At 46.7% G+C, this 142187-nt stretch overlaps 6 protein-coding genes across 20 annotated transcripts in view; 5 read left to right on the forward strand and 1 right to left on the reverse strand.

Annotated features, from left to right (window-relative positions):
- The first annotated feature begins 661 nt into the window (after nt 1–661).
- Nucleotides 662–76646, forward strand: LOC120904801 (transient receptor potential-gamma protein). 9 transcript variants are annotated; one of them, XM_040315157.1, is made up of 22 exons: nt 662–862; nt 35758–36071; nt 55838–55883; nt 59938–60203; nt 63146–63198; nt 63761–64152; nt 66256–66386; nt 66510–66747; nt 66840–66982; nt 67066–67255; nt 67342–67524; nt 69370–69481; nt 69964–70086; nt 70177–70326; nt 70535–70674; nt 71303–71571; nt 71649–71759; nt 71834–72029; nt 72095–72289; nt 72773–73334; nt 73400–73911; nt 74210–76646. In XM_040315157.1, exons 6-22 carry the CDS (start codon nt 63796–63798, stop codon nt 74675–74677), a joined length of 4080 nt encoding a protein of 1359 aa, XP_040171091.1. In that variant the 5' UTR covers nt 662–862; nt 35758–36071; nt 55838–55883; nt 59938–60203; nt 63146–63198; nt 63761–63795; the 3' UTR covers nt 74678–76646. The 9 variants fall into 9 exon arrangements, with proteins under 9 accessions (XP_040171091.1, XP_040171089.1, XP_040171098.1 ...); XM_040315160.1 differs by lacking the exons at nt 662–862; nt 63146–63198 and adding exons at nt 2469–3355; nt 34092–34318; XM_040315155.1 differs by lacking the exon at nt 63146–63198.
- On the reverse strand, nt 38483–45509 carry LOC120904802 (myoglobin-like). Of its 3 annotated transcripts, none has more exons than XM_040315166.1 (3): nt 45301–45509; nt 44760–45213; nt 38483–38773 (listed from the first exon to the last, which is right to left on the reverse strand). In XM_040315166.1, exons 1-2 carry the CDS (start codon nt 45402–45404, stop codon nt 44769–44771), a joined length of 549 nt encoding a protein of 182 aa, XP_040171100.1. In that variant the 5' UTR covers nt 45405–45509; the 3' UTR covers nt 38483–38773; nt 44760–44768. The 3 variants fall into 3 exon arrangements, with proteins under 3 accessions (XP_040171100.1, XP_040171101.1, XP_040171099.1); XM_040315167.1 differs by lacking the exon at nt 38483–38773 and adding an exon at nt 43949–44005; XM_040315165.1 differs by lacking the exon at nt 38483–38773 and adding an exon at nt 44126–44663.
- A 373-nt stretch (nt 76647–77019) lies between the features above and the next one.
- On the forward strand, nt 77020–82142 carry LOC120904800 (multidrug resistance-associated protein 1-like). 2 transcript variants are annotated; one of them, XM_040315153.1, is made up of 4 exons: nt 77020–77192; nt 77276–77509; nt 77712–78277; nt 78502–82142. In XM_040315153.1, the coding sequence occupies exons 1-4, from the start codon at nt 77166–77168 to the stop codon at nt 81917–81919; spliced, it is 4245 nt and encodes a 1414-aa protein (XP_040171087.1). In that variant the 5' UTR covers nt 77020–77165; the 3' UTR covers nt 81920–82142. The 2 variants fall into 2 exon arrangements, with proteins under 2 accessions (XP_040171087.1, XP_040171088.1); XM_040315154.1 differs by having other exon boundaries at nt 77733–78277.
- Nucleotides 82143–84141: 1999 nt separating this feature from the next.
- Nucleotides 84142–95985, forward strand: LOC120904798 (multidrug resistance-associated protein 1-like). 3 transcript variants are annotated; one of them, XM_040315149.1, is made up of 7 exons: nt 90949–91284; nt 91354–92015; nt 92112–93608; nt 93670–93746; nt 93807–95175; nt 95239–95620; nt 95692–95886. In XM_040315149.1, exons 1-7 carry the CDS (start codon nt 90949–90951, stop codon nt 95884–95886), a joined length of 4518 nt encoding a protein of 1505 aa, XP_040171083.1. The 3 variants fall into 3 exon arrangements, with proteins under 3 accessions (XP_040171084.1, XP_040171086.1, XP_040171083.1); XM_040315150.1 differs by lacking the exons at nt 90949–91284; nt 91354–92015; nt 92112–93608; ... (2 more) ...; nt 95239–95620; nt 95692–95886 and adding exons at nt 84142–84480; nt 85083–85382; nt 85459–87602; ... (1 more) ...; nt 89197–89578; nt 89644–89838; XM_040315152.1 differs by lacking the exons at nt 90949–91284; nt 91354–92015; nt 92112–93608; nt 93670–93746; nt 93807–95175 and adding exons at nt 84145–84480; nt 85083–85382; nt 85459–87602; nt 87666–89123 and having other exon boundaries at nt 95692–95985.
- A 1443-nt stretch (nt 95986–97428) lies between these two features.
- On the forward strand, nt 97429–102601 carry LOC120904797 (multidrug resistance-associated protein 1-like). 2 transcript variants are annotated; one of them, XM_040315147.1, is made up of 7 exons: nt 97429–97764; nt 97834–98495; nt 98606–100102; nt 100168–100247; nt 100307–101717; nt 101791–102172; nt 102238–102601. In XM_040315147.1, exons 1-7 carry the CDS (start codon nt 97429–97431, stop codon nt 102430–102432), a joined length of 4563 nt encoding a protein of 1520 aa, XP_040171081.1. In that variant the 3' UTR covers nt 102433–102601. The 2 variants fall into 2 exon arrangements, with proteins under 2 accessions (XP_040171081.1, XP_040171082.1); XM_040315148.1 differs by having other exon boundaries at nt 100346–101717; nt 102238–102432.
- Nucleotides 102602–107080: 4479 nt separating this feature from the next.
- LOC120904796 overlaps nt 107081–142187 on the forward strand; it is a 38099-nt gene continuing 2992 nt past the window's right edge. Inside the window, exons 1-3 of the mRNA XM_040315146.1 lie at nt 107081–108478; nt 109936–110109; nt 135740–142187. The exon at nt 135740–142187 is cut by the window's right edge and continues 2992 nt beyond it. Coding sequence (XP_040171080.1) covers nt 135808–142187 — 6380 coding nt within the window. The 5' untranslated portion in view covers nt 107081–108478; nt 109936–110109; nt 135740–135807. The remainder of the gene's footprint in view (nt 108479–109935; nt 110110–135739) is intronic.

The following is a 142187-nucleotide window of genomic DNA, read 5'->3' on the forward strand; positions in this document are numbered from 1 at the left end:
TAACTGATTTGTTTTCCCATACCCTGCACACTGTCCTCTTGCTGGGGCTTGTTGTTCCCTTTTTTTCGCCATGCGCCACGAAGACTGCACGACCAGGCGTCTCCATCGAGCGTTTTGGTACGTTGGGTACGGTACGGTTGGTAGTCAATGGTGTCTGTTGGTGTGATAAGCGACGGCTTGTACGATTCGTGGTGAATATGGTTCGGGCCGTGTTCGGATCGGATAGGTTCGGCTCGGTTGCTTCGGCTCTGGACCACGTGCACTGGCTGGTGAACGAGTTTTCCCGCCGGTTTTGACGTTGACTGTGGACGTGATGGTGTTGGTGCTGTGCCCGATGGTTTGATGGTGTGTGTGTGCGTGTTTGGTAGCGTTGAATTCCAAACGATTGGTGCTGAAGAGATTTAATTCAAAAAATAATATATTTTGGATATGATTTTTATATTCATTATCACCGTTTTTGTGTGTTTGGTATATTATTGTGAATAATTTGACCCCCATACCCACACCTTCTAGAGCTGTTACAGTGCCGTGTATCGATTCCATCACACACTACCACTGCTTACAGGCCACCACTACAACAACACGCCTGCTACGATCGGCTGTTCCCTTACAAAGCTAAACCGAGCCGGACCGCCCAGTCGGCTGTACGCCGCTCGGGAAAACTTCAGTCTCGGAGCAATCGCGTACGAAGCTGGACGTGAAAAACGTGCTGGGCGCTAGTACACCCCGCCTTGGCGTGTGTGTGTGTAGACCCACATTTGGACGTGTGGGGAGCAGGGGTTTAAAGCAGGTGCCCGTTTGAACCATACCCGTGTGAACTGGGAGCTGTGCGTGTGCATGTGTATTTGGAGAAGCAATCGAGGTAAAAGGAGTGCAATAATTGTTCATTTTTATTTACAAAAATGAAGCAAAAGTGACAAAGAAAAAAATAAGGTGAAGTAAGTGCGGGAGAAGTGTATTTGTCCAGGAACAGCCAAAGTGCAGCTTTTTTCAAAAATGATGTGATGTGAAGGGGAGTTCCTCTCATTCTCATTCCGTTTCGTTACATCTAAAACCCCGTTCGTCAATCTGGGTGGTACAGTGAATAATCAATTCCAACGGTGAGGTTGTGTTGTAAGAAAAAAAAAGTTAAGAAGCTTATCTATTGTATCGCAACCGACCCGTGTTTGACTTGTGGTTCGTAAGATGTCGACGTAAATTAAGAGATGTTTTTCCAGCGTAGCGTATTTCCCTTCTGCACACATTATGACCTGTTTGTCCGTGTACCATTGGGGCGGTGGCAGTAGGGTTGGCAGTAAGCGAACGTACATGTGCTTGTTGTGTGTTGATTAGTTTTTACAACGGTTTGTTTGTGTTACTCGTTGTGTCGTTTCGGTGCGTTAAAACAGTTTGAGAATGGTTCTTAAAAAGTCGAAATTGACGCAAACTTCAACCAAACATTGACCAAAACATTGACAACGAACGTAAGAAGATAGAGAAATGTGGCCAGCAATAAATGAGGTTAGGTGAGTGCAGAATGTTGGGCCATTTAGTTTGCTGGATTGTTTCACAAGAATCAAGTAGAATAAAAGCAAAAAAAGAGGTAAAGAAAATGGTTCAAGTTCGTAGCGAGTAAAGAATGATAGCTATCGGTGACAACAGCAGCGAACAGGAAGACCAACCTTCTCAAAACCGTTCACAGTGGGTGTTTCCAGGAATGAAGTGTGTTGATCTTCTATTCCCCGTACTCCCCCAAAACCAGCGTAATTGTGCCAAGGTGTACCACTTCACAACTGGGCGTGTACGTGCGTGCAGCTGTGTGTGGGATGCGATATTCATTCCGGAATCAATTCGCCAACGGGCCAATATATTCCGTGACATTTGATTGAGGTCTAAGGGTAAACATCTTCGGGGTCGACAAGAGGTTGATTGAGCTATTTCGATTGGATGGGTAAAGGTGGAAAGTCAGCCTTCCGTCAAGCAGCATGAAGGCATCGTTCGTATGTGTGCGTGTGTGTGCGTGTGTTGGATCTTCTTCATCTTTTAATAGCACATGCGAGACCGTTTTCTGCGTACTTACTATAAGCGTAATGATGGATTACGTATTCTAGCAGAGCAAAGGCTGCGAAGGATTGCGTATAGCGTGTATGTAAAAAAGAGGAAAATAATCACTCAAAACAGATTACTCAGCTATGTGAAAGAAACTGTTCGTGGAATTAGGGGCATTGATAAATCTTGCAAATATTGTACATATACGATGCATTTAACTACGTTCATCGTGAAAAAAGGTTCAACGTGATATTAGAAAATAATTTGGAAGAAAAGTGAGGGACTAAAAAAGAAATTTAATATTAAAAAAAAAAATTCGGAAATGATTACTAAACAATCGAAATAATAACTTCTGTTGTATCATCTAAATTGAGTATATTTTCTCAAAGCATTAAAAATAATCTAAAAAAGAACATGTTGCTCTGGATTTTGAATAATCGAATTGGAATAGTCGAAAAAACTGGATTTCAACTAGAAAAACTTCCACGAGAATCGCATCCAACGCTAATCGCAACTCATTTTCTCACCTCACTAAATTGTTTCGGCCCTTTGGAGAGGCAATTTCGGAGTAACAACAAAGTAGAAAGTAATGAATAAATAAGCAAATATGATGCTTATCGCATTAAGCAGGTGTGAAACAAGTGGTTGGCATTAATTGTCACGAGGATAAATGGGAGCAAAACACAACCAGAGAAGAAGGAAAACAAACACGCTAAAAAGAAGAAAAAAAAACAACCAAAACATAAACACGCACACATACACACGCAACCCCAGCCCGAGTACTGTTCGGTAGGGCAAACAAACTGTAACAGAGTAGGCCGATTGAAAGATTTTCCGCGCGACAATTGAACCTCACGCGCGAGCGAGATTCGAACAACGCAACGTACCCCAAAGCCTATAGTGTGAATGGTATCTGTGTGCTTCGGTCTTGTTTGGTACGTTCCGTAGTGCGTGTTGTGTGTTCGTGCGGCGGAAACGTTTTCCCTCCGAACCGGAAGCGGATACCACCATCACCTGGTAGCCCGTTGTGTGGTGCGTGTCGAAAGGTCGAAAGAAATGCGTCTGAAGCGCGAGGAAGAGAAAATAAACGGAGATCAAAACCGAGGACACGTGGTCGCAAGATTTGCAGCAGGCCAAGGGGCACCGTTTGCCCCGAAGGTCAACAGCGGTTCGCGTCAAACTGGGACGCACGACGCACGGTACCGCCAACCAATTAACAGCATCTCTCTCTCACCCGACCCCGATGGTGGTGCTGCTTTTCCCTTTCCGATACGGAGCCGATAATGGGCGTCAATAAGGAAAGCGAAGACACACAGGAAAAAAGAAGGTATTTATGCGTGTGTGTGTGTGTAGTGTGTTGCACAGTGGGTGGGTCGTTGTTTTATTTTTCCCTGTTCGCTTCATGTTTCTTTCCGCCTTCCTGTTATTGTCCATACGCGCGCTCTGGGAGGAACTCGCGTGATTAATATCTCTCCACACACGGGGGGACTGTTCTGCTTTCCACCCTTCCCTTTTTTCCCTTCTCGTTCCCGGCACAACTGGGATTTGCTTCGCTGCTATAATCTAGCGCGATAATAAACGCACCAGTTCGTCGATACGTCGACTGATAGGGAGGTCTGACCCCCAACAAATTGCAACTGCTGGTGGTGGGATGGATCGTGCTGGTGCCCGTTTATTGCCAGAGCTCTCTGCTCGGCCGCTCGACGTATTTTATGAGCACATCTGCCGCTCTCGGCGTGTGTGTGTGTGGTGCTGGTGTGAGCAATTGGTGGCGGATGTACCGGCTGCCGAGCCGAGAAAAACGGTCCCATCCCGCACGGTGCTTCCCGTCGCTGTTTGCGCGCCTGTTTCGATGATAATTACTGATAAAATATTAGCTTCCTCGTAATGGTGGTTTACCTTTCCCCTTTCGGAAGGGGTGTGCACATTCCTGCGCACCGACCAGCAGCCATTTGTTGGCCGTGTTGCCCTGTTTGTACAGACGGATTAGTGAGACAGAAGGTGGCACGAATAATCTCCGTTCACCTTCGGCCCTCGGGACGAAAGGAAGGGGAACGGAAGAATGCGGTTCATGGGAGTGAGGTTCCATTCCTATCTTACTCCCACACACATCCACCCTTTCTCTCTCTCTCTCTTTCGTACTCTCCACATCATTCTAACGCATATTTCCACGCTCAGCAACCGCCGGCGCACACAAACAACTGGAGCGTACCGAGCGTTTTGTTTGCACAAATGCGCGACGGCATCCATCCGTGGCCCGCGCCACTCTGCGCCGATCCCACTGCTGCGGGAATGGATTTGTTTCAAGTGTTTTGCCATTTCGCGGCAAGTGAAATTGTGTCTACCCTTTGCTGCCCACTTCCTACCCCAAACATTCCCCCGTTTTTAAACTCAAGCACAACGCAGTTCGGAAAAGTGGCATACCTTGGTCCACTTTAAAATTGAGCGATCTTGCTGTGTGTGTGTGTGTGTGTGTGTGTGCTACTACCGTTCTACGTTGTGATGGATTTTTAGTAGCAGAAAGAAAAGTTTGTACAGTGAGTCAAAATGGCACTTCCCGCTAGTGAAGCAACAGGATCAAACGGATGTGTGTGAGAGTGGCCGTTTTCCCCACCCTTGGTGTGTTTTTTTCCACTTCATTGCCCATTATATTCCATTTGCAGAAACGCGGAAGGTCAGCGGCATACGATCGAGAACGTGAAATAAATCATTCGCTTAATTAATTGACGATAAATTGGCTCGATGTGGGTTTTTTCCAGAGAGTGCGTTTGGCGTTCGTTTGAAAGGGGGGATGTAATTAATTTTCTACCAAGAGTCACACTGCCCAAAAGCACCAAAACACTCCTTGAATTTGGGTGTGGCTGCTTAAAGCACTGCCCAGGGGGGTTTCATGGTTTCATTAGAAAGTATGAAAATAATAAACTTTCCCTTAGCATCCGGTGTGGCCTCGACGTTGTGGATCATTTTCTGCTCCTGCTGTAGCTGCTGCTGCTGCTGCTGCTACATCTGTTACTACGAAAATGAATTCCTTCTCAAAAGGGGAAGTAGATTAATAAAACGCCACCAAATTTGACGTACACCGTCCGAGGCAGACTGTTGTCCACCAGTGAACGGTGACGGTCGTGGGAAAGCCTTGCGAGCGTAAGATTAAGTTATGATTTGAATCTGTGACTCTGGATGCAGTGGTGTTCAAGTAGATTGTAGATTTTTAAAATGAAATTAATTAAAAATGGAAAGTAGCCTTAAAATCAAATAGATTTGATAGATGAAAGGAATTATTTTAGCAACGTTGTAATTGTAATAAAATAATAAACCAAATTTGTTATCATTAAGCCTTTTTAGTATTTTTTAGAATCAATAATCAAATGTTCATCAGAACTCATTGAAAAGAGTGTCTGTATTAGTTAAAGTCGCCTGAGGTCACCATTGGTCGGTGGAACTACCCAATTGACATTTTCGAGTTCTAAAATCGGGCTTTCGAGCTATTTCCCTTAAACTAGCACCTTAAACTTCCCTTAAACTGCACCAGTTTAAGAGACTTTTAGAACAAGCCCTTTAAAATCGACTGTATATTTGTGTATTTTTCGATGCTTTCTTCTCTATCCTTTGGGAAATAACGTTTCCAATTCTTAACACTGGTCGTATAGTCATTTTATACAAAAAACAGAATTTTCGGTTTTTGAATTTTCACCAAATAACGCCGTACAAAAAGTACATTTTTCCTCAGATATTAATTCAAATTAATCTAAAACGAATTGGACACCATCTTCATCCAATAGAAGAAGGTCATTCGCACGCACAAACAAATTTTTGACACTTTCTACACGTGATAAAACACACAAATCCACATATTTTGGTATCTCGAGCAACATTCGAGCAGATCATGCTTAAAAATTTAGAACAAATGTCACTTGGGAACTACAATTGTAGTTAACTGACATTCTTTCTAAATTTTAAACCATATTCTGCTCGAATGGTTCTTGAAATATAAAAAATTGTAGATTTGTGCTTGATAAATCATGATAAACGCGTAAAATTTTCATTTTTCTGCGTGTGTATGACCTTCTTCTATTGGATGATGATGGCGTCTAATTCGTTTTAGCTAATTATACGTCTAATTATACCTCCGGTGATAAGGATTGGAAACGTTATTTCCTAAAGTAGAAAGAAGAAAGCAACGAAAAAGCCACATCACAGTCGACTTTAAACGGCTTGTTCTAAAAGTCCTTTAATTTGGTGTAGTCTAAGGGAAGTTTAAGGTGCCAGTTTAAGGAAAACAGCTCGAAAATTTCGAACTCGAAAATGTCAATTGGGTATTCATGTATCAGTTTTATACTGCCAATTGTTAGTTTTCTGTTAGTTTTCTTGTTTTTAGTTAAATATTATTCGTTTCTGAAATTCTTAAGTTGTATTTACTTATCTTATTAGTATTTATTGATTATTGCATTGTCTTCCTCTTTTCTTAATAATTAATTATATTGAATTGTACCATTATTGTTTCATTATTTCAATTGACATCCCCTGCCCGAGAGTCCTACATTCAAGTGGGCAGCTTCTTCCAGCCTGTCCCGTGAAATGAAGAAAAGGCGAAGAAAAACACACAAGTGAATCACACGAATAGACCGCGGGACAAGATAAATCATTTCGCCCCCACCCAGGCAGGAGGGCACGTGGGTTTATCAGAACGCGCGAAATTAAAACATCACAGCCTGGACCTGCCGGTGCGAGAGCATCTGGTTTTCTGGTGCACATTCATTAACAAGGCCACACGGGCTTGTCAAGCGGGAAGCGAGTGGGTGGCACTGGGATATGATATGATGGGTTTGCTAATTAATGGGCGATTTCACTTAACCATTTCGCGTCTTTCACGAAAATGTTTGAACGCTCTTGGTGTCTTCGGGAGCCGCACGTGGTTCCGGTGGCAAAATTGGTGGTGATTTAGTGAGCCGTTTTGTGAGAAGACGCTATTAAAGCGTCCCTTTCCCTTTTTCGTTAATCCAGCAGCACCTTTCCTTTTGATGTAAATTTGTAAGTGGGGAAAACATATTTATACTGCTCGATCCACCGGTACCACCCGGGGTCCGGCCCATTAGCAGGGTGATTAACTCACCCCATGTCCCTTTTGGGTGCCACATTTTGCAATTTGTTCAAATTACTTTATCCGATTCGAATCAACTGAACCGGCAAGTGATAATCTCATTTTATTAAAATCACTTCCACTACTAAAATTGGGATGAAGGAGTGAGCTCTGAAGATAGAGAAGAAAAGGGCAGCAACAGGAGGAGCATTTTAATTTATGTTACAACAGGTAACGGAGAAGGCAGAGCGAGAGAGGTAGAGTGGAAGATTTGCAGGAAAATTGGAAACCACGAGACCTTTACTAAACGGACATGCGTTAACACGCACCAAACCGTCCGCTTTTGTTGCGCAAGTTTGCACCCCCCCCCCCGAAATCGAAAATCCGTAGATAATGCTATCAGAAAGCATGAGCCATCCCTTTTTTTGTGTATTCCCATTGTAACGCTACTACCGTATGCTTTTTTCCGGACCGAGAGATTATGAAAGCTTTCCCAGCTTAGGGTAGGATACGTGCATGTGTGTGGTTGTGTTCCCTTAACCCTTCCTGAAAGAGGGGGTTGATAGCGAAAAAGGGGGAACTTGGCAGGTTATTTCGTTACTCTCTCCGCTGGTTCGTTCCAATGTTACACCAGGAAAGCAGGTCAATCGTAGTTGATTGCTGTTTACTCCGGCTCGCTAATGACACAAGTTCGGGTAATGGTAATCATAACAACGTGCCGCACCGTACGAGCGTGCTATAACGCCGTGCGAATTGGTATGTGTTGGTTTCGTTCCCCTGTTCCCCCTCCCACTACTCATAAGTTTGCCATTATTTTGCCACATTGTAAAAGCGGGTAATTGGTGGTGGTGCGCTAACGGGCTGTGCACAGGGAGGGTGGAAATAGATTACGGCGCGAGAGTTCATTTTTAACATAAAATATCATGACTGCGAGCAGTAGTAGCGGTGCAGCAGCCGACTGTTGACCGTTGGCGTTCGATCGGTATCGGGAAAGTGGGTCATTTTAATACGATCGTAAAGATGATATCGAGCTCTGCCAGTGATGGAGGATGCACAAAACAGGCATGAGAGTGTTAAGTGAGAGGAAAGGGCACACCCAGAATGGGAAAAAAAGGAATACAGCGCTATTTTAGTGTATCATAAATAAATCATTAAAAAAAGAGTGTACCATTTTGAACAATTTAATTTCTACATTAAGCAAACACAATTTATCTTTATCAGTGTGTGAAGTGGTTTTTGAAACCCCCGGTATTTTTTTATGACAATTACAAACTGCTTTACTGGGTCGTAAAACTACGGAAAATGGCTCGCTTGCGCTCACATAACGAAAAAGGGTCGTCCTATTTACACGCGGCAACCCTTACTTTCGGGGAAAAAGGGGATTTTTTTTGTTTCTGCTGTTGCTCCAGTTAGAATTGTTTGCGAAAATTAATGTTCACTGGAAAGTGTCAACATGCCCCGGGGTCTGCCTTCCCCGAGGGACATTGCTGCTGCTGTTGCATTGAGAATGAAGGGTGGGGGGGGGGGTTCGAAACGGGCTGAGCAGTATAGGATCGAAGATGAAAAATGTTTGTGACAACAATTTTATTGATCGTTTGTTTGTGCTGTTCGCGCGAAGTTTATTTGCTCCACAAACCACCCTCGAATGGAAATGGTCGGCGGAGAGGGGGAGAGAGGTAGGGGGGATACAATATTCCTCAAGAGAGTGGAGAGTGGAAGGATGATAAATTTAGCAAACAGGCATACAGATACTATCACGTAAAAGGTATAAAGCAAGCTCGCTGGTTGGGTAGGGCAGGATTGTAGTTTTTCCTGTTTTTTTTCCACAGATTTTTTTGGGAAGAAAACAGGCTATAAAATTGTTAAGGAAGGACGAGGAGGAGACGCTAAACGATTCAGTTCGGCTTTTATGATGGCACGTAAAACAGATCAAACAAAATTCGGGGGCTTTTGATTTCCGGGGAAGAAAAACGACATTGGCAAATGTAAGGATTTAATTGTGGCAAAGTGTTTCGACTGAATGTGAGGTTTAACGGTTTGCTGAACAACATTTCTGGGAAGGCAAAAGTAGAGGAACTTTTCGTAGAAGAATGTCTGCTGATGAACAAATGAATATGGTTTCTAAGTTTTGTTTCTAGGAACGTGTTTTTTTAAATCATAAATTAGATGAAGTCCATTCCGCTCGAATTATTGTTTTTTGTTCAAGCACTTCAATAATTAAGTTTTTTTTATCTAAAACAATGCAAATCATGCAATCAATTTACAGTAAATTAAATAAAATAGTATTTAAATGCACTCCCACACCCACCCACTGAACGAACGCGCGAACGGCTGTCGCGTCCATTTAGATGTAAATTAATTTAAATTCATACCATGGTTGCGCATTACAAACGTCCCGCGTTAGTCCAAAATGGCTAGCCGGGGGTTACGTGGAATGTGCGGCACGTGGCGTGTATTTAATAAAACGTGTAATGAATGTGCTGTGGTATTGTGCGAGGGCTACCACACACACATAAAAACCATGCTGAAGAAGAAGAAAAAAAGTCCCATCACCCTATCGCCATCTCTCCAGCCCAGTGGAATGGAATGGAAAAGTGAAAGATACAGAGACAAAGAAGATATCGATTTCTAACCCAATCTAGTGGGGCTCCATCCACTTCATGAACACACACACAGACTGACACACACACACCATGGCTTATACTGCGCGTCGCATGCTGAGATGAGTGCACTTGAACTTTCATTTCCAACCTCTTCCATCCGCATGTGTCCCTGGTCTGGTCCACCCGATGCGGAGCGAGTAGAGTACACACACACACACACTCCCTGACGTCAGCAACGATGACGACAGCAATAGGCAGCAGTATGGGGCGCGCACACGGGCCCTGCTGCTAGGCAGGGCACACGGCCCATCACTCTGCACGCTGCAGCAAAACTGGAGCCAAGTTCAGCGCGAAAGGTCGGGCGCACCGAACCGTGGACCCGAAAGTAGGCCTCCGCCGTGTAACGGGGCATGCTTTGGCCGGCAGCCAAGGTACGGTGGGCCGGCTGCAAGGGAAACAAAACTTTAAAACTGCTGACTTGCAAGCACATATGGGGATGTATACATGTGTGCTTCTATATGTGTTTGATACGATCGCTCGAAGTTAAACTGTCACGGTTGAGGATCTCTTTCAAATAAAAATTCGAAGTAAAAACACAACAGTGTTGGCAGTGTTGTTGAATTCCAGCAATGTTTTTGCCCGTTTTTCGGGTGTTACACATACATACACGCACTGCTAAAGGATAGGAAGAGGCTTCTGCCAACCGGACAGCAGAAGTTTGCAGCCTCTTGCCTGGTGAAATTAGGTCCGAAAGTGCTTCACGTGCTCGGCCATTCACAGCACCATCACCACTGATGGTGGCTATTTGCGATGGTCATGCAAAATTTATGGCAAAAATTTGTAATCTAGTTCTCTTTTTTTCGTGTAACCCCGTACAGTGTGTGCTCTCTTTCTCTCTCTCTCTTCCCTGCATTGTGGCAATTTTTCTTTAGAAACAGGATTAAAAAGTGTGCCAGCGCACGGATGAGCACTTCAACTGAGTGCAGTAAGTTGAGTTAAGATGTTTTAAAGTACGAAGGGAGTCGAGGGTTTTTTTTTTGTTCTATGTCAAGCCCCGTTTTTTGTGTGTGCCCATTCTCATACCCATGCAGCAAACGGGGCAGGAGAATGTGTAGGTCCGTTACGCTGCAGTTAATCTTTGCACTGTTGGGGGCACTGGGAACAGAACAAAAAAAAAAAACCCGGCGTGAGAAAAAAAAGATTGCTTTTAGCCAAAAGCGTGTTTGCAAATGGGAGCTTGTTTTTTTGGTGAAATGTAAAGTAGTGGAGATGGGGTTGCTTGGTTTAAATGGTGCCCTTTTTTGTGGTGTTGGTGTGATTTTTTTGGTGTTAGTTTTGTAACACAAAAAGAGAGCAAAGCACGTCGGATGCATGGTTTTGGAGCATATTTTCTTTTAAATTATGATTCACTTTGCGATTACTTTTGTGATTTGTGTGTTGGTTTTGTGGTTACGTTTTTGTGTGTTTGAGGAAAGCTTTTAAAAAAGTAACCACACCAACCACACAGAGGGGAATAATTAATTTTGCACTTGCAATCAAACAAAGTGTTTTTCATTTAGTAAGAATAGTGAATGAAACTGGGTCAAATGTTTGGTCAAAAATCAATATTAAAAAAATATATATATGTTTACAAATTTTAAAATAACTTAACTAAAATGGAGTATGATCCTTCGATTACTTTTTTTTAAATATCCAACTTATTCCATGATCATTATTTTAGATATGTTACGTAGCGCCTGCCTCACGTGTACTCACGTTACGTAAATTGGTTTTCGCACGAAACACTGGAGCACCGGACAATTTTTTAAATGAAAAAAGTTTGTCAAACACAGAACCCTACTCCGAGATATGGAGTGTTCTTTGCACAGGTGCATTACATAAACCGGTTCTGCATACACATTACGCTTTTCCGTTCCGTTCCATCCCCCGGAGCGGAGACGACGAACAGTTCCACTGTTCACCTTCCCGAAGGTCGTGGGATGAAAGAATGCCGGAAAGTCAGAAAATGACACAAAAGAAGTGTGTCTGAAAGGTAAAGGTGTGCTTTCGGCGGTAGATTGTTTTCGGGGGTCCCGGATTTCATTTGATTACGACTACCCTTTTCCTGTTTTATTTGCCACTACCCTGTGTGCCGGCAGCTGTGTGCTGTACGTTGAGCGGCACTTTTTCAATATGCTCAACGGCTGCAGACGGTTCGTAGTTTTTTTTTGAAATTAGAAAACAATTCATTTTAAGGAGGTTTGTTGGTTTTTCTGTTTCCAAAAACAAAAAAAAAAACATGATTACTGTGGAAAATTGAACACATTCGGCCTCAGCACCATTTTTCGATCGAAAAAATTCGATAGGCGCTCACGTAAAACTGACAGTATAACTATTTCTTTCATACTCCTACATGAAGTCGATTCCCATCGAGTTCAGTATTTAGTGTAGGCTAACCATTTTTTTAAATATTTAACAAATAATTTTTATCACCCAAAATATTGAAAAAGAACCAAAACAATTACCAACTTGCTTTTACATAACGTTTTTCAAAACCATTAACCTTGATTTATGGCATTTTTCTGATATTCGAAAATTTCCGCAGCTCAATGAGTTGCGGATTTTTTGCCATACAAAGCAGAACGATCGAATTTTTGTAGCATAGTTCATTTTGCTCGTGAGTGTCATGGTATACCAGTTTTCAAAAAGACCAGTAAAATGAACACCTTGGCGGCGAAATGAGTGTCAAATGACACCAAAATGACAGCCGGATCGATCGAATTTTTTCGATCGAAAAATTGTGCTGAGGCCGATTGTGTTGAGTTGATGCACCGAAAATGGCTTTTCACTTTTGTTTCTTCTCCTTTTTTTGGGTTGCGGAGCAGAAACCCTGCCTTCGAGATGGTTTCCCTAGCAATGGGACGACTCCTTCAAGGGGCGGAGAACGTTTGCTTGCTTTATTTGCGATTGATACATTTTCCCCTTTACCCTTCTTTTTCACCGTCTCATAATGCTCTTCCACAAGGCTCCTTTTCCCCCGCCCAGAACGCGATCGTTTCAATCGCGGCTCGTTTGAGCTGTCGTTACAGGGCCTCGTCGCTGCGCAGCAGTCGCTCTACACACGTTCGCGTTACGCGACAGTGAATTTTATTTTAACCGATTTCCATTGAGCCGGAAAACGGAATGAATCAAGGGAAGGGTAAAGCACACACACACATTTGTACACGGTATGCAACCAACCGGATACATGCTTTTCTTTTGTGGATTTTGTGTTCGTATTTCTTTGCTTTCGCGCTGCCGGGAAAAAATGGGGAGCGAATTTCGATGACAATTGACTGTGTGATGGAACGTGTGTGTGTGTGTGTGTGTGTGTGGATGTGTATTTGAAGCATGAAGGTGGGTTTGAATGGAAACATTCCCATAACTCGGGCTCGCTTTTGAATCAACATGCTTATGGTTCGGGACACAAGTTTTCTGCCTCTGTGCTCGGGTCACCTTTTGTGTGCCTTTCGTTCCCAAGAACCGGGCGGCGCCGTAACTCAATTCGTATTAATATTTATTTTACATACGCGCATGGGTACGCTACGCCGAGTTCGCTGCGAGAGGCGAGGTTCTGCGTACCTATTCCCATGGCTGCAAACGAAGACAAGCGGAAAGCGTATGGGGACAGCAACCTTACCGGGGGGGCTGTAATCCAACCATTCCACCCGGAAGCTGTCATGTGAGATGGACGTTTGCCTCGCGCTTCCTTTGAAGGACATTTCGAGTTTATTCAGCTCCCCCCAAGGCAGAAGAGGGGCGAAAGGGTGGGTGTGGTATGCAAATGTTATTAGAATGGAAACTCCTTGCCTTCTCGCTTTCGCTTCGCCGTTGACGTCATTTTTCGTTGGCTAATTTTTACATGACGCTACAGCAAAAGGTCCTGCTGTAGGTTAAAACAAACGCCATCAAACGGGACGCTGTCTTTTGCGCTTCTTCCCAGGGCTCTTCGCTTAATGAATATTTACTCCCCGTGCGAATGCAACCGCAGGTGTGACGATGATGGAAGTTGGTCTTGTGTTGGTGAACGTTAAAAAAAATACCTTCATCGAAGCAAAAATCTCCTTCATTTGACTTTAATGATGCAAATAATGAAGTGAGCTGAGGGAGGTTATAAACCACAAAAAAGGGACCACAGTGAACGATGGAGTGCAGCAGGCAGGTAGGGCAAATTTAATGGGCAAGCTTGGCAGCCAGAAAGCTGCCAATAATTGGCAATTGACGTTTGAGTTGCTGGCGTTGTGCAGCAGAACAATTTTGATTTGACCGCAGAAAAAGGTTTCCCACTTTTTGTGTGGTGCTTCTTTTGATGCGCTGAATGAGCAAGTAAATTAAACAGAATTGAAGTTTTTTTTTTAAATCGTTTGATGTATACTTGAGAAGTGAGCTTTTGTGTCGTGAGATGTATTAACATGGACAAATCAATCAAAAGCGGACTAATGAATGGTTTTTATTAAAATATTACATTTCAGCTTTACTGTTTATTGCTTCGCTTTAAGAGAAGTTGTCCAAAATATTCGTGCGGAAGCTATTCAATTCGACTTTTTCACATTTAGCCTTGTCAGTATTGTGCAGAAGCTTGTCTTGTTTCGCCAAAATCCCTCCGGGGATATGAGCGAAGCAGACGAAATGATTCCTTCGCTTCCTTCTGATTATCTCAACACCGTTGCGCCCCATCCCTCGTCTACTGCCGCTTCAGCATCTCTTGAGACGTACGAATAAACATGCCGAACCTAAACCTCTTACCCTCGAGACAGAGGACCTTCTTTAAGCTCGGTCACAAACCTTACGCTTTCGCAATATTGGATTCAGTAGAATTGCAAAACAGAAGCGCGTCGATCTCTTGCCTATGACATCATCCTAGCATCGTTTATGTATGTATGTTTGTGTGTGTGTGTGTTATTTCGGGTGAAAATATTCTTCATTTCCGCTTCCGGTGGACTTAGCAAGGCCTCGGGTTCAACCGAAATTTCAAGGTCGGGTGAGCCTTAACTAAAGCTCATCGCTGAAGCTTACAAGCTGCTTGAATCGAACCCAACCAAAAAAAGAAAGAAACGGATACGCAACGGTCCTCTTTAACCGTGCTGAGCGTGAGTTTCCGGTTCATCGTGCTTCAACCCGAGCTGGGAGCGCTCTCGCTGCGTAATGTTCCCGCACGAAATAGGAAAATGTGATTGATATATCATTTTGGCAGGTAGCAGGTAGGAGTAAACAACTCTTGAAGAACGCGACCGAGGTGGTATTTACACAAACCTCTCCAGCCCAAGATTGGTGTTTTGGAATGGAATTGAACATTGTGGGAATGCTGGCAGCAGCTTGTATGCCGCCCGTGCAGCACTGTTTGATCACGTGTTTCTGTCAAGCTGAGAAGATGATCGGAACGCTTCACCTGTCTCATTAGCATGTGCGAAGCTCATTAGAGCGGTAAATTACAGAATTAATTAAAACAAAGTGTGTGTGTGTGTGTGTGTGTGTGTGTGTGTGTGTGTGTGTGTGTGTGTGTGTGTGTGTGTGTTTGTGGTCGTAGCGATTGGAATCGGTTCTGGGGGAGCGGGTTCGTTTTTTCGATCGTGATGTATATTTGCCCACTGAAAACAAATCAGTGCTCGAGGGGAGGGGAGAGGGGTGTATGGGAATTTGTGTGTGTTATGTATTTGGTGTCTGTTTCGTGACGAGCAAATGTCAATTTAATTGGGAAAATATCATTAAGGTACAAGGGTTCATGTTGAAATAGGTTGTGCAAATTGCAGCAATTTAGGCGTTATGAGCATATGGGATTTAATGACTCGTTATAAAGAATGGTGAAACGATAGTTAGACTATCATTTACTCAACCTTCTTGTAATTTTCTCTAAAAATGGTGCAAATTACTTAGAAAATTGGTTTCACAAAAACTGTGCAAAATTTGAAGCATTCTATGATGACGTAGTACGCGAAAGGTATGCAATCCACACAACAAAATGATATGTTTCTAATTATCGTGGGATAACCCAAACTTGCGCCACAGCCAAAACTTTTGAGCTATGTATCCTTCCAACCATACTTCATAGTTGTAGTTCAGCTATTAGCCCTAAACAGCATGGGTTTATGCCTGGTAGGTCTACTTCAACTAATCTCATGTCTTTTATTTCCAATATTTTTAGATCTTTTGAGGCCGGTACCCAACTTGATGCAATATACACCGACTTTCATGCTGCTTTTGATAGTTTGCCTCACTCTTTATTATTAGCTAAATTGTCTAAACTTGGTTTTGGTGATGGCATTATTAGCTGGCTGTCCTCATATTTAAGTAATCGATCATGCAGGGTTAAAACCGGGTCGTACTTATCTGAGGAGTTTTTTTGTACGTCAGGTGTCCCTCAGGGTTGTGTGCTAAGTCCACTTCTGTTTTCTTTGTTCATCAATGATGTTTGTAATGTTTTACCTCCTGATGGTCATCTCCTTTATGCGGATGATATCAAAATCTTTTTACCTGTGTCTTCTTCTTCTGATTGTCTGAGACTTCAGCATTACCTCAATGCATTTGCTCATTGGTGTTCATCCAATTTACTTCGCCTGTGTCCCGAAAAATGTTCTGTTATTTCTTTCTCTCACTCTCTTTCTCCTATTTTATTTAACTATACTCTCTCTAGCGCTTCCCTCTCTCGTGTTATGTCCATCCGTGACCTTGGTATTATACTTGACTGTCGTCTTAACTTTAAACTGCAGCTTGATGAGGTGCTACTAAAAGCAAATCGAACCCTTGGGTTTATCTTACGTTTTACCTCTATTTTTAGAGATCAAAGCATCCTAAGAATCCTTTATTGTGCTTTGGTAAGGCCTATTCTTGAATATGCAAGTATCATCTGGAATCCTCCCACTATTGATGGCTGTTCGAGAATTGAAAGCATTCAGCGCCTCTTTACCAGGATTGCCTTTCGTCGTTTGTTCGGTGCTGCCTCACTACCTCCCTATGAAACGCGATTGCAGTTATTCAATCTTCACTCCTTAAGCTTCCGCCGCCAAGTGTTCCAGGCTTGTTTTATTGGTGGCTTATTACTTTCTGCTACTGATGCTCCTGATTTACTCTCGTCCATCTCGCTGTATGTTCCCTCTCGTTCTCTTCGTCCACGTGATCCTCTGTCAATTGAAACACGTCATACTCTTTATACTTTCAATGACCCTCTTCTGTCCTGTTTCAGGTTGTTTAACCACTTTTACTATCTCTTTGATTTCGACTCCTCTCTTAACTCTTTCCGTAACCGTATTTTTTCTTCTAATTCCCTTTAATTATTCTCCTTAGTTTTCTATTACTCTCTTTTTTTTGTTTTTGTTAAGTTTATGATAGTCTCTACGCTCTACTCTTGTTTTTTTTCTTTCTTTTTTGCTAGGTCAAGACTAGGTTTAGTTAGGCTTAGTTTTTCATGAATTATTTTGTTTATTTGTTAGTATTAAATTAGTTTTAAGTCTATTATATTTAGCCTTGATGGCGGATATTGTATGAAATAAATGAAATGAAATGAAATGAAATAAGACATTTAGCTATCAAAATTGAGAGATTTTTTAGAATTCTACTCTAACCACATTGCAAAAGTAGCTAAGCCTCCAACTTGAAGTATTTAATCTTGTTACGAAAAAAATCTAATTTCGCAACGTTTGCATGTAATGACTGCATCTTGCCATTCACTCTCAGCACTGCAGGCCATCCGCTCTAGGCAATCATTCCACCGTCTACGTGGGACGGTAAATTTCATTCGATTTCGATCGTGTTTTCATCAATCTCGGCCCAACCACCAATTCCAGGCACGTGTGTGTTCGGCACCGGCTCGTTGCTTCAACCGAACCGTACAGTCCTGTGGACGGCGTTTGCTTCCTCTTGCCCGACCAATGGCCAAACCAAACTCCTAATGGAACAGGGTAATCTAGTTTTGCTGAGCTCGTCGACAGAAGCGGCCCAGCCACCGGCAGCCACCGTCTGTTTGTGATGGGATCGATTTAGGTTTCGAGCTGCCAGGGAGGGGTTTCGAACCCCCTTGCACTGGAAGCTGTCTTCGCCCTATTCAGCTCGTCTGCCCCAAGCAGAGCAAATAACTCTTGTGCCTTGTGCGAAATCGTTGGCATTAGCCGGGCCTGTGGCTTCATTTTTCCTTCGCTCTGTGGATGGGATTTATTTCCTCACTCTTCGTTACCGTGCACTTTCACTTTCACGCAAATCAAACCCAACGGCGCGGGAAAGGAGCTGGTGCTGGAGGGAAGATAAATGATCACTCATCTCAATAATCGTCAATAATATGTTTCTTTGCTTCTTCTTCTTCTTCTTCTTTGCATTTGTCACCGTTTCCCATCTGGTGGCGTTTGTAGGCCGTACTGGATAGAAGCCCGGACGAGAGGTTCTATCTTGGCGCACGTGGCGTTGGCGTGTAAGTGCGCCAAATTCGAAATCCGTTCAAGTACATCTTCCTCTCCCTCTTCGAGGCAAATTGTGAAGGCAGGGGGAAGGATGAATGTTATTTTATCCCTGGTTACGATAGAAAAGAGTTTCGCCTGAACCGTTTCATTCGCAAAACGGTTTCCAGCGTACGGCTGGGGCAAATGGTCTTCATCGCTTCGCTTATTACGCGAAGCCCCGGGTGTTTGCGCGAGTCCGGGAAGCGTAGATTCCGCTCGAAGAAAAATTACTATTTATATCGCGCAGTTGGTAGATGTGAGGTTTAAGACATGCTCATAAATTGTACGTTGCTTGCGGAAAACATCCGAAACCGGAAAAAAAGGAGTGGAAAAATCAAATACCTCTGTTTGTGCCTGGCCTTCTTGTTCGAACTTTAAGTATCCGTACGAGGCCTGGTACATCATTAATGTCAAGTAGGCAGACACGCACACACACACACACACACACAAAAACACGGATTCTCACTCGAGCCAACAGGATTTGCTCCATCACTGTCAGCCAACGTGGCGACCCGAGTACCCGACGAGTGTGTCGATAGAAGTTGATCCCTTTCCGATGAAGCGAAAGTGATCGAATTTAAACGAGCAAACACTTATCTTGCGCCGAGATGTCGTGCCAGCAAGCAGTGGATCAGGGAGGGATTGAGAAGTGGGAGAAATATTCGTTCGGTGCCCCGAACAGCTGGGCCCGAAGCATTGAAGAGCGCTGGCGCTAATGATGGTTCATATTTTGCAGCATCTGATGCAAATTTCTGGACGCAAACAACTCTTCGCAGTAAAAACGTCCAAAATGAGAAGAAGCAAAAAACATTCCACACACACACACACACACACACACACACAAACACACACACACACACACACACACAGACAGAATAACAGATGTCACGTAGTTTGTGTATGATAAGCTTTTCGTTGCGGTTGTTTTTTCTTCTCCTCGGTGGGAGTGAGGATCGCTGGGAGTGGTTGATTGCATAAGTGTGCCGGCTCGTTCCTTCAGCCTTCCAGGGCAGGCGTTTCTGCACAAACGCTCACGTTGGTTGGTGTGTTTTTTTTTCAGTGACCATGGCTTGATTGCCATTCTCACGATTCTTTTTGGGGGGTTTTTTGTCTCCCCCACTTGGCAACTGTCGTCATCAACACTACTGTAGCAGTAGCAGCAGCAGCAGCAGCTGAGAGTGACAATGATGAGGGTTATGTTCTATCCTCGGGCATGTCGGGGTGAGCCCCGGGAGACTAAATTGTTTGCTCAGTTTGTTAGTGTTGTCGGCGCTCGGCACTCATCATCCCGGGGATGGCTTACGGGCCGGGATGATGCGGCTGTCAGTAGCAGGATCATTCAGGTCAAGGGAGCCTGGACGGATTACATCGGCTGCTGACATGATCGGGACGAGGATTGATAGTGTAGGTGAAAAGAGTGGAATGGGACGTATTGACGTACTGCGGATGAACATTGTGCTGATTTTAGTTTCAATATCGTAACGAGCCTATTGAAGGCGATTTTATGAAGTGGATCATGGGAAAGTAGCCGTTTCAGTGCTGTCATGTAACGGACGTTGAGCTTAAATGAAATGGATACAAAGAAAGGAGCCCGCAAAAGGTTCAGTCTTTGTATTGATTAAAATTAAAACGTTGATGTGTTTGTAATTAATAAATATTTAATAGTAGTTTTAGAACACTTTTATTAGAACAATAGTATAAACCCATATCTATAAAAGTGTTATAAAACTCAGTCGATAAATTTCGCTTAAGTTGGGTATTCCACCAGCACACGAAAACAGTAAATTGCACTCATCATGAATGTGCACTTAATTAGACCAATCTAGCGAACCGAGCTGACGGATTGGCAGTCATCAACTCCTCTAAATCTCGCCAATGTGTTTAGCCTTTCTCCCGCACCTACATGTGAGGTGAGAAATCGATTCGCAAACTTTAATTACATGCAATCATGGCGACCCACTCACTCACTCACTCACTCACTGCTTCTCCTTGTGCGAGGAGCGTTTTTGTCCCGGCGCCCGAGCTCAAGGTTGAAAAGGTGTTCGTACCGCGTTACTTCAAATTAATTACCGCACCGCATGGAAGCACCGACATGGATGCAGGAAAAGCCGAAAAGTGAGCAACCCACTAAGCAGGATAAAGTTTTACCCCTTTTATGTACATACAGCATCCGGGACCGCATGGGCCGGGTTGGTGGGTGAAGCTGTGCTAAGCCCGACACTTTCACGCTGGATGATGAGAATTTACATCGATACGGTTTTCCGGCTACAGCGCTACTCTCACTCTCTCTTTCTCTCTGTCACACACACATACATACGTATTTAGGATAACGTGTCTTGCTATCTCGGGCATCTTCTCGGTAGCGACAGGCTGGCAGACAGGCACTGGCAGGCAAGCATTGCGAGCTTACAAACGACGTTTCAATGAAGGCTCGTGCTTGTTCATCTACATTATCGGCTTCTTTCCCGTTGGCCCTTTTGCTTAGCGGGAAGATGCTGGCTGTTGTAAAGTTTTCCATCGATCGAGACAAGCGCGTGTAATTTCCCAACCATCATTACACTGAAATGTCTTTCAACAGAACAGTTACCGAGATTGAAATTCCTGCACGAAAGTTTGTGCAAAGTGCAAAGGGGAATGTAATTCTTCCCACTGGGCACGTGTACTCCTCGTTCGAGACTGTTCATTTCACAAGTACATACGGCAAACACATTACAAACCCCATTGCACGATCGACGGCAAACAGCAAATAGCGCTTGCTTCAATGCATTCCACCGCGGAGGATGGTTCCGCGCGGGTGCGTTTTTCCGTGCGCGTTGCCAATGCGGGTTGCGATGTGATTGTGTATGTGCGTGTGTGTGTGTGTGTTGTTTCTTCTTCCAATTTCGCAATGCAAAGTTTTCCAATTTGCCTGCACCACTGTTTGTCTTCGAGGTGAGATGGCGTGGCGTGTGTTCAGAGGCGTGATTTTGTATGAAAACGTCCTTTTTGCGCTTGTGTTTTCTCCCCAACAGTTGTTATTGTTGAATAATGTTATTGAGTACGACACTCAAACAATGCAAAAGTATAACACACACACATAGTCACGTACAAATTAGAATAAGTTTGTGATGGAAGTTTGATTTGGGCAAGTACGTACGTATTGCGACAGTCTTGCATGCGTGCAGACACACGACCGAGCGACTGATGGAGACGCCTGGTAGCTTTGGGCTTGGTGGAATCGAAAGAATTTATCATCGTGCTGTGGAGAAGCCATGGACCATGGAGAATGAAAGAGAGATAAAGAGCGAGAGCGTAGCATGAAAGAAATAGCTCATACGAAGAAGAAAAATAGCCTTTGCTGGAGGTGGTAAAACGATTCACATAGAAAAGCTAATAAAACGGTTCGACGCGCACATGTTATTCCTCGTTCATGCTTTCTTATTTCTCCTTCCTACGAGTCTCTTATCCTCGAGCTTAAATAAACTGAAACGAACCATGAAAGTATGGTAAAAACAAAAATACGTACAATACAAACTTGTCACGCTGGTGTTTACCCATGGTGAGGCAGAATTGTCTCCTTTAAGGCCCATTATTGCCCAAATTCTTAAAAGCTTTCATCCAGAGAAGTTTGGACATCTATGGAATGATGCTTGCTAAAATTGTTTATTCACTTATCCTTTCTTTTGTTCTTGTTTTTGGGGTCAGTTGACAAAAAGTGGAAAAACAATCGCTTCATATTGTATTTCCTTATTTCACGCCTCGGCCTTTCGGTGCCCTTCTCTAATGCTTGTTTGCTTTTGCTTTGTGTTTGCTAACCGTTGGCTAATATTTAATTTCTCACTCCCCTTCTCACAACCACTCGAACGGTGTGGGCCTACTGTGGTTTGTTTAGTGTCAAACAATTGAAAAGCAGTCGAAAGTATTGTGTTACGCAAAGAAGAAGGAATAAACTGCCATTACTGCCGAAAGGGGTTGAGTTGAGAGAGGGAAATAAAAGCCTACACCAAGCCAATGAGACCAATAAAAACGATCATTGTTGTAAAAGTATCTAGAAGCCAAGGAACTTTTCTCGGGGCAAGATACGAGGGCACAACTTTGGCATAAAACGGTTCATGGCGCGGTGAAATCGTTGTTGAAATGATTGCTTTTAACAGGTTTTGGGCTGTGGAAAGATATTGTCGAATGTCACCGGGAAACTTGAAATTGACCTTAATGGTACGGAGCAATCATGTTCGAATGGGTACTGTTGGTGAGCAGAAGCGTTAAATAAATATGTACACAGCTTACAAGCGTGAACGTGGTTTAATAAAAATATGCCGAACGTGTACAGAACCGTTAAATGGAAGAATAATAAAGGGTGGAAAGGCAGTGGTGTCAAACTGATGGGTTTAGTTGAGAGAATGTTGTATAAAAAATCGCATATCAATCTTCTTATTTACTTCAAAACTATATAACATCATATTCCACGATGTATATCGAGTCTCTGTGTATTATTCTCCAAATATTATCACCCTGTGTTTGACACTTCTGCCGCAAACCAAAAGTGCTCACAAAATGTTTGCTAGACACGTGTCCCCTACTATTCGACCAAATTTGGACGTTCGCTGACAGAAGAGACGCTGAAAACAAGCATAAACAACTTATCCACGCGTCGGACATCAAATAATCGAGACGACGAGCACGGGCGAGACTGAACCAATGGAAATGCATAAAGCTTGTGTGCGAAACGTTTGGCCAGCAACATCTAAATGGGAACGTTAAAAGGGCGCACGCACACAGAGACGATGGTACACAAGACGTAAGTGTTAGAAGGGAGAGAGCGCAATACGCAACGTGCACGGGGCATGCTGTAAAGGGTGAGAGGCAATTTGTTTACTTTCATCATGGTTATTGTTATTTTTACGGCTATGTTGCGCACGTACGAAGCGGGATGAGGTCTCGTGTGTGATGTGGCGTGTACGTTGAAGCACAAGCGGTGTAACGTAAACATTATCGATGAGCAAAGGAACCGATTGGCAAAGGGTGCGCAATGCTCGGGGTTGAAGCAATGACCTCCAAAAAAAAACCGGTTCAAGGTGGATGGAGCAGCAAAAGAAAATAACGTAAAAATTGCAATCATCTACACGGACGCGTGATGCTGCTGCTGCTGTCGGTGCGTAAGATGAAAGTGAAGCGTGGTGAAGGGTGTGTGTGTGTGTGTGTGTTGTAAAGCGGTGGTTCAGCAACGGGAAAATTGAAGCTCGTCTACGTGATCGTTGGTAGTGTATGAATTTTTCACCACACATGAGCACGATCAATCGTAGCGTTTGTGTAGAGATTATGGGTGTGCATGTGTGTACCCGTGGGAGTATATGTCTTCATCATTGGCACGATTTTCCACAAGATTTCTCTTTCCACCCCCCTCCTAGCAATCTCGCTTCCTGAATCACTGTGAGCTGTTTTGGCAGACGATCGACGACCGGTGATGATGGAAATCGATTACGTTCGATCAATCAGCGACGATGCAGGGGGGATGAAGTTGTGGGTTGCAGGGCAGGGGGGGGGGAGAGGAAGAAAGAGGCAAATTAAAATAAACAGTTAAACCACCAACTCAACCACGAAAACAGCGATCTGTCAGGGTGGAAGCTGTTTTATGCTGCGGGAAGTTTTAACACGCCGCAGCGGAGGGAAGTTGTGAAGATGATGGATCTCGTAAGGTGCAAAAGGTGGAAGTGAAAATAAACTGACTGTTTACTTGCCCAGCGGATGGTTGCGGTGGTGATGAAACGTTGATTGGAATATGAAGAAGGTTGTTAACATATTATTACTATTTGAGTGTTATTGTAGGTCAAGTTGTTACATCCACATAAAAACAGGGCAGTGTTTGATGTAAGAAACGCTCGAAAGATAAGACGTTGAGCTCAATTACAAATATTTTGATTACATCTAATCAAACCTGTCTGAGGTCAGGCGTTTTCCAGCATGTTTTGTAACATTTGAAGCATACTTTTAGGCGTAACTCTTTTAAAACTCTTTATACGTTTAAAAAATGTCACGACTAATTACGGCAATGATTAATAAAAGCTTGAATATTGGTAAAGAAGCACATAAATTTTTCTTTTATCAACTCAAATAATTTAAAAAATGTTAATTTTAGTGAAAAGCTAACCATCAACATCATTGATAACTCACATAAAATGAACTGTTTTCTATTCTGACCCGTTCAGTTGATATTATTGATTAATGACCCAATATCCTATAAATAACCCAAAGGCAATCTTTACATCCCTTTGAGCCTGTCAACAAAGCATACGGATACGAGCCAACCGACTATTCACATGCAATCTCATCCCCTTTAACCCAAATGGGAACAATGGTACATCGTATGCTTTCGCCCCTCGCTATCAAAAGCCACACACACACACAGCGAGCATGCAACGAAATCGATCGACACTTTCATTAGCAGCTCATTGTTTCGACCTGGCGGCTTCTTCCCCAAAACCATACCCTATTAGACACAATTAAAGTCAACTGTCATCTATGGGGACCGGTACCAAGAAAGCTTCTCATACATACACGCTCTCTCGCCCAGGCGGTTCGCTAGCCTAGTTGACTTCCCGTTCGGCTGGTGTAATTGAACCGTTCGATCCGTCTGGATCGTTTCATTCAGCGCGGGTGTACGATAGGAACACTTTCTACACATACTGTACATACTTCCCGTGCTCTCGTAAGATAGCACTCCATTGATGAAGGCCCTAGGTCCCTTTTCGCTCCCTACAATGGGAGCTGTGTTTCCTCCATTGACGTAGCGGGAACGACGTACGATCGCCGACTGACAGTAAAACCGCAACAGTCAAAACTCTCATGCATGCATTCATTTCGCCCTACGGGCAATGGGGAAAGCAAACCGAGTGTAAGGAAGGGATTAGAACACACACACACACTCGCACGCTCCTCGGTGGCATTGTCAGGAGATGGCGCTATTGTGGCGTACTCTCGCTTTCAAGGGTTCACTGTCGCTTCGATTGGCCGTAGGCTGTGTGGTATGCTGTTTGGCTGCGTTCGCTTCTGGTTCGAGTTCCCAGGAAAGCTGAGAAGCGCAATTGGCTGGTAAAGAAGGTAAGAAGCTGAAGAGGGGAGCACTGGAAACGAACACACATTCTTCCATCCAGCTCTCATTCGTAGCCGTTGGGGGCTTTTAAAAGGAAAAGGCTCTTGCGTCTTTCTGTCGCAGTCGCAGGCGTGCTTTCTTCCGTTCCATTCGCAGTCTCACCATGATGATGACAGCTTCCGCTCGACCGCACGTAATAAACGCCACACATAATTGATTCTTTCCATGCCTGAATGTGGGTGTGTGGTGAGATCTGTCAACTGTCGCTTGCTTTGCAAGTGGCACACACACTTAAACGCTTGTAAAACGTTCGAAAAACGATGGCATAATGTTAGTGGAACAGCGTATGATAGAGTGTTGTTTCCCTTGGGGCAGTAAAAGCATTCCAGCTACGGTTAAATGCGTATTTCACCCAACGCCTCACCACGGGAAAAGGTGATTCAGGCCGTTCAGGCCGTTCATTCGGTTTCGGCTAACTTTTCCAATTTAAAACTCTGCCGTACTCTGGTTGCTGGTGTTGTTTGCCGGAATGCTTTATCCGCCCGTGGCCACTGTTGGACCGGTTGGTGTGTGTGTGGGAACCGGCCGCTTACCACACAATCCGCACACAACCACACCCACCACAGGGAACAGTCACTTGGGGTCGGTGAAGTGAAGCGGAAGTGGCTGCTCTTAGTTTGTTTGGTGGAATATGGTCGTTTTACGTTGGCCGTTCTACCATGGTGGCTTTCTCTTGCGTTACCTGCGTTCGTCGACGCAGACAGCTGGCAAGGGTTCCCAGGTGCTGCTGCTGGGGGGTGGAATGGCCATTTCCTGCCCCGCGTCACAGTCACGCGTTGAGAGCGGACATTAAAGAAGCTTTTGTCCTAATGTCCCTTCGCCCGTGCTTTAAAATAACGATACGCCATCGGCTGCTCACATTATTTACAGCCCGCTGATGGCTTTGTCATTTTGAAAGATCTGCCTGAAAGACGCTAGACGTTGTCACTCATCGTTCCTTTCACGTCTCCACGTCAATGGGCTTTAAAAGCTACAATAAGGATGGATACAATTTTGCCCTAAAAACGGGACGATCTCGCTACAAAATAAGGCCGGATAAGCGACGCGTTAATGGGCAGCGTCCAGCGACTTAAACCGACCGAAAAAAAGAATAGAAAAATTGGAGAGAAAAAACATAAAGATGGACGATAGAAAATCGGAGGGATAAAAATTTCATTTCTCTCTTGGTCCACACCAAACACACACACACACACACACACACACACACACACACACAATTGGTCCCTTGGGGGGAGATTTTTTCTCCATTCGCTTCCTCCCGGTTTGTTGCCGAGTGCCTTTACGGTGCCGTTTGCGTGAGCTTTATTGTGGTCAGTGTGAGGGCGAAGGATGAGGGATTTTTTTTTGCCCATCCTCTCAAGTGGTTTGAGGTGAAAAAGTTTACAGCATAACAACAAACAGGCTTAGATGTATCAGCGCAAAAAAAAGAAAAGAAGAAACCTTGCCATCGGTCGGATTTTGTGCCCGTGTTTGCCTCCCATCCCTTCCGTGTTCGATGAGATATTTCGAGCCACCGACCGCGAGGGCTTTTTTCGAAGAATGATAAAGGTGGATGTAAAGCATCACAAAAAAATGAGAGGAAAAAACGAAGAGCTTTCACCGAAAGTACAGAAATCATTCTCGTCCATTGCCCCTACGGGATAGCGAGGATGAGAGCTGGATGGTAATGGATGGAAAGGAAACAATCTCGCTGTGTTGTTGCCTTTTTCCTCGTTTTTTTCTCGTTCAGCCAGGGGCCAGGCGTTCGGTGTGTGTGTATGTGTGTGTATAATTGGGAGCTACTTTACCACGGGCCTTGACCACTCATTCATCTTTTGTGGGGTCGTTCGGGAGTGGTGAAATGGATTATTGGCCATTTCCTAGCGTGAGCAACGGCCGTGTTAAAGCACCGGCAACACGCAAACTAGCTGGGCAGGAGGGAAGCTTTTGCCAATTTAATGTTTTTTGAGGTACGGAGAGAGGTTTTGGGAAGTGAGGATCATTACTCTACAGACAGCGAACGCCCTCCTTTGTACACACATTAATCACATTGCGGGATGTGATTGTCACGATGAAACTATTCACAAACAGACTCTGAAGTGTCCCATAAAAACAGGCGATCGTTTTGTACGCTTTGGAAGTGTTGAAACAATAATTCGCTTTGCAGAACACTACAAACGCAACTTTTACAACCCAAAAAAGCTCCCCTTTAGTGGGAAACGGGCAATTTGAGCAAAAGTTTTTCGTGAACTTGAAGCATCCACAGCACAACCAGCAGCAGTTCAAAACCATTTTGTCCCAATTTGATGGGTCAGTGGAGCGTAAAATAAATTTTTCATACAGTCCACACAGTCCACCGAGTCGATGGGTAAAGGACGGAATAGCTTCCTGGTTCATCTTGGAGCGTATAAATCCAGTCCAATAAAGAATACCACAATCAGTCTTGTTTGTCGTAATGGAAACCTACGGGTAAGGAAAAGTAATATTGGACAGAACTTCCCCATTCCCGCCCAAGAATGGCCACAGGTTGGGTCGTGATGGGCTATGTAAAAGATACTCGTAACATTCCGAACTTTTACCACGGTGCACTGGTGCTCTGTCCCGGTGTTGGAGCAGGTTGAGGTGTGGCTATCGGGGCTATTTATTTGTCTATAAATTAAGCCGAGTAGGTATTTTCCTCGGTTCGGAGTGAGGTTTGAGGTTGGACGGTGGGGCAAGACTCACAGTTTTGTACGCCTCCGGCCGCAAGGATATACGATACCGGGTCCGTCATGATCATCTGCTCGTTAGAATTGAAGTGATGCTGGACACTGCGGTCGACCATGACGGAACCATGCTGGTGGGGCTTGTTGGAATATGTATAAATAGAATAATGTAACAATTTTTCAACCACCTCTACTACTCAGCCCGGACGCTCCTTCAAGCTCCAACTTCAATCTGACCCAACTGTTCAACGCTGGAGGATAGTGTGTTACCTTCACTGATACCGTGCGATTGTGTGATCAGAAGCCTACAGATGGACTCGGCAAAAGCTCTTCGCAGAGGACAGGATCTTGTTTTTTCGCACTTACTTCCTCCAGCTGATCCACTGGTGGTGTCCGGGGCTCATAAATTCATGTGCCGAGGGCAAGGTTTGCCCGTAGCAGGAAGCATTTACGAGGCAATAAATGTTTGTATCTTGGCATCGGTACGTGAAGCTTAATATATTATCAACGGATCCTGGTGTTGAAGTAGGACTGCAGGCCTGTAACAAAACCACGTACCGGTAGCACCGTGGAAGGTGGAAATTTTTATACTGATTGAGAGAGCTTTTGGGCGAAAATTCCCTCAATAAATGCGGCTCCACATGGTCACGGAGCGTGCACACTTCCTGCCAGGTTGACACATTGCAGTGCTTTGTGTGGGGGACTTGAGACAAGTGTTGCTTGTCAGGAGGCTTTGCTTGGGCTCAATGTCATTAGGTTTAGTGATGAGATGCAATAAAAAAAAAACGAAACCAACCTTGCAGGGAAAGGAAGATACCGAAGGGGGAAAAAAGCCACACGGACACCGTAAAACATCCGGCCAACAATATCCATTCAATTTGCCATTCATTTTCCCACAAGTTGCTCAAGATGAGGAGCTTTCTGTTTGAGGCCAAAAACCACACCGAGTATGATAGCATTTTAATGGGATACGAAACCTCAGGAGGAAACCTGCTTGCCGAGCATCCTTTCCCGATTGGATTGGAGCACACCGAAACCGCATGTTTCTGAGACCATTCTTCGCACTAAACGAGGAGGTTCGAACTGCTGGAAGGAATCTTCTTCGCTTGGCTTTGAAGGTATAAAAGCACAATAAAGAGAGGGTGAGTGAAGGCAAAGGTTACAGAATCGGTTCATAAATTTAATTTTGATTACAATATTAATTAACACATTCCAGCGTGGCTCGGGTAGATTGTAGCCCCGTTGTACGTCACCAAGTCGTTGCCATTGGTTACCGTGTTTCGATAGCGTACCTTCATTTCGTACCCATTAATGGGCACACAAGGCACAAGGCGGCATTCCTATCAAAGCACGACGGGTGGATGATGCTGAGTGGTTCGCTGCACAGCCATAGCGCTGCACACAGCGGGCGTAAGGCGATGAGGGTGTTAATGATAATTTTCAATTTTCCACCCGAGGGAAGCTTAACTAAGACGAGCCTCTATCCCAACCGTCCGTCCGTTCGTCGGTCCGTCCGTTTGCCACTCGGTGCTTTCCACTCGAACGATGATGTTAACATTTCGGGAAAGGAAAAACTTTAATGAGATCTACGCTGTGCGGCGAAAGTTTCTTGTCCGTGAGTGGTGCTTTTGGTAGAGGGAGGGAGAATTGAAGGACTTTTCTTTCCACTGCTGTAAAATTCTTTCATTGAAACAAAATTCCATCACCGTTGTGTGTGTGTGGATGTTTGTTGAGGGGGAGGGTAGAAGTTTGGAACGGACTCGATCGATTACCTTCGCAATGGTTAAAGTTCGCATCGAACTGAATCCCGATAAGTGGATAAGAAGTAATGCGCTGCGCTGAATGGCGGTTGCGCTTGGCAGGGCTCCTGGCGTTACGGGCAGGGGTGTACAACCATCGTTCTATTTTGGGATATTTTTGTGTTTTCGGATTAAAGAAGATAAATCGACTGATGTACTTTTTATGAAAATTGAATTCGAATTGAATTTTGAGTTTTTATTCCGTTCCTATTGATTATGATAGATTTTTAAATTTTCAAAAGTATTATTTTACTTAAGAAACCCATTAAATCACTATCACTTAATACTATAGTTTATTAGAAGATTAAAGATCTTAAATTTTGGAGAGTGATGTCCCCAAAAAGCTTATATATTTAAAAAAAATCCTTCATGATCTTTACAAAACACCGAGTTGTTCACCCCTGATTCAGTTGATTATATTTTACAGCATTTTATTGCCACAACTCCACCAACTTGTGCGTTGTAAATTGTCTGTGATTATAGAAATGGCAAACTGAAATACGGGAGAAAAATAAAAATCAGCACGAACGAACCCCGGTACCGGTAAGGTGACAGAAAGTTGGGCACGTTCTGTCGTGGGCAGAGTTTGGCCGTGGAAGAAATATTGCAAAGTTGTCATAACTTTCCGCGACGAGTTACTCCACGGGACTAAGCTAAATCGGAGGACAAATTGAGAAATCGACTCGTTTGGGGTTGTAAAAATGAGTACGGCAATGGGGAAGAGCACGACCCCACCCCCCGATTGAAGACGCCGTAAACATACATAATTTAAACCCATGTCCATTATGAGCTCGGCATCGCTGGAATATACCACAAGGGTAGAAGACACGGAGGGGAACCATTGACGCTCATTTCCCGGTGGCATAATTTTAGTCTTCCGTTGGCGCTGCACGTCCCGGCTTCCGGTCTTATGGGATATGGGCTACCTTACAAGACCGGCGGTTCGAACCTTATGCAAGGAAATGCCTTCTACGCCCTTAAAGTTTGTAGTCTCTCCGGAGAGTTTGTCGGACCACCACATCCACACCCGGAACTGGCTAACCTGGTGTAGCGAGTGCCGTACCGTATGCTTTACAGTCGGGATTGCTTTTACCTGTCCCGAGTGGTGGCAGTAGTGATGGTGGTTGGTGGTGAAAGCACACTACCGACCGTGCTGAATAACAAATTATTTGGATGCTTTGCCGTGCAGGGTTGGAATTTTGGTTTCGCAACTCCCCAGACGATAGACGATCCCACGGTGGAATTATGCATGGCCATTGGGGCGGTTTCGGGAGCTTTTACAGGATTAGTCGTGTAATTAGAAGTAGCAAAGCATCCTTACTGAACGAGGGGACGGAAGGAGGATTGCCGATGGTCAATGGGTCGGAAGTCAGGAAGACGCCGGTGTGTCCTGCCCAACTAAAAGAAGGCAGGAAACACTGGATAGTAGACGTGCAGGTAGAAAGTTTGCTCCTCCGGGAGCGAAAAAGAGAGAGAGCGAGCGAAAGAATGTTTGAAAGGAAATAGTTTGCTTACGGAATCGAAAGCCAGCAAAGTAGGCGACGATGTGCTGCAGGGGAAAAGGGAAGGACTTTTTATTTGAGTGCCAAGTAGACTAGGGAGTTCGTGCTTTGCCCTTGATATGGGTAAGCTTACTTTGTTTTAGTGTTTTAGTGCTTTTTATCCCTTTTGGCTTCCGCGTACAATGCCAATGAGGATGTTAAAGTTGTGCTTTTAAAAAGGGTCTAACCTACCCGATAAAGATTATGTCGTTTTCTAAACCCATGTAAACATTAAATTCGTTTGTACGCTGTTGTGCAATTGCTTTGTAAATGTCGGCAAAGGGCAAAGAAACAGTTGCACCATCGTCGTTTTCAATGCAACCGACAAATCAATGCCTACTTCAATCGTTTCCACATTGACACAGATCGGCACAGATCTCTTGCAAGCTGAATGCATCGGTGGAGGTATTGCATCACACAGCTGAAGCCCCTTTGCCCGGAACCACCAATCTTCCGCGTTTACATTTACATTCACTGGCGGGAATAATTAACCGGATCGGCACACGAACGACGCTGGGGTGCGGCTCACTTTTATCTCCCATAATGCACCACTGCACGATGATTAATTTATCATCCGTTTTTCCGCTCACTGTCGGGCGGGTTCGCTTTGATGGCAATGTGGTGTGCATGGGGCACGTGTTATGGCCGCCGTGTGTAAGCCGTCGGTTACGGATGTAGTATTTTTAGAAGGTGCCTCCAGTGTTACACAGGTTTGCAATCCGGTTGGGGCGTTATTGAATCGGTTGTTGTTTTTATACGACCCGGCACACAAACTCTCCTCCCCTCCTCCCCTCCCTATCCGAATAGTTACATCCGTGTGTTCAAAGTGAAATTATTACAACGGGGCCCGTGTGTTATGCCCGTGTGATGTGTTGTGTGTTTTTTGAAGATGGAATAATTTAGTATGGGTTTTGTTTTTATTTTTAAATCTTTTATGAGCTCGTGGTTAAGATGCAGGCGTGTGTATTTTGAGGAAGAAAAACATTTTCGGATATTAAAAATGATGTGATGAAACATAAACACGAAATGGAGGGTGAAACATCAACCAACCAGCTACCAGTTGGTCGATTGTCGAGCAAAAGTGTCAAAAGTCAGCTTGAATTATGACAGCTCGTGTTTCCGGCAGTGTAAACTGTCAAGATACAATTCAACCCGGAAGCGGTGGGCCGTGTCAGTGACCCTTGGTGGTGTTGGGCTGGCAGGGTTATCTTGCTTTTTGCAACTTTCTGGAAACACTTTTCGGTAAGTAGTACTGCCCGTGAATGACCCAACCCGAACCGGGCAAAAAAGAAAAGGGAGACCACAATTCTCGAGCCATTTTTTGTGAGCCCCCCCACCGCTTTACAAAGCAACCGCGCGATAAGTCGGTTGCTGTGGATTCGGAAGAATTGCGGCAGCAGCTTGTGCAAGTGGCCCCAGCCGGGACCGGGCTAATGATGAAGGTGGCGGCAGTGGAGCGTTGTTTTAGCTAACGTCACTCACCGGAGCAATTTGTGGCTTTCGCAGATAAACGGCCGCAAGTTGGGTGTCGTCTTGGAAAAATGATTCGTTTGCTCTTGCGGTACTTGCGGATGCGGAAGGAAGGGATGGGATGGGTGTGAGTGGGTGGGGGGCCCCATAGCCATAGGAACAAGATAATCTGGTTGTTTTCCAACACGGCGTTAAAGCGCCATCATCATCATCATCATCCTATTTCCCATGGTCGTGCGCTGATTGGCCATTAAACTTGGCCCACCCGAAAACTCTCGGAAACCACAAGCGGCTGACGAGTCCTCTGTGTGTGTGTGTGCTCCAAGTTTGATAAAATTGTTGGCAGGCATCCCTGGGAAGAGCAGAGGCCATACGAAAGCGCTTTAAAGTTTCTGTTAATTATATCGTCGTGCAAAGGCGTGATAAAACTTTGCCGCAAACGTGTACAGTAAGTCATTAAACTTTTGCTACATTTTTGTGGTGGAGGTGTTTGGAGGTGCAATTTTAATAATTTTAATAACATTTGCCCTTCGGGGAGGAGCTTCTAACTAGAATAAACAGCGCAAAATTTGGTTTGTTTTCCAATTGGTTTATGAGGAGTAAAGCAGTGCGTCGTTTTGATCTGTTAATTTGACTGACAAATTGATCCAAATTAAAGCTGTTTTTAGTGAGGTATCCGCTGCACGTAGCTGCTGAAATGTGTGCTGTAAAAAGCGCATGAAACAATCATAATAACCGAATCACACACATTGTGAGCTTTTTCCTAAGCTTCCTAAGCCCCACAAAAAAAGTCAATGCCCGCAGCTACAGCCTTAAAGTAATCGCGAGACTGTACTTTTTGTTTCTGGGGAGCGCATTTGTATCAGCTGGCGCTTGCAAACAATATATCAAACAAATGTTGCACTCTCCAGCAAGAAGCCAGCTGACAAAACGGCCGGGAAATGACGTCGGGAATGATGGGTTGTGGGAATGGGCAGCCGTAAGACAAAAAAACAGTTAGCAAAACAAAAGCGAGCGCAGAAATGTAGGAAAAACACATTCACTCGCAACAAAAGCATCGCTAACGAGTGGCAAAACGGCAGAAAAGTGTTGCCGCTCGATCCTCGTCCCCGGCCCTTTTTGCACATTATTTAGCCATTGTTGTTTAGGTAGGAGGGCCTGTACGTTTACTGGGGAGAACGGGTAAAGCGGGAATGAGGGAACGTAGTGCGTACCCCAGGTCCCTATTGTTCTAATTGTTGTTTGTTGTTTACGCTTAGTTTTTTCGCCTCTTTCTCGCTCATAATGTGTTTCACTTTTTCTTTCTTCCATTTCAGCTCATCTTAACACACACTCTGGCGGTCCGGCGGGAATGCTGTTGGTTGGGATTTGGATGGATGCGATGTGCTGGACATTTTAGTGGCATTTCAAACACACACACACGCAATCAAACATTCGTTTAGAGGGAAAAGAAGTTGTGATGTGATTCGTATCAAAATTGTAGCAAAAGCGGGAAATTCGTCAACGCTGCTCTTGACGCTGTGACGAGAAATTCATTATCACGGTGAGGAAAAATGAATATCCAACGAACGAGTGTGTGTGTGCGTGTGTCTATCCTTTACTTCTACAAGACGATAACGAAAAGGTGTAGCAAAGAAAGGGACATAAGCAAGTATTCCACAGAAAAAGCAGCAAGAAAGAGAAGGCAACGTTGAAAATGAGTTTATGATTGAATAATGGGCCAACCAACCGGGGCCGAGGCCAGCGTCTCGGACAGCGTGTGCGGGCTGTTGAAAGTTGAAAGGAATGTTTCTAAATTTTTGACCAAATTGGATTTCCTCGGGCAGCAAACCAGGCGGCAAAGAAACATTTTTTGGAGTGTTTTTTTAAACCAACCAATGGGCAAATGGGACGAGAGAGAGAGAAAAAAGGATGATCTTTCTGGTTGGATGTAAGGAATGGTAGCACAAACACAAACCTCTCCCCCGACAACTGCAACTGACCGTTGCGCGTCGTCTACATCAAAGAAGAAGTAACGAATTTAAGAGAGCTTTGGGCAATTTCATTGCTTGCGTTGATTAATTTAAGCAAGCGCTTTTTGTGTAGCTAAGAATTGGGCGAGGTTGGAAGGAAGAAAAAAGCTCGCCATAATAAGGTTTATCAACATCGTTACGGAAATCGTAAAGGAATCAAAAGAATAGTTGACGTTTTGTAGCTGTTTCCTTTCACCTTTCTAATCAATTGATATGAGACATTGAAGAATTATAGACGATTTTGTGTTCTAAAGTGTTTTACTTAGAATAACATTTTTACCACCCCAAATGTTATTCTAAGTAGAACACTTTAGAACAAATAAGAAAAAAAAACTTTAAATAATTGGCTGTGATAAAGCGCCTTAATTTGCAACATTTTGTGACAAGCCCCATATTTCCTTTGAAGCTTGTTATTTCAATAATGCCTTTAGATTGCAAGCTGTCATACCAATATTTGTATTCTTTTTTGTCACTGATAACAGTTGCCCTACGACCCTTAGAAAATCCTTAGAAAAATGAAAAAGCCTAAACATCAAGGCCTCAGGGAATAAAAAAGCTTCCACATTCAGCCACAGACATGTAGCCCTTAAAACCGGTTTTTTAATCTCCCGTGGGGGTGAGAAGATTACCCCAATCAGCTTACGATCACTTGCCGCGGTTTGTGCCCAGCCCAGTCAGTAAGCCGTTGCTCAAGGTTAAGGTTCGTGTTGGTGAAATAAATTTCACATTGAGCTTCGCTGATGTTGAGCTGACTTGGGTTGCTGATACTTCTTTCCCGCGAATCTGCATATTATCCCCTGTTCAAATCGTGTGTTCTGTGTCTTGTAAGCAGCAATGAAAGCATATTTGGTTTGGGTCTACCTTTCTAATCCACACGTGCACTGCACGCTCCGGTGACAGAAGGTTACGCAAAGAACGTCGCCGGGTGAAGCGCAAAAGTCGTCACGCCGTCGCTCGCATATCGTTACAGGTAGACAGACACCGGCCGCACTCGTAGAAAGTGAGATCCGTTTGGACACGTACCAAAAAGTGTGTAGTGTATGTGTGTTTGTGGAGTGTTTTGTACATGTGTTTGTGTGTGTGTGTAAGTACGTGAGGGTTGCAGCTTAAATCCGAACCGTGTGAGGAAGGAAAAAGGAGGGCGAATAACGGCGCGCTGTCAGCCACTGGACGAGTGGATGCTGTTTTTCGTGTGCTGAAAGCGTTTCACAGCAGGCGGCACTACTGGAGGCGATACGGCGCCAGTCACGGTCCATAGCGGCACGCCGTGGACGTAAGGTTAAGGTAAGTGGCGACGATACTACGGGCGCAAAGCTCCCGTTTGACACCTTTGCCGGGGAAGCGGGGAGTGCGATATGAGTGCTGTTGAGCTGGCGAGAAGAAGCGAAACCACCAACCGACACGGAGTGGGTGGATTTCCAAGCAGTAATTCAATTGTTAACAGACGCTCGAGGGATGTCCATCGTGCTTGTCGGAGCACCTGTCGGAGTACCCACACAACACACGGAGCACAGGAACACACCGAATGAGCTGAACACATTATTGCAGCTAAGCAGGCTGTGCACACTCCTGTATACGGGAGCCCATGGTAGCTATGGTTGTGGTGTTTTGTCCCGCAGGACACCCGTTGTTGCCCGGTGGGGCATTTCACAGCTTGCCGGGTTGTTGCAGCACTGTTTGTAGTCGAATAATGGGCCACACCGTTCTGCACAAATGGACGATACAGAAACAGTCCCTCTTCAGGGATGGCACAGGGACCACTACAGAGGCTGCTTCCTTTCCTAGTGATTGAAATTGTACTGCGAGCTGTGTTGGGTACATGGGTAAGCGCACACAAAAGCTGCATCGGAACACACAGGAAGGGATCAATTTTGACAGGTTGAGAACGCTCCAAGGGAAATGTCAATCCACTTCCATGCGAAGAATAAGCTAGCGGTGGACTCGTTCACACCTGCAATGTATCTTCTTTCTCTCGCCTCCGGGCAGTGTGTGTTTGTGGGCTGCTGTGTAGCCCTACCATATTCTCACCTTCCAGTGTGAGCCCTGTGGCAATGTTTAAGTGTTTAAACTCGAATAATACCTGCCAGCTTTGGGCATTGTCCGCACACTCACATCTGGGGATGCACACACCGTGCAATATATTCGGTAACAACACGTACTAAACAACCTGAAGCACAGCCCGTACGGTGGAGCTGGAAGCAGCATTGCGTTGCAACATACTGGGCAACTTGAACCTTGCGAATACGGTGCCTGGCTTGAGACGGATGAGAGTTTACGTAATGAATTGCATTTCGAGCAGCGTAGTACCACTTGCAATGGGGGGAGTGAGTGCACAGTTTCTCGAAAAGATGCTGCTGATGGGGTTGATAATATGAAGCAGCAGCGTATCCTTTTGGTGGTAGCGCTTTTGGAGCTTTTTCGCTCGCTTTCAGCGAAGTGTGCTCGAGTTACGAAGTTCGTTTAGAAAGGGGTCTGTGTGTGTGTGAGTGTGTGTTTTTGTAGGAGATGGTGTTTGGGGGAAGCTTTATGCTCGACCAACTTCTTCGCTGTGGCCGGTGCTGCAGGTTACGATGGCGGTTATGTGAGCACAATGTGATGAGTATTAGAGCGAGTCAAAAGGGGCTCAAGTGGCTGGTGCGTTTACAGCAGACTGATACACATACTCACTCACACACACACACACACAGGCGGCACTGTCTCGGGTGCTCTTGATCATGATGGATGAGATGGATTATAATTGAAAATTTGCGCTCGTGTAGTACGAACAGGAAACAGCTTGTACGTGGCTTACTGTTTGGCAATGAAGGCACCAGACCCGAATGCCATTTTGGAATGGCAAGTGAATGTGTAATTAGTGTTTGGGTTTTGAGCAGGTTAATTTTGCGTGTGTGTGATTCTACGAAAAGGCACATGGGGGAGAAGTTAAGCTTTCGGGTGTTTGCTAAGCATTAACATTTAATTGTTCAGTTCTGCATAAATCGATCGGGTGTGTTAGAGAAAACCACTTAATCGTTAATTAATTGAAAACAAAACTAGAATTGCTTTGTCGTGATTTGGCATGCTTAGAAACGATTCTCCTATTACTATCTCTATAGCTTCAAGTGAAAGTTTGCGCCTAAAGTTATGCAATCAGTTAAACAAATGCTGCTTAAGTACTAAATGGGACAGTCTTAAGAGCAATTTCATCGAATCCTTCTTATCAAAATGCTTTCGTACTTAAACAAAATTATTAAAGGGGTTTACGAACTAAAGATAAAATAAGTGTTGACTTTACAACCTAAATGTTGCATACATTTAGGCGTAAACATTAAAAAACCGGTAAGGAAAAATAGCTACACAATTTTCTCTTATTTAAACTGATATAAATCATACCAATTTCCCCGTAAATTGAGTTTCATAATTTTCCCATCATAAACATAAATCATTACCAATGAACCAACAAAAAAGTGCGATGTAAACGAGCACAACGAAATGATCCCTCCAGCTGGCAGCACCCATTAGCAAGATGAAGCTTTGGAAAGAGTAAGCAAAAAAAAAAGAAGAGAAGAAACAAAATCGCCGTAGCTTTTATGCGCATTACTCGCGTACGCTTTGCTCGCACCAACCGTCTCTGTACGCGACCCAAAACACAATGGATTGAAACGTGATTTGCGCTGCAATGACAAACAAGAAGTTGCGCCCGAATGAAGTCATCTTGTGTGTTGTGGGGCACAGCTTGCGATTTTGATACGATTTGGGCGAAAGAGAAAAACAAGGCAAAACCTCATAAACAGCATTCCGCCGGGGGGAGGGAAGGTCTACGTTTGCGACAGTCTGTGACGGCTCTATTTCACATACCGGGCAGCGCATCGCCAAACTTGTCAGGAATGCTGGTAGAACGTTTCTTGTTTCTCTCTCTCTTCGTAGATTCGTACATTCGTTTGATGAAGTGCATGCCCACAATTGTCCGCCTGGTGTCACGCGAGTATGCTGGATGCAGTTTCATCCTACCGAAAACAAAAAAAAAAAGCAATGCAAGTTAGCAAGTGGCACATCGTGCAGACGTTTCAGTTTCTTTTCGCGTCGCCTCGTGGAACAATTTCATTCACGTTTTTCATCTCGCTGGGGGCAAATGGCACAAAATCGAAGACGTGTGTAGACGGGACGCATAAAACATAGCGCGCAGGTTCATGCCGACGGCTGCGATCGACTGGACGGACCTGACCTATCTCGGTGTCGGTGGCAGGCAGTCATCGAAGCGGTCGAGTGACAGCTGCACAGTTTGAGACAACAAAGAACCGTTGCATTTCCATTCGATGGCTGTGTAATGTATCTCGCCCAAGGGGTGTACTGTCAGCCGTTCCCCGTGAAGCGAGCAAAACGATCTAGGGCGAGTTATCATTGTCTCGTGTAATCGTGCCTTTTTTTTTACTCAACTCACACATATTATCGTTTGTTATAGAAGGAAAAAAGTAAAAGTCCGTGAATGGAGGAAAGCTGCAAAATTCAATTAATATTAGCGTCTGGCTCCGAAGATTATCCCACCAGTTTTGGCACCTTCAAATCTATTCGTGTGCGCTGAAGATTACTACCGAGAAGGCGAAAGAGAGAGAGAGACAGAAATAGAGAGATAGAGAGAGAGAGATGAAGAGAGAGAGAGAGCTTATCGTGTACGGTTGGATGGTTGGCAGCCGAACAGGAACTTTCGCCTTCTCATGCTAAATCGTGTGCTGCGGATTGAGTCGAGATTCGGCAAGAAAATGAAGCGATAAAACATTATGAGAATGGAATTAGATTTTTCCTCCTCCACTGCGGAGTAGGAAGATTGGGTACGGGAATGAGATTTGATTTTGGGTGCCACGTTTACTGTGTGGTTTGTTACTTTGTGAATGGTGCAAGACGCAGTAATGATTTGGTGAACAAGAATTAACTAGCCAACTACTAGCGTCGAGCTCCGAAAGTCCGAAAGCTGCTGGCTCATCGTCCGCTTATCAAGATGTGGAAAGACCAGGGAAAGACCAGCAGCTTAAGGTGCAGGCGCCAGCGAAGTCATCTTCCGTGCCGAACTGGCAAGAACTGGCGCTTCACATGAATGACTCTCATTATGTGGCAATGAATGGACTGCAAACGGGGATGAATTAAATCCATCGCAGAAGTAGAGCACAATTACCATACCAATGGTTCCCTTTCGTGCCGCTGTCATTACGACAATTAAGATTTACGACGTTAAATACACGCACATGCTTCGGACACATTCCTTTCCCCATGCAAATGCTAACAACCACATTTTTGCCTAATGCTTGAGTGCAAACATGGGAATTGTGTGTGCTTGTGTGTGTTTGTGTGTGCGAGCGCTATTTTTAACATCTCCGTCGAAATTATTCTACATTTTCAGGCTTTTGTTTTTTTGGGGTCCTCTCAAATCCTCTCCCCATGCATGCAATCCCAGGGCCATGATGGGACGCGCGGGCATGAAAATTGGAAATAAGATTAATTATCTTGTTTGCGCACTTTTCCGGATTGGCGTTTTGGGACTGACTGCTTATTTTTTGCCTTTTGTTTTAACCTAAACGAAGCGTCGGCTCGTTGCGAGGGTGTTATTGCACTTTGAGTCGATGGCCGCGTGTGTGTGTGTGTTTGGGCGATGGAAAATGATCGTCACGTGTACGCATTGCGTTACAGCGTACACCGAGGTTGATTATCAATTCCGGGCCTGATTACACGCCAACGGTGCTGCGTACGATGTCTCGAGGGTATGTTTGGAAGGGGCGATGGGCCCTTTTTTGCTCCATTTTTCTGGAAGCGATGGAAGTAAGGTAATAAATTAAAGCGACCCTTAGGCAAGGCTTACTTTCGGACGGCTGATTGATGTGTGAGATCGAACCGGAAAATTTGTTGGATTTTTTGTATGTAATTTGGAAAATTGTGTTTGGAAAAGCAATTTAATTGGAATTGCTTAAATCGAATTGTTTTAAGATACAATAATCTGAAGAGTAAACACTTCAGTGTTGATGCGAAAGAAGCTACTGGGAAAGTGATTGATTTTTATAGTAATTGGATTGACGAGGAGTTTGGGGATTGCATAAACTAAGGCGCTTTGAAGGGTGGATTGCATACATTTAGGAAATTTTCAATTAGTTGAGAGATTCATTGGAAAAATGTGTTTTTGTCCTATAAACGGTTTTAATATATTTGTAAGTTATTTCACATTCTAAGTAACAACGAAATCACAGTGATGAGGACTGTTAAAAAATAATGAAGATCAAACACAAAACGCAGTTGTAATTAAATGATTGCTATAGAGACTTTAAGCCTTTCCGATACAATTAGCTTTTCACTGGCTGAGGTATATTTAAGGAGAATTCCGTGACAAACTTAACAATAAGAATAACCACCCAAACAAGACCCCAAAAACCCATTCCACAAAGCCTCTAGACAAATTTATAGCGCACTGAAGTTTCGGCCAGAAGCACAAAGCCACTGCCGTAACCATAACAACCATTCCGAGGGCTTTTGGTACCGACGTTCAAGAGCTTACCGCTCCCCGTTCCCGAAGAGGATGTAATTTTGAGGAGGGGGAAATTATTCAAGCACCCTTCGCTTGTCTTCCCGGGCACACACACACACACACACACACACACACACACACATACAAAACCATACACCGAATGGGATAGACAAAGGAAGGAATTTTAAAGCTTTGGTAGCACATTTTCGGCAAACGCGTTCGAGCGTAAGCGAACGTTTCCTTCCGCTCCGTACCCTCCGGTCTCGGCCAGCTATATAGATGAGTAAAGACATCTCGCGTGAACTCGCCTGCCCGACTGGCAGTGTCCTCTTCGCGCGTACTGGCAAAGTTTACGGTAACGGTCGGTAGATCTTCTGCTCCGTGCGATCTGGCTGGCTGGGAAGGATTTTGTTTGCATAAGTAATTAAGCGTCATTGAAAGTGACAGAAAATGAAGGCACTGGAAGCAGAGCTTCAAAGAAGCTTCCGATTCCTCAGAGAGCTCAGCGGTCTGTTTTTTTTTGTTGGGTGTGTGCGAGTGTGTCTAAAACACTTTCCAACAGGATGCAAGAAAAAAACACCACAAAACGATGCGTTTTTGCGCTGGTTTGCAGAATCTCTGGGCCGGGCCAAAGGAACGCCGGATGTGTCGTGCAGAAAATTATGTAAAATTTTATCTCCCTTTTTTGTCTGTGACGTGGGAAAAAAGAAGGAAAATATGGGTGCCAATGGTTGGTGTAATGTTTTTTTTGGTGATAAATGCAAAAAAAAACACAAACTTTTGCGCTTCAAACATTTCTAGAGGATGGTCGCTTGCGAGTGACCATCTAGTGCTAACCAAACCCGTCACGATTGCCTGGCGTTCGGGGATAGTTTCGTGTCTGGGTGTGTGTCACCCATTCAACCATATCCTCTTGATGAGTGTGGTCGTGAAGAACGTTTAGTTTCAGCGGGAAACGGAACCGAAAAAACAACTTTCGGGAAGAAACTCACCATTTAAGCTCACTTGAAGGGGGCGCAAAAGGGTGTGTGTGTGTGTGTGTGTATGTGTGTGGAAGGCTTGCCTGGATGAAGTTTTCCACACCTTACTCGGAAGCGAAGTTTTGATGTGCCTCCCGGGTGTCCTTTTCACACAACCCTTCCGTTCACTCTCCTCCCCCCTCTGGAGGGTTGGCATGGTTGCCGACGAGTGGTTTAACAGTGTGGTGAGATGGCCGCTGCCCAAGACAAATGGCGGTGACAAGTGGTTTGAGGAAGTTTTATCGGCCGTGGCTCGGGCGTGGTGAAAATTGTTGACGTAACAGATTCAAATATTCTACGAACAATTTCCATTTCGCGTTTGATGAGGTTTGCTGCAACAAGGGGGATGATGGTGGTTGTGGTTGAATTTTGCCTGTTTGTTTATCTTATCTTTGCGGAGTAAGTTTATAGCTTGCTTGTGATTTATTCGACGATTTCTTTTAACAAGATCAAGATTATTTAACTCCAAAATTCATTTTGAAGAATCTGCTCAATTCTGTTATCAAAATATCAAACCACTATCATACAATTATTACAAAATAATGCTACCGCCCTCTTCCCAGCACTGTAATTATTCACGAACACGAACGCTACAACCACTTAACTGTCAGACCGCAATTAATTTATTGATCGCGTTTGATTGCTCCAGCCCAACAGCGCTTAAGTATGTCGAAGCCACAATCTCATTCCGCAAATGGAAATTCACCACCAAGAGTGTGGGGGGAAATCACCCCGTTACCGTCCCATTTACAAGCGCGACAAACGTTACTCTAATTGAAATTCCAATCACTTCCGAATTTGCTGCCAGTGTGGAGCGAACCGCAGAATTGTGCGAGCGTGAAAAACTGGTGTTGGGTAAAGTTCATTAGCCCCACGTTTCGTGTCGTCTTTGCGATAGCATACACACACGCACATACACACACACACGCGTGGAAAAACGTACCCCAAATAGACAGTTCGTTCACTGACACAAGTCACATACGGGGGAAAAAGGTTCCATCCAGCATCCAGTGACTAAAGCCCAGCGGGCAAATGGTTTCAGTTACTCTGGAGGAGAGGGGAGTGAAGGCAGAATGGGTAAGCTTTGATAAATTGCTTTTCCGACCACGCAAAGCACCCCAATTAAGGTATAAATCATCGTTCAGCGCATCAAATATCATCGAGAAATGGTCGAACAGCAAAAGAAAAGAAAAAAAAAAAGGGACGGCAAACTCCCAAGAACATTGAAAGAGAGAAAACAGTAAATCCTTCTCGGGCAGGGAGTGAACCGCCGAAGTCAGGCATTTTTCTTACACGAAACTTTTTCCAACAGGAATTCCCTTTTCCTCTGTGAGTGTGTTTTTGTGTCTTTTTTTTTGATTCTCTTTCTTCTCGCACGACAAGTTGTTTTCCTTCTCATTATTAGTTTGTTTCTTTGCCGTGTCCCTTCCGGCGATGTGCTGCTTGGTGCAGTGGTCAGCTCAGTGGGGAAGAGTTTAAGCGCAGGCAGCTCCTGTTACCAACTTTAATTGGGTCTGTGAAGTAGTTCATCTGGATGCGCTGCATTTTTTTTTGCAGCGTTTGGTTTGGAATTATGAGACGCTGCAATCTTTCACATTGTTCTGTGCTAATGCTCCACCGGGAGTCTGGTCGGTGTGTGTTAGTTGGTTGGTAACTTTTTTTTTGCATAGCCCCCACTTGGAGTTGGAGCTACATTGTAATTCAATTCTGTGCTGTTGATTGAGTAATGAAAGCAAGAAATTTAAGATACCAGAAGTTTTAATAGTTTTTCGCCAGACCTTGAATTTGATATCCGTTATAACAAAAATGGAAGAGAAAATGGACAGTAAAGCTATTTTTGCTACGCGGTTTGCATAACTGTAGGGGAAATTTAAGCTATTCTGTTCAACAGAAAACGCCCGAAAGTATGCAAACCGGTTAGTAAAGCACCAGTTCAATCTCACCGAAACTCGAATTTGAAACGACCCCAGCCCACAACGCATTGTTTTCACACCTTTGCAAACAATCAATCGAAGTAGCCTGGGAGGTATTTTCTCACTGGTCCGTCCGACTGGCGTCAGATTCGAGTTCATTTTCCACGAAACAATTGATTCGGCTACGGCCGGACATATTTTAATTTGCATGAAGCACAAGCTCCATTCCAGCGTCCGCCCCCGCCCGGCCAGTTAATTGGCTCGTTAGCATATTGAAGCGGATTCGACGAAATCGGCTTTCCTGGAATCTCGCTCTCCACCTGCCATGCTTGAGGATGCTTTTAATGAATTCTCGTCATTTCTTGTGGCACGCGAAAGTAACTTCCACTCAGCGGTATCTTCCTGAAGGTACTTACGGGGGAAACAAAAATCTAAAATACCTTCGAATCTGACTTGCCTAACCCGCGTGGGGAGAATGGGAGAAAGCGCGTCGGCGTCAAATCCGCGGAACCAAACCTTTTTCCAAGAACGTTGACTTTATTATAAAACTTACCAGTCAGTTTCAAGGTGCGTCCGATGCCCTATCTTGCCGTTGGCTCGTTGTTGGTTGTGGATCGTTTGCATCATCGCCGCCCTCGTCCGCAATGGGAGTCTTAGGGGTGGCCGGAAACCTTCCGGCGATCGTTTGGAAAAGCTTCCAGAACGCATCGGGCAGCGAGTCGGACATTTGGCGCCCCAGCGCCTGCTCCAGATAGTTCAGCAATACCTCACCAATCGTGAGAATGTCCTCGGTATAGACGGGACGATCCTTGTGCCGGCGGGTGATCTTTCTCAGCGTCGCATCGAACAGCACCGGATCCTTGAAACCGTACTCGATGAGCGCACCGACCGCCTTGAACACGTGTATCGCCTGATCGTAGAGCGATTTGTTGTCCACCAGCGATTGGGCGTTGGGATCGTCCGTGAAATCGAAGTACGCAATGTAGCGCGGATGTTTGTGGAACAGCCTGTGGGGTTTGGGGGGTGCAATGTTAGGCGGCGTATTAACGCGATGGGAAACTATCAATCAAAAAAGAACAGCGGCATTTACTTACAGCAACAGCACATTTCGCCCGTGTACGTCCAAATCCTTGCGAATTAAGCCCCACGCACTGAACAGGGTAATTTTCTCCGAAGCCGTCAGTCCAGTTTGATCCATGTTTGTTCCCACTGGTGCTCCCCTGGTGGCAAGTCATCGTCTGCTACAATAATTAGTTGTTTTCTTTGGGCGCGTATTTTGACAGCACGAGATGGGAAATTACCGCCTACTGGGATGAGCATTGCAAAACGTTCGTTGCGAATTCCATCAGCACACACCTTGCCCGTTGATGTGACGGCTCCATTTGTTAGCATTTAATAAGCGGGCACGAGAGTGTCTGTGTGTGTGTGTGGGCTTACAGTGTGGATTACGGAAAGCTCGAAGCTGTTTTCGGTAGGCTGGTCACGATCGATTGTATCGATAGATGCTTTCGCGAGATAACCAATCGATTTGAATTCGAAAGCCTGTGTAAATGTTTCCACGAACCGCGAAAGAGAAAGCAACATTTTATTACATTTTATGGATACAGTGAGAGAGAGAGAGAGAGAGAGAGAGAGAGAGAGAGAGAGAGAGAGAGCAACATGAAAAGATGGCCATTTAGTGGACGTGTGTGGATGAGTTTTTGGGGTAAAATATGTTACCAAAATGCGTGTAGGCACACCCGGTTGTTAATCAATTTCCGATCGAAAAACGACACACACACACACTCGCGCGGTTGCGATATTATCTTATGGCGGGTAAAAGGTATTCCCTTCGAATCTGGTGATGCGTGGGGTCTTCGGGTGCATTACGTGGCATTGCCACACGTGAAAGAATGTGCCCCAACTGGGCTGGGGAACATACCTTAGGTTGCGTGTTGCTTATCGACAAGTGTGCAAGAACCGACTGGCTTGGAAGATCAGAAAATCAACATTACGGTCACGTAAGCGCTCAAAGTGATATTTAGCGTACTTACGTGATCGGACGGGAAGATGGTAGCGAATCCTTCCAGCACAGGTCCGCTTGTAAGGTAAGGTTTGCCTTTTTTCCTTCTTCACGCCAGCGGCGGCGAGCCCTGACCATTAGCAAACCAAATTCGCTTAGTGCATTCCACCACTGGGAAGCCCCAGCACAGCACTGTGTAGCAATAAAAGTAAGTTTGCCCAAGTAAACCCCTCCGTTTCGGTGAGCAGACACACACATTAAGCATCGATTTTCGCCATAATGAAGTAATGAAATTTTGTTTGCGTAGCGCAAAGCGGCGCATCGTTTCGCTTTGGCGTACGTCGTTAAGCGGGCAACGTTCTTTTCTCGTGCTGCGAAACGGAAGAGTTGTAAATAGGAGGGTCAGAGAGAGAGAGAGAGAGAGAGAGAGAGAGAGAGAGAGAGAGAGAGAGAGGGAAAAAAAGAAGTAAAAATGCACAACGCAAGATGAAAAATGTGGCAAAGAATGAATGTAATTTGTATTGTGATATGAAATGATTTCTAGCGTAAGTTTACATCTGGAGCTTGTGAGAGCGTCGATCGGTGTAGAATGAGAAGAAGCAACAAAAAAAAAAACACTCCCAGCGTGAAAGTGGTTGCGTTCTCTATTACACATTCTAACGACCAGCGTGGAAGCGGAAAGAAGCGAGGAGTGCACTGCCGTTGTTGTTGGGCTGTAATGGTAGATCATTTATTACGACCCTCCGCGTCCGTGTGTGTGTGTACTCGCAGTCCTTCTCACTAAAATAAATAAGCCCAAAGTCCCGAGCCATCTCAGCGGCTTTCCGGCGTTGACGCAATTGCTCTTCCCAGCAGCAGGATACGAGTACGCAAAGGGGTAGGTCGACGGGCGACTACAATCGACTCCTTTGCGCCTTGAAGCTTGAGTTGAGTGTGCGTACGCGTACGAGTTCCTTTTCTTTCCCAGTGCGTAAAACTTCAAGAAGCCGGCACCTAATCGTAAGGAGAAAGTATGTCACAGTCTAATAAGTTTTCCCATTTACGGCCCTTCCTAGCCAGCCAACGTTATTGCATGGGACTGTGTCGGAGCAGCTCAATTCGCATGTTTGAAGTAGTCGCATAGAAGAGCCACAACCAACGATGAAGTTACTCTTGTGCGTGTATTATACAGCGTTGTAGATTACGGCGAGCGTGCATTTGGTTTGCGGATTTACTGCGCCGACAGTTTTCCGTTTTTTCTGCTAAGAGCTGTGCTCGTGCTGTGGTCGTGAGTGTCTTGAGAGTGGAGATTAGAAGAGGGAGGGGCTTTTGGACAGCGGTGTCCGCAGGCATATCTTGAGCGCAGACTTCCGGATACTGCGAAAGCCTGCGGGATGAAGATAATCATCAAAACAATGTTTCCCTTTTTTTTACTACCGGTAAAGCCAGTGAAGTCAAACACATGTTGTACGAGATTCTTATTGGCTTTTTTAGGGGTTTTTTTTGCTGTAATATTCTTTAGGGACTACATTATGGACATTATGGTTTTGGGATAGCGCTGCGTACACGGACATCTGGCAGGCGAGAAAAATAGAAACGCTCTTTTGGTCGGTTTTTTATCGGTCTCATTTCGGCAGCTTTTCCACCGCCATTTGCGGCTAGATAAAGCGATGGTAACTATGGACGCATCAAGCATCCATTGCAACCGCCTGCTGATCACACCTTCGAGACCCATTGGGAAGATATACGGAGCGCATTCTTTTCTCAACCAAGACAGTTCAATGACCTTTCAACGGAATCTGTGTGACTGTAGCAAATTGATACTCTATCGCTAGCCACTAACCTGCAGCTCTGGCAGTACCGCTGTTTGCCAGCAGGTGCTAACTTGTAATTTGCTAGATGGTATGTAAACTCCCTAATCGACCATCTGCGACCATCGTCGTCCTCCTGCTGTGTTGGGGTGGAGGGAGCGTCGAAAACAATACGAGCAAATAATATTCGATCCCTGGGAACCCTGGGTTTGTCCATTTGTCCTAATTGCGAAAAACGATCCTCGAACCAGTTTGTTCAGCGAGAGAGGTGCTTCGGGCTTGGTACTGGAGCATGCTTGCTAAACGCCTGCAGTACTGTTGACACTCACAGCAGGCCATTCCTCGGTACGTGCCGGGGCGACAGCACAGCAGGCCGGAACGATAATTGATGGCTGGCTCAATCGAAATGAAACCAAGGGAATTGGAAGCTAATTCCCGGGATGAAATGTCATCACCCGGTGACAGTGACATGTTCATCAGCGTGATGGAGCTGGAACACGATACACGGTTGAGCACGGGAGGAAACGGGAAATGCGTCCGGTCGTCGGGCTAATCAGTGAGAATTGAGGCCCGTGAGGTTTGCCACGGTAGGGGTGGTGCTGGGGTGCTGTTGATTGTGTCCCGCCGCGCTAAAAGTGTTGATGATTTAATCCACTGCCGTGAACGATTGGCTTGAATGGTGCTTTGGGGCTTTGCGAGAGACGATCGCCGTTCATTGTTGCTGTTATGTGAAACAAGTGGCCAATAATGTTAAATAAAGTAACATTTTCTCTTTAGGTCATGTCAGGTTGAGTGAGCTGACTAAAATGTATTAAAATTGCTTCAATCGAGTTCACTGATTTGCAATAATGTGCTGTAATATGCCTCGATAATCTTGAAATACTTTAGCAATTTAGAAACTTCTTACAATAGCGAAAGTTTTCACAAAGTCCAAATTGCGCATTACTTCGATCATTAGCTGATCAAATCATTTTCTAAAAGATACGATACAAAAAATTACCTAATTCATAGCTTTCTTGCCTTTGACAGTGCAATGGATCGAACTAAACCTTCCTTTCCCGTGAAGGTTAATATCAAATAGCCCGGCAAAAAAGTTAATAAACTTCCAATTTTCTATTTATCTTTGGCCGTGTTTCTAAGACAAGCCTCCGCCCCACAACTCCGCTTCTGTGTGAAAAAAATCGACCTTCCGTAGTGTGGAAAACTTTGACAAAAAAAACTCACCATTCTACCCCAACCCTTGGGGATTGACATTGAAAAGGCTCGCGCAAAACGGATAAGCTATTTAGGTAATTATTTCCCGCCAGTGAAAAGCGACGATGAAGGTCAACAAAAAAAGAAAAATCTATCCAGCATCCCTAAAGGGTACGGCACGGTTCCTTTTTTTTTCTTTCTTTGCGAAAGGTCACCATCGCGATAATGGACGGTATGAGAGTCCTGCGAAAACCTGCCGTTCAGCACTTACTCCGCTAAATTCGGCAGCATGGATGATGGAAAACAATCAACGCCAAGCCTTTGCCACTGGGCCAGGTAGCTGATCTGTGCGATAGGAAAAAGGTTCACTGGCACGGTGCAAAAGGTCGCGCACAGGTACAGGCTGGCCGTTTTGTGGAGTTGGGTAATGTCCAGCGAAAATTAGGTACTTTCGGTTTAATTACTTTCATTCTGTCTTCCGGTGAATGGCCCATAAGGTAGTGCAAATTTGGGTGCCGTTTTTTTGTAATTTTAATTTAAGTAAGCTCGTTTAAAAGCACGACCCCCCCCCCCTTCGCTTGGTGATGCAGCTGGTGATGAAGAGGCAGGCAGGTTGGAATGGGTTTTATGAGTGCAATTTTTATTCCGGATGGCCTTTGCGCGGGCAGCTTGAGTACCGTTTCGATGATGATTTTTTAATTGGAGTGCTTTATTTTGACATTTCGCTGAAGGTTGTTTTTGTAAATATTTGTATGCCGTAGCTCTGGACCAGCTTTTTGACAGTCGTATTATGTCATGCGGATTGCATAACTCACAAATGAACGAACGAAAATCTCACGATGGAGGCGCCTAGCTTCTGTTAAACCGATTCAAATTCACACTTAAAAAATAAAGCAAAAAAAAGAAACTGCACGTACCATCATTGTCTAGCACACATCAGTGATGGCAAGTGAATGAAAAGTAAACTCTACCGCCGTACAGTGTGTTTATCTTACCATGGGAAGCAAATCGTTATCCATCCACCAGGCGCTACCTAACGTACGAGAGACTGAACGTTTTTGCTTCACCTACAGCATTTCGCGCGTTCCGATTTGCTCGCAAGGACAAAGTTAAGTACATACCATTCGTTTGGATGTCGCTACGGTAATTACCGGTACCGGTTAGGTAGCCTCTAAATTGCCCCGTAAAAAGGTTGCAAGGGGTTGGGAAACAGGGAGAGGATGCGGACAGCGGACAACTGCAGACGCCATCATCATACCACTGACAGACGATTACCGCCTTCATGACAGCCATCGGTGTTACCAATTTCAAACACCCTCTACCCTGCAATGACAGCAGCGTTCCTGGCCCTGAAGACTGGCCAAACTTTAGTTGATCTTGTACGGTACGGCATACAAAAAAAGGTACAAAGCCATTAAACTGTGAAACTCTGCTAAGGTGAGAGGAGGAAGAAACGCTTCAGATGATGTAGGTGACGCTCTTGATGTAATAAAAAGGAAAAAATCGCGATCGTTTCACTGAACAAAGAGTGCTTAAATTGGCATTGGGGAGGGGGGGGTGACATCGCTGGTTCGAATTTGTCACAGCCGAGTATGTATGGCAGAAGTTTGCTTATTCGCTTGTCGTGCTTTCGAAAGCTTGAAAGCAGAGTGGGAAGATTGGGGAGAAGAAGCTGTGTGAGAGAGAGCATGCGAGCATTTCATTTCATTTTCACCATTTATCGTTGTCGTTTAATCTGTCACATGGTAAGCGAACATGGTTAGCTGTGTATGTGTTTGAGTAAGTCTGATTTTTTCGCCTGAAAATGATTGTTTGTGTGCTCGTGTTGGAGATAGGCGAATAGGACAAATTGAGCTTCCCTATTAGGTGCGTCTGGTGGATCGTTTGAATGTAGCTGTGTGTTTTTATTCAACTAAACCGTGCAAATTCATTCTGTGATGGTATTAGTTACATTTCCGCTTTGGTTGATGGACGGCAAAAAGCTCCGTAAAGTGATTGTCACTGGAAATAGGTCATGAAAACGATCATTAAAAGGAGAGACCTCTTATATAACTTCTTATTTATTAACAAAAGAACAAAAAAAACAATAACGCCCCAATAGTTGAATGCCTAACACTAAAGAAGAGATGTTTAATAGGTACTTTATGAAGTCATTGATATAATACGGTCGTTTGTTTGTATAAAAGCCCAGCGAAACCGATGCTGTGATACATTTGTTTTGAACCCCGTGCCCATCCAATCATCTATATTCAAATCGTCCTTCCGCCCATCATCAGTCAAAAGTGACAAGTCATTTTTTGAAAGGCTTCATAAAAAATGAATCGCACATATATTTTAATCATTATGACATGACATGCACCACCCGCAGTTCCCCCCAAAGGACCAAACGAGATCGATACTCGATACCGGTACAAATCAGTCGTCTGCCTTTACCACGATTGACACTACATACCCCACTCGAGTGCGGGGCTGAGAGAGCTGTGACATCGAGATGAAAATGAAACTCCATTTACATATCGTAACGATGGTACGATTCTGTTCCGTACAACGGTACGATCATCAGCATTGCCAGTTGAGCCTTCGCAGAGCGTATCCTCTTGAATTGGAATTGGAAAAGTGGACGTCAACCAAACAAAAAAAAGCGGTGCGCTCGCAGAGGAACAGCTCCATGAAGTTAAATTTGCTTTTGATCGAGAAAGCTCACATGTTTCCCAAAAGTGTTTCGGTGGCGGTAGGGGCAGCAAGCATCCACTCGAAATGGAAAGAGATAAAGTGAGAAAAACAAACACTCGAAAAAAGCCGAATCGATCGGTGGCATTGCTACTGGTTGCTGGTTGGAAAGATTTTAACGCTTATTGACACACCCAACGGTGCGTGGGAATGGTGGTTTCGATGTTTTTCGCGCTCTTTACGGTGGTTGTTATTGTCGCGTGATGCTGCTGTTTTTTTTCTACTCTCTACAACTCGGGGTGTGCCTCGACCCTTGGCTGTAGTACATACAGCTGTTGCCGTTGACATATGACGAACTATTTGTTATCGGGTGGTACATTAGCATGTCAGGGCCAAGAGGGCTGTGCTTGATTTTGCCAACAACTATTGAAGGAATTGACGTTTATGTGTTCATATGTCATGGGAAAAATGACTTTTGGTTTGGCGGGAGAGCATTACTGGGAGTTGTTGTTGTGATGTGATTTGTAAGTTACAACTGAGGTTAAAAATAAGGAATGGATGAACGTTTTCTACTTGGTTTTTCCGTATTAAACTGTTTTTTTTATGTTAGAAAATTGATCTATCCTATAAAGTATTCTTATGGGAATATCAAAATCAGAATTTTAGGTAAGCACATAAAATCCAAAAATTCCAGTGCTGGTTGTCCACGTTGTAGTTTTCCTTCAGAAAAAGTTTAAGCTAAACAATCTCATTTTTCTCATGCATGTTTGGACTTGTTTCAAAATTTCGCACACATACTCACAGTATCGGAAGAACTTTTTGGGCAACGTAGCCAGCAAAAGATAACATGCCGCCTGAAGGCACTCACCACGAGACGTGATGAGGTCATGAGTTTTATGAGTTCCTTTGACTACGTTTTTTTGGCAACGTTTTACCATCATACGGTGGTAAATATTTTATATCTTATCTCTCTCCCCCGTTAAAAAGGAATGTTTTGATGAGACATAAAAGTGTTATAAAGCACTATAACTGGAAGAAAATTGCACACAATTGCTCGGCGACAAAGGTGACAATTTTAATGATCTATTTTCCTCTCCTCGAAGAAGACGCTCGAAGAGATTGTGCGTTCAATAAAATAGCGTTTGAAGGGCCGCCTTTTCCAAGAAGATCCACTACACTAGTAGCTACAGTAGCCACTATCGTTATATCGGTGCAAAGGAGCACTTCAGCAAGCTGCACCTGCCACCAGGAACGGGTAACGAGGAACAACAAGCTACGAGCTGCCAGTGTTCGACCTAATGGACACCGGATTTCGGACAACTAATGGTCAATATTTCGTACCCGAACCATTTCCCAAGAGTGCTCCAGTGACGCTTTGGGGTTTTGGTGGGCCGAAGAGCTGTGTAAATAAGCAACTCGAATCTCGACCTACTTTCCGGGTCCGGGCGAAGCTTTCCACACGCGGCGCATAAATTCATTCACGTCTACTCCTTGTGGGGTAGACCCAACCACTTCCTCCAGTATTAATAGCAAGGTGATAATGATGGTGGTTACGATTATGGAACTCCAAACGTGTGTGTGTGTTGGGTGGGTGGAGAAAACGAGGGAGAAGCGGAAAAAAATCAGAACCATTGAAAATGGGAATTCAGAATCGTACATCGGTCGGTGGTAACATACAAAAGCGAACAGGAAGTCACAATCGCTTTTCCGGGCGGTTCACTCATTTGGAAGAAAGCATTCTCCCCGCCCAAAAACTCGGTGTGTATGCGTTTTCTAACGGTTCTGGGTGGTGTGTGTGTGTGTGGAATTCCATTCCTGGTTTCTTTTTTTTCACCTTTTTGGGGACCTTTTTGGAATAATATGATGATGATGATGGGTTTTTGGTGTGACCCATTTGCTTCCCGTATTCGATTGCATTGTCGTTGGCGGACGTCAGGGCGGGTAGTGAGCAAGGTGAAGGTGTGTGTTACGAATTTTTCATCACATCCAGCCACAACAGCTCGCGACCGTGGGGACGCTAGGTGCTACACAACGGCGACAGTTGGACGTGCAACTGGAGTTGTGCAGTGTTCCAGTTTTGTGTTGAAAGGAGCAAAACGGGATTGCCGTACGCATAATGATGGCGAGTCATAAAGCCAGCAGCAAACGGTTTGATTGTGTGAAGGTGGTATTAATGCATTCAGTGTGAGAGTGTCGAAGCATTTCAAGAGGGGAGTAAATTGGGAAGGTGCAATTATTGCCCATTTGGGGTAGGCTTTTATGAGCGAGTGGTTGAAAAGGTTAGGTGTATTTGAACCGATTTGAAGAGGAAATGTAATTGTGAACAATAAAGTTCGCGTAACAGCTTTGAAAAGGATTTTTGTACGTTGTAAGGGTAAGTTTGTTTGGATTTTTGTGAACTTAGAGGTGAAAAAGACGCTCCAAATTGCTAAAAATGAAGACAAATATCACCCAGTTTGGTTACTGTACTAGTTCTTATTAAACTTAGGCATGTTTAATGGTTTGAAAGGCCCCTCATTTGTAAGAAACAGCGCCTCTTTTGACGAAAATACATAATTTTGTAAAGCTTATCTCAACGCAAGAACAGCTTGAAGCTAACGCCGTGTTCAAAGCGAAATCAACTGTCGGCTTTTATCGTGCTTTATCTACACACCAACACGGAGAGACAGCTCCATCTAACAGGAAGCATGCCCACAAACGCTATCAAGAGTAGAAAATTAATGGAAAGCAGTAGAAGCATTAAAAAATACAGTTCAACCCACTGTCGGTGATGAGCTGAGTTTGCATTTGCCACACGCGGACTTTAAATTGTTGCGTGCCAAAGCTCTATTTCCCGTGCGGAGGGTGTTCCAATACCAACAAGCGAAGCGGATGGTGGCGGAGAAGGCACACAGTGCAAGCACTTGCAAGCACTTACAATCGATGACGAAGAGTAAGCACTTTATTTGGGTCCCGGAACATGCAACGCGGTAATATTGGAGCGGAAATTTTTGCACAGGATGAGCCACGACCGGCACAACGGATTGTGGAGTTTCGTTTTGTTGGTGGCATGCAATCGTGCTCCCCACAGCAGTAAGGAACCGCTCCAGCAGCAGCGACAGGATGGGGCAGGCTTATGGCGTGTGGTCGTGCTGTTGCATGTGCGGTCGCTTGGCCCCGGGGCAATTGATGCACCGGAACTGGTGCGGTATTTTCGCACACACGGCATCCATGGAGGCACGGGTTGGGTGGTCGTTATTTAAATGCGGCCGTTATTTTCATTGTGAAGGCATTTTGCGGCGCAAAGTCTATGACGCTTTGCGGAGGGTTTCGCTGTTTACCATGCAAATGCAAACGGCGTTGCATGATGGGCCTGTTCCCCTGAAAGTGTGCCAAAAAGTCAACGAACTCTTACCGTTTGCGGGCATTGATTTGTGCTGTTCAGAGGGTGTGTGTGTGAGGATTAGATAGGAAGTCATTGTACCGTTGGTTGCGAGTTGGTTGACGCCTAGGCTGCGGGGAAAAGGGAGTTTGTTTTGGGATCGGTGTTTCATTGCATTACGATCAGAAAAGGCCCGGATTGTTCATAACAAAACCGTTGGATCGTTGGCAAAAGATTTGAAGGGCGGGGAAAAAAAATGATTCCAAACTCTATTCAGTCCTTCAGACGTTCGAGACGAGTGGTGCGCTGAGTTGGGAAGCAAGCCGAACAAAAGGGGTCCAAAATCCCCGTTTTCAATTATGTAGCCAATAATCAATTCGCTGTCGACTCCGCTGATGGTCCTTTTCTGAAGGGCTGGCAGTAAGAATAAAGGGAACGGAAAGCTCTCTCGCTGTCACTGATTTGATTGCGATGTTTATTCGCTCCAAGATTCTAAGATTTTTGGGGATTGATCGTTGGTTCTTTTAATAAGAAATTCAAGAAAAGGAATCCTTCTGCTGGTGGCCTTAGTTCTGATGGTCTTTTTTCTCTCTTATTTCTTCTTCTGATTACAGTTCTCTGAATGGATAGATCATCATGATAATGATGCACCGGATGAAGGTAAGAGATGTTTTGATTTTGTTCCGTTGCTTTATTAATGGTGGTTTTGGGCCAAGAGAAGAGTAGTGCGATAAAATGAAACATTCCATGCTCTCGAACACGTTCACGAGTGAAGAATTGCAGTTCATTACTGGAAATCAAATTCTGTTAATGAATCAATCTCGACATCTTAATCCAGCTCCATCTTGACACTCACTTGTTTCGTGTTTCATTTACGTTTATTCTTTCAACACATTCTATTAAGAACAGAGTTTCAAATCGCTTGAAGTATAAAATTAAAAGCTCGTTTTATATAAATAGAGTTTTGGAGTATTGTTACAAATTAATTTCTATAAACCTGTTTTTAATCATTAAATCTAGCAATTTGAAAAGGAAAAAGAGAGCTTCCTTCCAGTAAATAGCGGGAGCTATCCAATCTTGTTTGTTAACTCTTAAATCGTCCAATTTAATGTCCAGCTGTGGTTCCCGCTCCAAGTGTAACGATGGCTACCAGTTTTAACAAGAAACTGGACAAACGATTCAATAAAAGCATCTTCTTTATTATACTTCCTTCAAACACTTTACCCACCCCACCACGATCGATGGTCCGGGCAAATGCTGGCGTGTTATAAAATACGGGTCATTGCATCCATAACAGATTGCTACCGTGCTCCGTGCGGCAGGCTGGCAGCCGCTCTCGTCCGACCGTCCACCGTGAGTGTGCTCCGCCTGTACTCTATAATTAAATAATAAACAGACGATTAGCGGTGCGATATTGAACCGGTTGCAGCCGTGAAATAAATCATGCTGCACATTGAACACTGGATGCGAGATAGTGTGGGCACGATCGTGCTGCGTCCGTTTTCCACCGTGAGCGCTTCTGGCGAAAGCGGGTGCAATAAACAGGCAATAAAAATAGTGAATAGCACTGGCCGACAGTAGCCCGCGGGATGAATCTTTGTCCGGAGCGTCTCAAACACGCACCGGCAGAGACGCTGAATCAAGGAACGTGTTGGTGTTGGGGAAAGGCAAGAAATATCCTTAACACACATTTTTAGCCCCGAACGTGAACGCAACGCAGCGAATGACGCTGATTATTTATTTTCCATTATCGTTTCCGTTTCGATTGACTTGAAATTGAGCGGCAAAAGGGGAGAAAAAAAGGAAAGAAATGATTGCGTGCGAGGTCGCCCGAGGAGCCCGGGCAAGTCAACGCGCGAACGCACGCAACTCGGTGTGAGTGTTTGTTTCTCGTTGGAAAGGAATGAAATGGAGAAGAAAAAAAATTAAAAAAAAGAAAAAACACCCGTTGCAGGAGCCGGAGTCGCCTGGGAAACTGTTCCGAAAGCAATCCAAAAAGCCTGAACCTGCGATGAAAGCGCCCGAAATGTTTGCTGCTGTGGCGCCCGCTGTCTTCGAGATGACAATGGAAAGAAGTTATCTGTTCGCCTGCCACACTGAAGCTGCCCAGTGGACAAAAAAGCTTGTTAAAAGAGTGCTCTCACACAGCAAAGCCACATGATACGAAAAGTTTTTAAGTTCATGGTCATCAAAATGCATACCTTTCACGGGGCGTAGCATTACAAAGCGCCTCAAAGTATGCAACTTGCATTACAATTGTACTTAATGAATTCAATTATCTTGCTTCTCACATTTCCGCCAAAACAAATTTTGTCCACTGGGAACTGTCCGCGCCCTTTGGTGCGAGGCAATTTAGCACAAATGAAAGCGAACGCAGCATCCTGTGGAGACAAAGAAGCGAAGCATCAAATTGGAATTTGATATCCCAGGTCCGAGGACGAATTTATCGTGGCTGAGACAGACAGAACCACAGCTTGCGGAAGGAACGACGCTCCGACGTCTTTACCTTCTACTTTGTGTTGGCTTAACCTTCTTTCAGTACGGCCGCGGCGACGAAGTAGCGTAATCGAATCACGAGAGGATGTTTGTAGTGTCCGGAGCGGCTTCCAATGCTCGGCAAACATGGTGCATGTTCTGTTTGACGGGTCCAGCCCAGTGAAGACAGTGAAGAAGGCACAGGCAATATATCCGTTCGGCAAACGGAGCGTACTTGTATGTACACTTTTACTTTCAAGTGTGTTGTTATTTGCAGTACTCGTCGTAGAGCTTTCGCAATAAGCAGTTACTGCAGAGCATGGGGCTGAGCAGGGTGACTTTGAGGAGCTCGTCCGTACCGGCCGTAAAATGGTTTGACACAGAGATAGCTCGGTGGAGTTGGGATTGATTGAAAATGGTGTTTATTGCAAATGTTGCGCTGGCGCTACGCCTCGTAAGAGCGAGACACCGAGAGATACTGCATGCGTGTTTTCCGTCTCTCGGAAGTGGTTTTGATGGTGGCGCTCATGCTGAGTGAATCAACGGGACGATTGTAAATGTTTGATTGGCTGTAGCTGACAGCTGAGAAATTGATTTACTACTGATGTGCTAGAGGCGGCATTCAGGAGGCTGAAAAATTGGATTTATGATGCGTGTGTGAGAGATGTTTTACTCGTTTGTAGCCTGTCTTGGCAGGAGAGCATGTAGATCGGGACGGAGTGAATGAAGTTATCCTTGTTGGGCTGCAAACCCCTATGTCAAATAGGGAGCTTGATTGTAGACGAACTGTAATGGTTCCGATGATTAATACGGAATGATATTAAAACGATCGTTTTGTGATTTAATCGCTTTAGTTGTTATTCAGCATGAACAGCTATTAAGTGCAGAAGTATGTTCCACAGTGTTGGAGTAATCCATCTCCATTTACCGTGCAGCAGATGCGAAAAATTACTTCTGAATGGGAGTTTCACACCATCACAAAAACCATCCAATAAGAAAGCAAGCAGAGCAATATTGTACTCGGATCCCACCACTTGCGGGTGCCACCGTGTCGTCCAAACAGCTCAAAAGTTGCTGTCAAACCCGATCGTCAGCAGAAATGCCCTACATCCTCTGTTCACTGTTCACGTCACTGGTGCTGGAAAGTTGCAGCACCACAGAAACTTGAACACGCTGTCAATCATGTCGAGCACGCTTATCGGACGAATGTGTTTTTTTTTGCTCCTTCTTCGTCTTGCGCACCATTCTTGTGGTTTAGCGAGTATGGCAAACGCTCTAACGAAGTGTGCACGTGATTCGCACCCCCATCGATAAGGGTCATAAATTTGAAATCTATTCGTCCACGCTCTTGTGCCCGCTGCCCGCTGTGCCTTCGGTTTCGGTTACAGCAGCCGCTGGATCGATTTCTCTCCCCCGCTCTTTGGTCAATAATTTTGCTTAACACCTATTTGTACGTGCTTTGTTTTCGCTTCCCGGGGCGGGGGTTACGGTCCATTCGTCATTCTTTTTTACCGTTTTTAAGTATGATTTGTTGGCTTTTGGGATGAAGTTGATGTTTTTGGATGGAGAAGCCTGGTGGCTTGTAAAAATGTGTTACTGCCAAAGGGCTTGAAGTCTTGAAGGTTTGAGCTTTTGGTTTGGGAAATAATTTCTAAATTTGTCCACTCAAAATAGGCAAGAATTATATGAATTGGAATTCGAAGAGTTCATTTTGAAGCAAACGGAGCATTAGTTCCTTGCTTGTTTTTCATTATGTTGTAAAAGCTTTCAAAAGCTTATTTCTAATTTGACCTGTTTATAAACCAGTTCTTCTCTATGTATAAATTCTATAAGATCAAAAACACTACAAAAAACAGGATTTCAAATGACTGATAGCATGAAATGAAAAGGGAATTAAAATGAAGAATCAACCAGTATCACCACTCAACATCTTCCCTAGTTCGAAACGATACGGAACAATACACGTCTGCCTCATACACATCAAAAAAGACACAAAAGTGCTCCCATCACTCATCGTCAACGGAGCAACCGTGCCAGCGATCTACTTTGACGTGCGGAATATCATTCCATCATCCTTAATTCACCAACCGCCGTGCCCATCATTTGGTTGTTGAAGCTGCGCTTAACTTTAACTTCAAGATGACCTCTCACCATTCCTTTTTGCCACCGCCATCCATCATTACATCTCATCCACACTCTCTTTCTCTCTCTTTCTCTCTCTCCGATTCTTCCAAACCAGCTCAAAGAGACGAGCCAGTAAGCGACGGGAGTGGAGCGACGGAGGAGTGATCATACCGTGACCGTGTCGCCCATCTCATTCATCCCTTCTTCGTTCGCCTGCCCTTCTGTACCGTGTGCGTGTGCGTGTGTGTGTTGTTTTGAGGATGCAATTGCAGTAAAGGATTTGCTCGAGCTCGAGCTTGATTGCACGTTTGGCGTGCGCGTCTCGTGTGTGTATGCGTTTGTCGAAAGATGCGGAAATGATGTTGGATTAAATTATAAATGGTACTTGAAGGTGTTTTTGTTGTTGTTGTTGTTGTCGTTGCTACTTTCCGCTATAAATCTTCCCTCTAGTGTTTGCATTCGTTCTCTTCTTGGTGTTATGACGTTCACTGGTACTGTTTGTTGGATGATTGTGGTTTGCATTTAACTTCCTTGCATGCAAATGTGTTCGTAAATATTATATTTAGAATTGAATAGTCATGCGAATGTGATACGGTTTCCATTTTGTACTCGTATTTGTTGGCCTGAATGGAATATAATTTATATTCTCTAGATTATCTCTCTATTATTATCTTTTTTGTATTAAAATTTAGAAAATATGAATATAACATTGTATTAGCATTACTTAGTCGTAAGAATTCCTTATTAAATCATCAATTGAAGAATATTCAATAGAATTGTAATCAATATAACGCTACAAATCCTCATAGATTCTCATCGTCTGTTCCACACTAGAAAAATCATTCAAAAGCTCAAAATAGATGCCTTATCTATCATGCAACGATTATCACGCCCGTAACAACACGTGTTTAGACTGCGACATCGACTTGTTGCTCGCCCCCATTTAGCATCTCCGTTATTATTTCTAATCCCAATGGCGCCCTATTCCTGTCCCCTAACACGATCGTTGCATGCAGTTGAAAGTGTTGCGAACGAGTCAATTGAATTGTTGAATTGTGTTTCGTGCAACGTAGATCCTTGTAGATACAGATTTGTCACGTACCGGAGAGGGCACCGGCGAAGCACGAATACCGTTCCACCCCGAAACCAAGAACGGCCCAGAACAGAGCACACAAAGAACAGCGTAAAAGCAGCATCGCTGAAAGGGATGAGGTTTCTTTTTGTTACTTTTCTTGCACAATATACTATTGATGAAATAAAATAACTATTTGTACTGAGTTGTGTACGTGCTGTTCGTGTGTTGGCTGATGGCGATGCTGGCGCTGCGCTTCGTTAAAGCGATCGTTAGCGAGAGGAAATCAGCTCGCAACCGCGCAACCTACAGCTAAACCGTCGCCCTGCTCGCGAATACGTTGCGTCGTGTAATGTCAGCAGCAACTGTAACCACTGCCAATCAATCGCAATCCCCCGATCAGGGCCGATGGGTTGTGAGCGTATCTATTGTGTGGTAGAAAATTGATGCACATTCCTGGTATAGAAAGTGGTTCTTTTTTCGCGTTTTTCTTTCTTTTTTTAAAGCTATTTGACGAACGAAACGAAATTTCCACTCCGCGAGCACGATAGAGTGAGGTTTGGTAAATCCGATTACACAAAGCGTACAACGATACGCACGGGAGATGAGGTTTTTCCCTCCCGTATAACTGACTACCGACCTCCGTGGTCCTTGAAGTAATCTCGCTCACAATCCTCCGGTGCGACCAGATGCATTCAATAAATGCATCACCAGATGTCATTCGGATCGGGTCGAGCTCTGCGAAAGGGACGCGAATGAAATAGTTTTGCCGATTTTCCCATCTAAGGTGGTGAGGGTACGACACGCACCACCACAATCACTGACATCACCACAAAGCTCTACCAGTTCCCGAGATGGGTCGATAAACCGATTGGAAACATAAATTGGCAATCAGGCAATCCGGCGTGCGTAGTTTGGGGTGAGCTTTCTGGTTGGCCGACCAAGGAAGGAAGCTGGCACTGGCGCTACTGCTATCTCGGGCCGGGTAATTGGACAAGCCTCCGTCACCGCGTGGTGCGTGGTTTCGGTCGATCGATTTGCATGATTAATGTTTAATTCGGAAACGGATCCGAGGGGTGGTATCCTTCCTGTGTGGCTGATTGATACGTCTAAGCCCGGCCGGTGCTGGTGGCATTTTATTTTGAGGTTGATAAATGGAAACGAGAGGTTCATTGGGGGATGTCTGTTTTTTTGTTGTGAGGGTTCGATTGTTGTTGATGCATCATCTCCTCTCGCATGTGGTGAGCATGAGAGCATTAGAGCAGAGCAAAACCAGAAAAACATTTAATGGCGGAAGTCAAATAATGTATCTGCTGATCGAGATTACGTACATGATGGATGGAGCTAATAAATTGATTGTTAAACATCCTTTCACAATCGATAGGAAAAAGCTAATTAAAACAGTGGGATTAATTGAAGTTATGAAACAATGGGACCCATATCCAGGGATGAGCAACGTGCAACTTGCCTGGAAATGAGGTTGAAGAGCAAAATAATTACTAAGGTGATAGAAATACAGTTCATATTTCCTCGTCATTGAGCTGTTCATTTGAAGTTTGATGTTCCTCTACTTGTATAAAATAAACTTGCTCGCCCCCATGATTAAAAGGTTGGCCACCACTGGATCAGATTATACAAAATGTATGATGCACTGATAATCCGGCAGAATTGCGCTTACACGCGTTCCGCATCCCACTCGGACGGGGGAGGTAGTGCTGAACTGGCTCCATTATGATGACGCTAATCCGCCTCAGCTGACGGTAAAGCTGTCAAACGGAGTTGGTTCACCAGCCACAGCTAACTATCGAGCCGCACAATCCAATTAAAAATGACATTAAACTTTCTCCGGTATCGGTATAAATCTTTTAAGACTTTGTACCAACTATTTCCGACCGACTATGGTGGTTGTACTCTTTCTGCTATTTTCTTCTGATTTTTTTTTGTTTGTGAGGAAAGCTACGTGCTTTGCGACAGGCAGCAGGAAGGGAGTACCCGATGGCATGAGCCGGTAATCTGAAATAAAAGTTGTTGGTGCATGCATCCCTGTTTAGTGTCGTAGTCTGTTTTGTTTCTTTATTGCAGCATCAGCAGTATCTTTTTGATTATCATGTTAAACTTGTTTTGTTTCCTTTTATTTTGTTAGGAAAAGATCGTTTTAATATTCGACTTCTATTTATTTATCTAACCTGGTATATGATTGGTAAAGTGGTTTCAAATTCTTCAATTTTTATGTGTTGTTTTATTTTTCCAGACTTAAAACTTGGTAATGAGAAGCAAATAAGCTCTTAACAAAGCCAAAGCAAGGTAATTTTGATTTGAAAAAAATCAATCGTTAAAAGATTATTGATGAAAACGCCTAAAAGTAGACAATTCGCAATGCAGCAATGTTAGCTTGTTATGGCTTTGTTTGAATGTTATTGTTCCTGTTTTAAACTTTTATATGTCTTTTTTTCCGGTAGATTTCTTTCTCGTTCATGTTCTCTGTAAGTCTTCTTCTCTCTATTTGCTACTCTTTTGGTAACAAGTTAGAAACTTTTCCTAGTTTTTTCTAATATCGTTCAATAACTTTTTCGAATAATCTTGATCTTCCTTCTCTAGTAGGACATTGTTTTAGTAAAATTTTAATCCATCTGCTCTATTTACTTCTTGGTAGCTTGTTTCAAATCGTTCTACAAAGCTCGTTTACATTACCTCTGTCCTTCAAACTAGCAGCAAACAAGCAAAAAACCCATCCCCACACACACAGAAGCTGTCAATGTGCTGCATGCCTAATCTAATCCTTTCCAGCTAGTCGCGTGCAGAAAACACCATCGCAAGCACCTCGCACCTAACCACCGTCTCTTCTCCTTTCCCTCCGGTTTTGCAGAAAGTGGTGAAGAAAATGTGGGGCAAAACGACTCGATGGAAAGTACAACGCTAAAGAGTAAACTATTCATCAAGAATGAAAAATCGGCTGCTCGGCGTACGTCGACCCCGGAATCCATGACCCAGCGGGCGGCGACCCAGCGGGGCAGCGGACCGGCAGCCGGCGGCGATGGTGACTCCACCACCGATCTGACGTCTGCGATGGGGGGCGGCGGACCAAGTGGTGGTGGAGCAGGAGCAGGAGGAGGAGGAGGAGGAGGCATGGCAGCAGCAACAACAACAGCAGCAGCTGCCACCATGTTGACCAACGAGCGTAGAGACACGAAGGTAGACATACCGCTGCCACAGTACATGACGCCGTCGGCGGAGAAATTTGCAGATAAACGAGTTAAGGTAAGCCCTGTAAATAGTGGGAAGGAAGCAGACAGGTGGTGGGAAGGGTGGTAAATATTGACGGGGCAAAGTTCCCCTTTTTGCAGTAATGATGGGGTTGATGCAGAAAAAAAACACGTTAAAAGGTTGTGTAAACAACATCAGGTCAGCTGTGCAATAAGGATGCAGGGTTCGGCAACACCATTAGCCCCTTTTGTGTACAGGGTTAGTAGAACAAAAAACCCCAACTTAACCCTCACCTGGAAGTCAAATTTTCTCCCACGACATTCCAGTGCGCTCGAAAGTTTACCGTCGACAAATCCGCAACGATGGCCGTAGAGAGCAGAAACTGTCACTATCCCTTCATTTATAATGCATTCAGGTGTCACGGGTACGTGGTACCGGGTACCGGCTTACGGATGCCACGGCACGGAGCTGGCATCTCTTATCCTGAGGAGAGCTGACATTGGCTGCTAGTCCTCCGCGTTCCAGGTCCCGCTTAACGCATCGTTTGTAAGCTGCTGTAGCGAAGGGGACACGATGGGACACCCGACAATGCACCCACAGAACACAATGCCGCAACGCGCTTGTGATGGCGCACACAGCTGGTCGTGTTCCCGTGGCCCATGGTTCATAATTCCGGTTGCAAAATCCCCTAGTTTCTTATTCGCTTTTGCTATCTGTCTCTCTCTTTCGCCCCATCATCGGTACGGTACACATCATTATAGTTGGATCATTGCAAACATCCATTGCTGCCGGTGGGCGGTGGCCAGATCCGGTGCACAGCACTGCACGGCCACTAGCATTACTAATGAAGATGGGCAACCCCGAGCGGCACCGGAATGGAATGGCGCACACAAAAAAAGGAGGGAAAATCTTTGCAAAGGAAAATGTCCACAGAAATTTACACAGCTCAAGAATGCATGGCTGCAAGCAGGGTCCATTTATCTCAATTGGAGCTTATCGGTGGGAGAAGAGATGAAGCATGTGCTCGTGTTATGATTGCATGATAGGGTATTAGAATCTGTCCACCATCTGGACGGGGGAGATTGTCTTTTTGTGGGAAAAATACCGACCAGAAGCTTTGCTAAACGTCGGATTAGTATTTCTATTCCTTTGAGCAGCCACAATATATTACCTTAAATCCGATGTTTCCCTTGTAAAAAAAGGTTAAACTGCAGCACTTTTCAGTGTGTACAGCCATCAAACTGATATAAATTTCCTCTTTTTTAGCAAACTGTTTTTCCAGCAATTGACAGACACGATTTATTGGCCAATCCCCCGTGTTTCCTCCCCATCTACGCTTGAGTCTGTCCGCAACGAATCAATTAAACGAAATTGTTTGTGAAAGTAGATATTAAAACCGGACAAACCAATGTGACAACAACCAAGCCACACAAAAAAGGGGTGTTAAAACGTTAATGAAATTTCGCGTGAACAAAGTGAGCGCAAAGTGATCGCAAAAAACATCATTTCGAATAAACGAATGCGTCATAATTCCTGTGGAAGCTGTTTTTTTACGCACAGTGACAGCGATCAATATCGTATCGTAAAAGGCAAACAGAAACAAAAGTTCACCAGTGTGTGTGTGTGGAACGAGTGAGAAGTGTTTGTCAGGGAAAATGCTTTCCATTTCGTCGCGTTTTTATGACCATTTAAACGATTGCACTCAGCGAGCAGCGAGCTGTGAGCCTGTGGAGGCTTTTAGGAGGATTTGTTTTGCTGGATATCTTTTCTTGTTTTTTTTTGTGGCATTCACACTGGAGACGGTTTGAAGGGAGTGTTGCGTGCTTGATTGTGTCTTCAACAATCTTCCAAGGAAATCATTTTACGACCTCCTTTGGAGAGCGTTTTTCTGTGTGTGTGCAGTTTTAGACAATCTGTTTGTTCGTTGGGTGTAGAATTGGTCGATGGAGTCGTCGTTTGTTCAACATTTGTCTATTTTAAAACATTCATGTCTCTGTCCCTGTTTACCCTGTCGGTAGTAGCTTCGGTGTGTAGCATTGGCTCTCAACAGTCCAGTCCCATTTGACCATTTAGTGGCAATCGTGTCCAACCGGCACAGTAGCATCAGCCGGATGCGTATTAACGTTGTTCTGTTTCCTGTTTAACCTCGACTCACAGAGACACAGCATACACGGCATGATGGAGGAGGAGAATGTGGTCCGACCGCATCAGGAGATTGCCGCCCTGTCGCTGGAGGAGAAGAAGTACTTGCTGGCAGTGGAGCGGGGAGATGTCGCCACCACGCGAAGGTAAGATCCCCCACCCCATGTCGTTAATCGATAAATGCTCGGAATCGGCAGATCAATCTTGTCCATGTAAACACGGTGGTGTACATTTCTGTGTGTGTTTTTCTCTCTCTCTCTCTTTCTAAGGATCCTAGAGAAGGCGGAAGCGGAATCGCACATCAACATCAACTGCGTCGATCCGCTGGGCCGGTCCGCCCTGCTGATGGCAATCGATAACGAAAATCTCGAGATGGTCGAGCTGCTCATCAATCACCGGGTGGACACGAAGGATGCGCTGCTGCACGCGATATCGGAGGAGTTTGTCGAGGCGGTCGAGGTGCTGCTAGACCACGAGGACAGCTGTCACAAGAGCGGGGATCCTCATGTAAGTAGTGCGCTCTCAGTGAGCTACAATGCTTTTAGGAGCGCATCACGGCAACGTTGAGGAAATTTCTATTTTTTTCCTATTTGCTGCAGAGCTGGGAAGCACTGCCACCGGATACGGCAACCTTTACCCCGGACATAACGCCCTTAATACTGGCCGCTCACCGTGATAATTATGAGATAATTAAAATTCTGCTCGACCGTGGCGCCACACTGCCCATGCCGCATGACGTACGGTAAGAAAGAAACGTCTGAACAATTAAGCAAAACCCACGAACTGAATCGCCCAATGCTCCTCTTCGTATTCCCGCTTTTCCAGATGCGGCTGCGATGATTGCGTTACCTCCCGGATGGAGGACTCGCTGCGCCACTCGCGGTCACGCATCAACGCGTACCGTGCGCTGGCGAGCCCGTCCCTGGTTGCGCTCTCGTCCAAAGATCCCATCCTGACCGCGTTCGAGCTGAGCTGGGAGCTAAGGAGGCTGAGCTTTCTGGAGCACGAGTTCAAGGTACACAACGCTGTTGGGGGTGGGGGTATGTCAGTCAACATTTTCAACGCCTACTTTGTATGCTCCCATTTCCTTCCCGGCCGTAGAACGAGTACCAGGAACTTCGCCGACAGTGTCAGGACTTTGCGACGGCCCTGCTCGATCACACCCGATCGTCGCACGAGCTGGAGGTACTGCTCAACCATGACCCCACCGGACCGGCCTTCGAGCATGGCGATCGTATGCATCTGAACCGGTTGAAGCTTGCCGTCAAGTTACGCCAGAAGAAGGTACGCGGTTGGAGCAGGCTACTTCCCTGCCGCACTATTTAGTTAGTGCTCACTCGCGAACGGACTTTTGGTTGGTGGAAAACTCTCCCGGCAGTTAAATATTCATAGCCGCTAATTAGCATTTGCAGTACATGTTTGGTGGTTTGGGAGGGTGTTGCGGGGGTGGTGCAAGGTAGCGTTTTGGTTGCGGTTTGACAGTTTTGCTAATTGGCAAGGAAAACTTGGGAATGGAGCAAGGGTTCGTTTTAACACAACGACAGCGGTATTTGCATAAAATGGTGTTCGGTGTGAGGCCGGTGCTGGTTGTGACAATGTTGCAATTGCAGCAACTGGACCACATTGTGCGGATGTAATTGTTTGTGGTGTGGTTCGCGTGGAGTCCAATGGTTGGTGAGTGGTGTGGAGATGTGTTAAGAGGATTATCAATTGGTACAATTTTCAATATTTGATTTGAACACGTTCCCATTTCGGGGACTGTCGTTCGATGGCTTCGAGTGGTTTTATTGTGGTTAAAAGAAATATTAACAAGCTGAAGTTGACTTTAGGGCGAATTTAAACCAAAGTAATCCAATTTCAATAAAAGCACTGATAGCGGGATCGATTTCATTTATATTGAACCCAACTTACGTTTGAAGTTTTGACCTCATTTTCCACCATTCAGGTTTTCTTTGCAGCCAGCGCAACATCACAAGCTGAAGTCCGTAAAATACATTTCAACATTATTGATATGTCGCCAGGAGCCTATTCCTTTGTGCGACACACAATTGACAGGTTTGAAATGGGATTTTACGGGTTGGCAATGGGATTGGACCTTGCAATGTTGAGCTCGAGAAAATCGGCTACGAATTATTTAATAGCCTTTCAATTTCTCGTTTCTCGAGCAAATAGATTGTAGTATTAAAAGCTCATTTCAACTGGCATTGAAAAGGAATGAAACAGCATTTGCTCTTGTATGTGATTTTTGACAAGTACGTAGCTTCATGATTTATATATGACCTCAAGGCTTGTATCATTCTTCCAATTGGAGCCTCTGTATTCGATCCAATTGGCCATGTTTTCACCTATCTTGTGAACTTTCAAAGCTACAACATCAAAGAAATTCACATAAGAAAAACAGAACGCACACACACATTGTACCTAACCTTCGCTAAACATCGGCCAAACCTTGTTAAAATTGTGTACGTCCCACATGAGCTTAAAAAGGACATCTTTTACCAAAAAAAAATAAAAACACATGAAACATACCGAACCCTGTACCATAGATGTAGAGCACGTTAAATGCCATACTTTCTTCTTCTGGCCGGTTTTTTTTCCTTTCGCTGTGTACAATGTTATGCTGTGTCATCGTACATGGCCCACGCTCACACTAACGACGCCGCATATTCAAACGACAGGGACCAGATTTACGTAAAACCTTCGTAAATCTTAAACCCCGTTCCATTGTGCCATGCCACATTCCTCGTGCATGCTTTCCACCATGTCCACCATCCAGGCATGTGTAGAGCTGCATCAAGCGTGGGGGAAATGCTGGGAAACGCTCTTCTAAGCTTTCAAAATTCCATTTTGCTGTTGGCTCACAGAAGCGAACGCCTGATAGTGGCTGTTGTTTTGGAAAAATTAAAATTCAAAACCAAACCAAGCTCCATTTCATACGACACGTTGTGTGTGTGTGAGTGTGGCTGATTGTGAAGCAGATTGTGCATTGTTTGTTTTTTGTTTGTGGGAAATTGATTCCAACACGTCCAGCAACGCAAAACACACACACTCTCAGCCAAAGTTGTCGTCAAAATTTTAACCCCAAAATATGTGTCCGTTTCCGGTGTGTTCGTTTCCACCGTTTTCCAGTTCGTTTCCCATCCGAACGTGCAGCAGCTGCTGGCCAGCATCTGGTACGAAGGATTGCCGGGCTTCCGGAGGAAAAACATGGCCCTGCAGGCGCTGGAAATTGTACGAATAGGTAAGTTTAGTGCTAAAACGTTCCTTTAGTATGGGGTGGGTGGAAGATTTTGGGAAATTAAGCTAACACCTAAAACAGCAAAAAGGAGTGCCGCGGTGTGGCTCACCGTGACCGACGTTCCTTGTTAATTATTCTTAGAACTTAGCTTCTTGCCACGTGTTCTCACTACACACATTCGCCAAGAAATGGTTAACTCCCCCCTGGTGGGTTGCGGCAATTCCACGAATAATAAAGTAATTGACTCATTAGGAACCAAATTCCCACACCCCAATACACACCTCCTTTAATGGCAAAATGGAATCAAATCAACCGGTGGCCCTCCCTCGTCAAGCAGCGCTCCCTCCACCCGATTGGAATTGGGTGGAAATATGGTGCACAAGCAACGAACCGTGCAGCGTCAAATTAATCGGAAATCATTCCCATCCGGCGTTCGGTGTACGGACACACTTACCTTTCCTGTTCGTTCTCCCGTTTTTTTGCAGGCATCATGTTTCCGCTGTTTTCCTTCTCGTACATCATCGCACCACACTCGTCGCTCGGCCAAACGATGCGCAAACCGTTCATCAAGTTCATCTGCCACAGTGCGTCGTACTTCACGTTTTTGTGTAAGTGTTCCATCGAGCTCGAGGGAAGATGTTGTCCAGCAGATAAGCGCTTTAATTTGTCTTCCTCTCCTTCTCCGTCCACCGTGTCAGTTCTTCTTATGCTGGCGTCCCAGCGCATCGAGACGGTAATGGGCGGCGTGTGGGGTGAGCCGGACGTGAGCCAGCAGCATGACGAAGTGCCTACCAAGCGCGGTGCAAGCCCGACCTTGATCGAGTGGCTCATATTGGCCTGGGTCAGCGGTAAGTTGCAGTGGGGAATTAAAAATGAAAAATCTAATTAAAACTTCGATCAGTCGTTAGGAGAGGGTATGGAATCGAAACTGAATTACCTTTCACAACATAGGGAAAAGTGGCCACTTATTACACGTGGCGATTCTTATTCCCATGCATTCTTCACGCAAAGAAGGGCTTACCTATGACTTTATTGGCGATTTTTCTCCCCCAACAGGACTTATCTGGAGCGAGGTGAAGCAGCTGTGGGACGTGGGCTTGCAGGAGTACGTGAACGATATGTGGAATGTGATAGACTTTGTGACCAACTCGCTGTACGTGGCGACGGTGGCCCTTCGAGTGGTGTCCTACTTTGAGGTAAGTTTCCATCTATGTGAAAATGGTAGCAGCAACATTTGTAATTAGGCACCGCCACCACCACCGGTGCAACACCGGTTGCAAACTTTCCCGGTTGTTGTGAAATGTCACACTTCTTCCTCCTTGCTTGCACCGGCTTCACCAGACGGGACAGACTGGAATTCTGTTTCACCGGAATTCGGCTGCCGGAAGTTAATTGGATTTTGCGCAAACTGTTTGCCACTCAACTACTCAACCGAAATGATCAGCAAACCACACTTGGTGCTCCGGGGAGGTTGAAGTATTTGCTGTACCACTTTTCCCCGGGAAGTTCTACACAAGTTCCACGCGGTTCATCGAACTGGCTGCTAGTTGCCATGGTGCTCCAATTGGAAAGTTTCGTTCGTTAGCCATCTGCGTATAATAATCGCGCCAACTTGTTTGTTTATGTCCCCGAGCAATGCCACTGTCTCTCTCTCTAGCACGCATCATGCATCCTAGCAACCGCCAAAAGGAGGGGATGAGTTTCGCGTGACAGTTGCCAACTAAAGTTTATGATGTGTCCGTGCGCGTGGTGCTACAACCTTGTTTGCAATTGCAATTGCCAAAAAGTTTCACCAACCGTAACGTTCTACTGCAATCTTCGCAGGTCCAGAAAGAGATGACGTACAACAAGTTTGCGGCGGACCTGCCGCGCGAAAAGTGGGACACCTGGGACCCGATGCTGATATCGGAGGGCCTGTTCTCGGCGGCCAACATCTTCAGCTCGCTCAAGCTGGTGTACATCTTCTCGGTCAATCCGCACCTGGGACCGCTGCAGGTATCGCTCTCCCGCATGGTGATGGACATCATGAAGTTCTTCTTCCTGTACGTGCTGGTGCTGTTTGCGTTCAGCAGCGGTCTCAATCAGCTACTTTGGTAAGACAACACCAATGGCTGAAGTGGGCGTTCGCTCTTCGCAAAAGTACATTCGGTGTGTTTGCATTTCATTACAGGTATTATGCGGATCTGGAGAAGAAACGATGCCCGGATGTGTCCAGCTTTTCGGGGCTCAACATTACTGCGACGGATCCGAATGCCTGTATCGTGTGGCGCCGGTTTGCTAAGTATGTGCTGAAGGGGCGTTTCTTGGACATTAAAGAGACACTAACTAAATGATGTATCGTTGCACTTCACACAGCCTTTTCGAAACGATACAGACACTGTTCTGGGCGGTGTTTGGTCTGGTGGATCTGGAAAACTTCGAGCTGGATGGGATCAAAATCTTTACCCGATTCTGGGGCATGCTGATGTTCGGCACCTACTCGGTGATCAATATTGTGGTGCTGCTGAACCTACTGATCGCCATGATGAATCACTCATATCAATTGATATCGGTAGGATGAAGATGACGTGACATCTTTGGTACTTACTTCAAGTAAATGTGTCCTCAACTCCTCAGGAACGGGCTGACGTGGAGTGGAAGTTTGCCCGCTCGAAGCTGTGGATCAGCTACTTCGAGGAGGGCGGTACGTGTCCACCACCGTTCAACATCATCCCGACGCCGAAATCCCTGTTCTACATCTTCCAGTGGGTGAAGCGAAAGTTCTGCGGCCACTCGAAGGCGGTCAAGAAGGAGCACATGAAAACGATTCGAGTAAGTGCAGTTAGCGCACGAGGCACAACTTTCCCCGCGCGATGGTTTGTGTACGGATTGTTTCGCACCTTAAAAATGACAAAAATGGCACCACAAAACCCAACATCGGCAACTAGATTGGCTTGCTTCACGTCCCACCCCACTAGATGGCGCACATCCAGTTTTGTTAATGCGTGGTTTTACCATTTCTTTTTCCCCTTCTTTTCCTACCATTTTTCCCTGGTTTTTTAATGCTCTACCGCTCTATCTTCTACGCTTTCTTTGCTCGGGTTTGGGATATTGTGCGCGTGTGTGTGGTTTCATTTGTATGTTTGGACACATGGCGTGTGTGTGTGTGTGTGTGTGTGTGTGTGTGTGTGTGTGTGTTTTGCATTTTTTCTTTTTCCCGCTCTTGTTTGCCCTCTCCTTCTTTCCGGTTCTCTCTCTTTCTCTCTCTTTTTGCGGCTATTTGCTCTGGTGGTTTCGATTTGCAATTCGTTTCAGCGGAAGGTAAAGCAGGCGAGCGAACGGGACTTCCGGTACCAGAGCATCATGCGCAACCTGGTGCGCCGGTACGTGACGGTCGAGCAGCGGAAGGCCGAATCGCAGGGCGTCACCGAGGACGACGTGAACGAGATCAAGCAGGACATATCGGCGTTCCGGTGCGAGCTGGTCGAGATACTGAAGAACAGTGGGATGAACACGGCCATCGCGACGGGCCAGGGTAGCGGTGTCGGTGGCAAGAAGAACCGCCAGAAGGAGCGACGGTTGATGAAGGGCTTCAATATAGCGCCACCGCCGGCACCGGACGCCGGTCAGCATTTGACGCCCGTGTCGGAGTTTATTGCGCAGCTGCCGGACCATTCGCCGCACGAGCTGTTTGCGGGCGTGTTTGGCCCGGGGTTGACACCGAAGAAGGCACTGCACCAGGTGAATCCGATGCATCAGTATTCGTCGCAGTCGCAGAGCTCGTTCGGGGAGAACAACAACCCGATCCATCGGCTGGCAAAGCTGGCACCGAAGTTTAACTCCAAAAGTCGTCCAGGATCGCACAAGAAGCGATGGGGTCCGTTGAAATTCATCAAAACCCTCAAAAAAGGCACCATTTAACGATGCTTTCTCCTTCCGCAGGAACGCTTATTGAAGCGGCCAAACATGGCAGCGTGTCGAAGTTTATCGGGCGCTCCCGATCGGAAGACTCGGTGTGCAACCACGGTCCGGGTCGGGGCGAATCGGCCAGCCACAGCAATAGCCCGGCGTCGGATGAAGCCATCACGGAGTCACCGTCCGATTCGAACCCGAGCCTGGATCGGCCCGACGTCGAGCAGTGTCCGGATCCACACAAGCATCACAATCAGCGCAGCCGGACGGACCGGGGGCACCAAGATCGCCGGCAGCACGGTGGAAGTGATCGTACGCAGCAGCACAGCAGCAGCGGGACGGCCACGGCGAACGGCAAGAACGGGCGGGACGGGAAGGAGCACGCGCACCACTATCACTTGCATTTCGGTGCGCTGGCAGCACTGAAGCGCAAGCGGAAAAAGTTCTCCAACAGCCGCAACTCCAGCCCGGTGCTGGAGCCACCGTGCGAGCTGCCCTCGGTAACGAACGCGATCACTACGACGGGTAATACAAGCAGTAAGGTACGTTGGGACTTTGCAGCTAGCCGAGTAGCGGGACATTGATTTAGGGAGCTTTAGATATTATGGTTTGTTTGCTGGCAGTGGCACGTACCTAACACAGGGTGGCATTCCAATTGAGTTACTTTCATTGCCATTACCACAGTGATGTGACGCATCTGCGCGGGGTGTGTCATTCGCTGTTGCATTACAGCACGTACCACATTACGATAATTCATTCAAACGAATCAAGCTCTATAGTGCAATGAGCAATATCTCTTGGGTGGGCAGACACTGACACGCTCTTCATTCAACTCCGCAGGTACTGAAACGTGCTTCCAGCGTACCGACGCGCGGCGCAAGCGACGAACCGGAAGCGACCGGCAGCGTACGGCCGGCCCGGCACGAGGCAACGCAAAGCCAGCAGCACTCGATCGAGCAGCAGCTCGAAGGTGCGGCACCGTTAACACCTTCCACCACGGAGGAGAGCGTCGATCAGCAGCCGGCGGCAGGCGGTGCCGGCCATCAGCTGGCCGTGCACAAGCACCAGAAGATCATCCGCGGCAGGAACAGCTCCAACGAACCGTTGCTACGCTTGCAGGAGCATCGTGATAGCAGTGATGGTGGTGGTGGTGGAGGCGCTGCAGTAGGGGCAGGTGGAGCGTGTGACACGTCCGGCGGACCGGTCAGCACTGGTCAGTCGTTGGCCACGTCCACGCTACGCTCGGTGCCGAAGATTCCGGGCGTAACGCCACTACGGGGGCATTTACACTCCCAGGGCTGGTTATAGGGGAGACGGTACGGCAAAGGGGTGCGACTATTTGTATGTAAATATGGTTGGTCGGCGCTCAAGGCGTTGAGCGCATGCTAACGGAACAATGAGTGTGTAAACTAGTCAAAAGCATCAATTCTAAACGTGGTGGCGAAGAAGTAAGGCGAAATGGTTAAAGACGCAAGACGAGTTTGAATGACATCTCGGCAACTACTCTGCAGATGGCTGGAGCAACGCGTTTCGTGTGATGGTTGTAAGAAAATTCCTTCTGTTCGAGGAGAGAGATAGGGAGTTTTAGGGCCTAAAAAGGAACCGTAACGGGTCGTAACAGAGCCCGATCCTGACCGAATGATCCCATCATCGGACGGTTGTCGTGCTGTCGTGCTATATGCCATACACGGTCAACCTTTGGGCGACGATGCTGAGATCATGGACACGATCGGGAGCGGGAAATGGAGTGCAACAGTGCAGTGTTGAATGTTGGTGGTAGCTGTAAGGCATATATAGATGTATAACGATACCAATACAATACAAAAAGGGACCAGGTCTCTTTGAGGAGGTGCTCGGTGCGGCGAGCACACCAACATCCCGTGGTGCCGCTGGGAGGAGTAGCTGTTAAACTATCATTTGTTAAGCTATTGGAACTCGTACAGGAACAACCAAGAGAGGACAGCGGCTAGTGTAGCTGTAAGTACCGCTGCTTTCCCCATACCGTTGGATGTGTTGCTACCCAACAACGGAGACTCATATGACGCACCCCTGGAGACAGGGGGGGTCATTCTCTTTTAATCCGATAGTCTGTAAGGGACGGTGTCGATGCAAGCGCGCACACCTTAAACTACACACGATACATCTTAGGCACGATAAGAAAGACATACTACAAACCGGTCCGAATATCCAATAAAGTGAGTTAAGCAGATAGATTACTTATCAGCATAAAGAGTAAAAACCAGTTGATTAGTAGGGTGCCGAGGAGTGTATAAGGAGTGACGGGGACACGCAAATCGAGGATCGGCAACAGTGTTTGAACGCTAACACACATCAGACATCCGAGTAATTGAAATAGCAAAACTTAACACAAGAAGTAAAAAGGAGGCCTTATAATATGTAACATGTAAACATGATGTGTATGTGTATCACGTAAACAAAAAGAGAAACAGAACAAACCACGGAACCACTATAATGATAACGTACGTCTTCTCGCTTGCAAGGACGATTAGACAGTAACAAAAACAACAAAACAAAGCATTGAATTGGGATCGCGATCATTAGAGCAGATGTAGATGGAAACTTCGATCAAAACGTAAAAAAACTAGTAAGCAACATTAAACAATTTATTAGTCGTAATTGGGAGCGAGAAAACCATGTTCGCGTAGACGCTAAGACAAGTATAACTATACGTAGTGAGAGAACGATAGAGAGAAAAAGGGAGAGAAAGAGAGAAGGTGGTTTGAAACGAATAAAAGATAAAATTATAAAAGAGGGTAGTCGTCGTGCTAAAAGCAAACTAGTAGCTAAACACGACAGATTTAGTAGTGAAAAGAAATGAAACAAAAAACTATAAATTACTAGCCGAACCGAATAAAAAAAACAACAAAACAACAAATGCCATCGATAGAAATGTTTAATCAAACAAAATAGAAGAAACAAAACCACAAAAACACCTGTAAAACGACGGGATTGGTGCTCACTGGGGCGAGGAGCGTATGTAGATAAGCGCAGACGATTCAAATTGACAGTTGACCGATCGGTTTGTTGACGAAGGGCAGTGGGAGCTGTGTTTGTTGGTTCGTGTTGTGAAGGTGCAGAAAGGAAAGCTGTTGAATTTTAGGATGGGTGAAAGAAAAACTCGCAGATTGATATGCATAGATAGGGAAAAGGGCAATCGTTAAAACCCTCCGTCACAAACTCCACGCACGGTGCACGGGTACGCCAGAGGGCAGAGGAGGAGTGAATATTGTAATAAATATTTAATTTATTTGACGATCGTCTCAGATGGTGTTTTCGGGGTGCGGTGGAGAAGTTTGAGAAAATTAAACCGTGCGCGACATCGACCGTTACGAGTTGCGCGCTCACCGATCTGCGGTGCACACTCTGTCGTTCATTCAGTGCGCAGCGAAGAGGAGCGCGTAGGAAAATTCATTACAAAAATAGCCCTTATCTCCCGCCGCTTCCCCTTCACACCAATACACACACGGCGAGGTGTTGGGTGAGCGGTTTCATTCAGTTTTCTCTTGTCTCTTGGCTTTGTTTTTATCTTAATTTCATTACATCGCTCACAATCGCGGTCTCTCTGGCTCACGCTTGCGCGCGCTCGTGCGCACGTATCTTTTACAAAGGTACGCGACACGCAAAGTTCAGTAGCTGTCCGACCGTCGATTACAAAACACACAACACACCCGGCCGGACCACCGGATCAGACCGTAGTAGGCCGTAGTGTAGGCAAAAGTGCATTCGTTTGGTGGTTGCTTGCTGTATGACGACGCACACGGTCTGAGCCGTCTCGATGGTGGAACCAGTCTCGTTACCCTTGGTGAGAGGATCTTCTCCGTCGTGTGCTTCTCAGACGGCCGTGTTTCTCACTTTAAAGGATTCATCTTTCATCTCCGCGTACAGGTGGACCATCTCGTTGTGTACGGGTTTCAGTATCTGCTGGTGTGTTTGTTCTTTCTGTCCGAGCTGTCGTACGTGAAGCAGGATGTGCCGGTGCAAACATCTAGACGCACGGTGCATAGCATTTTCTCCGCGTTTTTAGTGCTTGTCACGCTGGCGGGTGTTGTGGTGGCCGCCTTCCGACTTGTGGATGACTCTGTTGCCGTCTGGCGGGATGGAATAGAGGCCATCTCCTTGGTAAGCGTGTGGATTAGGGTAAAAGACCTTGTAGACCTGTACATTGTTGCATGATTGTACCATAATTCCGAGTGGACTGTTGGAGCAGGCGGCAGGTATCACAGATTCGGGTCTTATCAGGTCTCGGACGGACGACGCATGCGAGCTGATGATAACAGCTTCCACTGGTTGCCTATCTCACAGTCGCTTCTCCCCGCTTCAGGTGGGCATTCTCTTTCTACAGATTTACTCCATCCGACGCAATGTGGATCACATCTATCTGTTTACCTTCTGGACGCTGCGAACGCTTGCCCTCTCGATGGACGTTGCGTTCGACCGCACAGAGTGGTACGATTTTATGCATCTCATGCTAGCGTTCGCTTGGCTCTGTGCGTGCGGGATTCGATCGTACAGCGGTGGAGGGCATGATTCCAGCACCGGTTCCAACACTCCCCGCAAGCCAAACTTCATCCGTGGGCTCTTTTTCTCCTGGATGGACAGCACGTACCGGGAAGCACATCGTGGAAGTGTGGCCTTCTACCAGGGCACACTCTTCCAGGGAACGCTGCCGGAAGATCGGAGATGTGAGCAGCTGCTTGAGCTGTACGAGAAAGCAAATGCACGGCGTGGCTATACCGCCGTGGACGATGGCAGTGGACGGATGGAGAGTGAGCTTTGTCGGTTTACCATTGGGAAGCTATTGAGCCCTTTCCGCGGTGAGATCATACTGGCCGGATTGAATCGGTTCGTGCTGATCTCATTGTTCTTTCTCTGCCCTTACCTGCTGAGGTAAGTGTTGATGTAGTTCTCCGGTACTTGAGGCGTGCGTACCACTCGATGCAGTTTATTTTTATCAATGAACGATTGGACCAGCTCGGGCTCGAGAGGAGAGATATGTGTGTAGGCAATTTTTATTACCCCTCTGAGCGCAGCTTTGTCCCAATGAACCGATGCAGTCGATGAGTCATATAATTAATGTGACTTTGTTTTTACACTCTCTCCACGGTATATAGATTACTACTCGAGGAGAACCAGCCCCGGATGTACCAGAAGTGGATCGTTACGGCACTGTTTGATGCATCGACGATTATCGCTATCCTCAACACGCACTACCAGCACACCACCCAAGACATCGGTCTGCGCATTCGCTCCATCCTGATGGGAGCGATCTATCGGAGCATCCTGCACGACGGCATCACCTCCAACGCGTCCAGCGATACACTAACCAGTGATACGGCACTGTTCGTTCCCTTCATCCAAAATCTACACATGATGTGGTCGGCACCGTTGATCATCCTCATAACCTTCGTGGCGCTGTGGGTAGGCGTCCTCGGACCAATCGGAACCGTAGGCCTCGCGATAATAGTAGCCGTGATCGCGATCACCCGTAAATTGGCGAAAAAGATCGCAGCACAGGAGAAACACATCACGGCACACAGTAACGATCGCGTCCGACTCACAACCGCTTCGATCGAGCAGATGCAACAGATCAAGTCGGACTTGATGGAACCGTTTTTTGAGCAGCGTATTGGCGAGCATCGACGGGCGGAGTTGACCCATATGTGCACCTACATCTTGTACGATGCGCTAAAGTATCTGCTAAGCATTGCCACACCGATGATCGTGGCTTGCGGTACGTTTCTGTTCATGTACGTGGTGGGTAGTGGCGCTTTGCTGACCGTACAGTCGATGTTTGTGGCAATCGCTCTGTTCGGTCTTACGCGCTACCCGCTGTCGGAGCTGCCGAACCTGATGACCAACTGGGGCACGATCAATGTGAAGCTACAGGTCATCAACGAGGTAGTGTGCAGTGGCAAACAGAGGAAATCGAGTGGAAAGATGCCACAAAATGGCAGTTCAACTGGTGGAGCTGGTAGAGGGAGCTTTGAGAAGATGCAGGAAGTGGTGCACACGTTCGTCGATCAGCTAGAAGACTCCATTGCGGACACGTCAAGAGCTGAAGTGCTGAGAATAGAGCGTGCAAAGTTTTCCACGGAAAAGAATACAATCCTACGGGGTATTAACTTAACGCTGCGGGAGGGTACCTTTATCGGAGTTAGTGGAACGCACGGTTCTGGGAAAACCTCTCTGCTGCGTGCGATGATTGGAAGACTACAACGGACGGGAGGCACCAGTACGATCGCGTGGAATCGTGTCGCTTACTGTCCTCAGACACCATGGATACACAGTGGGACCATTCGGAGCAACATCCTGTTTGGGCAGGAGTATGAAAAGTCCCGCTATGAGGAGGTGCTCCGTGCTTGCTGTCTGGAGGAGGATCTGAAGACATTCCCAGATTACGACGAGCGTGTTGTGAGTGAAGGAGGACATTCACTGTCCGGTGGTCAGGCACGACGAGTCTCGCTGGCACGTGCCGTTTATCGACATGCGGATGTGTATCTGCTCGATGATCCACTACGTTCACTCGATCCGAATGTAGCCCGCAAGGTGTTTGAGGGTGTGTTTCATCGTCAGCACGGGTTGCTTGCAGGATGCACGTGTGTGTTTATATCGCACGATCCGGAACATCTCTCGATTGCTGATAAAGTGCTGGTGATGGCTGGTGGTACGATTGAAAAGGTACTAAAGCCAGCCGAAGTAAGTGTGGAGCTGCTTGGTCAACTCAACGGAGCAGAAGACGAACCAGAGCAGGAAGAGAAAGCCCCAAAAGCAGACCAGCAGAACAAAAAACGCGCCAGAAAAGCTCAACCAAAAGGCACTGACCACGGAGAGGGTAATGTTTCGCTCGGGCTTTACGTTACCTTCGCACGGATGCTCAAGCGGCGTTACTGTGTCGGAGCGTTATGTTTCGAGTCTACGGTTACAGCGCTCGATATCGTCATCATCACACTGCTTGCTCAGTGGGCTGCGAGTGACAAACAGACGAGTGGAGCCCTGCTCCACACTACATGGATTTTGTGTGTCTGGGTACTGCTAATATTCCTCAAAACAGCAATCATTCACTGGGCCGGTTTAAGCCTATCGAAACGCGTCCACTCCCAAATGTTGGCCACCATCCTCCGTCAACCGATGGAGTTTTTCGATCTTAATGATTCCGGCGTGATCGTTAATCGCTTCTCGAACGATCTGAAAGTGGTCGATAAAACGATCATCACAAGCGTTCGTTCGGTGCTGAGCGCCTCGTTCAGTGTGCTCGGCACGCTGATGCTGTTCGTGTACAAGCTGCACAGCAAGCTGCTGCTCTTTGTGCTCGCGTTCACAGCGGCCCTCATGTTAGTGTGCGGTCTGAAGCGGTTGCTAAGCTACCATCTACAGGTAGCGCGAACGTTGAAGCGCTTCGAGGCAAGCTCACGCTCACCGATCATTCTGCAGTACAATGAAACGATCCAGGGCATTGACACGATCAAAGCGTACGAGGCGGAGGATCGCTTGTTGCGCCAGTTCTTTGAGAGGGTGGACACGCACCAGAACTACATTTACCACAACCGGTTCGCAAACAGGTGGATCGGTATACGGTTGGAGTTTATCGGAGCGATTGTGATTTACTACGTCGCTCTGCTCACCGTCAGCAATCAATCGATGGTTGGGTTTGCGTTTGTGGGCATCATTGTTAGCTATGTGTTGCGGTTGATTCCTTCGCTGAACTCACTGCTGCTAGCGTTAGGTGCGCTGGAGGAAAACATAATCTCGTTCGAGCGAGTCGCACAATATTTGGACCTGCAGCGCGAAACAAACGATGACACGGGTGTAGATTATCCAACGAGCGGAATGGACAAGCACCCCGTCCTCGGACCAATCATCTACCGGGACTTTTCGCTAACGCACGCTGACGGATCGACGGTTCTGCACAATGTAACGCTTACGATAGCGGCTGGGGAAAAGCTGGGCATTGTAGGTCGTACCGGGTCAGGGAAATCCAGCTTCATTGGGACACTGTTCCGGTTCTATCCCAAGCACACTACGGGATATATTTCTATCGCACACGTTGAGCTGGGGCGCATATCACTCCAAAAGCTGCGCGGTGAGCTAACACTTGTTCCCCAAAGTACGAGCCTGTTTTCGGGCGTGGTGCAAAACTTTATCGATCCACGGAACGGACACACGGACGAGGAGCTCATTCGTTGTTTGCGTGAGTGTGGGCTGGGTAACGTCCACTTGGCGACACCGCTCGAGAACCTTTCCGTTGGCCAGTGCCAGCTGTTGTGTCTGGTGCGTGGATTTCTGAGGAAGAAACCGATCATCATACTGGACGAAGCGACCTCGGCGCTGGATGAAGCGACGGAAGATCTAATACTGAAGGTGTTGGATAAACAGTTTCACGGTCGCACTGTGCTGATGATTGCACATCACCTGAACACCTTGCGAAACTGTCATCGCGTACTGTGGTTGCAGGAGGGACGGGTGCGTAAGATTGCGCCGCTGCAGGATTATACGGTGGAGGAGCGGGCTGAGCTTGGGTTTCGAGATTAGAGTATCTTTGGGTGTAGCTGTTTTGTGATATGTATTGTTTTCTCATATATTTTGTTTTAAAATTGGAAGACGGAAAGGAGACAGTGGTCTGCTGCCAAAATTGTACTTAATAGGAAGCTTTGAACCAAATCAAACAACGAACATTTATATTTATATGTACTTATATCGTGAAATATACATTGCCTAGCATAGCATGAGCAGCGAATGGTGGCCATCACAAGAAGTGCTTTAAAATATCTATAGTATTAGAGCACTATGCTCAATTGTATCACATTCACATCATATGTACATAGATTGAATCTATTTTCATTTTGATGGCCAAATGGATTTTGCGATCAAGAAGTTTGCGACCAAGCATATTGCGACCAAGAAGATTGCGATCTACACTTTTGCGATCAATGAGAAGACGACGAAGAAGTTTGTAACACACATTTCTGCGAACAATATTTTTACGATCAAAATTTAGTAATGAAGAAAGTAACGTTCATTTTTAGTGAATTACTAACCATTGAGAAACCATAAGGATTTAAATGTTGACATGAATCTCGAACACGTTACTCAACAGTTCAATGTTACAGTGGTGTCTAACTCCGAACGTTACCGCTTCACACGTGAAGCGTTACGCAAAATTCAAATCGAGCGTTACTGTACCGCTGTAAGCAAACGCGTAAATTCCATCATTTCATCGTTGAACTTGTGCCGTTCACTCAAGATGAATTGGTAATTCGCGTTTCATCGCAGCAATCCATGACATAACCATCGCAAGGGAGGAGTGAAGATGTGTCAAACCCCAATAAACGTACCGGTTCCTTGCGCATGTGGGAGTGCAACCGAACAACGCGCACACAAAACTTCATCATTCGCGCGGATCAATGGGGGTGCGCAACGGACTTATCTTATCTTGCCGCCCGTGACCATTGGTATAGCACAGCCGATGCCGTCAATATAGTGATGATTTTGTGCAGGAAGTATGCCGGGAAGTAACTTGTTGTCGGCATATGGCGGTTTAATGGAATTGCGCACAATTTTGCAAGTCAGTCGCCGTGGTTCCCGTTTTTCACAAGTCATTGCCATTGGGATGGTTCCTTCGATTGGGGGTGTCGTCGTTGATCTTGAGGTGTTATCAATTGTAAGGTGCAATTGCGGAACACGTTGCAACAATGGGGATGCTTCGGTGGGATAGGACTGCTTGGTTGTTGGTGTGTGTAATGGATTACTTTTACTTGTAAATTACCAGAAATTTCGCTTTCACTGGAAAAAGAATGGTAATAAAAGGTAAAATATTACCAAATACGTTGATTGTGCTATTTGTTGTGTCTTCCTTTGCAATTATCTTCGTCAGCCTTATTTGCGAAATGTCTCCATCCCTTCCACTTGCCGTTCCTATTTGCGCACGAAATGTCCCATAAATTTCCAAACAATCAATCCGACACAACAAACCGCTCGTTGGTATGTCACCTGATCAAGTGTAAACTATGTTATGCATACCCTAACTGGGATACGTGCTAGTGTGAATCTCGGCCAACGATCGACCGCAGTACGGTGTCTCAATTAAGGTCCAACCTATCACTGACCCCCGGACGGTTAATTGAACTATGCACAGCTAGTATTGCTCTTCAGACATCATCGGAGAAATCTAGGTGCAAAGAATTCACCACTAGACTAGTGCCGGTGTTCAATGCCGTCCTTGCAAAGTAAACACCAAAATAATGGTACTTATTTGGTGATGCGTTTTTGAAGCGTTACTTATTTCCCCCACCTCGATGGATATCGTACACGGGTGGCCCTTGTGGGCCGATATGGTTATGATTGGTGCATGACTTGCAGCCCTCGTTTTGCAAGAAAAAAAACACCAAAGAAAGCAACAAAGGCCCCACTAATATGTCCCTGATTAGGAGAGGTCCCACACATCAAAGATCTTATCGGGCGCATTTGTCGTAAATCGCATGCCTGCTTATCGGGCGGATCGACTCATCCAATGCTCAGCAGTTTTTACCGTTTGTTGGTAGTATTGGTGTGGAATGCATACACGGAATGTGTGAAGAAGAATGAGCTATTTTTGACAAATAACCTGTTAAATTATTCAAAGATTGAAGTAGAGTTATTGTATGTCTGTTCAATCATCGTTTGAAAGTCCTGTTTTTGAAGTACACCACAAACAAAACAACACATGGTCCGTATATTCTATAACTGCACGCACACTGGCACAAATGGATTCCCCTACACTACACTAACCTCATCGATACCTTATCGTGCCGCCCGATACACGAACGGTGTCAATTATATTTTAACCCCCGTTCCTCGATCAGGTTGAATCAGTTGACTAGAACGCTTGAAAGCGCGAGGAACCAATTTCGGAGAGCTAAACGGGAGCCGAGACATTGTGAAAGTGGAAGATAGCTTTAAGCAAAGAAGTTATCGTGTGTATTATAAGTTGGAAGCAAGAGTGAATAGAGCATTTTGGGGAAGTGCATCAAACCTAGTGTAAAGTGAATGATCAAACTGCAAGCCCCAGTAACGGTCCGATGACGTTCGAAGAGTTTTGTGGTGGTCCCTTTTGGGTAAGTGGTCATTCTCTAGAATTATTACAGAAGTTATTAGTTCGATGAATGCAACATCAGTGATTCTTTTAATGTGAAAAATCTGGATATTTCGATAAACTTCTGAAATTCGGTACACCCATAAAACATACCTGTACCGTTTGTTGTGACATAGCTTTTTTTTGTTGGTCAGTGATAAGATTTTACCATTAATGGGAAGTTCGCAAAATATCGCCCACCCCGTTCTGTGCTGTGAATCATTCCACATGCTTTGTGGCCCGTTATCGATAATGCGTGTCTACCGAGTAGGATTAGTGGACGATGAGTCTTAAAAAATCGATGCTTACTACGCTGACGTAGCTAGCGAGGCACTTTGGTAATTGCATGAGCAACCATCGTGTTTTTATTTTTCGACAGATATTGTTCCTAGTTGGCCATGAAATGGCTCAAAGACCTCGTGGAAGGGTGGATGTGGTTGTGTTTTGGGACATTTTTCACACCGGTTTTAATTGACGTGCAATAAACAGTACGATTAGATAAGCCTTTGGAGTCAATTTGAAATTGAAGAATTTAGATGACATCATGTGATAATTTTTTTTCTCTTTCTTTACACTTAATTACAGGACGATGACCTCACGTGGCGAGAGGAGGATCCGGATCTGACCTTTTGCTTCCAGCGCGTCATCCTACAATGGACACCGTGCTTCTTTCTGTTCGTGTTCTCCATGTACGAGGTACTTCGGATCGTGACCAGCCGGTATCGAGACATACCGTGGAACTGGTTCAATATCACGAAGATGATCTTCACCTTTGCGCTGATGGTGATGTCATGGGTTGACCTCGGCGTGGTCGTCCAAAATCTGGACGAGCCGGAGGTATTCGATGTGCAGATACTGGTGGCAATCTTCAACGCACTCGCTTATGTAAGTAGTATGGCAGGGTTTAGCGAATGATTGGATTGAATCATTGTTATCAATGTTGCCTTCCCTTCCTTTTCAGATTATGGCAATGGCACTGTATTTCTTCTACCGCAAGTACGGTATTCGCAGTACGGGCACCATGTTTATCTTCTGGTTCCTGAAGGCCTTCTTCGGCATCATCCAGATGCGCACGGAAGCGATGCTGCACGATGTGCGCGGCTCTGGCACGGGTGACTTTGCCGAATTCCAGTTCGTCAGCTATACGATCCAGTACACGTTCGTGTGCTGCGTGTTGCTACTGGAGCTGTTCCCCGACAAGGAACCGCGGTACAGTGAGTGGGCTAAGCTGAAGAACCCAAACCCCGAGCTACGGTCCAGCTTCTTCTCGCGGCTGTTCTACCTGTACTTCGATTCGTACGCGTGGCGTGGATTCCGCAAACCCCTCACCGACGATGACATGTACGATCTCAACCCGGAAGACACGTCGCGTGCGTTAGTGCCACCGTTCGACAAGTACTGGTACGAGAGTGTGGAGAAGGGACGTCGCAAACAGATCGCAGCCGATAAGAAGGCCGGAAAAACGAACCTGGTGTACAAACCGAACGCGGCAACGAATGGTTCGGTACTGCCAGCGATGGTGAAAGCGTACGGTGGTCCGTTCTGGTTCGCCGGTATGCTGCAGTTTGCCATCTCGGGGCTGCAGTTCGCATCGCCCTACTTGATGCAGGAGATTATGGCCGTGATTGCGCTGGATGGTCCGTTCTGGAAGGGTATGATTATTACGCTTGGACTGTTCCTAACCTCGCTGCTGATAGCGCTGTTCAACGGGCAGTACTTCCACCGTACCTTCCTCGTTGGGTTCCGCATTCGGACGGGGCTGATCAGTGCGATCTATCGCAAGGCGTTACGAATTTCAAGCTTCGCCAAGAAGGACACAACGGTTGGAGAGATCGTCAACTTGATGGCGGTCGATGCACAGCGCTTCTTTGAGTTGACATCGTATCTGCACGTGCTGTGGTCGGCTCCTTTAATTATTGCACTGTGCATTTATCTGCTGTACGAGCTGCTCGGTCCGGCAGTGTTTGCCGGGTTGGGTGTGATGGTGATTATGATCCCAATTACCGGTTTCATCGCAACGCGTATGCGTGATCTGCAAGTGGAACAGATGAAGATCAAGGACGAGCGAGTGAAAAAGATGAACGAAATCCTTGGTGGCATTAAGGTGCTGAAGCTTTACGCTTGGGAGCCAAGCTTCCAGGATACGGTAGTGACGGTGCGTAACGAGGAGCTGGATGTGTTGAAGAGTGCCGCCTACTATGGAGCGGGTACTTACTTCGTGTGGACGATGGCACCGTTCCTGGTGACACTAGCCTCCTTCGCCGTGTACGTAATGATCGACGAGGAAAACGTACTTGATCCTCAGACGGCATTTGTGGCGCTGGCACTGTTCAACATTCTACGATTCCCATTGGCGATGTTCCCGATGATGATTACGTTCGCCATGCAGGCGTGGGTATCGATCAAGCGTATCGACAAGTTCATGAACAGCGAGGAGCTCGATCCGAACAACGTTACGCACAACAAGAGTGAAAACGCGCTCGAGGTAAAGGATGGAACGTTCTCGTGGGGAGATGATGCACCGACGCTGAAGAACATTAATCTGGCGCTGCGTAGAGGAAAGCTGTCGGCTGTGGTTGGGGGTGTCGGTACGGGCAAGAGCTCACTGATATCGGCTCTGTTGGGTGAGATGGAAAAGATGAAGGGATCGGTCAATACGGACGGTTCGATCGCGTACGTTCCTCAGCAAGCGTGGATCCAGAATGCAACACTTCGGGATAATATCCTGTTCGGCCGACCGTTCGATCAGGCCAAGTACGATAAAGTGATTGAGTGTTGTGCATTGCGTCCGGATCTGGAGATGCTGCCAGGTGGTGATACGACGGAGATCGGTGAGAAGGGTATTAATCTTTCTGGAGGACAGAAACAGCGTGTAGCGTTGGCACGAGCAGTGTATGCTGACTCTGAAGTGTACCTGTTTGACGATCCGTTGAGTGCTGTAGACGCTCACGTAGGCAAGCACATCTTTGAGAAGGTGATCGGTCCGTCGGGAATGCTGGTTGGTAGATCGCGTCTTCTTGTAACGCACGGCATATCGTTCCTTCCCTTTGTGGAGGAAATATTCGTCATGAAGGATGGAGAGGTCTCCGAGAGTGGATCATACCAGTAAGTACTCCTAGATTTGTTCAAATAAATGTGACATCTAACAGGATTCATTCTTTTCTCTAGGGAACTTCTCGACCAGAAGGGCGCATTCGCCGAATTCCTCACGCAGCACATTCAGGAGATGGACGATGAGGATGAGGATGAGTTGAAACTGATCCAGGAGGCACTTAAGGATGGTGAAGCGAAGAAGATTGTACAGCGCGCAATGTCCACACGCTCGCAGCGATCGGGCAGCAGCAATGGTAGTGTGCGCAAGAAGCGTGTAAGCCGTGCCGAATCACGCAACAGCAACAAACCGCGAGCAGTGGAACAAACAGTCGCGCAACAGTCCTCGGCTACGCTGATCGAAAAGGAAGAGTCGGCAACAGGTGCCGTCGGTTACGTAGTGTACATTAAGTACTTCAAAGGCATTGGGCTGTGGCTTGGATTTTGGTCAATCTTCTTCAGCGTCATCAATCAGGGAGCATCGATCTACGCCAACATTTGGCTCACCGATTGGTCCGAAGATCCAGAAGCTGCAACAGACCCATCGGTGCGTGATATGTACCTCGGTGTTTACGGTGGTCTGGGAGGAGCACAATCGATCGCACTGTTGATCGCTTCCGTAACGCTGGCACTGGGATGTATTAAGGCGGCTCGTGAACTGCACAACAATCTGCTGGAAAGCTCGATGCGAATGCCAATGTCATTCTTCGACACGACCCCACTCGGCCGTATAATGAACCGGTTCTCGAAGGATGTGGACGTGGTGGACAACATTCTCCCACAGTCTATTCGTGCCTGGTTGCTGATGTTCTTCAACGTGATCGGTGTGTTTGTGGTGATCGGTATCTCTACGCCCATCTTCTTGGCAGTCGTTCCAGCCTTCCTGGTGATTTACTATCTGATCCAGAAGTTCTACATTGCCACCTCGCGACAGCTAAAGCGTTTGGAATCGGTGACACGTAGTCCGATCTATTCCCACTTTGGGGAGAGTATTACGGGTCAGAGCACTATTCGGGCCTATGGACAGCAGGATCGATTCATGAACGAATCGGAACAGCGTGTGGACTACAATCAGCTCACTTCCTACCCGAGTATCATTGCCAACCGTTGGCTAGCAGTGCGGCTTGAGTTGGTTGGAGCTCTGGTTGTGTTCTTTGCGGCACTGTTCGCTATGGTGGCACGTGATACCATCGGGCAGGCAACGGTTGGACTGTCGATCAGTTACGCTCTGCAGATATCGGCCACGCTTAGTTTCCTCGTGCGTATGACGGCTGAAGTGGAGACGAACATTGTTGCTATTGAGCGATTGGAGGAGTACACGGTGCTTCCACGAGAGGCTGAGTGGCAACTGGGACATGTGGACAAGGCATGGCCAGTGGAAGGAAAGGTCGAGTTCAAGGACTATCAGATTCGGTACCGCGAGGGACTTGATCTGGTCATTCGAGGCATCTCGCTCAACGTTCGAGGAGGCGAGAAGATCGGTATCGTTGGTCGTACCGGAGCTGGAAAGTCCAGTCTTACACTTGGTCTCTTCAGGTATGTACCAGTAGGAAGAATGAATCATTTTTCTTGAGATGTATATTAACAACATAATCATTTGTTATTCCAGAATTGTTGAAGCAGCCGGTGGACAAATCATCATCGACGGACTCGACATCTCCAAAATGGGGCTGCACCAGTTGCGAGGACGACTGACCATCATCCCACAAGATCCGGTGTTGTTCTCCGGTACACTCCGAGCCAACGTGGATCCTTTCAAGAGCTACAGTGATGATCTGGTATGGAAGGCTCTAGAGTTGTCCCATCTAAAGACGTTTGTGAAAGGGCTGGCAGCAGGATTAGATCATGAGATTGCAGAGAACGGAGAGAACCTCTCGGTCGGTCAAAGGCAGCTGATCTGTTTGGCACGTGCTGTGCTACGCAAAACAAAGGTGTTGATTCTGGATGAGGCTACAGCGGCGGTGGATCTCGAAACGGATGACTTGATTCAGGTAAGAAACTTTCAAGTGCCTATCCTTGACACATAAATCATTTAAAACTTCATTCTTTTACACAGAAAACAATCCGTACGGAGTTCGCCGACTGTACGATCCTCACGATCGCTCATCGTTTGAACACGATCCTCGACTCAGATCGCGTGCTGGTGCTCGACAAGGGACTGGTAGCGGAGTGTGACTCACCACAGAACCTGCTTGCGAACCGAGAATCGATCTTCTTCGGCATGGCAAAGAACGCCGGTATTGTAAGCTAGGATCATTGCCAGACTGCATTGATGCCTGGTGAATCTCGAATCGATATCGGCTAGTCTCGCACAACAATAGCATGCATGCATGGATCGTGTCAGTACAGGTCGAGGGATAGTACAGTTTCTTCGCACGTCTCGAACGGGGAACAGGGACCGCTTAGCTAGGATCAGCCGTTTTTCTTGCGTTTAGCCGGCAAAGAGAAACATTGCCCGATTAAAAAACCTTTGCCAAAACGGAAATGCTCTGGTGTACCTAGGGGTAACATATTTATTTTGTAAACATCTAATAATTGATTAAATAAAATTGAAATAAACAATACTTTGTTGCCTGTTACCGGTTGTTCAACGAGAGGATGACATTGCAATATGTACGGTGTGTGGTTTATATGATATCGACCTCACGATAACACGTGTTACCCTTTATCTGCCCGGAGGGTGGCTGATAAGATAGCATTTAATGGCCCGTGTGAACAACTGTAGAGATACTCGTGGTGAGTTTTACGATTTGAGAGATGTACATCTGATTCTTGGTGACAGTTGGAGTGTGGAGAATAAATGCGGGTTCAATAGATTGGTTTTCGGTATGGCACTGGGTGATGCAATGTTTTTTTTTTACATACACTGTAACGATAGTCCTACAAGATTGCGTTTCATCTTGTAAGGTTAACCCGTTTGAAAGAAATCGCGTACCCACCCATAACTAAGATCCCGTGAGTTAAAAGATGCGTTTGATAATCTTATCACAACAACAACATAACCTCGTGTAAATATATTCAACCCTGGCACACGACGAAGCCCATGCCAAACGGGGGCTCCGGTACGATCAACGCTTCCCCAGCGCAACAACGGGTGTCGTTAGGAAATGGGGCAGGTCTAGGGTCTTATCGGGCGCACGCTTACAGCCGACGTCTGAAGCCAAACGAGCGTGAAAAAACGGAGCAAAAACTCATACATCACAATCACAATCAGGCCCTGCTCTTGTTATTGCTGTTCCAGTACGGTTCGCCATTGAGCGTTTTGAAGTACGCCTCGGAGAGTATAAAATGGCACTGCGAATGGTCGGCAATCTTTTAGTCGTTCGTCGGTAGTGATTGCGCACTGCAAGTAAGGTCGACGATGACCTTCGAGGACTTTTGTGGCGGTCCCTTCTGGGACGGCGAGTTCGTGTGGGATGTGGACAATCCCAACCTGACGTTCTGCTTCCAGCGCGTCATCCTCCAGTGGGTACCGTGTTTGTTTTTGTTCGTGTTCTCGATCTACGATATATTCAAGATTACTGAGAGTAAATATCGGGACATACCATGGAATTGGTATAATCTGTCGAAGATGCTAGTGATATTCCTGCTGATGTGTATGTGCTGGATAGATCTCGGCATGGTGGTTGGCTATCAGGATGAGCAAGGCCTGTACGATGTGCAGATCCTGACGGCCGTGTTCAATGCGTTGGCTTATGTGAGTGACAAGAGTGGCTTGAGAATGGGTCGAGAGATGTAATGTCTGTGTTTTGTGTTTCCCATTTAGATCGACTTACTTGTGTTGCTGTTCTTCATGCGCAAGTACGGTGTGCGTACGTCCGGCACAATGTTCATGTTCTGGTTCTTGCGTATGTTCTTCGGCATCATACAACTGCGCACCGAGGTGATGGAGAACGATAAGCGACCGAACGCGATCGGTTCCGGTGATACGGTAGACTTTTGGGAGTATCAATACGTGAGCTACATCCTCCAGTACTCGCTGATCTGTTTGATGCTCGTGCTGGAGCTGTTCCCCGATAAGGAACCCTCCTTCAGCTACTATCCGAAGGCCGCCAAACCGAACCCTGAACTACGCTCAAGTTTCTTCAGCAAACTATTGTTTCTACATTTCGATGCGTTCGCATGGAAAGGCTTCCGTAACCCGCTTACCATGAACGACATGTACGACATCAATCCACAAGACTCGGCACGTGAGCTTGTGCCACCGTTCGACAAATATTGGAAGATTAGCGTGGAAAAAGGTCGCAAACAGCAGATGGCATCGGACCGGAAGGCCGGAAAGCCGGACATCGACTACAAACCTCACTCGCCCTCGAACGGGTCCGTCCTGTACACAATGATTCGGGCGTATGGTGGACCGTTTTGGTTCGCCGGAATGCTACAGCTGGCAATATCGGGCCTCCAGTTCGCTTCCCCTTATCTGATGCAGTAAGTACAGAATAACCCGTTCCGCCTCACTCAACAGTTTGCCGTGCGCGTTATCTTATCGATTTGAATTATTTTCCTTTTTTTCGCTTTTTATAGAGAACTAATGGCAGTTATCGCATTCGATGGGCCACTGTGGAAAGGGTTTCTGTTGACTTTCGGATTATTTGGCGCATCGCTGCTGCTGGGACTGTTCAATGGGCAGTATCTGTTCTACACCTTTCTCAGCGGCTTTCGCATCCGTACCGGGCTGATTAGTGCGATCTATCGGAAGGCGTTGCGAATTTCCAGTGCCGCCAAGAAGGACACCACGGTCGGGGAGATCGTAAATCTGATGGCGGTGGATGCGCAGAAGTTCTTCGAGTTGACGTCCTACCTGCACATCTTGTGGTCGGCTCTGCTGATCATTGGGCTGTGTGTGTTCCTGCTGTATGATATTCTAGGACCGGCTGTGTTTGCTGGACTGGGTGTGATGATATTGATGACGCCTGTCTCTGGTGTGGTGGCAGCCAAGCTCAAGACACATCAGGTAGCGCAAATGAAGCTGAAGGATGAGCGGGTGAAGAAGATGAACGAGATTCTCGGAGGCATTAAGGTGCTGAAGCTTTACGCCTGGGAACCAAGCTTCCAGGATTCCATTTTAAATGTGCGCGATGAAGAAGTGGGCATACTGAAGAAAATGGCTTACTATGGTGCTGGAATCTTTTTCACCTTTACAATTGCGCCCTTCCTGGTGACGCTTGTGTCGTTCGCTGTGTACGTGTTGATCGACGAGAACAATGTGTTGGACCCACAGACAGCGTTCGTATCGTTGGCGCTGTTCAATATAATGAGATTTCCTCTGGGAATGTTCCCCATGGTGGTTACGTTCTCCATGCAAGCTTGGGTGTCCATCAAGCGTATCGACAAGTTCCTGAATAGTGCAGAACTGGATCCAAACAACGTTACGCACAATAAGAGCGATGAGGCCCTGACCATTAAGGACGGGACGTTCTCGTGGGGCGACGAGACGCCAACGCTCAAGAACATCAATCTCTCCTTGCGCAAGGGACAGCTGTCTGCGATCGTCGGTACGGTCGGTACAGGAAAGAGCTCGCTGATATCAGCCCTGCTAGGTGAGATGGAGAAGATCAGCGGTCATGTGAATACGGATGGTTCGATCGCGTACGTTCCTCAGCAAGCTTGGATCCAGAATGCGACGCTGCGAGATAACATTTTGTTCGGAAAGGCATTTGATCAGCGGAAATATGATAATGTGATCGAGTGCTGTGCCTTGAGACCCGATCTGGAGATGTTACCCGGTGGAGACTCGACGGAGATCGGAGAGAAGGGTATCAATTTGTCAGGAGGACAGAAACAGCGTGTAGCGTTGGCGCGAGCAGTGTATGCTGATGCAGAAGTGTACCTGTTTGACGATCCCCTGAGTGCTGTGGACGCTCACGTAGGCAAGCACATCTTCGAGAAGGTGATTGGACCATCAGGAATGCTTGTGGGCAAGTCACGATTGCTTGTCACGCACGGCATATCATTCCTTCCGTTTGTGGAGAACATATTGGTGCTAAAGGATGGGGAGATCTCTGAGAGTGGAACTTATCAGTAAGTAATTAGAATAGTATTGTTTGTTAGTGCAAGTGAAAACATGATTTCGAACTTTTAGGGAACTTATCGACCAGAAGGGAGCTTTTGCGGAGTTCTTAAGTCAACACATTCAAGAACTTGATGATGAAGATGAAGGTAAGTAAATATGTTCCTCAGGCATTCTTCGTGTTAATGAGAGTTGATTGTCCCTTTCAGAAATATCTTTGATACAAGAAACACTCAACGATGGCGTTGTGAACAATGTTATCCAGCGAGCTCTTTCAGTTCGGTCAAACCGATCGAACGGAAGCGACGGAAGCACACGCAAAAAGCCAATCAGTCGTCAGGTGTCAAAGCAAAGCGTCCATAGCAAAACAGTGACCACTGTTCCAGGTAGAGCCAACTTGATCGGCGTTGAAGAGTCAGCAACCGGAGCCGTCACGTGGTTGGTGTACAAGAAGTACATACAATCGATCGGATTTAAGTTTGGCTTTGGTTCGGTGCTGTTTACCGCGATCAATCAAGGCAGTGGTATCTTCTCCAACCTGTGGCTCACCGATTGGTCGGAAGATCCAGACGCCGCCACTGACCCATCGGTACGGGATAAGTATCTCGGTGTGTACGGTGCCCTGGGAGGAGCACAATCGATCGCACTGTTTGTAGCCGCCCTGCTGATCTCACTCGGGTGCCTTAAAGCGGCCAAAGAATCGCACAACAAACTGCTCGAAAGTTGCCTTCGTATGCCAATGTCGTTCTTTGACACAACGCCATTGGGGCGAATAATTAACCGGTTCTCAAAAGACGTCGACGTGGTTGACAACGTGCTACCGGTGACCATTAGGGCTTGGTTGCTGTTTTTGTTTAATGTGTTCGGTGTTTTCATCGTGATCGGAACGTCCACACCGATCTTTCTCGCCGTTGTGCCGCCGCTGATGGTGATCTACTACTTCGTGCAGCGGTTCTACATCGATACTTCGCGGCAATTAAAGCGATTGGAATCTGTGACGCGTAGTCCGATCTATTCTCACTTTGGTGAAAGTATCGGTGGACAGTCGACGATTCGAGCGTATGGACAACAGGATCGGTTTACACAAGAATCAGAGCGACGGGTGGACTACAATCAGCTCGTATCGTATCCGACGATCGTTGCCAATCGATGGCTTGCAGTGCGCCTTGAGTTGATTGGAAGTTGTGTCATCTTGTTTGCGGCACTGTTTGCCATCCTGGCTCGGGATACTATTGGCCAGGCGACGGTGGGAGTTTCGATTAGCTATGCGCTACAGATATCCCATTATCTCAGTTTTCTTGTGCGCATGACTTCAGAAGTAGAGACGAATATCGTAGCTGTTGAACGATTGGAAGAGTACACGGTTCTTCCACGAGAGGCTGAGTGGCAGAAGGGTACGGTGGATAAGGCGTGGCCAGTGGAAGGAAAGGTCGAGTTCAAGGACTATCAGATTCGGTACCGCGAGGGACTTGATCTGGTCATTCGAGGCATCTCGCTCAACGTTCGAGGAGGCGAGAAAATTGGTATCGTTGGACGTACCGGAGCCGGAAAGTCCAGTCTTACACTTGGTCTCTTCAGGTTAGTATTATAATGGATGTATTATGTGGGTGATTTATTTAAAACGTCTGTCTTTCCATCTAGAATTGTTGAAGCGGCCGGTGGACAAATCATCATCGACGGACTCGACATCTCCAAAATGGGACTGCACCAGTTGCGAGGACGACTGACTATCATTCCTCAAGATCCGGTGTTGTTCTCCGGTACTCTCCGAGCAAATGTGGATCCTTTCAAGAGCTACAGTGACGACCAGGTGTGGAAGGCTCTTGAACTTTCTCATCTGAAGACGTTTGTGAAGGGATTGTCTGCGGGACTCGATCATGAGATTGCGGAGAACGGAGAGAACCTCTCGGTCGGTCAAAGACAGCTGATCTGTTTGGCACGTGCTGTGCTACGCAAGACAAAGGTGTTGATTCTGGATGAGGCTACAGCGGCGGTGGATCTGGAAACGGATGACTTGATTCAGGTGAGATGCCTTCAAAAGAAAAATTATTATCGTAAAACACATTCAAAATCTTCGATCATACTTTCTTACAGAAAACAATCCGTACGGAGTTCGCCGACTGTACGATCCTCACGATCGCACATCGTTTGAACACGATCCTCGACTCAGATCGCGTGCTGGTGCTCGACAAGGGACTGGTAGCGGAGTGTGACTCACCACAGAATCTGCTAGCGAACCGAGAGTCGATTTTCTATGGAATGGCGAAGAACGCTGGAATCGTTTCGTAGAATACTTGTAAATGATATTGAATAGTATTATGTAGTTTAATTAGAATACAGATCAAATAAAGTTCAACAAGCTAGTCACATTTGTGACTATAACATTTATCATCATCTTCTTATTCTGGGTGGTTAATTGGACCGACACATGCTTCGTAGGCTTATTATTACTATACTCTCAAACCTTTAGAAGTTGAAGCTATAGCGTGCTACCTAATAGATTAACGACCCTTAAGAAGTACTGCAGCTGTTTCAAATCTTGTAAAAATAGTCTGTACAATGATGTATTCCAGCCATTATTCCTTTCATAAAACATATTGCATCATTCAAATGATTCATTACACTGATTCATATCTTGCATGACTGGCACGTTGAAGATACATTGTCATTCAGTTATATTTTTGTAAGTATATTTCACAAGACAAGGGATCTCAACCTTACTCGTTGATTGAATGTTACGGTTGGATACAAAAACATTGTTTAAAATATTTACCCCCCATTCCATATTGCCCACGCGTTAGAATTCTAATGTTACAGGCTATTTAAAGCATCCTTTGCAGCCATCTCCTCTCGTTACATTAATTAGCTCTATACATAATCAATGCCCTCCGCCATGTGGGCCTCCTGATACAGCCTGCGCGTTATTTAACGATCTTATCAGTTCACATTAAAAATTGCAACTCATAATTGATGTATCAAAAGTAGATAGTTCAAATATGCACAATGCGATATGATGATTGGCTATCGTGACAATAAATTCCCACGCGGTAGATAAGGCGAGCCCTTCTGCGCTGCCTGTGGCTGGCTGGTCATGTGATAAGGAAACCGACCGAAACAACAGTCACGTTTCATGCGTACAGTTTGAAAGGTTTGTGCCCCCAAAAAAGTGTAAAACTTACCGTAACCATTGGTTACAAATATCCAATAATAGTGGCAGCAAGCCATGCACCCAGGTACCAGGACTGTCGATCGCTATCGGTGGGAGCTTCCGATCAAACAACTCTGAGCTTGATAGCGCCCCAGGTCGTAATCAGTCAAGTGAAGGTACTTTTAATAAGTGTGCGCGATAGCTTTATGCTTCCTTCTTCTTCTTCTTCCTCGAGTTTGAGGACAAGATTTCACCTATAACAATTATCACCTGCGGTAAAGCTCACATCATTGGTCAGTTCATCTCGTGATAGACGCGAAAACCTCATCGTGACACAGCCAAAAGTGAACCGCGCGCTTATCGGATTCCCTTTTAGGGAGAATTATTGCGAGGCAATATCTGCTATTCGCCAATCGATAGTATTCATCGCCCGATGACTGTGCGCGGTGCGCGGCCTGCCGCTGTGTCGCTGCTATCGCTTGCAATTGTACGCACGGAGACGACGACGACGACCATAAAAAACCCACATACACGATAAGGGTAACTAGTGCGAATCCGACGACGGCTGTATAAAACGGTACCGATTACCGGGTGGAGGGTTTCAGTCTCGACGTAACAGTGGAATTGCTCGGTCAACGGATAGTGTGGGATAAAGTGTTCGCAGAACGGTGTACAGGTCCACGATGACCTTCGAGGACTTTTGTGGTGGTCCCTTCTGGGACGACGAGTTCGTGTGGGATGTGGACAATCCCAACCTGACGTTCTGCTTCCAGCGCGTCATCCTCCAGTGGGTACCGTGTTTGTTTTTGTTCGTGTTCTCGATCTATGACATATTCAAGATTACTGAGAGTAAATATCGGGACATACCATGGAATTGGTACAATCTGTCGAAGATGCTAGTGATATTCCTGCTGATGTGTATGTGCTGGATCGATCTCGGCATGGTGGTTGGGTATCAGGATGAGCAAGGCCTGTACGATGTGCAGATCCTTACGGCCGTGTTCAATGCGTTGGCTTATGTGAGTGACAAGAGTGGCTTGAGAATGGGTCGAGAGTTGTAATGTCTATGTTTTGTGTTTCCCATTTAGATCGACTTACTTGTGTTGCTGTTCTTCATGCGCAAGTACGGTGTGCGTACGTCCGGCACAATGTTCATGTTCTGGTTCTTGCGTATGTTCTTCGGCATCATACAACTGCGCACCGAGGTGATGGAGAACGATAAGCGACCGAACGCGATCGGTTCCGGCGATACGGTAGACTTTTGGGAGTATCAATACGTGAGCTACATCCTCCAGTACTCGCTGATCTGTTTGATGCTCGTGCTGGAGCTGTTCCCCGATAAGGAACCCACCTTCAGCTACTATCCCAAATCGAAGAATCCAAACCCAGAGCTGAAATCGAGCTTCTTTGCCAAGCTGCTCTTCCTGTACTTCGATACGTTCGCGTGGAAAGGCTTCCGCAAACCCCTCACCATGGAGGAAATGTACGACATCAACCCGCAGGACACTTCGCGCGAGCTTGTCCCACCGTTCGACAAGTACTGGGACATGAGTGTCGCCAATGGGCGCAAGAAGCAGATCGCGGCCGACAAGAAGGCAGGCAAAACAAACATCGAGTACAAACCACACTCCGAAACGAATGGATCCTCCCTGTACGCGATGGTGCGAGCGTACGGTGCGCCATTTTGGTTCGCGGGCATGCTACAGCTAGCGATATCCGGACTTCAGTTCGCCTCACCTTATCTCATGCAGTACGTACCGCTTCGTCACCGCGTTTTTCCGATAACGTGACGTCAATGTAATCGATTGGGTTTTATTGTACCCACTTTATTTTTCTTTTGTTTTGATAACTCGTTCGCAGAGAAATGATGGCAGTTATTGCACTGGATGGGCCGGTATGGAAGGGCTTGCTGTTGACGTTTGCACTGTTTGCTGCGTCGCTACTGCTGGCACTGCTCAATGGGCAGTACTACTACAACACGTTCCTGAGTGGATTCCGCATACGCACCGGGCTGGTGAGTGCAATCTACCGCAAGGCGCTACGAATTTCGAGTGCAGCGAAGAAAGATACCACGGTGGGTGAGATTGTCAACCTGATGGCGGTCGATGCGCAGCGGTTCTTCGAGCTGACCTCGTACATGCACATCCTCTGGTCGGGTGTGTTGATTATTGCGCTGTGCGTGTACCTGCTGTATGACATTCTTGGGGCGGCCGTGTTTGCTGGACTGGGTGTGATGATACTGATCACACCCGTTTCGGGAGTGATTGCAACGAAGATGCGTGACGCGCAGGTAGCGCAGATGAAGATCAAGGACGATCGTGTGAAGAAGATGAACGAAATCCTTGGCGGCATTAAGGTGCTGAAGCTTTACGCCTGGGAGCCAAGCTTCCAGGATAACATTCTCACTGTTCGCAAGGAGGAAATTGGCATCCTGAAGCGCATGGCTTACTATGGTGCTGGAATCTACTTTACGTTTACGATCGCGCCCTTCCTGGTGACGCTTGTGTCGTTCGCTGTGTACGTGCTAATGGACGAGGAGAACATCTTGGATCCACAGACAGCGTTCGTATCTCTTGCTCTCTTCAATATCCTCCGCTTCCCGCTTGGAATGCTGCCCATGATGGTGACATTCTCCATGCAAGCCTGGGTATCGGTGAAACGTATCGACAAGTTCCTGAACAGTGCAGAGCTTGATCCTAGCAATGTTAGTAATAATAAGAGTGACGAAGCCCTGACCATTAAGGACGGGACGTTCTCGTGGGGCGACGAGACGCCAACGCTCAAGAACATCAATCTCTCCTTGCGCAAGGGACAGCTTTCAGCGATCGTCGGTACGGTCGGTACGGGCAAGAGCTCGTTGATATCAGCCCTGCTGGGCGAGATGGAGAAGATCAGCGGTCATGTGAATACGGATGGTTCGATCGCGTACGTTCCTCAGCAAGCGTGGATCCAGAATGCGACGCTGCGAGATAACATTTTGTTCGGTAAGGCATTTGATCAGCGGAAATATGATAATGTGATCGAGTGCTGTGCCTTGAGACCCGATCTGGAGATGTTGCCCGGTGGAGACTCAACGGAAATTGGTGAGAAGGGTATTAATCTTTCTGGAGGACAGAAGCAGCGTGTAGCGTTGGCGCGAGCAGTGTATGCCGATGCAGAAGTGTACCTGTTTGACGATCCCCTGAGTGCTGTGGACGCTCACGTAGGCAAGCACATCTTCGAGAAGGTGATCGGACCATCAGGAATGCTTGTGGGAAAGTCACGATTGCTAGTTACTCATGGTATTTCCTATCTGCCGTTTGTGGAGAACATATTCGTCGTGAAGGATGGAGAGATCTCGGAGAGTGGATCATACCAGTGAGTATAAGGTGGCCATAATTTGTAATAAAATCAGTATTTTAATGAGATTTTGTTCTTTTCAGACAACTTCTCGACCAGAAGGGCGCCTTCGCCGAATTCCTGACCCAACACATCCAAGAGCTTGACGAAGCCGACGAAGACGGTAGGTTGATTCGGACCGATGCTTCAAAATTTGGTTTAATCTTGCCTTTTCCTCTACAGAACTTATACAAACTTTCAATCTTACTATCTCCTCACCAGAAATTAAGCTAATCCAAGAAACACTTAAGGATGAAACAGCCCAACGTATCGTGGAGCGATCACTCTCCGTCAGATCGGGACGTTCCGGTGGCAGTAATAGCAGCATTCGTAAGAAGCGTATCAGCCGACAAGAGTCCAAAGCCAGCGCCAAAAAGGAAGATCCCATCATACAGAACCTGGACAAGGCTACACTGATCGAAAAGGAAGAATCGGCAACGGGTGCTGTGACGTGGGCTGTCTATAAGAAATACGTCACCGCCATCGGATTCCAGTTCGGTTTCTGGTCGGTCGTGTTCAGTGCAATCAATCAAGGCAGTGGCATCTACTCCAGCATGTGGCTTACCGATTGGTCGGAAGATCCGGAAGCAATCACGGACACCTCGGTGCGGGACATGTATCTCGGCGTGTACGGAGCGTTGGGTGGCGTTCAATCGATCGCACTGTTCATTGGATCGGTGTTGCTCGCTCTGGGATGTTTGAAAGCTGCCGAAGAGTCGCACAACAAGCTACTCGAAAGCTCCATGCACATGCCTATGTCGTTCTTCGACACGACACCGCTCGGTCGTATTATTAACCGTTTCTCGAAGGATGTGGATGTGGTGGACAACATCTTGCCGGCAACGATTCGTGCCTGGCTGCTGATGTTGTTCAGTGTGATCGGTGTGTTTGTGGTGATCGGTATCTCAACGCCGATCTTCCTTGCCATCGTTCCGCCGCTGATGATCATCTACTATTTCGTGCAGCGATTCTACATTGAAACGTCTCGCCAGCTGAAGCGATTGGAATCTGTGACGCGTAGTCCGATCTATTCACACTTTGGGGAGAGTATTGGTGGACAGTCGACGATTCGTGCTTACGCTCAGCAGGAGCGGTTCATCAGGGAGTCGGAGCATCGCGTGGATTACAATCAGCTCGTGACTTATCCAACGATTCTAGCTAACCGTTGGTTGGGTGTACGATTGGAAATAATTGGCAGCTTGGTGATCCTGTTTGCGGCTCTGTTTGCCATCTTGGCTCGAGACACTATTGGCCAGGCTACAGTTGGACTGTCGATCAGTTACGCTCTGCAGATTTCCAATGTGTTAAGTTTCCTGGTGCGTATGACGGCTGAAGTGGAGACGAACATTGTTGCTATTGAGCGATTGGAGGAGTACACGGTGCTTCCACGAGAGGCTGAGTGGCAGAAGGGTACGGTGGATAAGGCGTGGCCAGTGGAAGGAAAGGTCGAGTTCAAGGACTATCAGATTAGGTACCGCGAAGGACTTGATCTGGTCATTCGAGGCATCTCGCTCAACGTTCGAGGAGGCGAGAAGATTGGTATCGTTGGTCGTACCGGAGCCGGAAAGTCCAGTCTTACACTTGGTCTCTTCAGGTATCTACCAGTTGGAAGAATGAATCATTTTTCTTGAAATGAATAGTAACAACATAATCATTTGTTATTCCAGAATTGTTGAAGCGGCCGGTGGACAAATCATCATCGACGGACTCGACATCTCCAAAATGGGACTTCATCAGCTCCGTAGTCGGCTGACCATCATCCCACAAGATCCGGTGTTGTTCTCCGGCACACTCCGAGCCAACGTGGATCCTTTCAAGAGCTACAGCGATGACCAGGTGTGGAAGGCTCTAGAGTTGTCTCATCTGAAGACGTTTGTGAAGGGATTAACAGCCGGACTCGATCATGAGATTGCGGAGAACGGAGAGAACCTCTCGGTCGGTCAGCGACAACTAGTTTGTTTAGCCAGAGCTATTCTGCGCAAGACAAAGGTGTTGATTCTGGATGAGGCTACAGCGGCGGTGGATCTGGAAACGGATGACTTGATTCAGGTAAGAAACAAAAAAAAGACTTAGCTGCTCTCATAATGCTCATTCAAATGATATTATTTCCACAGAAAACAATCCGTACGGAGTTCGCCGACTGTACGATCCTCACGATCGCTCATCGTTTGAACACGATCCTTGACTCAGATCGAGTGCTGGTGCTCGACAAGGGACTGGTAGCGGAGTGTGACTCACCACAGAACCTGCTTGCAAACCGAGATTCCATATTCCACAGTATGGCAAAGAACGCCGGTATCGTTAGCTAATGATCTTGCTCATGCAGCGATATGATGTGTTCAGCTAGCATAAGTACTCCATTATTAGGTTTAAGTGTTAGCAATTTAGCGTGTAAGTAAGCGTGCTTCCGCATTATATGATTGCGGTTTAGCGCGTGTGCCAGCGGATTCTAATAAATCATCGAAACATTAACCTTTACCTAGAATTGTTTATCTTTTCATCGGTTGTGTATTACCACACGTTTGGAAAATTATCGACCACCACCCACAGCTTATAGGGTTGAAACAACTTGCAGGTGATAAGGTTTTGTGTTGCTGTTGTACGTTGTGTGGGCTGTTGCTGGTGTTGTATCGAAAGTAAGATGCGAATCAAATTAGCTACACATAGCGTTGCAAATTCTCCGTAATCAATGAAAATAACAATCTGGAATCAAGAAAGGCACAGGAAACGAGCAGTTGGACGGGAATGTTTTGCGATAATTTGGAAATATTTTCATTATGACGTTTAATGAATGTCATTGACCGTTAGAACAAGTAACCAATGTTACTATTTAAGCAGTATAAAGTATTGAGGGTTTTGTATTTGTAACAATTTAGCTAGATGAATGATTTAGTTAAAGTATAATCCTCTATTTTTACATACTTTTGCAAGTTCGCCACAAGTAATATATGAGAAAGATATTTATTTCCGAAGCTCAAAGCTCGAATCACAGCGCCTCAATTCAGCAAACGCTCACAAATGATATAAATTGTGGGATGCAATGTTGCGTGCAAGTGGTAGCAATATGGAATCGAGCCACTCACCCAACCCCCCAGCCCGCAAAATCCGCCGTTGCTATAAAATGTACGACGTCGAGTAGACGTCGAGTGAACGTCGACAGGACGTCGAGTCTACGTCGAGTTAAATAGTTTACTCGACCAAGCGAATTTTTGAAATAGATTTCACGGCGAAAAACATCAAAATTATGGGTGGTTTTGCTGATTTTGGGTTGTTGTATAGAATAGCAGCCACAAAAAAATAAATTTTATAGATAGCTAGAAAAAGATGATTCTTGCCCTTCCCCTTACTCCTTCCTTGCTTGTCGGTTGTGGCGATCACACCAGCTGTTCATATGCTGCTAGTGGTGGGAGTGATAACGCTTGTCTGCTGTCTTCTTTATCCGTTCTACCAGATCACAGTCGCTTTGTGTGACGTCGCTTCCCATCACCTCCTTCATTCCCCTCTTTCTCCCAGCGGCTATTGGCGAATGCTTGACCTTGTGTGAGCGCTTGGCATGGTTTTTGGTTTTTTCCTTCCCCCGTTTTTTTTGGCTGCTGATGCATTGCGCGTTGGCTCGCGCCGTCGTTCGAATCTGGATTTGATCAACGCGCAAGTTGTCGTGTGGATGGAATCGATTTACCGATCGAGCTATTTGCCGGATCGATTGAATGCATGCTTCGTAGTGGTTTTATATTGTTTGTTAGTGCAGTTAGTTGCGCTTGTGCAAAAAAAAGAAGAAGCAATCAAAGGACAATTATCAAAGCACTAGTACGCATATGTGAAGCCAACCAATGCTTAGTTAAACTCAACGGAAAGGCAAATGTTCAAATGAGGAATGTTATCATTGAACACATATTGTCTTTCCATTTATAACTTTTTTATCAATAATGCTCAAACCCATCCAATCCTCCCCTACCCCTCTCCCTCCCTCCTTCCCTACCAATGGGGATTACAAGTAAGAATGCATATTGTACTGTCTTCTTCCTTATTACCGGGGTTTACTCTTCGGAAGAGAGAAAGGAACGTCTCCCCCGCCTCTCGCTCGATGCTGTAAGCGAGGAAGGCCCCGCCTCGACATGGCTGGCGCACGCATCGCTCGCTCGCGTTGCCTGACTTGCTCCTTCTCTCGCCTTTTTTGGAGACGCATCATCGTTGCGGATGGTGCGGCGCGGTCATGTTGCTGCCTGGCGGGTGGCATAGAGAGTTGTGTTCTAGCCCGTCGCTGAACACGCCATTGACACAGCATGCGTAAGTAACGTTTATGCTGCATGTATTGTCGATAGCGCTGCGGCTGCGCTCGGGGATTGGCTGTGGCGACCGGCCCCCGGGAGCCTCAAATGCCGGCGATGCAGCCGGACCTTTTACACACCAAGGTGCTCCACGCGTCCCCACATTCTATGGATTGCTTGGTTGGTTTCGGCTTCCCCTCATTGTCGTGATACCCGAACACAATACCACAACATAACCGTCCTAGGTTCAAGCCCCGTATGGTCCAGCTCAGGACTGGCTATCCCGCTATGGGTAAATCAATTAGTAACGTCAACTCGTACAACTTAACAACATACTCGTCTTCGGTTCAATCCTCGTATGGGCTGACTATCCGGCTGCCGGCATGATCGCGCAGGGCGTTACGCCAAGATGAAGAAAAACAGGAGATCCGCTCTCAAGAGTGGTTGAGGCAGGAAGAAAAACAAAGATTGTTGTGTAAAATAAGAAAAAGATAAATAAACCTTCTACGATCCTCCGCTCATAAGATTGATGTAGACAATATTTTTGATTTCATTTTTAACAGAAATTTCTTTTCAAAGTGTGGCGGGAAGGAAGAACATTTACTTACAAAAAATGCATGTTGCTTCCTTCCTGTATGTCCTTCCCGCTCCTCCTTCCGCTCTTGTTTCCCCACCATTTCCTTACTTTCTTCCCTTTTCTTTCCTTTTTGATTCGTGTTGCTGTTCAATAAGGCTAGCATAGTTTAGTATACAAGCTACGGGCAGGGCTGATTAACCAGTACACGCCTAGTCCGCCTACCGTTAGATTCGCCACTGCCAGTACGCAAATAAAGCGGCCGTGTGGGGCCCCACTCAAAAGTAACATTACTTCGCAAACCTTCTCTGGTTTAGCATTCCTCATATAACTTCTCGCTCGACACATTCGTGTGACCGCTTAGGGCCTCTACACCTGTTAATCCGCCACTGGGTGGGGGTCGACCTACCGGGTGGGAACCATCCGTAAACGATCCGGCCGACTCGAACTCGTTGCTCCCACGGGACGGGATGGTGGCTGGCGAACTACATACTGCACTCGCTGACATACCAGCGCTCCGTGGAGCCACGTGATCGACTGCAGTCCGTGGTCGAAAAGACCCCACAGCTCCCTGCCATCTTCCTGATCTCTTTGTTGTACAGGTGATCTTGCATCCCTTACGAGCCGAGGCTTAGCGCAGCAATTCAAGCCACATCCTCCCGTACAAAGTTTCTTCTTCTTTGAAGTAACGACCAATACTGTGGACCGGGCTGTAACGGCTTCTTCTTTACCTTACTAAAACCACGTTATCGGATAGTCAGTTCTTCATACCTGAGGAATGGTCCGGATGAGAATCGAACGCGTATGGCCTCGTAGGAAACGGTTTAATCACAGCATGCGTTCAATGAACCTGTGTGCATGTCGAATAGAGCAGCAGAATGACGTTAAAAATGCATTCTGCCGTTTAGTTTAAAGGGTATACAATATGTGGTATTTAATTGTTGCTCGTCCGTATAAAATGTTCCAAATCTACACACAACATCATACATGTGATTTAGGTTTTTTTTTTAATTCAGGACCAAAGGCCGGGCTGTGTTGCTAAATTGTGTTGTTGTGCTGGTCACAAAACGTTGTCCGTACAGTGTGGCACATAAAGTTGCACGAATTTGCGCAGCATTGGGTGTGCCACAGCCATTGCTTCTAACAATTTACCTTTAATTAACTAACGGATCAGGAGGATGATGATCGTTCGCGGCCAATGCCACACATGGGAATAACAAGGAGAAAGAAAACTCCCTCACTTGCGAGAAAGAGCAGCAACAACCACAGCTTTGCGCCTATAACATGGTGAGAATGGGACGGGACACCATCGTCTGTGAGCAAGAGCGAAACAGAAGTCAGAACCATAATCTTCCCATCCATAATCAGCCACCATAATTTGTGTGTGTGTGTTCGCCCCATACAAATGGTATAATTTTTATTTTCGCTTGGTCGAGAATCGCGGCGAAAACCGGATTTTGCGGTTAGGGTTACAGTGCGGTGCAAAAGTTTTGCTCATCATGCCATTTTTTTAAATAAAACATTTAAGGATTTTTAAATAATAATAGGTTCATATTAATTCTCATATTAAGTGTATTATGGTCGCATTATATTTAATATACTTTTTTTATTTAATAACAATCCTCAGTTGAAGAGTAGATCAAAATAAGAGCTCACCAAGCTAACACATTTGTTTTGATCGATAATCTTGGTTCTCCTTATTAGGGGTTCATTCATTAATCTTGTTAATAATAAAAACGCTGATAATGATTCAAATTTATTTACGATTTCCTAATCAACAAAGGATCGTGCCACTATTTCTATAATATCCATTTCCATCCATCCATATCGTGCCATTTCTATAATATCTATAATATCGATTATCCATATTTTATGTACTCCAACCGAAATATTTCTTAGACAATTATTAAACCTTGCTTTAAGGGTGTAAAGCACTGTCCCAGCAAGGGTAAGAAGCATCACAACATACGAGCTCCGTTCGGGTTTGATAAGCTTTCTCGTTTACCCCGCTTCGATCGTGGTGCGAAGCGCTCACTTCGTGCATAGCACTTCGGGCTAATGCGAAAGGGCACAGCACAACTACAGCACCACACAGCGCACAGCAGCGCACTCAGTTTTAGTTCTACGCGGCACAGGCAAACACGCGTGTGGCGTACCATGCCGTGGCAGCGTGCCGACCGTTAGCGACCGTGCCCGTTTTATTCCAATTTTCGTTCCGTTCGCAAAAGTGCGCGCCAACGTACGGGAGTACCGTTGGGAAAACCCCATAACCCAACGCAAGGGGCGCGTACGGCCAGCGCCTTCATTTGTTGCGTGTAAAGTTGCGTGTGCTGCTGCTGCATTGAGTTTGCAAAACTAGAATCAACGTGGCCAGACAGTTTGAAAGGAGGAAGAAGTATAGTTTAGTGCAAAACGTTTGCTGGGTGGTAGTTGAATTTTCCTCGATCAAAAACAAGGCTTTAAAGTGGTGCCCCCCTTTTTTGTTGCTTCTGCATCTCACTGGTTTAAGGCAGGCATAGAAACGAGCGCCGTGTTGAAAATTCATCCAAGCTTAAGCTCAAGCACTGGTATCACCACGTCCCGCACTCGAAGCGTGCTCAAGTGGGACACGGATTGGCCACCGGTACTGCGCGGCGGAGCGAATTTTCATCCACGACAGTGCCATGAATAAAGGACGGTTGGAAATTTTACGTGCAAAAAAAGAAAGAATGCTTGCAACGGCAACCGTCACAGCATAATGATGATGATGATGATGATTCGAGTGACAGTGTTATCCAAAACCGACATTAGATAGATGGTGAAGGCATTGGGCGGCAAATGATTAACAGTGTACTGCTCCTGCTCAATGTAGTGCGGTGCAAAGGAGTTTAAAAAAAAAGGCGAATGGTCAACCGGAAACACGTGCTGGCGAGCACCGAATTGAAACCGAATCCGGTTGAAAGTGCCTTTTCCCGGTGTGAAAGAATTTCCCGACAGTACTACTGTCGGCGCGCAGTAGGCCGAGCAGTGCAGTAGCAGTGACAAACCGACTGAGTGGAGGACGACTGAGTGAAACCGAGCGAGAGAGAGAGAGAGAGAGAGAGAGAGAGAGATAGTGAGAGTATGCTAGAAAAGCCTCCCAGCGTACGGTGGTAGTGTTGGTGCTTTGTTTTCACTTTTCGCCGTACCGGGCGGCGCTCGGTAGTGTGCGTGTGCGTTTCCGTGAGTGCCTTTTTCGCGCCGCCGTTTGTGTGCTACGATTTTCCGCGCGCGCTCGTTCGCTCCGTGCGTGCGTGTCACTGTTGTTTTGTGTTTGTTGCTTTGCTGCTCGTTGCGAACCGAGCAAGCCGTTCAGTCCGTATCGTGACGCCGTGTCGGTGAGTGTCGAGTGTTGCAGTGAGTAGTGGCGGTTGTTGTGCTTCTATCGCCCGTAACGTAAAGTGTAGCGCCAGCGGAAGAAGAAGAAAAAAAAAAACACGAAACGCGGAAAATCATCTTCACGTTGTGTGTAAAACGTCGTAATAAGAGTGTGTGGTAAGAAAATAAAAAAAATATTTGTTTTTTTCTCTCAATTTTTGTATTCAAGAAAGAAGGATAAGAGTGCGCGCGAAAGACGTTACTCTTTATTTGTGTGTTGGTGTGCCCTTGCTGGTGTATGTGTGTGCCGCCCACCCCCCATCGCCCCCGGTATGGGTGGCGCGATAAGTGATAAACCGTGCCGCGGCCGGGTCGCATTGGTCACCGTTGGGCAGGTTGTGCGATAACATATGGTAGCGAAAAACGAACCCTCCCAAGCGTGCTGAGTGTCGATGAAGGCCACCCCACCCCCGTTCACGTGTGCGTGTGTGTGTGTAGGGTGTGAGAATTGGTGTGCACCTTGAAAAGAAAAAAAAAACAACACTCCATATGTGAGGCACAAGAAGAAGTAAAACACCCAATAACAACAACATCATCAAACGATATCGATGGAGTTTTTTTTCTCTCGCTCTCTCTCTCTCTCTCTATTTTCTATCGCCACCCAACCGCCCTCTTGAGCGCTTCTTCGCTGACCACCCTGTTGCGTTGGCACCCCCAACCCCTGCCGTCATCCATCGATCGATTCGATATGCGATTAGAACCGGGCACACACCAGGGCATGGCGCGTGTGAACGAAGCAACGAACAACAACAAGAAGAAAAAAAAGCGGCACAAAACTTACACTTGCGTAACATAAAACAACCACACAAACGCACGAAATTGCAAAGCTTGCACCTAGAAGTGGGTGGGTGGACAAAGGGGAAAAGGGCGATGGGGAAGGAATTTGAAACGCCGCGACTACAACAATGTGAGGGCTCACCCCCTGAGCGGGGGCAGTGGTGGTGGTCATAGTGAAGCAAAAGTGAAGCTTTACAAACAAACAAAAAATCGTCTACTCCACACACCGACACACACACACACACACGTTGCGAGTGAGTAGAAAAAAGGGGGGAAAAGAACAGAAACCTACCACCCAACCCCCCCACGTTGTTGTTGCCAGCAGCGGGTAGCAGCAGTAAATAACAAAAGTTGCTACGATTATCCATCAACCCCCCTTCATGTGTGTGTGTGTGTGTGTGTTTGTGCTAATTTCGTGCCCATGCATAAGATGATGCACCCTTAACTGCACGCCGTGTGTATGTGTGTCTCGGTATGTATGCGTGCAGACGCGTCAGGTGCAACGTGTACTGTTTGAAAGGTGGAGAGGAGTACGTTCAGAAGCGGCTACGGCTACTGCGATGCTACTTTGAATGCGCACAGCCCGATGCACTCGTTGTAGGGGGGTGTGCATCATCGATAATGAAACGGCAAGCGCGACCGGCACAATAGAAGCGGCGGCGGCACACCGATACACACACAAACGTACCAACAATGAATGCAATGCAGGAAGGGGGAGGCAATCATCGTGACGAGTTGTTAAAAGTAATTCTTTTCTCTCTCTCTTTTTTTTTTGGTTTAATTTTGTACCCAAACAGGTCGTTGTGGAGAAGTGCAGTGAGTGCGTGAGTGAGTGTGTGTGTGTGTTTGTGATAGAGAGAGAGAGAGAAAGAGGAAGAAGAGTTCAACGAAGAGCACACGCAAAGCCGTTTGACAGTTGCTGGTGGAGATAAAACGTAGAAGTGTAGTAGACTACCTCCTACTAAGGACAGGTAAGCGGGAAACCTTTTTTAAATATGTCTACACTAAAACTACACTTACTTTAAAAATTGGGGATTTGATCCACATCCCATCCTATACAAACCAGCGCTTTTACTTCATGCTATATTGCATCGTCCCATCTCATCCACGCTCGCTTGCGACCATGTTATTGATCGCGTTAGCTCATCATCAACGCCCAAATCGCCCGAAAGCGTACCTCCGTCTCCGAATGACAGAATGCTGCTGTTGTTGCTGCTGTATATTAAATCGTTTGGGCCGTGGTTTGGCAGGCGAAATTAATTTCTGCCGACCACCACCAATTGCCCCATGCTCGGATAGCTGGTCGGTGCTATCTAATATACTTTAATAGCCGGCGGCAGCCGCGGGTAAATGGGGTGAAAATGATCGGAAAGAAAGCAATGCGATTAAAATTGTTGCGCGCCTGCGAACCGAGCGGACAGAGCGCGATGAGTAAGGAGCAGATCTTGGGAGGGGAGGCGGGATGACGATGTTGGATCATTATCTTGTCCCGGATGCTTTGAGTGGGGTGCAAATTACTGTCCTACTGCTGCCTAGACGCGGAAGAATTTGTTGTGGAAAGGAAAAAAGAAGGGTCTAGCAGAGTGTTTTTGAATTATGAAAATTTAATACTGTTTTATTGAGCAATTTGTTAGCTCACTATCTGTTCTGACTCATGTAAGGAGTGAACAGTAGCGAGAAATTTGGGTCATTCTTCAAGTTTTCATTCCACTTTTTTTCCTCAACACTTCTTTGGCAATGTTAATAACCTCCTGAAAGCTACAAAAAACAACTTCGAGGAAGAGGGTTGCTTCGTGATTGACACGGCGATAGAGCAGACTCGCAATGGGCCAATTCAGCTGAAGGTATCCGCACGATTGAAGATCGAGGACTGCATGACGTTCCACTGCATGGTTTTACTTAGCTGTAGCTCGCTTGCAAGACAAGAATGAACATAATTGTTGGTTCTGCTGCGTAATTGATTTACATCGGGTTAAAATGTGTTTATGGTTCCGCCAGCAATGTCGCGTATCAGATTGTGTCTAGCATAGATAGTTAACAGAACATGACATTTATGAGCAGAACAGCACTGAAACAAGCGCGCTACCATCGCTATCAACTACAACGGGGTAGGAACAACTGAAAACATTCAAAGCCGATCCTGGGGCGGAAGAAGAAAGCCAACTATCCATAAAGCAATTATGGAATCTCGGTGCTCAACCCGGCTCAACTCACAAACGCGTACACACGCGGACACGCAAAGCACAGCGTTTGTTTTTTTAGTCGTCTTCTGTTGCCTTCCAGTGCGCCACTGTGACCACCGTGAGACGTTAGACGCTCGCATAAAACACACAAATAAATAGCTGCAACATGGCAATTGTCGTTATTTACCGCAATGGCCGCCCTCTCCTTCTCCGACCTCTTGTCGGAGAGGTTTCCGCCGCATCTTCCCGCCTCGTCTTTTTTTTTCTTATGCGGGAGACTGAAGCTCCGAGCACGCGGTCCAACCCCACCACTGTGTTTGTGTGTGTGTGTGAGTGTCCGTGTGTACACAAGTCTTCAATTAATGCTACCGTGTACGTCACAGCATGCAAACATGCAACGCAAAGCTACCGCATGCTCGCCTCGTTACTTAATGCTGGCCCGGCATGACATTGAAACGGAACGGGCTGATTGTGGGCCCGTGGAGGAGCTGAAACGCCACGCTTCCCTCTGGTGGTTCCTCCTACCCGCCCAAAACGATGACCTCGTTTTTTCTCCTTCTCTCGCAGTGTGTACGATGATGAACGGAGTGTAGAACAAGCTTTCGTCGTATGTGTCACATACGAGCTCGTCTTTAAAGAGTGAAATGCGAGGCACAGAATTTGGCAAACCGTGGCCACACTACCAATTGCCAATGTAGCCATGGAACGGTTGGACTTGACCTCCTTCGTTTAGCGGCTCCCAACGCCACAGCCGAACCATTAAATCGTAGCCTAACGAAGTGATTAATCAATTAACGCGCGTGTTTTTTGGGGGGGTATGGCGAGCTTTAGCAGCTCGCTGGGGGTCTGTATTTTCTGATTTGTGTTTTGATTTTCTTGTGTATGGTGTGAGAGCTACTACACCCTACCGAGCAACGAAGATGATCATGCTGATGATGCTGATGATGATGGTGGTGGTGGTGATCGAGCCAATAAAGTACAGCTTGATTGAGCCCGGCGCTGGCCGGTCGTAATGGGGGCGCTTAAAGGCTTCCTCGCCGTGTTGATGGTGCGTCAATTGATCCGATGTGGTTTTACTGTCGGTGCTGGTGCTAGTAGCATCCGTCTATTATTGTCTTGTTTGCCTATAACAAGTGCGTTTATTGCAGTCGTGCATCTGAATGGGAAAGAAATGACACTCGCGCTCTCTCTCTCTCTCTCTCTCTCTCTCTCTCTCTCTCTCTCTCTTTCTCTATGGCTATTGTAAAGTCGTAAACCCAGGGGAAGGTGCAAATAAGGGTGCTGTAAAAGAGATATAAAGATAATCGAAAACAAGCTCATAAACTGGCCCGTAAATCCGTACTCCATTAGGAAGTCATCATCTGTAAGCTCGGACACCTTCATCAGCATCCGCTCTTAACCTTGTTAGGAAGAGCGTACCGTTCGTGTAAGTGTTGACACCAATGTGACACCAATCCACGCCGAAAGCTCAGTTTGGCGAGTTCATTCTGACCGTGACACCACAACAAACTTCTTGGCGTTTGACAAGAACAGCCTTCCTACGCCTTGTTCGGCATTAGCTCTAACTACAGCATCCGACAGCCGCGCATCATGTTCGTACTTGCCGGAGCAGGTTGTTTGTGCTGATTAATTGCCACGACAGTGTGTACCTCCATCACCACCGCCCCTCGCCGGGCAGGTGGATGGGCTTTGCGCGTTTAATTACAACATATTTGCACCACGACGCGTGCTCTTGCACTCTTCCCATTTTCCCTGTCCCATAACGGAGCTGTGAGTGTGTTGTGGTGGGGAAGTTTTTTTTCCTCTTCTCGTTTGTTTCGCCCGTTTGTTTGCCGATCTTCTCCGAGCGACCTTAGCCCACCACCACCACGGCTATATCCGTCCCTCGATGCTTGCTCGGTGCGGTCGATGTTGCACTGTAAATTGTACATGATTTAGCACCGTCAACATTCTACACATTGCTGAACTGCGTTTGATACGGCGTGATGCAGTTGCAACTGCGGTTGTTACGCCACCTCCACCACCCCTCGCGTCTCACGGTTCGACGCGTATCAATGCGAGTACCCAGGGCCACTGGGTCGCGTGCTTGCGGCAGTGCTCTGGGGGAGGCTACTGTGCTACGCGCGAACAGAGGGCGGGCTTCTCTCGGGTGGGTAGGCTTCCATTTGCGGATCTGCTGGGTTAATTGTTGGGCTATTTAAATGCTCCCAAAGAGCGTTTGTACCGTCGAAAAGATGGCATCAGGGTAGAACATACTGATGCTAGGCATCCTGAGCTTTCGCTTTGGTAAAACTATAAAAAATCCTGCAAAGCAATCATCTCGGGCCTAAATAAACATATGTCTTTTGCAGTGGCCTGACGCATATGTTTGTCAATAAGACATAAGGCAATGAACCGTGTACACGTGGTGCAATAAACCAGCAAAGCCTAGACATACAGTGCAAAACAACAGTACAAAAAACAAAACACGTGTGATAGAGTCTGTGTAAGAACCAAACATACCGGAGATGCATCTAATAAATCCCATGCTCATAAGAAGGCTAACAGATAATGCACCAGACAAAAAAGGCACCATAAAGAGAACAGAACAAATATTGGACAAACGACATGATCCTACACAAACAGGAACCTTTTGCGAAGGTTATGCCAATAGGATATTCAGTTTGCGTTAGCACCAACACCACGAAATACCAACACATCTCTGAAGAGTGAGCCTATGTGGTGGAATTTACATTGCTGGAACTGATCGAAATACATGCCAGCTGTAACAGCTTGTACATCAGTTTCTGTGAAATGATAAACCCAATGCGCATGCTAAATATGCACCCCGGGGTTGGCCGTGTATAGCGCGAATTATCGCGCTTAAGCGATTATGGGTCATCGTTGAACCGTTCTTTATGTCGTCATTGTTTCCCTTATCAAAGCCCGTACAAGCTATGTGCTACAAGTGTCGCTCAGTGCATTCCGCATGCTTTGCTGGCGTCATTCACAGTGCAATGTGCCATATCACAAGCACTACTGCCACTGCCTTGTTGCAATATTATATTGAGTTATAGAAAATAGTTTGGCAACAGATTTCCCCATCCTTTCCGTTTCACTGTGCTGCATTGCGTGTGGTCAGAATAAAGGCCAGCCTATGGTTTTGTGCTGTTGAATTAATCCCGCTACAATGTAAGACCTCCAGTGTACGCTTGGTTAGGTGCAGCAAAAACTTGATTATTTATACATTTCAAACTGACGGCGGTTGCTGCACGCTGCCTAGGCGGTAGGCAAATGGATGAATATAAACCAAAAAAAACTGAGTTCAAAAAGGAAAGTGAAACCGCACACCACAACGTTCGTTTTGGGTGGAGGAAGTAACCTGAAGACATCTCTATCCATCCACCGAACCTAATCTAGTTACCCTTGCCGTCGCCACCAAAGCAACTCAGTTGACGTTTGTGTTGAAGTTTTCCTCACCGCAATATTTTCCATTTCAGTTGCAGTTTTCCAATTCGGATTCGGGATTGAGTGTCTCGCTTTCCTCTTGAAGCTTTCGTTTGCTGGAACTTAGATCTAGAAACGATACCACTTTCGCCCCAGTTTTTCAAGTCCAGTTGCTCTTCTTGCAGAGAATATCTTTCACATGTTGGATGGGCAGATTCTTTAGTGAAACTACCAGCAAAGGAAAATCCCAACCACAACCGCTCTTGCGCGACCGATCAACCGTAACCAGCGGTGCCCACTCCAACCGTGATCGCTTGCAACGTTGTTCTGGTACGCTCCCCTGTCGGAACCAGCCGTACCCATTCGAGGGTAACCGTTTGGGTCTCTCCAGCACTCCGGCAGTAGTGCATAGTTGACATGAGTTTTTGCACCGCCAAGCGTAACTACAAGCCCCGCCAAGGGGGCAAGATGTCACCTGAGGCGCCCTTTGCCAAACTGTCGCAAAAGAGGATCGTCTGTAGATCGAATGAAGATCACGAAGTGTGTGTGTGTGTGTGTGTGTGTGTGTGTGTGTGTGTTGGAAGGTGTGTTCTGATGGCGGGTATAGTGTTTCGTCACAATCACGCTTGCAAGGTAAGTCCAAATGCACCAACGGGTTTAAGTTTTCTCGCCACAAACACGTACGTTCTAGGTGCTCCACAAGGGTTTGTGTTTGTTGTTTTTTATTCCAACGCAGCCAACCAACGCAGCTCCAAACCCTTTTAATGAACCAAACCACAAAGGGGGGGCCAGTGGTTGTGTGTCTGGGTCTGTAAACGGCACCATTACATAGGCAGATGAGCTGGTGAACTTTTGCACGTTTCATTAGGTCTTTGGGCCGTGCAATGTTATTTACCTCCGAGGACTGTGTGTGTGTGTGTGTGTGTGTGTGTGTGTGTGTGTGTGTGTGTATGTTACCTTTTCGGATGTATATAATGTTTTGCTGGCGTGTGTGCTTTAGTTTTGTTCGTCGCAAATAACGAAACGCTTAGCGCTTTTAAAAACAACTGCGTTTGCAGCGTTCCGCCATTTTTTTCATAGCCCGCACACACTCACACCGGAACGAAGCGACAGGGTGGACGTAACGAATTGTGGACTGTGTTGTTTTTTTTTTACAGTAGCTAGCTTTTTGTTATTGCTCTATTTGTTCTAAATACGTCAAACTGTTGTTGGGCGCTTTCTCCCCCTTTGCCTTTGGAGGTAAAAATGTGACAGAGAAGTGAAAAATTCACTCCCATCAACCAACTGCCGGGGAGTGGAGATCGAGCTCCCTTTCCCCATTTCTGCTGGCATTGAAGCCATGGCATGTCATGCGTCGTGTGACAGATGCCGCCGCCGCCACGTTTGCCACTTTCGTTTTGGAGAGTGAGAGAGAATCTACCAGCACGCACCCCCGGTTTGGTTCGCTCTTACTTTTCAGCGTTCGGTAGCGGTAAGGGACACATTTTCGTCATGCCCATTGGTCGTGCCCGGGCCTTCCGGGGATGCAAATTGTATTATTCGCGCCGTGCTGTGGGTTGATTAATTCGATTTTTTGTTTGTGCATTTCGGGGAGGGACGTTTTACTGCTCTATACTAGCAGCGCCGGGTCGTTTGGAACTTTCTCCCGTTGCGCTCGCTTTGCGTGGTTGAGTGTTGGGGGCTATCTGTTTAATTGCTAAATGTATCGAAGAAAATTTCAGCATCAGTAATTTCATGTAAATTCAAATGCGTTTCCTAACCGCACGGCGTGCGACAATGTGTGCGCCCACCCTGGAGGCGTAATCGCACAGGTTAACCTTTTGCGATAAAGTGGAGAGCTTTCAAAACCATCCACCGGGGGGCGACATTTCGCTCGTCAGCAACCTGTTGCGCGCACCGGGGTCGATCAGCAACATATATATATAGGGCGCACATCCAAACTGGACACCCGTTGTGCCGATGACACCTTGTGTGTGGGGACGTTTGAATAGGACAAAACACAAAACAACCGAACCGATGCGGTCTAATTGTGTTGATAATAATTGACTCCAATTGCACATAAACACGCTCATAAACTCATAAAAGCCGTCAAAACTGACCGCGCGTACTTCTACGAACAAATTGAGCTGAAAGTGACCAAAATCCGCTCCCCAAAATCAGTCCCTTGGCCACAGTTCCATCCGTAGAGGGTTGCCTTTAAATGAACCCTTTTTTAAAGGCCATTTCATGTGGAAGCCCTTCGGTGATGCGGTGCGGAAAATGAGTGAAATTTTCTCACCAACCGATCGGGCATGTGTCAGGAAGCTGGAGGAAAAGGGTGTAGAGTGATGAAAGATATAGCGCTAAATTTATCCAATCGAAACGACGGAAACACCCGCGACGTGTCGATGGTAATAAAAAAAAAACATCGTGGAGAGGGAAATGTCTTTGTCGCTTCATAAATTTCGATTTCATTTCATTTGAGTCGTATTTTTTATGTTTTTTTTTTGGTTCATTTGGGCAGGCTTTCCATCGTTGTGCAATACTGTTTTGAATGGAAAATTAAGATGGCGTAATATAATCGGATCGTTGATTAGAGTTTTGGGCGCATGTGGGCACAGCGAATGAGTTATTTATATACAACTTTGAGTTAAATTATGTCAATGCAGAAATGGTTCATGTTGGAGAGAAAATGAAAACCGATTGAGGGGGACGAGTTGATTTTGTTTGTTTGCAAACAGGGTAAGAAGCGATTCAATTGTCTAAGGAGATAGGAGTCGCAAACTTGAAGCTACATCGCTACTTGTCAGTCGCGTTGTTGTTATTGTTGTGCTGCGTGGTGGATGTCTTCACGTACTTCCGGTTGATACGTTATCAGGCAAACTGCATTTTATCGGTCGAGACTTGCTTCGCTCGCGGGGTGAAATTAAGGTACAAAGACAACACATTTTGAGTTGCCTGTTTGATGTAAAATCGTGTAGGTAACCTAGTTTTAATGAAAACAAAATGGAATGATCAACTTGCACGTAAATTAGATACATCCTACATGTGTTATGTGAAGTTAACTGTTAATGAAACTGAAAGATACTTTGAGCGGAAACAATGATTTCATTTATTCTTCCCTTCTTCTCCACTCATAAATCCATTCTCGTGCGAGTGTCGGCCAATGTCGCTACGGTATTGACACAAGTGTTTTCCGCTTCGATTATGTGTGTTACGTTACGGCGACACTCGGCGTACGCGTCGGAGAAAATGCCAAGAAGTCGATGTAAAGTAAGTAAGATTTCGAAATATCTCCACTCACACGCCCACACACCATCGGTCGGTCTTCGGTGGATCGTTTCAGCTATGTGTGTTGAAGCAATCCCACCACGCACACACACACACAGACACACACACAGACACGCAGCAATTCTAGTCCATAAGGCTCGGATAGATTTACATTCGAGGGATGCCTTACAAACGCTGCGCGTTTGCTGTAACTTTCCCTGTGAGGTTCACCGAGCAGTAGCAGGATGTGTATGGGTGTCTATTTATGTGTATGTGTTTTTTTAAAATATTTATATTGCAAGCTCTCTGTGAAGCTCTCGGTGCGCTGTATCTCGGTTGACGAATCGGAACACATCACTCGAAATGGTAACATCGTTCAATGGGAGGGCAATGTCGATTGGGGGGTTTTTAGAGACATTTTAATGCCAGCCAGTGACTAATAATCGAGTGGAAATAATTTTAAATCTATCATCATTAGTGTACAAATTTGGGAGCAATGTTTTCGATGAAACACCGTCTGCACTATTAGAACAATATTAAGGACATCGATCGGTACGAAAATAATGCGCTTTTAAGTGTTTGAATGTTTTTAAATTGCAAAGCTTAATGTCATATTTAGCCCGAAATTGTGTTTTAATGAAAGGAAGTGAATTATTTGGAGTGATTTGCAATCGTATAATAACTGTCCTATCTGTGGCTAATCGGTCTGACGAAGCGCTGTGTTAATCATTGTCCTGGTTATTATTATAATAACTTTATATCATATCGTACAGTGATCCCCATTTACCTTTATAATTCAGATTATTCTTATCGAACTGCATCGCACCGGTCTGAGGGTAGCTTTTCAACTCACCTTTCTCTGCCGTGTGCTGCCAGAGTTGCAGGGGTCGTTTGTGCCATCTCATGGTCCTCCTCCCCACACGAGTGGTGTGGTCCGCTGCACCAGACATCAGTTGTCTTCCTGATAATTAGGTTTTAATAGATTAAATGGTACATACACGACGCTAATGATGGGGAGGGATCAAGACATGCGCTCATGGGGGGAGAATTGACAACTTGTGCGTTGCAGTTATGGAACATTGGCATGGGAATTAGTGTTGCAATGCCTGTTCAAGGAAGGCTACTTAGAGATTTAAATGATATTGCAGTTTTGTTACACGTGTCTAAATGAAGTAGTTTTTAATTAATTAACTTCCAACGACTTCAGAATGGAACGATACTTGCTTGCCGTAAGAAGAATGATCTTATTGTTACGATCACAGCTAGACCGTTTATGCTTAAATCGCTAAACATAGTTATTGCCTTAAAACTATAAAAATTCCTTACATAAAAAAGACGGAATAACATTTACTTTGTACCACATTTGTATGCTACACTCGAAGCAACATTTCAGTTTCAACGACCCCATCAACGCGCATTCAAAGAACTACTCAGTCGGGGGAAATAAACAAAAAAAAAACGAAATACTTCATATCAAATTGTAGATCGCAAGATCTCTTTGCAGTGTTTACTTTATGCTTCAAACGTTTCTTTTTTTTTGCCAACGTAAGCTGTTAAATTAAACCACTTTACCGCCCGCAGCGACCAGTTGCCGCGATGCAGTGCAGTAACGCAGCGCAGCGAAACGCGCTAGTGAAGGACTCCTGCTACGAGCCGCAAATTAGGGACGCGCGGATTGATAAAACGGAGAGAACCTGCTGCTCCGTAACGCAACAGGCCTTTAATTCTTGGAATGTGGTGGAGATTTAGTTAGGAGAAGAATATGCGGTGTTTTTGCTGTTCAACCGTGATGTGTGTCAGTCTGTAATGTGGCTCCTTGGAACGGTGGAGCCACCGTAGTACGTTTGATCCATGTTGACCTCCTGCATAATGGGTGGTTGATGGGCTTTTTAGTGTGTGCACAGTCCAACAAAAAACCCAAAAACAGGGAACAGTTTCGCTGTTAGAGAGCTCTTACGAGCGCTCAAGGACACAGGTTACGGTGTAAAACTGTTCGCCAAAAACGGATGACTACCATATTCAAATGTCACGTTTAACACAAGCACTTGTTTCGTGAGCATCCCGCCGAGAAGCGTAACTTCTTTGCCCACTCTGCGTTTGATTGCTTCATTGTGATGTTTTTTTTCGTCGGGAAAAGATTCGTTTTTCTACGTTGCTTCATCTGCCACACACACGCACACGCGAAACGCAAGGCACACAGAAGCGACATGAGCTTTTATTTATGGGCCATCTTATTTATGAGCAAAAATGAATCAAGCTGAACAGCGCATAAGGAATAAAATACACACAATCAAAGGTGTTAAGAAGAACTTAATAAATTTGACTGTTTTCTTTCCTCCTTTCCTCATTCATCGCCCTGCAGTGCCCTGCATTGGATTTATGCGATTGCGAATCAAACAACTTGTGGCTCGGCGGTGTGGTGTGGCATTGCTTCACTAGAAACCGGATCCGGGCTGCATTTGCATCGCATTCTCGGCTGCCGGTTACAATGTTGCATCACAATGCTCTAACCGCAAGAGAGCAAAAAAAACCCGATAGAATTATTTATTGCATCCGTACACTCGATCTCCCTCTTGCGAGACACTTTTAATCGTGATTTAAGAGCTCTTAATTTCAGAATTCCGAAGACTTTAATTGCTCCCTACCTGTTGGACACATTACCTCACAATTGCCCTCTCTAGAGTGCACAACGACCTTACGCCTCCTATCAGGAACCACTTAGGAGTTGGACAAAATTGGGACATTTATGAGGTGGCGTGCCGTAATCTACACGCGCCAACAAACGGAAACAAAAGCCAGCAAACCAGGCAGGCAGGCAGCAAGTGTGCAAGTGCCCTGGCGTGATAAAGCAACGCGCTCCGCAAGCCCTTTACACAGCCCACAAGCTGTGGGCCCCGGTGGGTGCTTGTAGATTTTCTCGGCAAACCGATAAGATAAAGGATGGCCAACCGATGCTTCCACAAGTGCCCGTTTAGCCGTTCGCCCGCAGTGACTTGGGCTGCCGGCACAAACGTTTGTCCGAGTGGTGACGCGCCGCCTGACAGCGGCCGTCTGATAAGATACGGTTCCGTTTGAAAAATTTGTGTGTTGTTTTTCAAGTTTAAGCGGGGGCCTCGGAATTAGGTCTAGGCCTACCAACGTTGCTGCTGACTAGGCGTGTGAGGTCAGTTGTTGTGTTTTTATGCCGTGTAGTTTGGTTTGTTTGTGCTGTCGTCCTTCGCAAAACCGTTGCAACCTGTCGTGATGGACCTACGATCATCATGTATCGTCATGTACAGGGCCCGCCCGGAATATGTTTCCACCCTGTATAGTTTATCGATGTGATCGTTCACTTTTGTGCACGAAGCCTGGCAAAACACGGCCCCCATGGTTCTGGAACGGAAGCGCGTGACGAATTGGTTTCGTGTGGTGGGACAATTTTCTATTTATTGCCTTCCCCGATGGCGTGTCGAAATCTCGACGCTACAGCTCAATGTCAACAGTGTGCGGCCTGGGTACATCGGTACATCGCGATCGGTAATTGTGTGATCGGATGTGCAAAAAAAGGTTGTCCCGGATATGCTTACATTTCAATCATTAATCAGTGTATGGAAAGAGAAACAACCATTTGAGACGAACGGGCATCTCCACAACTCAAAGCAGCTTCTAGCATTGTGAGCTCTTTTGTGATCGTCATGCAAGTGAACGAGAACCTTAGGAATAAGATGTCACAAATCATCGTGACACAAAGCCGTGTCATCCTGAGGCGCGTCTTATAACAGTTCATTATCAGGCCAAGTACACACCACGGTTGGAGCATTAAAAATAGTATCACAGTAAGCTTTCTACTGGTGGACAAATATCTTAAATAGCTACACACACAAAAACGACCTTATCACGCTAATCTTGTACCGTTCCGGTGTGATTCTACTGGTCCTATGAGAGCCTACAAACGTGTCCTCAGTTGTCCTACAAAATTGCGTTCGTGCTCACAGAAGTTCTAAATCCCTATTCCAATAACTTCCCACATTCCGGGTCGTTTGTCGTTCCACACACACACTGGGTTTCATTGATAAATAAATAGCAATGGACGTGTGGACGCGATGCGCTTGCAATCTCTTTAAGATCTCCATTGCCACTTGTTGCGCATTGGAGACCGGTAGTGCCGCGCACGTGGCCAAACAAACCGTTCCGGTTTTCATCCGTACGGGAGCGTTCAACTTCTGCAACGCGAACGACGACCACCAAGGAAGTCAGCAAGGAAGAAAGAGAGCTGCGGTGTGGCACATGGCGCAACGGGACAAGGGACAAAACACGATCGGCGCTATTGATAGTGGGGAGGGGTAGGTCGTAGCACCGCCGATACCAATTTATTTAATTGCGCTCCGTGTAGCGTTTGAATTTCGATTGACACGCCAAACCAATCGATGCGAACGATTGGGACATTGTAATGGGGCTTTTTTTTTTCGTCAGGAGGAGGTATTGTGTTCCATTTTTAACGTGTTGATGTGTGGGACGAATGGGAAAGTGCTTTTGGATGACGACAGTGGACAGTTCCTGCTTTTATATTACACAACGCAAGAGAAATTAGATTATTAATAAGAAGTCATCAGCTAGACCTTAATGTACTCGTACATGTAGTACGCCTAACATATCCGCAGCTTTCGGTTAATTTGGAAGAAGTAGAAAATATGATACAGCAGATAGCAATCGCTTCAGATCTCCAAAAAAAAGCAATACTACAAACCGAGCCCAGGAAACGATGGCAACATTCAATTACAACGACGCGCGCCGGAAGGTTTTAGAGCAAGTCGACGGGGAAATCGAATATCGCGTCCTGCACGCGCGTTCCTCGCTTCGCCGTTGAGGTTCTCGGGCTGTGTCATGTGAAACATGACACCTGAAGAAAGCTTGTCTGTGTGTGAGTGTGTTTGACGTGTACCGTAACGAACGGACGAAATGGGGACGGTAGGAAGTTACGGAGGTATACCTTTTTTTCCCCTCTTTTAGCGTCCTCGCTTGATGCGCGTCCTTGTGCCTGGGCTTTTTGAGGCCCTACACGAATCGATCGAACCGAATCGATGAAGCGTTGGAGTTCACGTAACCCAAAATAAATGCTGGCATTCTCTTTAAAAGCAAAAAACAGCGCATATTTACGGCGTCTCTATAATTTGGCGTTTGATTTGTTTATTCTTATTTATTGTTTAGCATGCCAATACGCTCGCCTGTGAAGATGCGGGTGACTTCAACCTGAGCGACGCCCCAAGGTGCTAATGTGTACCACAAACATACTTATCTTCTCGTGTGCCTTTTTTCCCTCTTCCTACCACTGCCCACCATTTGTTCACAAAAAACAAGCACAACGGGGTTTTTTTTGTTCAGTGCGTTGCAATAAACCTGTAAATCGTAGATTAACACACTCCGCGTGTCATTTAACACAGTGAGCCACCGTGATCGGAGGCTGGTGTTTAATTATCGCTGTTTGTAAAAGAAATTGAATATGATTTATTTTGTTCCGCACTGTTGTTGCTTGGTTTTTTTTTTTGGGGAAGAAAGACCAATTCGAAAACAGAAGGGGAAAAGAAAACAAAAAGCCAAATACGTTTTTGTGTGATTAAAAAGAAAAACGGCAGGAAGAGAGGGAGAGAGAGAAAACCTTAATGGGTTTTGCAGAAGACGTTTTGCCGCTGAAAGCCCTACATCGGGCCAGTGAAACAGTGCCCTCCAAACCACCCACCCACCCCTCGGTGTCGGTCGTAGAAGATAATAATCTGTCATCGTACCGCCATCGTACCACCCGCCATTATCATTCTGCTTGTCCACCAGCAAAGTTGTTGAGATAAACACACAATCTCTTACCCTGTTCCTCGTCATCCCCCAGGATGCTCTAAACGCCCACATAACCACACTGAGAGAGGAACGTTGGGAAGAAGATGTGTTTTTTTGCTTCTTCTCTCTCTTCCTACAAGTAGTAAATAACAAACACTGTACACTGGTCGTACACATCATCTGCCCCAAACAGGGATACGGATAAAAAACACAAAGCACACACACACACAGTGCGACACAGAAAATGGCTTCAACCTCGGCAGAACGAAACGTGTACTACCTTCGGGGGGTGTCTCTTACCACTGCACAAGTCCCCGGCAAAAGACAAGTAGATGAAGGTCAGACCTGTGTGGCTGTGTGGTCGACATTGCAACCGAGAGAGAGAGAGAGAGAGAGGTGGAATTCAAAAAAAAAAACAAAATACCCATCCCATTCCCATAAACTCATACCGGCCGGCAGGTTGACATTTGCATGATGATGTGGATGCACCGTGGAACTCTCCTTTTCAGTCTCGATGCGACGGCTTTTGTCTGTGGAACCCGCTTTAGCGCCGAACTCCGAACGAATGGGGAATGTTTACCGAACATAATGGAGTTTTTTTGTGCACGATTTATGGTGCACGGCTGCATGGTTGTCAGGGAATTTTTAATCGCACCATCACTGTTGAAGTCATCTTCAACTAAGGGGGGAAAAATGGCGCTAAGAGAGATTACAGGTGTAAGCACACGCAAAACCAATGACGATAAAGCATGACGAGAGGAGCACTGCACTTGCTCCAGATTAGTTAGGTTCAGTTCTGTTCTGGTGAGTGATCCCGTTTTGAATTTCTATCCATGCGGTGTAGTGGTGGCAGGGGGAGAATTGCGTTCAATTACCACCGGGATGATAATTGGTCCGTCAGCGACGAACCTGACGATTAGCTCAGAATCCATTCTGAGAGTGTCAGCACCAGCAGCAGCAGCAGATGTAATCCCCGGTCATTGACGTTTTGCAGGAGCTCCTAGAGAGACGCGTGATGAAATGTAGAGCACAAGAAGGAGTTGTGTTTCCGCAGTTCATTAACAGGAGCTCTCTGGCGGAGTGCCTAACGGTAGTCATGGTTTAGAGCGATAGTGATCCTCCAACCACACGGAGCAGAAAATACAGTCTTGCTAGCGTATCTGCACGGTTTTGGTGCCTTTTTTCCTCCCCAGATATGACAATTGCTAAACTGAGAAGTGAAAACACGCAGTTAAACAGAGATACAGGCAAAACAATCTGCACACAGCATCATTTCCTGTTGCGATGATGATGATGTTTGGCGCTTCATAAAGCCGGGCGCCATTATCACGCAATCGTTCAAAGCACTCACTGGGACGGTATTACACGCATGGATGGTACAATTATCAATGACACGGCCGTGGACAAACACGGCCACGTGTTTGGCTGTGTGTGTGTGCTGCTGTTAGCCCATGCGTGCAGTCTTTAGATCAAGTAGGCCCGAGCGCGCCCCGTCACGAAACGTCAAAAGCATGCGTCGTTAGAATGTGTACGACTGGTTGCTCCAATAGAATTTGTGGGTTCTAGTTTTGGGCTTTGGTTGGTTTGCTGGACAGTGGAACTTTGTGGGCCCATCTGCTTCTAATTCTGTTTTCGTTTTTTTTTTTAATTAGTCTGGATATTACTGCACTATGCAAAAAACCACGACCACGACCACCAAAGAAACACCACAAAATCTCAACCACTTTTGTCCACATTCGTCGACGACCCAGACGGATCCGCACTTCGACGAAAGTTGAAGTCAACCTGAGGGGTTCGGTTTAATTTATGGCTTCCTTTCCGCACTGCCCGTCAAGAAACACCGCAACAAGGGCCAGAGTGCGAAACGTCACCAGCGCAATATGTCCGCACTTGGTTCGGGTTCGGTTGCTCGCAACGTCATCTAGTCATCGTCGCTCTGCGTGTGTTTGCGTTTCTATGGTATATCTTTTGCGCAAAGTTTTGCGTTAAGCTGTCGCGGCACTGGTCTCGGGATGTTGGTGGGTTTTTCCGCCATGTCAGACATCTTATCAGTCTGTCGCGCTCGTCCGCGGTTTTGTTTTGTTGCTTCCTACTTCCACAACAAAACAATTGCCCATTTTTGCCCATCAAAAGTGTGTCGTTTAAATAGACGGTACACGGTGTACGTACCTCCAATAGACACACACACTCCACTCCACACTTGCATATGGTTCTGAGCGCATTTTTAAAGGCAATGGCGCGAAGCTGAAGCGAATAACAATGGAAAGTCATCGCCAGTTTGGACGGCCGCTCTCTTTCCCGCAATGGATAGAACGTTGGTCGCGTGGGGTGGGAGGTTCTGAGGAAGATACTCGCTTTTAGAACCGTGTCAGTCCGGGTCGGGAGGGGTTCCAGTTGCAGTTCCAGGTCGGGGTGGATGAAGAAGGTAGGTAGATAGCGGCGTAATGATTATGATGATGATGGCGGTGACGTTGTTTGTTATTATTGCTGCTGCTTGCCAACCTTCCGGCCTGTCGGCTTATTTACCGAGCGGACAGTAATTCACCGTCCAGCGGTCCCGCAACTACATAAGCAGCGGTATGTCGCTGTCTCTCTATCTCGTGCGTCTCTGCGTGTCTGTGGTGTGGTTGAAGTTGAAGACGACGCTTATGCAAAGCAGAACCCGCGCGGGTTCGTCTCACAACGACTAACGACCGCGAGGGTCGTTTGTGTCTAAGTCAAAGTGTGTGTATGTGTGTGTTGTGTTTGTCACTTTAGCTCGAAAATCGAAACTCGTTGACAAACCACCAAACAACCGGGCCGCTGGACCCATGGACGTTCACGGCTGGTGAAGTGTGTATTAATGCCATCACGAACATACCGCAAAGATCCACACACAAATCAACCAAACTATCGGGAAGAGCGCGTCCACCTCTAGAGCCGTTGTCTAGACCACACACTCCCCGCAAATTGGAGCACACACACGATTCTGGCCGCACATTCTAAGCGCAATTCTCGTACCCACCAACGACGTCAATTGTCACGGTTTGTCGTGTATGGGTCTACGTCTCCGGGACGTTGGGTCGTTGTCTACCAACACAAACACGCTCTGCTTTACATAATAATCAGCGAGGGAGAAGAGAGAGAGAAAGAGAGAGAGAGAGCTCAAGGAAGTGAGCTCTACCTCTCCTTGCGTACTTTCGGTTCCGTTCCATTCCGTTCTGTCTGCGTGACCCTTGAACCGCACGTGCGGCTTATAAGGCGTTCGGTAGGAAGCGCACGCAAAAGAGTTACCGCTCTCCAAGCCAAGGGTGGTAAACGGGGGTTGTCCGGGACAGAAGGGAATAAGGTCATCGATTGGTCGATCGGGGGCCGGATTATCAATTGGTTAGCCGATTGACTGTGCAGAGTGCATACAGACAGGGGAGGAGGGTTTCTCGCTTACTTCAAAGTCGTGTTGTGTCTCTCGAAACCGGCCGTAATATTGACTCTTCCCAATTGAGTGAACTAAGCGGTAGCGGTTTTCCAGTATCAAGCGGGACGAAGGATTAAGGTGAACTAGACGGGCTAGACCGGGGAAGAGGTTAGTCGGGTTAGGTGCATAGTAACCGTTGACCTCATTCTAGTTTGGTCGGTAATTTAAAAGTCGCCACTGGAGGGAACGCACACGAACAGCGTGGTTTCACTCAGTACAGCGTATGCACACCGTGCAGGGACTAATCTAAACCATCTGAAGACGTCTGTAAGTGTGTGTGTGTAAGCCTGAGTGTCCACCGTGCCGAGAGTGCTCTTCCTCTGCGCAATAAAACTAATCAAATGTGAAGGCAATTTCATTCCCATGTGGGATGGGCAAGGGAACGGGAAAGCAAGGAAAATAGAACCTTCCCCCTCCGTTCGCCGGCAACGCTGGTGCGGACACCATTTACACGATAACGGCCCGATCGGCCCATACTGATGATGTTCACGATGATGACGGTGACGATGATGATGATGATGATGGCAATTGAATTATTAATTTGAAAATTATTCAATTGGATTTATTGTTTTCGATGGGGCTTGTACGGAGATGGAGGGGGAATTCGGGTTGTGTATTGCTTTAAACCCTACCGCCACACATACGAGTTGGTTCGCACAAACACACATATCACCTGCGGGACGACGACGAAAGCGCCACAGCCTTTAATGATTGTAACGCAAAACCTCCCGAGAGTACCTTTCTTCTTGTCGCTGGGGAAATTTCGATGGATCTCACCCTCTATTCTCGCTCTGTTTGATCCTGAACGCCATATGGGAACATGTGTTCGATTTTCCACTGCGTGCTGTAACGTTTGCGTTCGAATTTCGAAACGCAGAGCAAGCAAGACATAAAGTTGAAGAAATAAATTTCAATCTATGCGGTTCCCGATTCTTTGGTTTGCCCGGTGGAGGGTGAAGAACTCTCCTGGGAGTGGGTACTGTTCCTTTCGTTTGCTATCAGTTGGGCAGGCAAAACAACGAAACCAATACACGGGATACCTGCCCGGGATGGAGCAGCCGAAACAGATACCGATTACATTATGGCCGTCCCCAACCTTTCATCCTGGTCCTTGTCTGTTCCCAAAAAAAAAAATGTTTATCGTTCCAGTTGTGGGAGGCATGAATCGATTCCAACAGGGTGGAGTAGAAGCAACAGCAATGCTTTATCGTCCCTAATGAAAATTAATAGCACTTTTGCCTTTCCCTTCTTTCTCGTGGCGGGTTGGGAAATTTGTCCACGGAAATGTGGTTTTGTTCACCCGCACACAGGTATACGACGTGAACTTTTCCTTTCCTTACGCAACGGTGTACCACGAGCTGATAGCGCAGCACGGGGAGGGACGGTTGCGTCCTGGGTTTTTGATGGAAATATTGGTATTTTTCTTTCCATGATCGCCTCTTTTACTCTCTCTCTCTTTTCTCTATCTCTCTCTCTGTCTCTCTCTCTATCTCTCTCTCTGTCTTTCACCCCCTTCAACTGTACCAGGACGAGACGGTCGTATGTCATCGTACCGAGAGCGTTCGCACCGGCGGCGTCACTTAAAGCAATCGGTTTTCATTAATTAAACGACTTAATCAATTAGCGGGTGTATGCAGCAACAGTATCACCAAAAGACTGGTGTTGGGGACAAATTATTCTTCCAGCACACACAATTCGCGAGCACAATGAACTTGTTTCACTGGGTGTGGGGCGTGTTAGGTACCAACACGTACGCCGCCAGTAGGTTTGTCACTGTCACAGTCGTTATTGCCTTGAAAGGATTACTATGTGGGAAATTGTGGTGATAAAATGGGGGAACACAAAGAGTGAGCGGGAGAAAAGTGCCCTCTATTTTCCCCGTCCCCCTATAATCGCTCGCCAAACCGGACAGATACATTGAATGTTGAAGAATGCATGCCACCTTCACTGATCCGATCTCTCGCATCGGGAAAGGTGTCACATCAAAAATGCACTTAAAAAATAGGGCTCCCCCTCATGGTGGAGTAGGGTTGGTGGCGAGACGACCAACCCTGTCATGGTAGGTGGTGAAAAGGTGGTTGGCTGGCGCCTCCCTCCCTGCCAAAGGGGGAACTGTTCTCTCCCTCCGCCCAGTGCACGATTGACATTTATTTACAACCGGATACCGGTACCGGACAACAATTTCCCTGATGGAGTGACCTGCACACGTATTTTCCCTGGCGGGCCGCTGTCCCATAAGCTGTGACCTTGTACCACGTGTGTGTGTTTGTGTTTTGTTGTGTGTTGTGCTACAGGCTTGGTGGATTCTCCGTACGGTTGAAGGTGTAATTAAATGGAATTTCGCTTGCGCTCCCCTTTGGCACCTTCACTGTCCCAAATGAGTAAAGGAAGAAGGGGCTAAAAGGGTCACCCGGACAGGTGTAAATAGCTTCAAATGTTTAGAGAGTGAATTTCATCCAGTAGTTTAGTTGTTTAGTCCAGCATTGAGAGTCTTGCTAAAAAAGTGGACGAAAGATTGAATGTTTAATTTTTCGTGTTTTTGATATTTATTGAGGTCAAAATATTAAGTCATCAGAAGCTCCTATAAAACGACTACAAACATGGTAGTTATTTTATCTAAAATTGCTTTGTACCCCCATTGTACCCTATCGAAAATGTGTCCTACTGTACCATCTCTGAATACTGTCAGTTGAACTTTGCCCATAATCAATTTCCTGCAATATTAATGGAGAGTAACGCAAGTACTCACTCACTCCCAACCAACCAGCAACTCACAAAAGTCAGTTCCACCCAAAACTGTGTCCCAACCACTAACCAAACGCGTGCCATTGACGATGTCATTGCTTGTGATTTCTTTTACGCTCAAAATCATCGTTAGGCGTCTAACAACAATCAACTCGCAATCGTCTCGATTACGCAGCGGTAAAAGTTTGCCTCTACGAAGTAAAGTGCAAACTTTTTACTTCTCCTCATTACACTCTACACCAACCTTGCTCTTGTTACAAAAGGTTTCCCATTTCATCCCATCCCATCCTTTTCGGTTACAGGGGAAAAAAGGGGTGCAGACTAATGGGGACTAAAGTTTGAACCACATGCCACATGCCACAGGGATGGTTTCTTCACCTCACGAGAACACAGTAACACAGCAAAGCTCTCTGGCCACAACAAAGGCAAAGCAACCTGTCTTGGCGTTGTCCGCTTCTCTTTGGCGTATCTTTTGCGCCTGGTTGATTGCTCAAGCGAATGTATTAATTTAATGACGATAGCGTTGGTGAGTCACACGCGTAGCACACGTGCCCGGGGTTCGCTTTGATTTTGACTCATGCTTCCCCCTGACCGCTTGATTGTCCGTGTAGCGTGTACAGATGTGAGTGCAGCAGTTACTTTGTGTTTGGGAGCATGCAAATTATGTTACACAATTATCTCAATTAAACCGGAATAGATGAGATGAAGGGCGAAGCGCTTCGGGGCAATTGATGTCCCAAAGGAGGCTCTCATTCCCCACCCCAAAGAAAGCGATTAACGTACGTCATTCGATTGCAGCCTTTCAATCCGTTGCACATCAAGCTCACCCTGAGGCTATGCACGGAGTAACGGAATTAATTCTAGGTTAATTAACAAATCGCCGCTAAGTGAAGTGCAATGCTGGTTCCGTTCCGATACGTCCCGGGTGTCTCTGTCGTCCACCTGTGTTGGTATCGTTGGCAATCACAACAGAATGCTCCAATTCTTGCTCCAATAGTGTAGCTACGACGTGTCTTAGCACTTAACTGTCTCGGAAGACGCGCTCATGTTTGTCACGTACCTGGGATGACTTGCCGAGTACTTGCTCCATTCCAGAGCCGATTTAATGCGGCAAATTTAAGCTCGTGACAGCATCGTGTGTGTTTGTCTTCGGTACATACGCATACGTAACTTCGAACTAGATCAGCCTACTGTGTTGTTTACGCGTGTCATTACCATGCTCTGAATGTGCGCCCAGAAGATGCGTTACGCGTGACGAAGGAGAAGAAACGTTCTTTTGGGGGCTTTGCGTGTGTTACTGTAATGTGGGTCATGTAAACATGTTTGATTTATCTAGTTGGACAGTATTTACAACCGATACTGGTACAAAAAAACAGAAGATTTTATTTGTCTAAAATTATGATTACACATTGATAGAAGACATCATAGGCGAAGGTAATTTCCAATCATTTTTACTAGAGCAGTACAATACGGCAGTGGGCACATACCGTAGATCACTTGTTTGTACAGTCGTTTGCAGTCAATTGAACAAAAGCAATCCACATCTTGCCCTATGGTGGAGCTTGATTGGCAAGCAAACAACGTACACCTGCGTATCAAACACACGATGCACCAATAAAAACCTCTCTCCGTTCGTTTGCCCTGCACAAGCTGGTGCGTACTGGTGCATCGTACTGATCTTTGTGACTTGTTTTTACTTCCTCCCGACTGCTTTACCTGTGACGATGGAAATGGTAAAACATATCCTAATGCAATGCACTAAAACCTTCTCCAAACCTTTCCCGCTAGAGTAGTGTACGATGACAAAACAACAATTTCTTCATCTCCCGTATGGAGCGCCGTATCCTTTAACTGCACCACACAAAGTATGGCGCGTCATCGAAGCGTTCCGATATTGTGGGAGGCACGGGAGCACGGGAGGAAACGTACAAAATAAGTTCATAAAGAGAAAGGGGGAAGGGGGGAAGCTAGAGGGAAACCCTTGCTGAATAATCCATCCATCGTTTTTCTATGCCTTGGTGTGCGCGAGTAAGAGAGCGAACTCGTCGAACCCGCCCAGGTACGATGTTATTGTCCTAGCAGAAGGGTTGAAATATGGCGCAATGAAGGGGACGTTGGGGTGGATGGTGATGGCAGCAAGCTTGACGGTTCTCCCATTAGACAGCATTGGTGGCAAAGTTCAGCGGCGTTCGTGTGGAGCCGATCCTTGGCGGCTACCGGTAGTTCGAACGGCCGTTCCCAGCTGTCAGTACAATTTATTAAATTCAAAGAAATTATTGATTTCCTGCAGCCATTACCGAGGGCGGAGGGTGCTCCAATGCGCCCCCTCTTTCTGCGCGTTGCTCAATGCCTTTCGTACCACATCCGCCCCACATTTCCCGATAGCGATTGATCGAATTTTCCCTTTTCGTTTTTTCAAAAGCGATTTTTCTTTCACCTTTAGTTCCGATTGGGGCATGTTTTTTTTTAGGTAGGAATATTCGTTTTGGTGCTAAAGCATTTTAGAAACAAAACGGGAACATGTTTTGATGTTCCGCAAAGGCCTGCTAAATCCTTCATGGACTTCTACCCCTGCAAAGCAACATCAACATCAGATTGCTTTGGGTAGAAAATATGAAACGGTCTTTAAAGCTTTGTCAGCAACATTGGAAGCAGTAAATATGGGTTCTTCCACAGCGAAATATGGGTCACCATATCGGAACGTGCGTGTGCCACCGCAAAATGCGAAAGTCGTCCAAATACGACTCACTAAAGCCAGCACTAATGCATCGTTTCGGTGCGTGTTGTTGGCGGGGTTTCGCTTTGCGTTTGTGCGCCATTTTTTCGCGGCCCCAAAATTTACTGTCATTGCCCTGCAAACGAACAAAGCCTGGGCGCTAGGCAACGCACTGTTAGTTAGCCCAGCAGGCAATGGTGGCTTTAGTCTGAGAAAGGTTGCCTAATGACTTTCCTCTGGCTTTGAAAAGATATTGCGCCTACAAGTATGCAATCTGAATCACAAAATTACATTATTTGGCTCGTTTGTTTGTGACGCACTTTTTATGATGATGAGTTCTTGACTAATAAATATCACATTAAATTCAATACACTGCTTTTCAACTTCAAATTTCATGTAGCAAAGCTTACACGACCTATCGCAATCGCATTTTGAGGCTTTTGGTTTTGAAGCTGTCTAGCGCAAGATACGCCTAAAAGTATGCAATTTCAATGAACTCGTTCGTTTTTAGCGTTCTGTTTCCGTTGTTGCAGAAGCGGTGCCACCTGGGGTTTTGCTATCTTTCGCCATGTTTGCGCCACCCAATGCCTAAGCTTCTTATGCCGTTTTACTATCGCTCGTTCGACAGGGCTGCAACTGTAGAATTGTTTTCTCTCTCTCTCTGTTTTTACATTCTTTTTTGCCAAATCCAGTGTTCGTTCGAAAGGAAAAAAAAGAATGCAAAATTTCCCAACCTCCCCCCCCCCCCCATGTGCGCGGAAAGTATTTCACTGACTGTCACGCTCGCCGCCACGGAATGCCGACAATGTGCCCTTTTTCCCCCCACTGCTCGCACCCTACACCCTTTGGCCATCGTAGCGCGTGCGGTATTCGGTTGTGTGTGAGTGTGTTTTCGTTGTTGTTTTTTGTATCTATTTTTTTTGTAACGTTCATCACATGCACATGCTTGAAAGGTTTCCCGCGTTTGGCTCCACGCCTGCAGTCACCAACGACTGTACAGTATGCCAGCAAACACCGACAACAACAACCCCACCAAAAAGGGCCGCTAGAACCCGTACCGCCCTAGTGGAAGTATTCTACCGGCACGAAAGTCATCACTTTTGCATGACATTTCGCTTTGTACCTCCTGCTCGCTCCACGGTTCGTGTCTATCGCGCTCGTCCACCTGCCATAACTTCGTTGTGTCGACCTATTTCCAACCGTTCGGGACGCAACTCAACCTCCGAAACCCCTCAGTTTCGCCCCCCCGTTCAACGTTTCGCCCGTTTAGGAACGTTAGGGCGCGGGTGGAAGACGCCGGGTCATGTTTGAGCCTTTTTCATCGAAATCGGAAATTAGCACTTCCGCTGCACGCGCAAACGCTAAAGCGCGATAGGCAACCATTGCTCACCTGTTTTGTGTGTGTGTATGTGTGTGTGTTGTTATCTTTATCCTTTTCCCTCTCTGTCCTGTAAGTCCTGTTTTCCGATCGGCAATCTGTCGGCGTTCGACGTTTTATGGTTGGCGCCATCGGCCGACAGTACAGTACGTGGCGGCGGGTCTTTAACGTGGTCCTATCAGCGCTACCGAAGGCTACGAAAAATGTATGTTAATATGCCATTTCCGCGATCGATCTGGTACGGATAGCGGGTGAAACAGTGGTGTGAGCGTTTCGCGCTCGCTACGACAGAGATCATATATTTAAAGCCATTTCCAGCACGCACATGCACGCGATTGGCACTGGCAGCCATCTGGTCGGATTCCCTGCTGGGACTGCTGGCCGTAGGTGTGGGGCCATTCGTCAGCTCACAGAGCACTGTTGCACTGGAGCAGGCGGACGTTACACTAGGTCAGTGGTCGGCATTGGACGGCTTGCTATCAGATCTATTACGGCAAATGAAATTCATGTACGCGATGGAGAACTGAAGAATTATTTTCTGGTGAATATTTTATGCTTAAAATGTAGAAAATTCCACCCCACAACATACGACAGCTTTTCCAATCTCGGCTTGTACCAATCGTCATTAGACTTAGCAGTCACGCGTCAAAGAGAGTGAGAGAGAGAGTAAGAAAAAAACACAACATAAAACATTATTTCCCGAGCGGAAATACTAATACGCCCGAAACGTTCACAGTCACACTCGCCACAAAACAAAGCAAACGGAAAACTCCATTACGATCGCTTTAGCCGATTAGATTAGCCATCAATAGTGTGTGGCATAAAATTGCGCTACCGGCACGCCGCTGTGAGTCCCATTTCCACCGTTCTAATGAATTCTGCTCGCTTTCTAACCGAGTGAAACGGGAAGTACGTACGTACCACCGAGGAAAGTGTTCTGCCAGGGCCACACATACACCGGCCCGGCTTCCCTTCCCGGAGTCGGTGTGTAATTATTCAAATATATGTCAAATCAATTATGATGAATAATTTACGGTGCAGCTAGTCCGAAGGCTACCACCGGCATGCTGGCATACCCACTGGATGCCTCCCCCCATTTGGTGCTTTTTCCCCCCTGGTTGCTATTATCTGGACGCGACTGACATGCCTTCTAGGCGGGGAGAAGTTTGTGTTGTGGGCTCCGAAGCTTTTTTTTTCTCCTCTCTCTCCAAATGATGGTGGCTCCATTATTTTACCTCCATTTTCATGTTGCATTTGTGAGGTAGAAAAAAAGGGAGGATGAACAGGAGCGGGCAGTAAGCCCTTTGAAAGCCACGACAGATAGTAAATGGGCGTCGGAGCATTAGCGAGCGAATGCGGCCGGGTTCGAAATGGCTTATCGATTGGTGTGGAAAAGCGAAAGCGAAATCGTGGTGCCGATGGATGATGGAGGGGAAAAAGTGAAAGGATTGCTGGTGTGTTTTTCGCTGTCACCTCTTTAACATTTATTGCGCAAGAATTCCTGAAGAAGGGCAGAGAAGAGTCTTTAGAATTGGAAGTCACTCAGATGCTTTAATTTCGCAACGAAAGAGCGCACTGAGAATTGTATTCTTCTGCTTCTAATTCGATGTTTTTTTCTCTTTCTTCCTGCCCTCCTCCACAGCACAAGCCGTATCAGATGTATCGCTAGGCAAGGGTGGCCGTCACAACCCCCCTACCGTACACCCGACAATGGAACATCATGGTGGACTGTTTGCGGACATTTCGAACAGTTTCCCGGGCGCCGGCGGGCTGCCGTCCACGAACGTGAAGTACCACCTTCACAACCCACCCCAGATCCCACCGCAGCCCCCGCCGCCTCCGGTTCCACCCTTAGGGTCTAGTCGGCAGTACCATCAGTACCAGCAGCAGCAGCAGCAGCAGCAGCAGCATCACCATTCCCAACAACCGCAACATCAGCAGTCCCTGAACGTTCATTTGCAGAACTCCACGGCCTCGGCAGGGCAGCAGACACCGGCCCAGTCCGTCGTTGTTGGAGGTTACGGTCAACCGGCAACCGGCGGCATCATACAGCAAAGTCATGTTATGCAGCCGTCCCAGCAGCAGCCCGAATTGCAAAGCTCAGCGACAGCAGCGACAACCCAGCAGCGGCAGCATCATCTGGAAACGCTGCATCAAACGCTAGGTGGAGCCGGCGGTCTCTACACCGACACCACCACGACCACCGGGCTGTACAACACCGGTAGTACCAACACGGCGAGCGCCCTCTGCGTCAGCAACAGCCCATCAGCAGCCGGCACCGGCGGCGGGGCGTCCACCAACGCCAGCTACACCAGCTCGAACGTCACCAACACGTCGCGCAAGTTCGAAACGAACACCGGCGACAGCATCACGTACAACATCAACAACATCAACACCAACATTGTGAACAACATTAGCGCCGGTCAGGGCGCACCGCCCGCCATCGCCGCCATCACGAATGGTGGTGGTGGGACCGACTTTCTCGGCGGTGTAACAGCGGCAGCGGCAACACAGTACGGCGCCGGTTCCTCGCTTGCCGGGACGGCCGGTGGACAGGCGCAGGGCGTCACCAGCAATCCGACCATCATTAACATTAGCAACAACAATCACAACATTATGGCCCCACCGTACCCGTACCCGCACGGTGCCCAGCCACAGTACGCGCAGCCGAAGAGTACGCACGGTGGCTACAAGGAGCTGGCGGGGAAGTATGGTGCTGTGGGGACGGGTGGCGCGAGCGGGACAGCGAACAGTTGGGCGGAGTACGCGGCGACGCACCATCACGAGGCGACCGTGATCGGGAACTTTGAGGCGAAGAACCCAAACAAGTACCATCACACCGGGGCAAGTGCGTCATCGGTTGGGTCGCGCATGGCTGGCGGGTATCGCGGGTATAGCGCGACCGATTACGTACAGCAGCAGCAGCACCAGCAGCAGCAGCAGCAGCAGTCGGTGGCAGCCTCTGGGGGTCACTACGGTCCAACGCACTCCGGTGGAGCGACAGCCGCTGGCTACGGTCTCTACCATCCCGATGGAGTGCAAGCGACACCGATTCAGCAGTCCCAGAGTGCGGCGGGAGCTCCTGGAACACATCCAGGCTACGATGCTTATCCTCACATCGTGCGGAACAAGTACACGAGTGCGGTCCCCTCGCCCGGGATGCATCTGCCGAGTAGTTCCCGCGTAGATCTCATGTACAACGAACGATCTCAACGATACGTCAGTGGGTACGGTACCGGGAGTGGCTACATGCCTGCCGGTGGAGCTGTTGGTAATGCTGGAACTGCTCCGGGTACGGGTAGCTCCACCCACGGTACCTACTACACCCAGATGGGTCCAACGAAGAGCATGATGAACCCAACGATGGAGTACTACGGCAACAGCTTCACCAAGCAACTTCAGTCCAGTTCGCATCCGCACCATCACGCGGCGACCAATCCTTACATCCCACCGAACCGGATGGCGTATGCGAGCCAGTCAGCTGCTAGCTACCATCCACATCCATCCCACCCGACCCATCCCCATGCCCATCCCCATCATCATGTACCACATCCGCACCACAAGAGTGCGGTCAGCGGGTACGGCTACACGACGAGTGCGAATGGGAGCGTCCCCGCGTCCTACGAGGACCCCTACCATCAGCGTGCGATGAGTGGGCGTGTTCCACTGCCCCATCCATACACCACTGATCCACACCATCTGCAGACGGGCAGTGGGTCGTACGGTGTAGCTCCAGGGAGTGCTGGAAGCTATCACCATCAAGTGCAGACCCAAATGGGTTATCCGAATCCGAAGCTGACATTCAGCAAAAATCTCAACGATTTCTACACACCAAACGTGACGTCGGGCAGTGTACCGCAGCACTATGGAGGTGCTCCACCGACCGGGTTGACTCACTCGAGCCACTACGGCATGAAGTATGGAGCGCAACCTGTCGTACCGTCGCAGAAGCATGCTGGCGTTAATGGCGGTGCAACAGGTGTCCCAACCACCATGAGCCAGACGAGTCGCAAGTCGTCGTCCAGCTGCTACTTCGACACACCGAGCCCGGTAATTGACATCAACCATCCACTGATCGACCTGGAGGAGCAGATTAACAGTGTGAAGATCCTCAAGAGTGGCAGCGGGCCCGCACCGATGCCACCCGGAGCGGGTTCAATGTACGAAACGAACCATGCGCTCAACTACGACTGCCAGCAGATGTATCTCAAGAACCGGTACATGCACTCCAAGCCTATGGTTGGAGCTGCTGGGAATAGTGTCACCACACCTGCTGGATATGGCACGGGCCAGCCGATCTCTACCCCTGATCATCTTCGTCACCAACACCAGCCCCAACATCACCAACCACATCCGGAAGCGGTGGGTGCGTACGGTGGTTATGCGACGATGGAAGATCTCGGACTGGGACCGCGCAGCTTTGCGCTGGACGAAAGCCTGAAAGATAAGAGCTTGCGTGACTACCTCACAAGCTGGAGTGAGATGGAGGAGGAGGATGGTGGTGGTGCTGCTGCTGCTGCAGCGAAAGCTCCCAAAGAGACTAACAACAACTTGATTGCACATCAGAACTATGAGTCGTGTAAGTACGGTGGGCAACTTCAACAACAACCACAACAACAAACATTCGATACAAGTGTCCAGGTGACAGCTCCAGAAGATGTTCCTGTGACGACGCAGCAGGCGCTGACAGCTGAGCCAGAGGTACAGACAGAAAAGGATATTCCCGTCGAAGCTGAAGTGGCAGAAATAACACTCCAATCATCGCCCTCACCACCAACAGTAACACCGGTAGCGCCCGTTACCGGGCACACGGGCGTGATCGTGGCCAATGTGCAAAGCAACGGTAACCTGCCGGACATTCTGGTGGACATAGAGAAGCCGGCGAAACCGGAAGAAACCGGTAAGGATGGCGAGAAGCTGTACATACTGGAGACGTACGATGTGCCGCAGAGCGAGCTGAACAAGTACAAACATCTGAGCGTTATCAACGAGCTGCCGAAGAACGTCGTCCCGATCAACGATAGTGCTGATTCGCTGAAGTTCCTCGAGGAGATCGAATCGAATCGTGAGAAGTACTACCAAACGGAACTGGAATCGGAGGTGGTTTACGAGGAGAAGGAGAAGGAAAGGGAGAAAGATAAGGAACAGAAAGACGTTGAGGAGGACGATGACGAATCGGCTGAGGAACGGGATACATTGCCCGAGCAGAAATCGGTCATTCAGCAGACGAAGCAGGAACCTGAAGCTCCCAAAGTGGAACAGGAGCAGAAGATGGAAGATCTGCCTGACGACGAGATGAAGCTAGACTGCACCGAGGAGCTGAAGAAAGAAGAGGCTGAGCGATCTCCTGAGTGTAAGCCGGAAGATCTTTCCCAACCGAAGTTAAAGGAGGAGCTGAAAGAAGATCCTCAAACGATCGAGCAGCTGAACCATTCAGAGGGACAAGATGACGCCCAAAAACCTTCAGAAGCAAGAATCGATGAGGTCAAATCGGACGCATCGCTCAAAGATTCGTCCACCGATGAGGAGGCCTCGTTTAAGGTGCCTCGCTGCTTTCCAAAGTATCGGAAGCGACGCTTCTACGACTACGATCTGCCCCGGTTTCCGAAGAAGGCGCGTCGCTCGAGCATCGAAGAGTTTATCAATTGTGATATACCGAAATTCAAAGTACAAACAGAGAAGCGTAGCCCAAAAAGTCTGCTCAACCTGCTGGTGGACACGCTCAATTCGAAACCGTTCCGACGCTGGGCGAAAGAGGATCTGGCCCGGCGGCAAGCACTGCACAGGGAGGAAAGTGAGCGTGAGGTTGCAGTTGAGGTGAGCCCACCGGTTGAGGTAGAGCCAATCGAGGAGGATCGTGTTGAGCTGGAACCGATTCCAGAACCGTCTCCGTCAATGGAACCTGAAAGGGAAACAGTGCTCGTGTTCTCCAATGTTCCATCATTGAGAGACCTGTGCTACGAGCGAATCGAGTCGCTGGAGTTGTTCCGCCAGCCCACAACACTGAAAGAACTGTGTGAGCAGGTGATCCGCGACAGCAAGCATCTCTACATCATTGAGGAGATGAAGAGTGAACCACCGAGGCTGCAGGATCTCTGCAAAGCCGTGCTTAGCGAGACGAACATCTTCATTGATGTGAGCACGAACGAGGTGTGCATAATCGATGATGATGAAGTTGATGACGGTGAGAGCTGTGAGATGGTTCCGGAAGGAACCACTGCCTCAAACACTGGGCGCGTGTTCATTGTGGAAGAGGACCGTGGCTCTATTGCCGATCTGCTGCGGGAAAACATTCAGCTGCAGGAGGAAGATCTCGTCGTGGTGAGGCAAGATCTCGGCGAAGGCTGTGAGGATCACGAGATCTTTATGGCGGATCTAGCGCCCGAGCCCGAGGAACCGTTGCTAGTGGCGGCGGACAGTGAGAGTGACATTTTTAGCCGGGTGGAGCAGGAGATCGAGAAGATGATGCACACGAGCTCGTCCGAGGATGAGGCGGAGGTGCCGGCCAAGCAAGAGTCGGAAGTGTTTGCCTTTGCGGAGGATGAGCAGTGCGTACAGTACGAGGAAGTTATACCGGTGAATGCGGAGGAGCAGAGCGTGAAGGAGGGCGTACTGAAGACACTGCGGGTGAAGTACAGCTCGAGAGGGGTGAGTCAACGGAAGCTTCACCAGCGACTGGTGCGCAAATATATCGTGCATCAGCGATATATTGAGACACGTGCGGGGAAGGTGATTCCGCGTAACTCCATTGAGTGGACCAAGTTGGTGAGCGTGCGGAGATTGCCCGGGAAGATATCGTTTCCTCCGGTACAGCAGCAAGACGAAGAGAGTAACTGTTCGAACAGTTCCAGTAGCTCTAGTGGTAGTAGTTCCTCAAGCTCGTCGAGATCGTCATCCTCTAGCTCATCGTCGTCGAGTAGTAGCAGCAGCAGCAGCAGTAGTAGCAGCAGCAGCAGCAGTAGCAGCAGCACTAGCAGCAATGAAATGGAAGATGAAGAGGTAACGGTGAAGCTGGTAGCGGCAGCCGAGTTAGACGCAGCAGAAGAGCAAGTGAGTGACCCGGTGGCGCTATCAGATGAGGCGAACAACAACACCATTGATCTTACGAGTTCGGAATTATCCCAAGAGCGCCAGAAGGAAGTACAGTCTCAGCTCGTACTGCACCAAGAATCTCAACCCGTTGATGTACAGCCTGACTTGCAAGGGGACAGCGGAAGTCCAACCCGGTGTGAAGATAGTGCCAGTAGCTGTAGCAGTAACAGCAATGGCAAAAGCAGCCCCGGTAGTCAAAACACCGGCACCAGCAGTCCATACAGCGGTAGCTTCAAAAGCAGTGTCAGCAGAAGTCCCTCCAGTTCGTCGGAGTTGCGTGCAACACCAAAGAACGCTTACGCCACAGACCGAGCACGCTCAGTGATCGTTTCACCACCGATTGCGAAAAAGAAGAAAAAGCTTTCGTTCGAGGAAAGTTTGCTCAACATCGATCAAATGTACCGGAAACCCTCGAGCCCGGCGGCAGCGACAACGATGGCAGCATCTCCCACCTCGATAATGCCACGTGCCGGAATGGGCAGCCCCCTCTACCAGTGTACCGGTGGAGCGGCCCGTCCGAACGTGATCGTCAACGTGAACAACAGGCGCGAAGCTCCCCGCAAGCTAATCATACCGTCGTACAAGATCTTCGACCAGACGACGGACGAATCGCGACCGGCTGTCAACGGGCATCACCGCAAATCATCGATCGAGCTCGATCGTTCGCCGGTGCTCGAGGTAAGCCGGGTCGATTTTAGCAAACCAATTTCCAAACGTCGTACGTCCATCAGTGCCACACCGTCGTACAGCCGATCCGCCAGCTGTTCCTCCTCCGAGCTCGATCGACGTGCGCGCGGGCTGGAGCGCCGGAAAGCGGCCCTGGTTAGGCGGCGCAGTTGCTGCTGCTCGCCGTTCCGACCACCATCACCACCGAGCCCACCTCGGCTGGCTGTGTGCGGAAAGCCCGCACCGTTGCTGGCCGGGCCGGCTGGTGCACCGGTACCGTACGTGCGCCTGGAGCGAAACGATTACGTGGAAAAGCTGGCGGAGAGCTATCG

This window comes from Anopheles arabiensis, chromosome 3, assembly GCF_016920715.1.
Source record: "Anopheles arabiensis isolate DONGOLA chromosome 3, AaraD3, whole genome shotgun sequence".
Classification (NCBI taxonomy): domain Eukaryota; kingdom Metazoa; phylum Arthropoda; class Insecta; order Diptera; family Culicidae; genus Anopheles; species Anopheles arabiensis.

What these genes read in the sequence shown, in the direction of transcription:
- LOC120904802 (XM_040315166.1), bottom strand. Translation starts at nt 45,404, where the DNA reads ATGGATCAAACTGGACTGACGGCTTCGGAGAAAATTACCCTGTTCAGT. An exon ending in GGGCGAAATGTGCTGTTGCT is followed by an intron (nt 45,214 to 45,300) that starts GTAAGTAAATGC and finishes CAAACCCCACAG; the next exon opens with GCTGTTCCACAAACATCCGC.
- LOC120904800 (XM_040315153.1), top strand. Translation starts at nt 77,166, where the DNA reads ATGGTGGAACCAGTCTCGTTACCCTTG. An exon ending in AACCAGTCTCGTTACCCTTG is followed by an intron (nt 77,193 to 77,275) that starts GTGAGAGGATCT and finishes CTCCGCGTACAG; the next exon opens with GTGGACCATCTCGTTGTGTA. An exon ending in GAATAGAGGCCATCTCCTTG is followed by an intron (nt 77,510 to 77,711) that starts GTAAGCGTGTGG and finishes TCCCCGCTTCAG; the next exon opens with GTGGGCATTCTCTTTCTACA.
- LOC120904797 (XM_040315147.1), top strand. Translation starts at nt 97,429, where the DNA reads ATGACCTTCGAGGACTTTTGTGGTGGTCCCTTCTGGGACGACGAGTTC. An exon ending in TCGGAGAGTGGATCATACCA is followed by an intron (nt 100,103 to 100,167) that starts GTGAGTATAAGG and finishes TGTTCTTTTCAG; the next exon opens with ACAACTTCTCGACCAGAAGG. An exon ending in AAACGGATGACTTGATTCAG is followed by an intron (nt 102,173 to 102,237) that starts GTAAGAAACAAA and finishes TTATTTCCACAG; the next exon opens with AAAACAATCCGTACGGAGTT.
- LOC120904801 (XM_040315157.1), top strand. Translation starts at nt 63,796, where the DNA reads ATGGAAAGTACAACGCTAAAGAGTAAACTATTCATCAAGAATGAAAAA. An exon ending in ATCGCACAAGAAGCGATGGG is followed by an intron (nt 73,335 to 73,399) that starts GTCCGTTGAAAT and finishes CTCCTTCCGCAG; the next exon opens with GAACGCTTATTGAAGCGGCC. An exon ending in CGGGTAATACAAGCAGTAAG is followed by an intron (nt 73,912 to 74,209) that starts GTACGTTGGGAC and finishes TCAACTCCGCAG; the next exon opens with GTACTGAAACGTGCTTCCAG.
- LOC120904798 (XM_040315149.1), top strand. Translation starts at nt 90,949, where the DNA reads ATGACCTTCGAGGACTTTTGTGGCGGTCCCTTCTGGGACGGCGAGTTC. An exon ending in CTTACACTTGGTCTCTTCAG is followed by an intron (nt 95,176 to 95,238) that starts GTTAGTATTATA and finishes CTTTCCATCTAG; the next exon opens with AATTGTTGAAGCGGCCGGTG. An exon ending in AAACGGATGACTTGATTCAG is followed by an intron (nt 95,621 to 95,691) that starts GTGAGATGCCTT and finishes ACTTTCTTACAG; the next exon opens with AAAACAATCCGTACGGAGTT.